Below are 144,179 nucleotides of genomic sequence, written 5' to 3' on the forward strand. Positions count from 1 at the left end.
TTGATTATAGATGATCAAGAATTAAACATGGCAGATTTGTTTCCCACTGATGATGGTGTGTGACTTTGGAACACAAATACAGTTTATGGATAAACAGTCTTACAATAAAGTGATGTCGTTTATAATCTCTGGGGTTTGTGTCTTATTATTACCTCAACAAACAAATACAGAGCCAATGCAGAATAGATAGAAGTTTAAAAATCCAAACATGATCCACCTGTGATCCACAAATGATCAACGCCGTTTCATATTTTAACTTTTATTCACTTAAATTCTCAAGTGTTAAAGCAACAAGAAAACATTTATAATGTCCTTTGGTGGGATTCTTATTACACTTTATAATACCGTATATGTAAACTGATATTCTTTGATGCCAGCACGTTGCCAATACAAAGGAAAATCAACTGCACACCCAAAAGTAATCAGAGAAACTAAAAATCAAATGTAAAGAAGTGAAGGAAAGAAATATAGGAGAAAAATATAAGCATGAGATTAAATGATTGCTTCTGCGTTTGGATGTCTTAAATAGATACATTAAAGGTTGCCTTTATTCAGTCACAGTTCGGCAAGGATACAAAAGGACTACAGGACTTTTTCTTCAGTTTGCTCTGTTGAGGAAAAAGAACTTGCAAATACACGGATGGATTTCTATGCGCTTTTCTGTTCTGCTCGGGTGGAAACTCTCCTCTGAGGGCGATCGCAGGGAGCATGAGGGCTCTGGGATCCAAGACAATCAGAGAGCAGGAGAGAGAGAGAGAGTGGAAGGAAGAAAGAGAGGAGGGAGAAAGGGGGAGAAAAGGAGGGTTGGGGAGGGGGAGGTGGGGTTTATTCGTACACGTGTGCATCACTAACATTGGACAAAGAAATCTTTCAACCGACGAGGGCTACAGAGTAACGTTCACAAAAGCACAGGTCAGTGGTAGCATGGCGAGGAGATTGGGAGTCAAGAGGGCGGAGAGGGGGAAGGGGGAAGGGAGAGGATGAACAGGAGGGAGGATGAGCGAGTGCTGGAAGGAGAGACAGAAAGCTAGAGAAAGAGAGAGAGAGAGAGAGAGAGAGAGAAACCGACATGGGCAAGGTTTTTGTGGCAGTCCGGACAGATTTCCTTCTATCCACAATGCACTGACAGCAAAGAATGCTTCCTGTATTTTCTCCATTATTATTTTTTTGTCCTCGTTTTTTTTTTTTTGTCCTCGTGTTGATGTCGTTTCGGCGTCGAGTCCAGCCAACAGTAACTTGCGCAAGCGTCCCGCGAGGATCGGCGTCCACTGTCGGCTCATGCCCGAGCTGATTGGTTGCAGCTGTTGTTGCCGTGGCAATGAGAGAGAAGTGAACGAGTCTGTCATCTTCAGTTATCCCTCCTTAAACTGGAAGGGGCTCAAGTACCTGGTATGGCTTAGAGGGAGAGATGGAGGGTCACAGTTCTTTGCTCCTCTTGACTCTAATTAGGCAAACGCTCAGTTCCTCTGGTATTTGTATTCATTTCTTTTATATAATATCTGGCATTTTAGAAGTATACCTTTTTTTTATTTTCATCTCTATATACTCTTCTTTGAAATTAAATGAAAAAGTTTTTGCGCTGGTTGTTCCGGCACGTTCTCTTCATGGTCAGCGCGAGCCGAGAGTCCACAGAGTCTGGAGGCAGAGAAGCTCTGACAGTACAGTCCAGAAAGCTCATGGGTGGTGGTGTTGTTGTTGTTGTTTAATGGTTGTTGATTACTCAAAGAGGGGGTGTGGGAGGGTGGAGGTGGTGGTGGCAGCGGCGGCGGAGGCAGGGCGGTTTGGTCCCACCAGGCCGGCGTGTGTGTGCGTGTGTGCGTGGGGAGTCACGGGTCTCTTTAGAGCACGGCGGCCCAGTAGGAGGCCTCTCCCAGCAGCAGCAGCAGCAGCAGCAGCCTGGGGAGGGACGGAGGCGATAGCGGGGCCTGGCCCGAGTTGGCATCCCTGCAGCCCCCCAGCTCTGACTCGCAGCGGGGCTTCTCGCACAACAGGCCCGTAAAGGTGGAGGGACACTCGCAACGGAGGTTGTTGACACACACGCCGCCATTTTGGCAACGCAGGAGCTCGTTGTCACACACCCGGGCTGCGGTGGAAGCAACAGAGACAGGAGGAGGGAGTGAGAATCAAACACACAGAGAGGCTGAGGTCACACTTTACTTGAAAGGCACGGAAATATATCAAGAAGATATTCATAAGTATTATCAATCTTACAGTCAAATACCTGAAAATGACATTCATATCATTTCATTATCTACAGTTTCCTCTTTCAGTGTGTGATAGAAGGAAATGGAATCAACTGTGGGGCTCAAATTGTAGTCAATATTAATCTAATGTTCTCTTCAAGTAAAGTGTGACCGCTCTTCTTTCATTACACATGATAATGACTTTTAATTTAGCATTTCAATTCAGTGTTTTCACAGCAGCTTCTGTGCTTCATGCAATCGTAAACAAATCAGGGAGTTTCCTCTGCATAAATCAGGTTAGTTGAGTTAGTGAACATGTTAGTCAAACTCATTTGATATCTTTAATCAAACTTCCCCTCATGAATTTAGAAATATTGATAGCGTGTCAATGTTTTCCTCTTTGCTTTTAGAATACGACGAGTACACAACTTCATGATTTATCTTTAAATAGAACATGTTGATTTAAAAAAATGAAAATAGTTCAACTCAAAGGCTAAATACAGTTTAACCACAGAAACCCCTTTTGCATGTAAACACAACGTTTCTCTCTCCACTATGAAAGGAATTCCCTGTTAATCCCTTAAACCCTCTTTGATTACGGCGCAGATTAAATCCTCCTATCCGCCACGTTCCGACAGAAAGCCACACTTTTCCCTCGGTTTTCCCCTCAAACAGCAGCGACTTTAGACAAACTGAGCGTCAGGTGAAAATTGGAGTATATTTAGCGGCGGGACAGCGAGGCCACTCTATTCCCAGCGGAGGCAAGCTGTCAAGCAAGCTGGAGGCAAACAAAGCAGCGCCGCACAAACTAATAAACCAACGGAGACAAATAAACAGTGATAAACACGGGGGCCACTTCTGCCCGTTCCACTCCTTTATGGGAGTGGAAAACAATGCGGTGAGCAATCTCTGAACTCTATGGGACATAAATATCACAATAACAAATATCAGCCCTTTCTCTTAATACCCTGGAATGGATGCATGCTGTCTCGCAGGAATAGCCAAATAGGGCTTTGATGGGAGGCTTGTTAAGAAACATTGACTCTCTGGATCCTATTTGCCGCCGTCTGTTTGGTTGGAGAGAAGGGGGGGGAGCTGCTGCTGCTGCTGCTGCTCGGCTCGATAGTTTTTTAGCTCCGGGCCACAGCTCACCAATTACCATGCACAACAAGATCTAGATAAGACACCTGAACTATTGTGTCCTTTTTCTTCTGGAGTGACATCGGCTCCACGGCCCGATACAACCACTCAGCACAAACTGGAATAATGAGTCAACAAATAAAACTACGGCGACAAAGAAATCGATGCTCCCTTCAGAGAGCCTTGGGTTTGCTCTGTGGGTTTGGGTTTTTTACGGGGGGGAGCAGGTGAGATGTTTAATAATGAATACCTCCCACCAGCTGACCAAGAAGAGCAATCAAGTATATTCATTAAAGACTGGTGTTTTCCCCCAAGAGGCCTCCATATAATCAAGGTATCGGCAAGATTCTAATTAGACACTGACCTTTCCTCATGTCCGTCTTATCCCAAGACACGGGAAGAAAAGTCAGTCTCAGGACATGCAAAGTATTTTGTGCTCAGTCCCCAGAAAAATAATGAAGGAAGAAGACTGAAATGTGGAAATGCTTTTCCACCAGCCCAGGACTCAACCATGTGCACCGGGCCAGAGCAGGAGGAGCTCAAGGACGCTTTGATAAGAGATGCAACACCACTGCAGCTGCTGGATTTGAATTTGTTTTCTAACTCACAACAGTCAACTTGGCACCAGGCGCTTTATTTACAATGGTGGCCGTAGTGGACAACAGAGCAAACCAAGACAAAACAGGACCAAGTTGAATCTCTGTCAAAGGGGACGGATGCTTTTTTATGACTGTCTATATTGTAATTTTATAGGAAGTGTGTGTTGGAAACGATCAAAGCTGCAAACTTGAGACTGAGACCAAAACAAGCCAATCCAGTGAGCCGACGTGGAAGCCGTCCTTTTACATCCGGAACAAACTGATGCAAGAGTGGATTAATGCCTTTTTCCACATTAAAGCGTTACAAAGGCTTCAAAAACGTATCTCAAGATGTAAAGAAGAACATGGGATTGTGGGTAATTGTGAGAGTGTGGAGTGTGTGTTTGGACAGCCGGCGCTGCACATTGTGCTAAGGTCTCGGCGTCTAATTGCCACAGTTGCAGCTGATTTTATCAATTAGGCAGTAACCTAATTAATCTCCTCTCAGAGCGACAGCAGCGCCGCATGCTGACAGACAAAACACAAAGCTGAGCCTAAATCCAAACCCATGCCCGGAAAAAACTCATTCAAGAAATGAAACGGCAACGAGCAACTCGGCTCAAACGCAACACGGTACACAGAATGATCAATAAGTGAGCTCCGATCAATCCCACAGTGATCGTGACTTTGAAAAGGAGACATCAATAAGAGGTTTTTATCAAAGATGTACAGTAGATTAAAGGCGATGTAAGACTTTGAAGGCACCGGCAGCCCAGTGGACGCAGTAAAAAGGGCTGCAATTGATTCTAAGTACTATTTATCAGAACCTAATTTAGAGTCTTGGCCTCCTCAGCGGAAGATTTATACTTTATTGTCTTTTGCTTTGTGAGCTGGAATCTTTTCATCAAGCCATTCTTCTCTTCTATTGTCCCCCGCTGCACTAAACTGCTGTGCAGAGCCTTCTTTAATTCCTGATAACAGAAACAACAAAGAGGTGTTTGGGTCTCTCTCGGAGGTAAACACACACTAAACATCCTGATAGTAGTTTTTAATAGAGATTGTCTACTGTGGCAAATCCACACCAAAAGCAGCAGATTATCTGAGGCCACGGCCCGAGCGTGGCGACTGCACAGTCCTCTGCAGAACAACAATGAGATGACGATGAGCCTCCCAGGCGAAAAGAGAATGGAGTCGCAAGCAGGGGGGAAGGAGAGCTGGTTTGGGATAGAATGAACCCTTCGCCCCTCATCCTCATCCTCAGTGGCTCACGTTTACCGTTCCTCTGCATGTAAACAGAGCCGGCTCAGGAAGTAAATGACAAGATTTGTTGCGTTTGCTTTTGATATGAGTGATAATATTTAGAGAGGGGAGCGGTGAACTAGGTGAGCCCGTCTGAGGCAGAGAGGTGTTTGACGAGAGATTTGGGCTATAATTGCGTTCTTCAGTCTGCATGCAGATCAGAAAGACCGAAATATCAGGGAAGGAAGGAGAGGAAGCATTTAAACTCTTTCAGCCGTGGAATTACTGCCATATAAGTATAAATGTTGGCCTCTGGAGCCTTGGGTTCATTTTGGTATTTGGGGTCTTTAGTATAATAAAGATGGAGAAACATTATAAGAGAATACTTGCAAAACAGTCAAGGATTTAAAATTGTTCCAGAAGCTCTTCAGAGAGAAATAAAGCAGGAGATGTATAAATTGCACCAATTTCTCCCCTGACTTCATCTTGTGTTTTTTAGGTTTGGTGTGTATGTGTGTGTGTGTGTGTGTGAAGGGAGTGTGGAGTGGAGTGTGAATCACAGAGTGCACTTCAACAGATTCCTGTTATTTGAATTCTAAGTTATGACACGGTGAGAGGATCCTTCTCCCTCCTTCACATTGAATCCAAGTCTAGTTTATTTGTAAAGGCAAACAAACGCTTTCTAACTCGGCCCAAAGCTCTCGACGAAGACAAGGACCCCCTCCCCCAAAACAAAACCCTTAACATGTAACAGAAATAAAGGGATGAATCTCAGGAGAAGCAATTCAAAGACAGATCCCTTCTCCTCTAACGGCCATGTGTGCAATAAAAGCTGGAGGTGGAGAAAGAAACGAGTTACACACAGACAGAAGAAATGTAATAATAGAGGAAAATAAAGCTGGAGTACTGATCCAATTAGAGGATCTCAAGTCTCCACAGAGACGCGGTCATTATGAAAAATACTGTCAAGACAAAAGGACAGAAAGAACATCAAACACCTCGTTCCTGATCCAGAAGAGGATCTGAAGACCACAGAGGGTGAATACTGACAATAATCTGCCCGATGATGTCATTTGTATCTATAGACTCATGTGGATTTTGTTATAAACTGCAAACTGTAATAGCAGCGTCTCTATTACAAGTCAGTGTAGAACTACTCTGAGCTTCTGGGGAGAACAACATTCTGACATTTGAAATCTTTGTGCTTTAAAGACAGAGATCTCCGTTCCCGTCTGCGTCCTTGTGCTCCGACGCCTCATTGGACGCGGCGACATCTCAGGCTCCTTAATTGGGCCGGCCGAGCCGAAAGGAAGCAGACTAAAACTTTCCACCGACTGCTGACATGATGCATCCTCGGCGATTATATTACGCCCTGCTTACTGTTTATCACCTTACACCCACAGGAAGAAGTGGAGGTCTGTGCCAGAAATTAATCCCTCAGAATCATGTCACCTTACAATGTTCAAGCTCCTTATGTAGGGCACCTTTGTTAGCCCCGGACTGAGAGGACAGGAACCAAATCCAGGGCAACTTAATTGCAATTATAAACATGAGGGCGCAGGTGGGTTGTGTTAGGTTAAATGCCAATTAGTGTTCAATTTATAAGCTGTAAAAGTCAATTTGTGCTTTGATATGCGAGTACAATTATGCATTATGTTAACAGGAAGAGCGTCTAAGGAGCCAACAGGGATTGGATGGAGGAACAGGAGTCCCATCGGTGGACATGGAGCCCAGCAGGAACCAGAGTCTGCAGCAGGGAGGCAGGATTTCAAAGTAAGGGCGTGTTTTTGGGGTGATTTTTTTTTTTTTTTCATGCCGTCTATCCCCTGCAGCGTTTTTGTCTCTGTGAAGTTTGACTTGAAAGAAACAATGAAAAATTACTGACATTTGAGAAAGCCTTACCTCATAGGGCATGCATGACAAAATGACCGGCGGGAAAAATGTAAACTAGGCGACATTTTTAACACAAAACTGGGCTGGAACTCCAAACAAACAATGGCCGCTTCTCTTTTTTTCAGCTGAAATGTTGCCGGTGGGTGACATTGGGCCGTTAGAGGAGCAGCCAAAGGTGATGGCGACACAAACAAAGTCACAGGCAGCCGCGGTGTCAAGCAGTCAATATTGACTCAGCTGCTGTGTTGTTGGTGCGTGTCACGGCCGGATGACTGTATGGCTAAAGCACCATGCGCACCGGCCATGCCTGCGCCCCCCGCGTCTCTGTTAATGCAGCCGCAGCACAGTAATGAAATGAAGGCTTGGTTAGTGAAACAAATAGTTCAGTATCGTCGGGTTAGTCTGCGTTAGCTCTGCGTCGGTCAAGGTGGCTGGGCGGCACATTTCTTTACAACCAAGCTGAGGAATCACACAGGAGAGAGGAAAGAAATGAGGGAAAGAGAGCAGGAGGAGAGACAGTGCTGAGGGGGGAGAGCAGTCCGGAGCGGCGTGGGAGGGGAGAGTTGTGGTTCTACTTACATTTGCAGCCATTGTCCCATAAATAGCCGGGTAGACACTCCTGACACTTGGGCCCTGTAGTGCCCTCCTTACATTTACAAAATCCTGTGCCATTACAGCGATCACTGACTGAGCCAAAGGGATTACAATTACAGTCTGGAAAAACAAGACACACACATACACACACAGGCTGGAAACAGGGTGGTGCTTTGGTTCGTGCCAGCACACTGCTAGGATTTTTCACAGCATGGACCACAGTGCTCAAACTTAATTAGGAGCTCCACTGCTTTTAAAAGCCATTGGATAGGATTTAATTGGCAAAATATTTGGATTGTTATATTAAATCTCATACAAGAAGAAATGCTACCATTTCAACTGTAATGGGAACAGAATGGGAGAAGAATGAGGCTGGTTCAGATGCATGTAACACTTTGTAACCATTACAATTAACACAGGTATCTTCAGTCATATATATACTTGAGTTAAAGTTATATATGTCAACAATATGCAATGAGCAAAATGTGCAAAAGCCTTATCAGTAGCTTTTTTCCTTAAGATGGGACATCGTAGGGCTAAGAACCTGCACATGCTTTTCAAACATTTGATTCAGTCATACAAAGGAAGGGCAAAAGATGGAGAGAGGAGACGGAATGGAACAGTGATCACAGGAGGGATGGCGGAGGATGAGCGTGGTTCAGAGGAATGGGAGCTGAGTTCATTGAAATGGGGCATCGTTGTCATATGCTATTGTGTTGGCACCATTATTCAAATTGAAATCCATTGAAATGCTGAGATGAACTTAATGTGTTGTCTCGCTTTAAGTAAGAATCCAGACACCATGGTTGAGGCATTGGCGTTATCATCAAACGCCACTTAATAACCATCGACTACAGGAAGTGTGTCGTTAGCACTGAATTAGGGTTGAAATGGCCTTTAAAGAGCTCGTCTGTGAGAAACAACAACCTGTCGTGTCCCTCGTGTCCTACACTCATCTGACCTTCTGGTAATCCACGGCAGCTGGAGCGCTCGGCGAGTCAAAATGAGCCCCCGCGCTTTGACAGGCCCCGACCATCACACCGCACCTTCTGTGGCTGCACGCCGCTGCACCCGAGTGACACCCGGAGGTCAGGCAAGAGGAGAGAGGTGACGGCAAGTGACAAACGGGAGGAGGAGGAGGAGGTGGGGGAGGAGGGGGTGACGAGTAAGAGAGGAGGAAAGGGGTGACGGCGAGTTTGGCATGAGGTAACGCCTGGGTGACTCTTAACACCATGTGACGGGCTTCAGCTGCTACTCCTGAGGCCATTTCTTGTATATGACATATGCACTGTCATGGCACCTCAGACTGTTGGTGTGACTTCTCTGTGACATTTCTCTCCGGACTCTCTGTGCTTGTCAGACTCCCCCCTCTGGACTCACAAGTGCACCTGGCAGTGAGCGCTCTAGACTCACAACGGGGGGACAAAACAACAGCCTCGGGACGCTCGGGCAAAATCCAATTTTCGCACATTTTTGAACACATAGGAAAAACAGATGATACAACATATGGACGCCTGGATTGAGGCGGGACAGAAGAAAGGAAACACCAGCTAAGGGCGGACTCGGACTACAAAGGCAAATTCTCAGGGCGGTGGAGTGACGTCAGAGATCAACTCGCTGTCTGTTGTGTTTAGATTTTTGCCAATTACCACTTTAATGTGTGATGAGGTCCCAGAGAAGCTAACCTAACACGTGACTGCTGCCAACATATAAAAGTTATTTAAAGTAGCGAGGTGTTTTTAAAAGTATGACAGCATACGCAACAGCTACGCAACATTTTACTTCTTATACTTGCTGGTGTTTCCTTTATTTTGTGCAAATTTCACACTGTTTTACAGGCAAATCAGACCATTCACCCTCTAATGTCTCCCTTAAAGCCTTGTTTTGGTACATCAACCGCAAAATAACCTGCAGATACTTTTACCCACGGCTAAAAGGAACGACTGAAAATCGCTTTGTTCCGTCCGAGTGAAGCTGAATCACTCCGGTCTTATAAAAGAAAAAAAAAAGCAGATTATGACAGGGAGCTTAATGAGGGACGCCGCCGTCTAAAAAAGCAGAAGAAGACGTGAAAGGTCACTGAAAGACACGGAGGCAGGTGGTTATGGATGATGAAGCGGTGAGGGATGAAAGGTGCCTGTTTATTCTGGTAGCGAGTCACAGACAGATGGAGATGAAGCCAGGAGTGTGTGGGGTGAATAAGCAGGGTGCTGTGATGGTGTGTGAAAGGTTGGGGTAGGGGACTAACCTATGCACACATTTTCATCGTCCAGTTCTGCCGTGGCATTGCGGTAGTATCCCAGCTTGCATAGCTGGCAGTGCTGCCCCCTAGTGTTGTGCTTACAGCTCACGCAAATGACGGTGTTTAGCAGCTCGATGTAGCTGCATCGGTTGGAGTGGCCGAAGCATTCGCAGTCTTGCAAAGAGAGAGGAAGCCGGGGGTGGGGAAGGAAGGGGGAGAGAAAGGTAGAAGAGAAAGAGAAAGATAGAGATACGGAGTAGGAGGTGTAGGAGTGGTTTGCTGTTGCTGGCGAGCGCTATGGCGGCGGTGGGGGTTAGCAGACATTTGAGCGAGGCGCCGTGGCATGCGAGGTTGAGAATGGAGAGACTGGAGATGTGAGTGGGGCTGCGGTGACAGGGAGGGTTGGTTCTGGTTAGAAAACACATCACATCAAGAACAAACCAAAAAAAGAAAAGCACGATATTAGTATGACTCGGAGAGATCACATCACTTCAAGCACACAACAACACGAGGCGAGGAAGGCTCCGGAATGATGGCACAAAGACACTGTCACATCAGGACCACCACACACAGCGAAGGGCAGATCAAACCACGGATGGAAATGCTTCTTTCAGACCGGGAAATGTGTGGGGAGCTTTTGGAATTGATGTCTATTTGATCTCTGATCCCCTTAAGTGTTATGGTTGGACTTGTTTGAAGAAAGAGGATGAGATGGAACTCAAATGCATGCTAACTACTGAAGGACATGGAACCCTCAACGTATTCAACCACTACTTTATGATTTGGCTACGTTCTAAAGAGTCACTACAGTTTCCCCGCTAAAAGCTTCATGACGCAATCGATAAGGCACACGAGCAACATGGTGTATTGGCGGTACATCATGCTGCATTAGAGGCTGGAATATGGACGTGAACTTGGAAAAGAGGGCTGCAAACCCTCATGCTTTGGTCCTGGATACTCACTGACAGCTGTGCCCTAAGGTGCAGGGAGGGTGGGGGGAGGAGGAGGAGGGGGCGACCACAGCTCAGCTCTCAGCGAACATCAGTCTGCCACGGCGACTGACCGCCGACACCGCGTGTCACAGCCCCGACAGATGTGACCCTTAAGCCTCTCTGGCAGACGCGTGGACCGAAAGCTCGCTCGCGGATCCAGAGCCGGGGCGGAGGGTGGAGGGTAGAGGGGGGGCGGGGTCGGGGGCTTTCTTCCGGGAGATTGCGGTTATTAAGGATCCGTATTGAGGTCAGGTCTCGCTGTCTGGCCACTAACCGCCAGACAAAGCTTGGAAATGAAGGAGCAGAAGGAGTCCACTCCACCTTTTGCCTGGAGCAGAACAGTCTGGTCCCGGTGTAAGCTAAGCTCCTCCACATTAGCAGCCGCGCTCCCTCAGATATACTCTCCCAAGACAAATAATCTCTCCTTTCCAGAAATAGGCTAAGGTCATAAATCATGCACGCACGGGGGAATAAAAAGTCTTGAGTCTCTGAAACACACTTCCCAAAAATAGTCGTGGTCTGAAACACCCTCTTTACTTGAACTGAAAAAAAGAGAAAGGTTCCGAGGGACTTTAACAGAGTTTAGAGGCGATGAGTCCCGTACAGTGAGAGGCATCAGTCGGCCGCTGGTTGGAGGTATGGATACAGAGTGCTCTTTGGTCACTCACACCGCTGGGATAGTGTTGCAGGGTTATGGAGCTTACAGTAAAACAGAAACATTAAATCAAACAGTGAGAGGGCTTGGATGGTGTCTGGGGTGTGTGTGTAGGTGTGTGTGTGTGTGTGTGGGTGGGTGGGGGGTAGGGAGGGAGGGGCAAAGTAGGAATACCAGAGCTCCTACCTCGCTTGCTGTTTGCAACGTGGCCAGTAGGGGCAGTGGACAACGCAACTCGAGGAGCTACTAGACAAATTAACAAAGGAAAAGAAATAAAAAGGTGATATTGCAGTTGAACATAAAACATGTAATGTCAGAGAATCAAGAAGAGTAAAGTATCGTGCAAGAATAGATGCAACTGGTCAAAAAAGAAAGGAACGTAAGTTGTAATAATGGTGACTGATGGTGTTTGAAAATAAAGAGTGACGCCGCCAAGTGAGGTTTGGCTGCGTGTGGCATCAGCTGCTTTAATTCATTACCAAGTGATTTGTATTGTTTAAAAGCCTGTGTGTGTTTGCGCCCCCTGTGCGCAATAAATCTGCGCACAGGAGCGCGGATGAGGAAAAGTGGCTAGCCGGGAAACGCAGCGATCCTTGGATCCCTTTCCAGTCGTAAAAACAAAGAATAGGGGGGAAAAGGAATAACAGGCCCCGGACTCTACGGCTCTGCTGGGTGACATAAGCTGCTGTCACTTACACTGTGTGCAGTCATGGAAACACAAAGCTGAATGGTTGTATTAGACTTGTGTTTGGCGTCTGCATGATGGATTAAGCTGACATGAGCCTTACATCAGTCTGTGTAGAAACCTCTCCTGCTCACTCAGACGAGGCCGAGCATCTCCTCAAAGCGCTGTGCCTAATTAATACTGAACGGGATAATCACACTTCCCCAAAAGCTTGTGTACGTGCGTATGTGTAAAGACGAGACGCACGCACGTTGAGGATAATGCAAAGAACGGCCAGTATGTTGCAACATGAGCGCCCCCTGGATCTCCACACTGGAGATTATGATCAAGATGACTAAAGATACTTTTTAGGGTAGTTCGGAGAAATGCCATAATTGGTGAGGGGAGGTTATTAAAGATTCTGCCAACAAGTTCTCTCAACTAACCGACTACATTGTACGATACAAACAGTTTGAAGTATATAAGTCTGTTACAAAAACATTGTTGTTGCATAATCTTTGTTGCCTACCTTCTTTTCGGTTAGCGACACCTAGGGATGAGACATTCGGCCGAACTGCGTGCAATTGAGAGAAACCAGGAGTTAATCAGGTGCACTGCACCGGTGGACACTGGAGAGACTGGAGGTGTGTGTGTGTGAGGGGGAAGGGGGGGGGGGGCTATGTGGTAGTGGAAACACACAACTGGCAGACACCAACATGTCCGGCATGACTCAAGTCGGCAAATCAGGAAAAACATCAAATACAAATGGGGGCAGGCCTGGCAAGAGAATGCATCCAAGGACCCGGGAAGGACTTTGGAGAGACGTTGTATGTAATTGGTGTGACTTCCATGGTCTACGCTGTTCATGTTCATGGAAATGGCAATGATGAGTAAACTCAAGACAAAACTAAAAAAGAAAAGAGATAAGAACCCTCTTAGGTTTATGTATCTGAGCCATCAATTATGCAAGGGACTCTAAACTATGTAAAGCAAATGAAGACTTTGGGGGGCATTTTGTTTAATTCATCACATTGACTATGTAATCAATATCTAATTACGGTGTATTTCTGGTGGAGGAATAACAATGAATAAATAATGGCAAGTGTTGGGCCTTGGAATGACGGACTGCTGTGGGTAGCATAACCTCATAATTACATACAAGTCGGTATTTCCGTGTCAGGGAAATACTTTGCGGTTGGAAATGGAGAAGACTCAAGCAAAGCGAGGAATACGGATAAGTTTCCTCATCATCCCCCTTCATCTCCTCAATTGATCTCTCCGTGTCCTTTTGCTCCAGACTCCTGTGAATCATGTAATCTGGGGGTAATTAATGGCCGCTGATGTCTTGAGAAGAAGCCCATTACCCAATTACCATATGAGTGAATAGGGATCAGGAGTGCTGTTCAAAAGGCCAAATCATTTTAGGAATGACTTTCACACTTCTGCTAATTGATTTAAACAATGACCCTCTGTCGGGGTTACGATCATGTCCATGCACTTTAAACCCCACGGCATCTCTAACATCTATCGATTACCTGATCTACAAGTCGTACATCATCCTGTGCCTTTATCCATTTCACTTCTTTTATCATGAAGCACTGATGGCACAGAACATCACCACTCAAACTCAGCTTGTATCCTCAAACACACACGTTTGATTAGAACAGAACCAGACGAGAGAGCAAAGCCCAGCGTCAGGATCCATGCCGGCCAATCGGTAAAGTAACTTCCTTTCTATATCTTCTCGTTTTTTTAATTATTCTGTGTTGGCGATTGATTGGATGCAATACTGATTGCATCTGGGTTCCATTAATTATTGTGTTATGGGGAACATTCAGGTAAGGCAAACTAAATGAGTGGTGACGGATTTTAATCAATGCCACAGCCATAATGAAATGCAATCTTGCAGAGCCAGAATTGTTTTTTTAAATATTAATTTCACTTTAATGGGCCGCATTAGGCAATTCAGCCTGGCTTAATAAACTTGGAATAGAATTGAGGAAAGTCAATGAAGGATTCAATTACCTTCAAACAACATGAAAAGTGCTGCGCTTTCTCTTCCCCGCCGCGCTCTCGCTTCTGGTTTATTTGAAAAGCTCCAGCGTTTTGTCCGATCACGGCTTTCTTTATTAATAACACGGCTGCAAATTGGCTCTTGTTATCACTGCAAACAACCCCATCCTCTTCTGTGTGTTTTTTAGCAGCGGAGCCGAGCGTTTAGCGCTGAGAGAGACGTACGTCGGCTCTGTGGGAGGCTGCTGTTTGTGCCGCGATAAGACAGCTACTCATGAGAACGAGAAATCCCTGTGGGCCAATCTGGATGAGATCTGAAGACTTGTCAGTGTGTCCTTTCTGCATCTCTCACCCCTCACACACACACACAGATACTCTCTCTCTGTCTCATAAGCATGCACACTCTCCTCGTAAAAGGATTTGTGGACAGCCGTTGGAGATGATCTGACCTGGCGTTTTGAATGGAAATCTATGTACTGTGTTTACTCTACTGCATGTGTCCAGAGCATGCAAACACACACACACGCATACACACGCACGCACACACGCACACATACACACAAACGCTTATCACTATTCAGGCCGTGCATGGGGTGAAATTGTGCAACACCAAGTACCTTTTAAGGTTGGAGGGGTGAGGGTGTGAGGGGGCGATGATGAAGCCAGGCAGTGGAGGGGAGGGGGGTGGGGGGTTGCATTTCTTGGCCATGTGTCCATTTCTGACACTTACACAGTATTCCACTTAACATACTGTGTAACATACTGTAACACTCTGAAACCCGACAGCTCATTTTACAGTTTAGCTCTGAAAGAATTAAAAAAATAAATGACTGAACTCAAATTTTGTAATTAACAATTTTTGCATTCATCAAGTACAACGCCAATTATTTACTTGTTCCTACTCTCCCAATGTTTCATATACTAGTATAATACGTTTCTCAGTATAATTGAATTTGAATGTCTCAAAGTTTCTCTGGAGACTTGTGATGTCATTCATCATAACATTCCTTTCACTTTATTGTGATGAAATTAATCATAAGCTGCAGCGCTATTATGTCCACAAAACACACTCAGTCATGTTAGGACATTTGCTTAAAAGTCACTTCTTCTTTTTAAATGATTAACAGAGACAAGTGTGCATGAATCACACATATTGTGACATTACCCAGCTGATCGCACCGCTGATTTGTTGTGGTCTCATTAGTTAAAGGGAAGTCTGATCTGTTTGTTTAAAGCCCAGCCAGTCCATATGGGACCATGACCAGTCACAGCAGGGGGCAAGTTACTGATCAATCTGCAGAGGATCCTCACTAAGAAGCGGGCAAGAGGAGAAGAGATTGAGGAGAATTGAGCCAGACTGTGAATGCACTTTGACTTGTTCAATACGCTCCTATGGTTCCTGTATCACACAGCCTTCCAGGCAGCGGTAACTTGAGACGTGGCACCTCTCCTCTTCCTCCTCCTCCTCCTGAGGGGCTACTGGTTGACGAAGATAATACCAGCCGAGGTGCTTGCGGCTTATATTAAAATGACCTCCTGTGACATTATGCATCCAGAGAGGTCCTGGCACTTTAATAAAGTCTAGATGCCATTTATTTATAATGCATGGGGGAGAGGAAGAGGAAAAAAATCCAGATGGCATTCGGCATTCAGAGCCAAACAAGAGATATCTGGTTGAGGCTGGGGAAAGTAAATTAATGTTTGGCAATATTGCCCCTGGCTATTGCTTATCTTTCCTTCAAAAAAGGAAGGAAAAAGGAGGTTAGCTGACAAACAAAAGCCATCCTTTATTTGGAGATTGGAATCAGAAATGAACACCGGCTGGACTGGGTTTGGGGTGGGGGGGGAGGGGTGCATGGTGAAGGATGGCACAGGAGGCAAAGCAAAGCATTCAGCATTCTTTAACAGTTTTGCTCATTGGAAAACGCTTTACTTACTAACTGGACCAATGTTATTAGGAATACCTAGAAAAGAGGGAGAGAAGAAGAAAGACAGGTTGAAAAATTTGAGGCTGTAGGCAAGAATCTCAACATTTCCCCCCTTGAGACATGAAATGCATTGTTAGTGCCACCAAAGTTCATCGAGTTCCCACCTTAACACTTGTGGTCCATTGTGAAGAGCCGTCTACCTTGAAATGACATAGAAACTGTAGGCTGCTGTGCCGTGTGTGTGTAGGCGGTGTGTGTGTGCTGCTTCTCTGATTCACTGTGTAACGACACGTACATGTTACGGCGTTCCCAGTGGTTTGGAACATCTGGAATGGTGCACGTTTAACCTCACCGCTCCTTTGTTTCAGAGACAGATCTCTTCTTCTGTATGTTAATGTCAAAAAGTTGCATAAAGCAGGAAGAATCTTCAACAAATCAGTCTTGAAAAACATATTTCCACAGACACAGACACCTCACACACTCATACACACACACAACATATCAAACAGCATTGTAGATGGCAAAATCTTCCTCTGAGGCCAAAGTAGACATGTCTTATCCTGCACGCTGCCTGTCTGTCCCTCCGTCAAGCAATCCCTTGTGCCAGACAGCCACTGAGCAGATAATACAGTCTGTCTCATCCCCATGGTGACCAGATTTCTCCCACACCAGGACTGTGTCTGGCTGTGGATCTGAGGAGATTGAGATGTTCACAGGCTTCTTGCACCAATCATTTCCCCGACTGAAGTGACCACCACTACCGTTGCCTTTGGTATTAATTAGGACTTTAAGTATCAGACCACGTTTCAGACATCGGCTCACACACAAACCGCAGGATTGTTTCCGAGACGCCATTAGCGAGCGCTCTGCCATTGTTCTCTGTTTGAATCCGCATCCTTCAGAGGCGTGCGGACACATCGGGCGCCAAGTGGATGACGTTTGTTTTCAGACGAACGCTTTCAGGACAGGACAGCACGAACGCCTGCTCTGCTAATCAAGCATTTGAAGACTCCCCTGTCCTCTCTCCTCTCTGCCCTCAATCAGAGATGGTGCAAAATAACACAAACAAGCCCCTCGCCACGGGGAGCGGAAGCATGCTGGGCACGGGGAGAAACACACCCGGGGAAGCTGGGGAAGGAAAAAAAGCCCACATTTCTTTCCCCCATCATCAGGCTGATGGAGCTGAGGCGATATGGAGGCATCTGTGTGGGAGTTTTGGTCGAGGCCTCTTATCAAATGAAGCTGCCACCAAGTCTACCCTTGGACTCCGGGGGAAACGGGAGGATTATGCTGAGCGTGTGCACATGTGTTTGTGTGTGAGGACTTTAATCAAACTCCCGTCATTCATTCCCTCTGTCTGGGAGGATCCAGAATCTGTGACCTGTCTGGGAGCTGTGTGTGTGTGTGTGTGTGTGTGTGTGTGTGTGTGGGGGGGGGGGGGCGCAGGAGTCCAGGGTGACATATGGAGGCAGAGCGTAATGGATGTCAAACCTCAAAGGGGCCGGCTTGTGCCAACCAGGAGACAGAGAGAGGACGAACGCAAGGACAAAGAAAATCAACCTAATCACTGGAGAACAACAGGTGCTCACATAGAAATGAAGAGGTTTAAAAGGCAATCAGATGCATTAGGGGGCAGCCACCCATGGGTGCTGCTTTAATATGTTCTAATGTTCTAATTGTTCTGCAAATTTATGTTTTTCTAAAGTTCTAAGTTAAGCTAAACAATTCTCAGAAACAGCATTTAGAAAGAAAAGAGCAGCCATGACAACACACCCACGCCCACGCCCACGCACACACCTAAAGAGAAAGAAGCAGCTTATAAAAACATCACATTTCTCTTTATTGTCTCGATTGAAGACATGTTAATATGTTACTATAATAAGTTTACCATCGAATCCCCAAGTTGCACCTGCTGAGAGGTTACCATGGGATACGTATGCCAGATTTGGAATCTTCCTATATTCATACTTTGACTCATTTAAAGAGGAAACTACATTCATTTAATTAATTTAAATGAAGTGAAGTGAAACATTTCTCAACATAACCAATTAAGTGGTGATATACTCTGCAGTAAATACGCAGCCTGAACCTTAATTGCCATCTGCAGCGCATTATTAAACACACGCTGGCACACTGCAAAGGTGACAATACAAGCACACACACACACACACACACACACACTGCTGTAACCGAGTGTGTGTGTGTGCGAAGTCAGTTTTCCCCCATAATACCGAAAGAATAAAATTTAAGAGTGTAGCCAAACAACTGCAAATAAAAGTCATAAAAGCAATAAGTAGTCAACCAATCACACGGCCCGGAGCGAGGCGTGGCTTGTTATAGAATGTAAAGAATGTCACGGGCGTCTCTTCTAATTGCGCGGCGTAAAATAATTGATGCACGACAGCGGCTTAGTTTACGACGTGTCTGTCTGCTCGCTGCCGTTTACTATGCAATTAAGTTTATGATTGCGGCGTCAGTTACACAGTTATGATACGACTTTAATGTATGTATAATGGCACGAGAGGAAAAAAAGGGCTCGTCAAAGGGGTTATTAATCTGGAAAATGAGACTTTGTTACTCGGCAGTGTGTTACTTGTTGAGTCACGGGGGGGAGGGGGGGGGACGACCTTGTCTCTCAGGTCACGATCTGAAACACAAGAGGGCCGTCAGCGGAAACGTTTCCTGTTTTACGAACAACCTGTGGGGTCGGAGCAGATGTCCAGGATCCCATGTCGGGTCATTTGATTAATTTTCAATCACCGTCGTTTCCAATCTCCTTCACCTGCCCCGGCTCGCCATTACGGGCCATGGCTGCAATCTAATTTTGCCCTATCGCACAGGAAGAGGGCATTAGGAGCGGCGTGTGTTGACGGTGTGCTCCATTGATTTTTATGACTTGTGCAGGGATCATGGCTGCGAGTCGCCGCGGCGGTGAACATGATCTGCGAGGGGCTGAGCTGCTCGCCGAACACGATCTCCGTGTGCGTGTGTGGTCAGCATGTGCCAGAGGAAGGAAACACGGAAACACACACACGCACACACACACACACACACACACACACACACACACACACACACACACACACACACACACACACACACACACACACACACACACACACACACACACACACACACACACACACACACACACAGAGTCTAATATACAGTGAAATACATTGTGGAGCATGAATTGCTTTGGTATAAATCCTGACGCAGCTGACTTACAGGTCCCCGTCTTTGATCTATCGTACATCCTTCAACAGTTCAGTTCCTGTTATTCCCCTATCACTCATCTGAGACCCTCACGCTCCCCATTACACACGGATGCATCATCAACCCATAGAGAACATGTTCTGCCATGGAGCTATAGGCCTTAAATCCAACACACACACATCCAATTTCCACACCAAACAAAGCCAATCTGTCCTATATTCACTCCCACTGTCCCTGCATGCAGAGGAACAAAGGACACCTTGGTTAAAATTTACCATATGGCTCCGAGATAATACTGTCAAGAGCAATTGCTTGTTGGTGCGGAAGTACAATATTGTGTGTGTGTGTGTGTGTGGGGATTGAGGGCATCCTTGCATTGTTTCTGTCAGTATCCATTCTGATTTGACCTTCAATATGTCTCACCTGTTTGTCTACCTGGCTCATTCAGGCGGAGAAGGAAAAGGGGAAGAGGAGTTTATCTGCTGAATTTTAACCGCAGGCAAAGTTGGTAATTACGTTCCCTGGCTGCCATCATTTTAGAGCAATCCATCATCATCTGCACGTCTTTGCCTATATAGAGCCTAGTGATGGTGACAGGCGTTGCTAACTGGTTAGCAGGGGAGGAAAAGCTGCCAAAACTACAACACACTGCATGCAACTTGATTGAATTCCTCTGGAGCAAAATTACCGCTGGGCTTGCCGGAGCGCCCGGCTCGCTCTCTGGATCTCAACGTGTCGATCTGAATTGAAGGTGGCAAGTCCTAAAGTGCCTAAGAGCTAAGTTAGAGAAAGCACAGTTTAAGATTTGGGAGGGATGGAATGAGGTATAGCTCAGCGGCGGCGGCGGCAGTGGCATAGAAGAAGGAATAAAACTGGAGATGGAAGAAACAAATATTTGAGAGAAAGATTACCGTCGCAGCTGCACAGAGCCAAGATGTGGAAAACGCAGTGTAAACAAGCTCGGTCTCTGGGGAGGATGGGGGGGTTTGTGTGGGTAGAGAGAGAGAGAGGGAGCATGAAATACAAGCAAGTGATGGAGAGAGAAGTGACAGAGGCAGAGGATGAAGAAGAGGAAGGTTGCAGAGGGAGGAGAGGGGATGAGCAGATGCAAAAGGAGTGACGACGAAAGAGAATAGGGGTCAAATGAAAATGCAAAGAGGAAATGAGGGCAGTGACGCTACAGTGTGTGTACTACGTGTGTCTGGTGTGTGTGGGAGTGTGGGTGTGTGTGCATGAACGCAGGAATCATTGGCCATAAGTGATCAGGGCTCATTAATGACAATCATCAGTTATGAACCGAGGCTGATTCCTGGATTCTAGTTCTCGTAATTCATGTTTGCCAGACCTCCAGTCAAACCTGGATCTCCTCTCCTCATCACATCGGGGACAAAGCCTGCAGACCCATATAGAGGTTGTTTATGTTTCCTCACAAAAGAATGAGATTGATTCTACCGTGGTATTATTATCCGTGCCTCTGGGATTCGGAGCTTGTCACTGAAATATGTATAGAAAGCTTTCTCTTCTCTTCTCCTGCTCAAGAAAGGAGAAAAAGCTAATTTTGTTCATTTCAAGTGTGCAGTATATGTGTGTGTGTGTGTGTGTGTGTGTGTGTGTGTGTTCAGTCACCTTTCCGTGATCAGCAGCCTCCCAGTTGGACCGGAGGACTGATAATAAGTCGGCAGCATCTGGTAGCTCTGAATTAATGCACGCTAATTATAACAACAGCAGAAAAATGTGATTTGTGAGTAATATTATTCCGATAGCGCTTCTGTTTACGCTCATCTGGGCGCTAAGAGATGCAGGTTCATAGAGTCGGAGAGGGAGAAGTAAGATTACATGTTGATCTAGCTTGCAGGAGGGAGGGAGGGGGAGGGGGAGGGGGGAATAATCGTTACGGCCAAATCCACTGCGCCCGCCACTTTGAGTCCTTTGATCAAAGGCGATCCATAAACTTCCGAGTCTTCTAATCCGGCCTAGACAAGGAAAAGTCTCCTGTCCTAAAGCCCCAAACAGAACGAATGATGAAGTCATACACAGTAGGGAGGTTTGGATTGCAATTTGCCTGTGATTTGGTGTAGCATTGCCTCTTAACAACGAGATTTCAATGATCACAGCCGTTTAAAGAGCCAGACTTTGGGAGAAATCCATGTGAATTCCCCGGTGTTCGTCTGGTGAAGCTGCAGATGTACGAGTCGTCTTCTAACGTCTCTTCACTGTGTCTTTCTAATTACCAGCTTCTTCCTGTGCGCATGTGTGTTCTGCTTGTTTGTGAGCTTTGCTTGATGGAAACACCTTGAACTCTGCCTTTGAGCCGTTCCCGAACCTGCAGATCCATTTAATCCTTTACAAAACTACACTAAAACTCGGCTCTATATTCAGTTTTTACTCTATGAAGGCGCCGCCGTCCACCTCCACCTCCGCCGCTGGCCTCTATCCTCCTCAGTAACCAGAATCTTGCAGCAAAATGAACTGCCATGATTAATTCCAAAACGGATCCCTCTCCGTCCGTCGGCGGGGAGGCAGAGAGGGAGAGTGAGTGAGGCGGAGAGTCAAAGGGCGAAGACGGAGAGCAGGAGAGAGACGGAGACGACGTTCCTCACACTCTCTGCTCTTCTTCTTCTTCTACGACGCGGTAGAAATTAAGCCATTAAATCTTGATCAAGTCTTCATTTTTGACCGATCTGCCTCCTCAGAGTGGCGCTGACAGATGAAGAAACCTGTGGGATCGTGCGCCGTCCGGGCTCTAAAGTTACAAAGGAGAGCAAGGTGCATTTTTCTATCAGCCTTGTGCGTTTCTTCTCTATTCAGGAGGGACGGCCTTGCATTCTTATAGATTTCTCTCAGTGTTATTACATTATGGATTTTTTCCCCTCCAAGACAAAGTATAATAATGCACTTTATACTAAGACTGTTTTTCATCACAGACAGAGTGTGTGTGTGTGTGTGTGTGTCCTTGTGTGCGCTAGCTGTGAATGTCTCTGACGGAATGCTTTGTGTGTGTGTGTACGTGTGTGTGTGTGTGTGGAGCAGGGAGAGCACCTGTGTGTCACTTTTTAATAATGTGCTGTCAATCTGAGCTGTGTGAACGGCCATTTCACTAACCCTCCCTAAGTTTCATAACGCAGATCTCTAGAAGAAGTCTTCAGCCGGCGGGCCACGAGGGGAAGGAATTGCAATGGGCGCGATATGAAAACAGGGGGGGAGGGGCCATAAAACTTGAGCTTTCAGGAACGCAAACACACCTCGACACGGCTTCTGTGGATCCTATGTGACATCACCAAAACGGGAAAACGTCCTATTTATTCTGTCGTTCATTCATTCCAGTCACTCAGCCTCAGTTAGACTTTCTACCCCCTAGTGGCCGTGAGTAGATGAGCTTCGCTTTTTGGTTCATTTCTCTCGTTTCATCTGCCGCTCGGAGGAAACAGATGTTGCCCCCCATCATGGCGCTTTGAGTGCCCAGATGGCTCCAGAGTGATTAGAGCATCGCTTGTGTACACGCCACCATCCACTGAAGAGACCTTTGGGCCGGGAGATGAAAGGGGAGCGAGCGCTGATGGTGTGACCTCTCTGTCTGGGTGTGTGTGTTTCCAAGTCCTTCTCATATATTTGTTTGTCCCAGAGAGGCAGAATTACATAACTTTGCCACTGACATCACAAGTAGGGTCACTGAGTGTGTGTGTGTGTGTGTGAGTGTGAGAGAGAGAGAGAGAGAGAGAGAGAAAGAGAGAGAGATGTGTGTTCAACCTTTCTGTCTGCCTTTGCCTATTAATAATGAGAAGAGGAAGAGAGAGAGGATGTGAGAGAGAGTGAGAATGAGAGTGAGAGGGTAAAGGGAGTGAGAGAGTGAGAGCAAGAGAGAATGAGAGTGAGAGAGAGTAAGAGTGTGTGTGTGTGAGTGAGATATAGCGAGTAAGTTAGAGTGTAAAAGACTGAGAGTAAAAAGGAGTGAGAGTGAGAGTGAGGGAAAGCCAGAGGGTGCAAGAGAGGGAGAGTGAGACTGAAAGTGCGAGAGACAGAGTGAGAATGAGAGTGAGAGGGCAAAGAGAGTGAGATAGTGAGAGCAAGAGAGAATGAGAGTGAGAGAGAGTAAGAGTGTGTGTGTGTGAGTGCGATATAGCAAGTAAGTGAGAGTGTAAAAGAGTGAGAGTAAAAATGAGTGAGAGTAAGAGTGAGAGAGAGACCGAGGGTGCAAGAGAGGGAGAGTGAGAGTGAGACAGAAAATGTGAGAGACAGAGTGATAGAGAGACAGAAAGTGAGAGTGAGAGAGGCGGAGAGAGACGGAGAGTGCGAGTGAGAGAGAGAGAGTGAGAGAGTGAGAGTGAGAGTGAGTGTGAGTGTGAGTGTGAGTGAGAGTGAGAGTGAGTGAGAGAGACAGAGGGTGAGAGTGAGAGAGACCGAGGGTGAGAGTGAGAGTGAGAGAAAGAGAGAGGCCACTGGCACAAACATATCACACAGGGTTGATGATTTTCAGCTGTTTGTCTCCATTGCTCTGGTTTATAGCAGCAATAAAAGAACATTTATCATATCTTTACTAAGAATCTGATGTATTTACTCCTCTGTTTACATGAAGCCGGTGCTGTTGTGCCTCTACTACACTGCACAGCCTCAGTGTGTGTGTGAGGCAGCGGCGGAAGATCTTAAAAGCTTCATATTTAATGCTACTGTACCTGTGAAATACTCTCCTTGGTTGCAGGTGTTGATCCGTGACTAACACATATACATACACACACACACACACACACACACACACACACACACAGTTCAGCATGAATAACTCCCACAGATTTTCTAAAGGTTTTTTATCACCGCTGCTTCCACGGGGTCTCCTTTCATTCAATACAGGTTAAATAAAGTTGCAATTGAAAGGCAAAGCGAGCTGAAAGCGCGATGTGTACACAAGCGCGGCCCGGCCCGTTTGTTCCCAGACAGAGGCGGGCGGGAGCGCGGCCTCTCCAGGCGGCGCATTGACTGGATGCTGTGGGTGTTTGGTGAGAGGAGAGATTGCAACCAAGAGCGAGAAAACGCCGTCTGCTGCGTTTGGTGTCGATTCGAGGGTCAGAGCTTAGAGCCTCACACACCAGCCTGCAGCTGTGCAAGATACAGCACCAGATACAAAGATACCACTCTTCATATCAGCCACAGAATTTAAGCAATGTTGATGTGCTTGTTGGCATAATTACTCAAAGAACGATTAATCTAGGATGCAGGAATTAAAAATTATATATTTATGCCACTTTCCTCTAAATGAATCCATCAATCGTAGTGACTAACAGGCTTATTTACAGCTAACAGATTTGAAGAAATACTCAAATATCTGCTTGGGCCGACAGCATTTGAATAAAGTTCACAAGACAGATCCACACAAAACTCTGGAGGAACGTGATGTTGCTTCTTTCCCTTTAGGCCAGCGTTATTAGAACACACAAAGTTTGTCTCGGCTTGTTCTGGCTTTCGCTTGCACTTCTGTCACTGTCAAAATTATTGTTCCCTGTCTGCCAAAACATGACATCATACTTAGACAGGTTTTTTCATGCCAGAATCTGCCCACTCAAATCCTCCTTAGCTAAATTAAGGGATGGAGTTCTGACACATGACAATAAGAGATCAGGATTTATTCAGAATGCAATTGTCTGTTTAGTTTCTGTGCTGTCACTATTATTCTGTCCATTACTGGTTGACCATACCTGTAATAATGTCTCTCTTTGTGTGTGTGTGTGTGTGTGTGTGTGTACTCACAGATATTGGCCGTGCCCTTGGGGATGGGCAGGTAGGAGCCAGCGCTCCATGCTCGCCCCTGGTAATTCCTCTTACAGCGGCCGCAGTCGGGCCCGGTGGTGTTGTGTTCACACTCGCAGCTCAACTTCTCTTTGTCGAAGACGCAGCTGTTGGCGTGAAGGTTGCACTTGCACCTGTCAAAAGGGTGTGGTGGAAGGGAGGAGGGGGAGGAGGGGGGCGGGGTTAAGGTACAGAGAAGACAATGGTGACAAGTGAGTGAGAATGTAAACAGAGAGCTTTTATTTTGTTAGATAACGCAGCTGAAGGGTAGCGTGTCCTTGATTAGCAGCTAAAACAACTTCAAGAGGGACGAGCTCAAAGGAGGCAGGCGACGCCACGGACAAATCTTGCATCATTATTTCCTCCCTCTGTCTGTTCTCTCCTCTCTGGAAGCTCGGTGCAGTTTTAATTGTCCCACTGGAGGATGCGTAATTGTTGTAAGGTCACAGCCGACAGGACGGAGAGAAACAGGATGGAGAGCGGGACAGAGAGGTGTGACAGGAGGCTGAGCAAACACACGCCGACGCGCAACTGCGGAACAAAGCGCCGGGAGGAAGGAAAGCGGCGGCTCTTGTATCTCTGCATGCCGACGGATGGCTGCCAGTTTCCCAGAAGGCGACGGGAGCGACAGCGCGGTTATGTTTGTTATGACAAATTAATCTGAGATGATATCGCAGAAGCATATTCTCAGCGTGGAATAGAAGGAGTCCCTTAAGGTGCGCTCCATTCCTGCTCACCAGAATCTTAATTTAACAATAAACTCAGCAAATTCACTTTGTGCTGCGGCTGGATGAGTATTGAGGGGATTCTATCTCTATTGAAGCGTCTAAGATCGTTTATTCTTGCAGCTAAATGGAGAGCGTAGCCACAAGCTGGACTTCTTTTCTTCCTGAATTACAAAGTGAGGGACTGAAATATAAAACAGCAACCGACTGAGGTGTGAAATCATTTCAATACAGGGATAAATCCTCAACCAAAAGCAAAACGTTTCTCTTACATTCATTGGTTTCTCAACAATGAATCAAAATGTCATCTCGCCCCTGAAGATGAAGACATAGCTCCCTGAAAGTGACGCCTTGTTGCCGTATACAAACAATTCCCTCCAAGAATGTGCAATAATGCAATAGTAAGAATTCATGCAAATTCAACCAATTTGGACCAGCTGCATGTTTGCAAGAGCTCGCAAAAGAACGATTCAGAAAGTAAACAAAGTGAAGAACGCAGGTGAATCTCTCCAATCATCGCCATGATACTCATTCAATAACGCCAATCTCCCTGAAAGTTTACATCCAGGGTGTGTGTGTGTGTGTGTGTGTGTGTGTAGGTCTCAACTAAATCCCGCTGTTTCCCCTGCACCGCAACGCACAGTTTAAACACCACAGCACGTTCTCCCCATTCACCAAACAAGAACACGACAAAGCCGCAGAGCCGCAGTCAAATTCTGTCATTTCTGCCTCACCGTTACCACAAAAGAGAGGAGAATGTTCAGGGGACTGATAGCTGTCTGCGTCTGTAATAGTGAATAAGATGACGTTCCCCTTTTTTCTTGTGGTATTTTTTCCATTATTACATCCCAGGGCTGGAAAATCTGGCATTACAACAGGCGTGACTCATTGTAGATGAACGGTTGACGTCGCCGTGTTTGTTTATTTTAGGGAGAGACGGCTGTGAGGCAGACATAATGGCACCGCTCGAGTCCGTCTGTCCCATTATGAGCCTCCTTCTCTCTCTCCCTTCTCTCCCTCTCAGGTGTTTTCATCGGGGGCAGGTGAAAGGCTTCTCTGCGTTTACCCCCGAGGCAGAGAGAGAGACGGCTTAAAGAAGGAGAGCGAGGTGCGTGAGGAGGACGATGACGCAGGTCGGCCCACAGTTTGCCTTTCGATGACATATCCTGACAAACTCTGGCGACGGCTGGACCCCGTTCACCTCACGCACCTTGGCAGCCTTCGCCACAGCTTAGCCTGATCCCCAGATAAATACGACTATTTGGAGGAACAACACAGTCTTGAACCAATCATCCCTGTTTGATCCTGATGCTGAAAATATTTGCTGTTTGCCCTCAGATTCAGAAGCTTTACCGGCTGGAAAATCAATACGATGAAGATTTCTGGGCTTGAAACTTTGAGGCTTTTCTAAAAAATTGTACCAAGAAATAAATAAAATAAAATAAAATACAAATCTAAAACAAAACTAACTTTTTCAAATTCATAATAACTTCATAGTATAATCAAATAATTTAACATTTTTTAAAAACTTTATTTAGTATTTTCAAGAAATTTATACGAACAAAAATAAGAATAATATTAATAAATATAGATTATTTCTCTATGATAACAAAAGAATGTGATAATTAGACACAAAACCTTCCAAAACAGTTCTTGAGTCATTTTTACATCTTCATGCTGCAGTAGATTTAGTTCAGGTGTGTGTGTGTGTGTGTGTGTGTGTGTGTGTGTGTGATCTGATGTTTAACAGACCAATTTTCTGACATATTCGGTAATTTGTCTGAATGATGTGGAGGAGCGCTTGGTGTCGTCCTCCCTCTCCTGAACTCCACCCCTCACTTTGCCGCCTGGCTGCTGTAGCTTCTAGGCGGTCATTATCTAAATCATTAGGGCGATCCTCATGTCGGGCACTCGAGGGTGCGTTGATGGCGGTGTTTGCTGAACACATGACTGATGGGCCATTTTCCTCTCTACAGGAGTTTGGAATCTAATGGAATGTAATTACCCAGCTGGGCCGAGTCTCCGTCAAGAACACACCATGGAGAAGAGTACGTCGAAGAATCCAGACAATCCAGGCAAAGATTGAGATTTTTGAGGACATGAATTCAGCCTGGCATGTGTGTGTGTGTGGGTGTGTAGGGGATTAGTTGGGGTGAAACAACTTCACACGGAGGCTTTTGCGGTTTAACCTTCAGCGTCTTCTAACACGGCCAATCAGCATCCAAAAAGCGATAGTGCTGTCAGCATAATGATGGAGACCTCCAGTGAGGCCCGCGGGGTCTCGTACCCGCCGCCGCTGTTATGCACGCCAATCAAACGTTGCTCCCTGAATGTGGATATCAGGGGACGCGGCGTTATTACTGCGGTTTCAGTTGAGGAGTCAAATAAAAGTGTATTTAACTGAATTTTAGCGGCATATTTCCCCTCTGTGTGCACGGCGATGAGTGCTTCATTCACATCAGGCCCGGCGCTTTAAAACGGAAAGGCCGGTGGGACGTCGACGCCTGACTTTCTAGTATCCTTCTCTTCTTATCTCCCCTTCTCATCCGGCTATTAATCTGTCATTTTTTGGAATCTGGCTCCTCTATCTCCCATTAATAAATATTCATGGCGCTGAGGCATCTTTGTTTTGGTGTGGTGCCTTCAAAGTGATATTGCTGGAGGCGTTATTGAATGCACACACCACCACAGGTGAGACAAAGGTCCCGCTATGTATTCATCAAATTACCCATGAGGCTATCTGCTGAAATTGCTACACTGGCAAAAAAAAAAAAAAAAAAAAAAAAAAATCCCCACTGAAGTTTTGATTCGGTTTTGGCCGCTGAGAGACAGTGATGAACATTTTTTCATATCTGACAAGAGTTTTAGAATGATGGGTGAAATGCAGGCGACAGAAAGTATTGTTAGCGGGGAAATTTATTCTTTCTTTATCCGGGCGGAAATGCAACTTTGGCAGCCCCTTGGAGACGTTACACACCGCTTGCCTGGAGCATTGTGTCTGTGACCTCTGCAATAATGGGATTCTGATTGACACCTTTGTGGCAGACAGCATATTCTGTTTTTCCTGCTCCTGTTGCAGGTAACAACAAACAAAAAACAAGTGGGTATAGGAAAGGAAATTGTTACTTTTCCTTCGCACCATTTCAGCCGTCACCGTCTCACCGCCTCACTTCCTGTCCCTTCCTCTCCGTCGTCAGTTTAGATCCTAAAGTATCAGCCACTAATTAATAGTTATTATCCACAACAGCAGCTCACAACGTCCCCCGACGCACAAACGTGCTGACCCCGACAACTTGAACAGGCTCAACTCATCGTGGGCCTCAAGTTAACTAAGTAAAGCAATTTAATTTCAATTTAAAGCCCAGGTGTTTTCATCCACCAGCCAATTCAGTTAATAAACGCTTTATTCCCTCCTTTCCTTAGCCTATACCTGCTTTAAATGATGGACAGCGCAGGGGGGGAGGGGCAAGAGGTGGTGGTGTTTGGGGGGGGGAGGGGCCTCAGGGAAACACGGCAACTTAATTAGAACGAATCAGAAACAAAGGAGTCGCTGTTGGAAAGGCCTTGAGCTGGGTAATGTGTTGTGTATGTACAGAATATGGAATGGATGATAAGCACCACACACACACGCACACGCACACACACACACACACACACACACACACACACACACAGTTCCCCGTCATGTACGGCCTCCTGCCCATTGACTTGCACTCTTCCAGCTGCAGCGGCTTAACACAGGTCGGGCTGCAAACGTGTTAACTGCTAATTGCTTCCTCAGAATCCCACTTTCACCTCAACTTCCCTCTCCCTTCCCCCCCGCCTCTGGCCTGCAGTGCATTGTGGGTAGAGGGATCTCCCGGAGGATGGACCTCGGCACCCAACGTCTCCCTAATTACATCCTGACATCTTCTCACGAGAATGTATGGGTCGGGAGAAGCGGGGAGCAGTGGGAGAAGCGGCGGCGGCGGTGAATCACCTGTGTGTGGAATCTCACTTCAGGTTGATTCTCGCAGAGCACATTTACACACACACACGTGCATATACGTACTGTATGAATGTATATCATACTATATCTAAATAATGAAGACAAATGGCACAGAATTGCTTCCACAACCCACTTTAGCTGCCCCAGTCATCTGAAAACTCAAATTTAACCAAAGAACTAGGCAGAGTTGGCTTAGAAACCATAACAAAGACAGATAACTTAGCTTTATGCACTTTATAACACACACACACACACTGTCCTCTCCGCTCACTTATGCTCATGTTAAGTGCTGACAAACAACACTTCTCCTTAGCCTGACCTTAGTGACCCAGCTGCTGACCTTCTGTGGCTCAAAGGCACAAATACACTCTCACTCATTATAATAATTATTCTACTGAGAGTCCGAGTGGAGATTGGTTTGTTTTGGGTTTGTTTGGCTCAGAAATAATTTAGGCTAAATCCTGGAAAAAATAATCAAATTCCTGCAGAACTCAGAAGGTCACAGTCAGGGAGAGAATGAATATTTATCAGGGGGCAGGAGGGTCACAGCCTCCCGGTGTCCGGATCATCTCATAGATTTGATGATCTGGTCCCTCATCGCCCTGCAGGTTCGGCTTCCTCTCCTGTTTCCCCCCCTGCGTCGGGGCGAAGCACGCCAGCTGCCCGCACCGATTCTCCCCCGCCATCCATCCATCCAATCCACCGCATTACTAATGTATGGAGTTGGACATGCAATCCAAGCAGGAGTCAATCAAGAGGTCTTTACCGCCTGTGACACGCCTGGGCAGCTCAATAGAATCGACGCGGCGGGGCCTCACTGATACGGCGCTCAGACCGCCGCTGTCGGCTACGCCAACCCGCCGAGAGCGAGCTCCATCACCCGAGGAGGGACGGGCGCTATACGGTTACAGGACAGAGAAGTGACATTAACCCATCTTGTCGTTTGATAAGCGACCATCGCGGATCGCTGCCCGTAAGGAGAGGGAGGCGACTCCCGCAGCATTGATCAGTTTGGGTCAGCGGTTAGTCCACAGACGGCGGGGGGTCAGACGGCACTTGACCTCCGGTTGTGTGTATACGCGTGTGTGCAGATAGATAAACAGACTGACAGATGTTCCGCTTTACTGTCTTCTGTATTATTCAGCATCGTTATGTCCGGCGGCCATTAAACTTTGGCCGCGGTCTCACTCGTTACTTCATATCGACGTTTGACACAGACAATACCGGCGGCCGAGTTCACTACAGGCTATCATTTGAAACCACGCTGGGACCCAGAGTGCAGGTGTAATTACAGCCAGCCAGACGAGGGGTTAACTCTTAGAGCTCTTAGCATCTCTTGGACATTGTGTTGAAAGCGAGCGCCCCCGATTGACCGGAGGGCAACGTTTGCAGTGAATTAAACGAGAGGCTGCCCTTCTTCGCCCCGTAACGTGATTAATGAGAGCGGTATGATGTAAAGAATTGCTCAGAGGGGGAGCACGTGCAGGTGTGTGTGTGTGTGTGTGTGTATGAGAAGGAGGGAGAAAGATTGAAATGCAGAGAGAAAAGCGAGAGATGCAAAACAAAGCAGGTGTGTTTGCATTAAGACAGCGTTTTGCACTCTCACAGGTGCGTTTAAGGTCAGAGAAGAGTCTGACCTCTGACCGGACCGTCTAACCGCTGAAATGAATCTCCTCCGCCGCCGCCGTCTTCTCCCCGTCATCACCGCGCTCCAGTAAGTTACACTGCCTCGATAAAAGAGGTCTGGAAACATTCAATGCTGCATTTTTTGTTTGTAAGATTGTTATTCTTCCTCCCCTTTTGTCAGCTCGCAGCTCTATTGTGTGTTCTCTTTCCGCCTGAAGGCTTAAGCACCGTCGGATGGCCGTACATAATGAGCGCCGGCATTCATTGGCCTGCGCACAAGATAAGCCGCGCTCAGAATCGCTTTTCATGACTCAATGATCCCATTATCAGGACGCTTTTTATTCATCTCTCCCCGCCGCCGTCGTCGTCGTCAGATCAGAATCAAATCTCTTGCTTGGGGAGGTTTGGGATCCGGGCCTATCAGCGCTGTGACTGTGCATGTTTATCTGCCAGCACTACGGGTGAATTAGACAACACAGACGCTCTTGTGTTGCTGTCAAAACTTCCTCTCCTTCCTCTTCTGTTAGAAATGCTGTTATCCGGTTCGGTTTGTGCAGGAAAACGCCGCCGCCTGTCTGTGTTGACATCGCGGCAGGAGCGGCCGACGAGCCGCAAGGAATCTGTCCGATTGCTCAATCGTAGATCATTTGGACGTTTAATTTGGAGCAGATCAGGCGGGGAATTTGATTTGGTCAGGACGAGTTAAAGCCAAGTCTGTGAGGCTTCAGGTTCAGGTTCAGGTCTGGAGCAGTTAGCAGAGCAGTTTAGAGGCGTTAGGTTTCATATTTTAACACCAGGAAGACAATATTGTAATTATTTTTGAGAAACAAGTAAAATTAGTAGGAATTAAGTTCTCAGATTTCCTGGAAAATACAGGAAGAAACAAGAGAAGAAGAAGAAGAAGAATCTCCCTCTGTGATTATTTAGAAGTGGCTCCTTATCTTCTTACTTGTTCCCTAGACTTCAATCTGCAGTCATATAGTGTAAGGATCAAGTGTTACACGCCGCACTCGCTCACACACACACACAGCAGGAGGATGGAGCTGTTTAAATATAATGCAATATGAATTGTTTTCCCACATGGGATTCAGTGTAAGTGTGAACACACTCCACCTCCACAACCTCTAGCTGCTGAGCTGCGGTGGGGGCTGCGAGTGAAGGAGAGGTCAATTAGAGGATTAGTCATGAGACTGACAGGAGGGGCCATTACCAGGGCGACGGCGGCGGTGGCAGCGGCGGTGGCGGACAAAAATGGAGGGGAAACGCGTCAAAAAAAAAAGAGCTCTCCATTAATGAAATGGGTCAGCGCATGAATGTTGAATGTGCTCCGTGGACGGTGAGGAATAGAGAGAAGCCCCCCCCGCTCCTCCTCCTCCTCCTCTTCAGCATAACAGAGGAAGTAGACAAACAGATGAAGAGACATTAGGGGGAAATCAGATTGGAAAATGGCGGCGTAATCACATTGGGGATTGTCAGGATCTCCATAGTAAACAGTTAATAGTTTCATCATCATTTGATTTGCGGTGCAGTGGAAATGTATGGATTGCTTAGGCTAAAACGCTTCTGCTCCTGCTGTGCCTGTGTGTGTGTACGAGTGTGAGAGTGTGTGTGTGTGTGCCCTTGCAAGGATTCTTAGATTGAACAATTTCAGCTGAACTAGATTTGGATGCATGGAACAAAATATGGGAAAGATGGATAGATATTGCCTGGAGGAGAATTTTCCTTAACTCGACCCCCCCTACACACACGTACATACATTCACTTGGCCATAGCTGTACACACACACACACACAGCACCATCACATCCCAACATACCCATACTAACGCCGGCTGCCTCATCATGCAGGAAACATCAACACGCAGTCTTCCAGTCCAAGGCATAAATTCAATTTGTTGTCTGCACTCCAGCTAATAATGATAAAACCCAGTGGAAGTGAAATCAATGCGCGGCAAAATAAGATCTGTGTTATCAGCAACATGGCACTCAATAAGCAAACAGGCAATATTCTTTCAATCTGAAGTGTAAACTCCGGCTTGTGTCGGGATAAATAAACGTTGCCCCGGGAACAGGAAGGGGGATTTGCCGGAGCGCCGCACCTTCCTGTCGTCGGTTTCTTGCTGATAGAGATCTACTTGTGTCACTTGTAGCTTTTTGCTCCTGGTTATCTGACCGGCTCGGCTCATTCCGCCCCGGCCAGCGGGGGAGATAGCGAGGGATTAGTTTGTACCGTCTGTGGGTGGCGGCTTATCACTCGGTTTTATTTTTACATGAAGCCACACTTTCAAAGTGCCAGACTTTATCTCGCAACTTCTCTCTTCTGCAGCAGTCACACTCTTCCCCGCTTGTTGTTTCAATGCTCCTCCTCCTCCTCCTCCTTCCTGAGAAATATTGACCCCATGTGGATTCATTAAGGCAAAGCACTAGAAATGAATAAGAGGTAGCATAACCCGATGAAGATTCATTTGAGGAATTTGGCAACAAAGACGTTTCTGTATTAGATCATATTGACCGACTTCACCCGATCAACTGAGCTGATTAGAATCGAAGTCGCAGCACATTTCCTCATTTCTCAGAGGTTCTCAAAGTTTCTGGACCAAGTTGTGTGTGGGTTTCCTCCAGGTGCTCCACTTTCCCCGCCCCTCTTCCCAACACAAGCAGGTTAGGAGACCTGGAAACTATAAATTGCCCATAGGTGTGGATACGGATGTGACCGAGTTTCACTTTCTGTGCAAAAAAAGTAAAACTAATTCTCATAAATAACCGACATCACAATAACATGGAGGTCTCACATTACCAGCTGTGGTTCATAATAAATTAAAGTTGCCAGACTTTCCTTTCCTCCTATTTCCACCTTCAATCCCTGCAGCTTCATTCTCCGGTGCTGCAGCTTGATGTTTCTTGCCGTCTGTCTGTCTGTCTGTCTCTCTGCGCCCCGTGTCAGCCGATGCAACAGTGGCTCTGAGCAAAGGGGGGCGAGCCGGCGCACAGACTAAGCAGTCAGAATCCCTGCCTGCTTTCATGCTGCCATTTGTATGTGAAACTTGTAGGCAGCAGCCGGGGCAAAGAGTTTGGAGGAGGCAGAGAGAGAGAGAGCGAGCGAGAGAGAGAGAGAGAGAGAGAGAGAGATCTGTCCCTAGAAAAAAAGCCAAAGGTAGATCATACACAGGAAATGTCTGGGACTTAAAAGTCCACATCAGCACTCAGACGCCTTTTATTCACCCCAGGAAGAATAAAATATGTTATAATAAAAAAATGTCCTTCAGCAGTCTACATACTGGTTTTTGTTTGTTGCACCATAAGCATACTAAATAAGTCATGGGCTTTCCCTGATAGCAGCACAGCAGAGTTTTGCCTCACAAAGATCTTTGCGCTTTCGGACTTGGCTGCAGTTGACGTTCTTGTTATTGTGCTGCGTTTGAGCTAAGACGCCTCCGAAAGCATCATGAAGTCACACAACTACAGAGGATCACACCAAACTACGCATCCAATCATTCCATCAAACAGGTCTGAGGAATCCTGAAGACAGATAAAGTCTTAAACCAGCTGATATACCGTTGGATTAAGAGCCGTTATGTCTCTTTGGTAGCAATCATGACCCCCTGCAGCCTCTTGACGAACTGATGTCTGCAACTTATCAAAATAAAAGCACTTAAGAACAAATAAATGTCTCCAATTTGGTTGATTATCTGTTTAAAGTATTGAACTATTTCACCTGCAGACACTTGTAGACACTTTGAGCACTTTCCTAAGATACAATCAAAATATAAGAAGCTCTTAAATTGGTCTTTAATTAATCTATACGTCTTCCGGTTTGCATAGATTTTGATGTTTCATATAACAGATCCTGCCACTGGTTGCTATGACACCAACTTCCTGGGCGGTTTGTGCGTGAACGTGACTTTGCCGCGGCTATTTATCATCGCAAGACTCCTGGAGAAAACAAAAGGCAAATGCTGTTCTCCTTAATGAGAACTAATTAACCATCTGAACCAAAGCTTGATTGGCAGGGTAGACATCGCCACCAGGGATATTTCCCTTCAATCAGCCAAAAATATGCAATATTTTGCTTGCCGTCATAGAGGGACACAGACACGGGGGCGACATGGGTCCAATGTTGCCAGCAGCCATATGCAGATGACTTTGCTCAGGCAGCTGTGGCCTCTAGATACGGAGCACGACGCTTCAGCGCTGCCAAAGCCATGCACCTCATATCCTCCCTCTCTCTGTGCACTATCAACACTTTTTTCTTACTTTCACGGTTCATATGTGTATTGCTTGGGGAGGTTTCTGCAGCTGGGAATATTCAATAAGCCGGACAGAGGGAGGTGAGCTTCCATATTAAAAAAACCGACCTGCATGGATGTTCACCCGCTGCAGCTCACTTTACCTGAGCGCACCTTCCAATTCAGGATCAGCAACGGTAAATGAGCAACTTTAACGCTATTTTGGAGGCTTAAAATCAAGTTTAAGATCAAGAGGCAGATGTGACAAAGGCTAAATCTTCTCTATTGTCCACACAAGATGGAGATTCACGAATAAGGCTTCAAACAACGTCAAAGCACTGAAGAATGAGGGTCATGAAGGGAACAACAGGGGGCTGCATGTTGATACACCCATAACAAGATTACATCATCTCAGGATCTGCTCCAAACAGCAGCTAGAGATTGATCTGACAATGTTGTGACACACTGATTTCAAAGAGCTTTTTTTTCCCGAGCAGTGGAGTAAAATAAAAGAAAGACAGAACTTCCTGCTCTGATTGATAAAACATTTTCTGTGGAGCTCCTCGCCCTGGCGGAGGCGAGCGGTGAAGGGTGTCAGCTAGAGGCCGGGCCGAGTGAAGAGATCAAAGGCAACCAGGTGCAAGAGTGGCCTTCGCACCAGAACAGACAAAGTGGGCGTGGGCGTGAAGGGAAGGAAGGAGGTGGGAAGAAACAAAGGGAATGTACAGGCTTAGATTTGTGGCGTCAGAAGGCAAAGGAAAGGAAGATGTTCCAGCGAAATACAAAGCTGTTGAGCACGACCGCCATCTGCTTTTCTGCTGAGCTTCCTGGATTGTGGGCGCTGTGGCGAGGCACTTCCTTGACCCGGAGCTGCAGTTTCCTCCTCCATGCAATGAAAGCAACTTTGAGCTATACAACAATTACCTAAAGCGACCTGAACACATCACCTCCTCCTCTTTCATGGAAGTGAGAAGAGAAAAATACGGCAAATCACATTCTCTATACCAAATGTGAAGCTGCAGGTAAGAAGTCAAAGTGGGATTGATAACTCAGCCTTTAGCCACGCCCACAACCCACTCATCATCCATCCACTCCTCCATTATAGCTGCTAATCCAAACTAACTGACACCTACAGCAGTTTTTACTTTTCTAACACAATGGATCATTCACAAGCTGGGATCAATCAATTTACAGATTTATTGCTTTTATCTGAGTAGAATCAAAGTTTTCAACTATCAGAACTTTTCCACTTTTATGGATTTCAACGCAGCTCCCGTTATTATCATTATTATGCTCATCATTATTTATTTATGTTCGCAAGTCTGGCCTGTGTAGAAATCATCTCAGAATGATCAATGGTAATGTGTTCCTCTAAGATGAGGTCATCCTGAGGTCGCTCTAAATATGACAGTGACTCACAAAGAGGCGTTTTCAATTATAACCTCGCTGACCCTTGGAATAACTTTACTGCCAGACAACAGCAGCGATGGGGGAGGGGTTTGATTGGCACCTTGGAGAAGATCATGTGATATGGAAGTTAACAGACCAGTCCATGTTATCTTGGCTAATGACTTGGCCGATCCAACAGACGTGGCAGATTCAAATGCAGCACTGCCGATACTCCAAAAAAGAGTTAAATGCAGAGTGCAGCACAGAGAGAAAGAGACTGAGGAGGGTCGACAAGTGGAACGACTCGTTTGAGGGCTGAAGTGGGCAGGGAGAAACATGAAATTAGCACAAATAGATTATCTGTCGTCTACAGGCAGGACTAAGAGCAAGCCAAGCACTGTGGAGGGAGGGAGAGAGAGGGAGAGAGAGAGAGAGAGAGAGAGAGAGAGAGAGAGAGAGAGAGAGAGAGAGAGAGAGGGAGAGCAGATTGACTTCTTGTTTGTGCGTCCCTTAGGGGAGATCCGATAGAGTCATCACTCACCAAATTGCTGATCTGTAGTTGAAACAGCTGTATCCAAAAACACACAGACGCTGAAGTACAAGGTAATTAGGATCCATGCTATGGCCCCAGCACCGTGGGAGAGAGAGAGAAAGAGACTGTGGACCGGAGTGGACCGCATAGAGCAAATTGCGGCCTCGCATATCAGAGTAGGATCATTGCGCGTTCCCAATTTGCATGGAATGAACGTGTCGTTTACTGAGACTGCAGCTAATTACACAATCAGTGAATGTGCCCGCCTACTAAGCACATTTGGCGTGAGTGTGAGTTTTAAAAGGTGCAGCTGAAGAGTGGATTCTGTCCAACATGGCGCCCCAAACAAACCACAATCTAAACTCTGTGATAGAGAAATCAAAGTACTCATCTAAGAGATAAAAACTAAACATTCAACTTCAGCTGCTGGAGCTTCAGTGTGTGTTACTTTATAACACCAACACATGGATCAAAAGTGTTTTTATGGATTTCAGCACTTGACTGCTATGAGATCACTTTAGTTCATGCAGTAAAGGAGACAGAGCTTCTGTGAGTCATTTACTTCTCACAGGGACGTAGACTCCATTCTTCTGAATATGAGAACTGGAGTTATAAATCCAGTTTGTTGAACTCGCGGGTCTCTTGCTAATCATCTTTTAGATTGAGATCACAGCGACGACTATTCAGAGCCAGTCTCTCCTGTTGTCATCGTCTCGGCTCTGTCAAATCATGTATTCAGAGAAAATGCAGCGCACAGACTGGGATGTTTGATTCTCCGTGTATCAGCTTCAACTTACAGACTGTATTACTTTACTCTCCATAACTATTACCTATTTGTTTCATATTTCAGACTTACATACTTTATACTTGTATCTTTATCAGTATTTTAATGATGCCCAGGTTGGGATATGTGAAGTCATCCTCTCCTCCCCGTGAGCTCAGGCAGAGCAGATCCAGAGGAAATTAAACCCAGATCCCGAGCGTTCCGCAGCAATATGCTGAGATGTTGGGATTCACGGGCCGCGTGGGACTCGCAGCCACCGAACATGACTTTCTTTGCATGAGGCCGAGGGGAGTCGGCAGCAGAAAAGGTTGTCCATCTAATAACCAATTCGCCCCTTCAAGTGAATTACCTGTCTACCCTGCAGTCAAAGTGAGTGTGAACCCTGGAGGTTGTTGCTGACCTTCTGTGATAATGCCCCCCGGCACACGCATGGGCGGGAAATTGAATCACAACTCCCGGCGGCACAGGGGTAAATTGGTGAAGCAAACTTTCCCTTTCCCTATCTTCTCTTCTGTCGTATGCAAACAGTGGAACAAAAGGAGGAGGAATGAAGTGAAGCCTCGACGGGAAGAGACTCTAAGCACAAATACAAATATAATGCACTAGAAATGAATATCCTGGTATAGTTTGGGAATGAAAGCTGATTGGACCATGGTACTAATCCTAATGCTGTGTTGTTTGGTGGGTATGGGATTGGTTTAAGTCCCTGGCACAGGCCTGGGTCCCTGTGTGTGTGATTCAGGGCAGCGACCTGGAGCCTTCAGACGAGAACCAGAGCGAGACGGGATATGAAGGAGGGGGGAGAGAGAGAGAGAGAGAGAGAGAGGGACGGAGGCAGAAAGAGATGCTTTAGTTGCCTGAATCTTTTCCAGCTTTAATTACACCTTATTGATCACAGACGGGAGGGAGAGCAGGCGGGGGGCCGGGGGAGCGGGGGGACACGGAGAAGCATTTGGCGAAATTGTAGGGTGCAGTTACTGTAAAGCAAAAAGAAAAAGAGGCTGAGCAATTATGGCAAAGTCATACAGTAGATAATTAGAAAATCCTCCCAACGCTGCACGCTCCCTCTCTCCCCACACACACACACACACTCACACACACACACACAGCGCCCGTTTAGCACTGCTGATACAATAAAATAGTAAGCGTGTCAAATCCGTTTAAGTCACGGGGCGGTGTGCATTATTCACATCGATCCCGCAGCTCCATGCTTGGTTTGATTTTAAATTCTTTGCATCGATCTTTTCCCCCCAGTGCCTTTGCTTGGCTCTTTCCTTGTAATCAAATGTAATGGAATGGTCATGCATGACACTGCCGGCTTCCCCCCAACACCTACAGCTACACGTCTGGAGACCACTTCTGCAAACTTGTTCTCCGCTCCTCTTTCCTCATCCGTCTCTCTCTGTCTTTCCTCTATCTTTTTCTAGGTTGACCTACTTTGGCATGGAGCTTAGGTTCCTCTCTTTGTTTCTCACACTGTTGTGGCAAGAGGAGAAAATCTGGGAGCTCTCCTGCTGCATCCCCCCCCCCCCCCCCCCCCCCATCCCTCCTCACCCCCCAGCTGGATGCCAGCAGAGTCCGGCCGAGTGAAATATGCCGGATCCAACCTCACCGCTCCTTGCAAAACCGCTCCCGTCGACTCACAGAACTGTATTCCGAGGGTTAAGGAGCTTATGCCTCGAATGCGTTGCGTGGAGAAAAGGGCTGAACAGCGATTCGCCGTGGGAGGAGTGAGAGGGGAGTGAAGCCTCTCTGTGTAGAGTGTATCTCATTACTGCTGAACTGTGCGTTACCTTTGGTAAACAGTGGGAGAACATTTCTCAGGCGAGCGTCATTCTAAAAGCAACGGGCTGGTAAACGACAGCGGCCTTATGGCGGCGAGCAGCCATTGCTCAAATCTACAGCCCCACAGGGACGCATGAGCGTGGTCATGATTAGTCAGACAGAATAAATAATCTGTGGTGATGACAGCCTCCTTCATTCCAGCGCGCCTTGAATAGACGCCTGGTACAATTCTTTTGTGTTTCCAAATTCCCTCCAGTTATTTTGGTTGAACGACCTTTTCAATCACGGGAAAAGTCAAAAATTCAATTTCTGAGCGAGGCATTCATTATCAAGCCCGTTCTGCTCAAGGGTACCTGCACATTTACATTAGAACACCCGGCAGTATGGAGGCATATTAAAGAAATCAGCAAATGAGGGATTTGTGAAATAGCTCGCAGGCTTTAACAGCATTCAGCTAAATAACATCATGGCGGCAAACATAACAAACAACAGCAAACGTAGTCTGAGCCTGTGTAACATTCAGGTGCAGCCAGTAGTGTAAGCTGTGGCTACGCTAAGCTATGTCCCTCCTCGTCTCTTGAACGCACATTCAAGACCAAACAACAACAACAACAACAACCGTTCAGAGAGCTCAAAACCTCCAAACCGCGTCCCGGAAATTGCTGTGACCTTCCGGCCCGCTCCGCTCTCCCGTGCTGCGGCGCCTCTCGTGCGTGAAGAGCAAAAACAAGTGTAATTAAATCTTCCTTCCCTCAACCCCTGCAACCATATTCACGTTTGTTAAATTGAAAAATCACACCGTGTAAAACAGATCCACTTAAGCCTCCGACGCCCCGGTGACTCTGGCAGCGGCGTCACAGAAGCGGAGGGGGGGGGGGCAAGAAGCTTTTGTCGGCCTTTCCGCCGCCTCTATAATGGTGTCTTGTTTTGGTGTTATATGACCCTCTGGGGACGCCGTAAATCAAACACTAATTACAACGCGCGGTGACCTGACGGCTGAAATGCTAACGTCTAATGTCTTCCACGGGCTAACAAACAGCTGAGTGAATTTGGGGCCCAAAATGGAGTGCTTCAGCGAGCCCTAAGCAGGCGGCTTAATTAAGACTCGCTGACAACTGGTGAACTCCGCACATCATTATGGATCCACTCGCCTAATTGGAAAGAATGGTAACGGCAAACACATTTCTCTTCACTATTGGGGAACTGTTGGATCGTGGAAGTAAAACTACAGGCCAACCGTTTGCATACTGGGGGACTTGGTGGTGGGATGGTGGTTGCATCATCATGGCTGAACCTGTGTGGTGTGTGTGTGAGTGGGTTTGGGTCTTACCTGCCCTGGACTTTGATGTCCGAAATGGCGTAGAAGTATCTGGACAGGTTGTTCTCGTCCACCATCGTAGCTCCGGTGGCCGGCCGCAGCAGGCGTACCCGCAGGTCTGTGATGGTAAAGAAGTCTCTCAGGTTCTTGGTGGTGTCCAGCTGGCCGTAAAGCGACGCCATGTTGTGGAGGCGGGGCCCGGCGAACAGGGCGAAGCGGTCCTTGATCTCAAAGCGCACGGTTTTGTCGTACTTCCACACGTAGCCTCGCGAGTAGTCCTCGGTGCAGATGATGTCCAGCAGGGTGTGCTGGGTCAGGTCCTGCACCGTCTTGGGCTCCATGGTGAAGGCGTCCAGGCAGTCGGTGGCGTAGAACTGGTACGGCTGCCAGCTCCGCCCGTAGTCCAGAGACTTCTCCAGCACCATCTGCTCGGGCCGGCCGGACTCAAAGGTGAGGATGATGTCGTCGGTCAGCTCGATGGTCTTGTTCCAGGATAGCGTGATGTTGACCAGCAGGGCCTTTGGGTACTTTTTCCAGGAGGTGGACTGCCAGAAGGTTGTGGGGTTGCGGCCCTCGATGTCGAACATGAGCTCCGGGGGGTGGGCGAGCTCTTCGGTGGTGGCATCACATTCATTATTACACATGTATGGATTCTCCTACGAAGACAGAGAGAGAGAGAGAGAAAGAGACGCAAAGAGGTTAGTTCTGGTAAACAGTAACACAAACAAAGGGGGACATTTTCTGAGTCGATTGAAGTAATAAACGTCAGTCAGAGGAGCCGATGTGAGCTCGGCTTCCTGGCTCATGTGCCGCCCTGTCATCAGGAGAGCGACTCAGAGATTTGTTGGGCCCTAAGCTCCTGACAAAACAGAAGCTGAATCTAGATGAGGGAGTCTGTATGCGCGTCGTGTAAACCACATAGTGTAAGGAAATTGCCAGGGCGCGCGTGTGTGTGTGTGTGTGTGTGTGTGTGTGTGTGTGTGTGTGTGTGTGTGTGTGTGTGTGTGGTGTGTGTGTGTGAGCTGTAATTAAGAGGGAGCGTTTATCTTTTACTACTCCGTCAACACCCACTTCCCACGTCGCGTCGTTCCTCATCCTAATCTGTTGCATTCATCCGGGCGAGCGACCCGAACGTTCTCTGATTCTCCCTGTTTGCCATTATTACAATCACAATCACACACAGAGAGAGAGCCGTCGGTGTGAAATGGCCGATGGAAGGAATACAACAAGGCCGATTAAGTTAATTTGCGGAGGGGATACACTGAAGGTCATCCTAACGAGCGGTGAATAATCGCCTCCTCACAGTTATATTTATACATCAGTAATTATCTTTGACTGCTCCTGTAATCAATTCTATTCCACCGTTTGACTTATCCTCCTGCATATTCATTCATTATCAAAAAAAAACAACATTGTGCACATGACTTCACATGAGCCGTTTGGACCACTGTTATTGTTATTATTTGTATTTGGCACCATCACTTCCTCACAGAGCTCTGGTTAGATCGGCTGATGGAGACTTTTCAGAGATTCTTCCCAAGCTGTAAATTCATCAAGTACCCCTGCTTGAAAGAGGTCCTTCCAAAAACATTTGTCCGATTTGCCACAAATCATTAGGGAGTGATGTTCTCTCCTGGCTCCCTGGGGGCTTGATCTAACTGTCAGGAGGGGGGAGGAGGAGGAGGAGGAGAGGAGGAGGAAGAGGCACTCCAACAGGACCTTTCAAGCGCTACAAACTCCAATTTATCAGGACAAGATAATCCACTACTTGATTAGGTAGGGGATGTCACCCAGCGTGTGTGTGTGTGTGTGTGTGTGTGGAATGAGGAAACAAGAGCAATCCTCTGATGTAACAGAGTCTAAAAAGAAGCAGTGAGGCAGAGAGACGGAGTGAGTTAGAGGGAGAAAACGGCTCCATCCGGCTAATAAGCTTTGCAAGTTCTTTTCCCGTCCTCCAAGGCAAGGTGACAATGAAACAGGGCTCCGTCAGGCCTTCTGACTGCTGGAGAGCCCCATTAATATCCTGTCTGCTCCAATCCCCCACAGGCCGCTCAGCGCTGGACGGTGGTGGCCGGGAGAAAAAAAGACGGAGGCATAAAGGCAGGGCGGGCGGGCGGGCTGCTGGAAAATTCCACTTGGGTTTCAGTTATATTATCTGGTGGTGGGAGGTTAGGTGTGCCATTAACGGCAGCATCTGGCGCGCCACGTATCCACGGGCAGATGTGTAATAACTCATATGTGACAGTTACGTCTGCTTAGGGGGTGTGGACACTCTAAAACACACACTTGGCATGCAGGGCTGGCTGCCGTCGTTATCTGGCCAGATCGAAATTTGCAATCTAGTCGCAACAATCAAGGGGAAAATAAAGAGAAAGACATATTTAGGCCGCCGCTGCGCCCTGCAGTCTGATCCGGATCGACGCTGCCAAACCTTCTGCCCCCAAACATCTGAGCCGGAGTCTGCGCTGGCTTTAAATATAAGCAGAGCAGGCAAAGCTCCTCAAGAGTTATTATCTGAGCGGCACAACAGAATTTGTGTGAATCAGATCAGATGGAATGATCAGCTATCAACACACACACACACACACACACACACACACTCACACACACACACACACACACACTAGCTACCATCTGCAGTAGCACATCTCTGTAATCAGACAAAGATGTATCCCTATTGATCCCTTCAGCCCGGAGCTGAAAATCTGCTGCGTATAGAACCTGGCAACCTTGGCCGGCGGTCCAGCGCTCCACGGAACACGCAGGTTAAAAACCTTTCATTACCGTCTCCTCCACCTCGCGCCCGACAACAAAATACCGGCTTTATGAAGATCAGTAACATCAGCGGTCAGCGAAGAAAAGGGAGATAAAACGCTGAGTATACGGCACCATGAAAATCAATGACAGACGTGTGTGTGTGTTTTACGTTGGGGGCTGCTGAAGGCTCTGTTAGCTGATTAATGGTTTGGCACGCATTACAATCATTGACAGCACCGGGCTCTGCAACACAGCATTTGTGTAATTACAAACGATGTTTCTGTTAATGCCTGCGCCATGATGAAGTGGCCGGGACGTTCGGGCGGCGGTGGCGGCAGATTACAAAGCCCGGGCTGAGGTCGCTGGAGCGGATAGGTCATGCTAAATTGGCACTAATAGAGACGCCGGCCCACCCAGAGCCACAGCGGCTTAATCCGATTACTCACATTGTGATGCAGGGAAGACGAGAGCCAGCGAGGGAGCGAGCGAGGGAGCAAGTCTGTTTGGGGGCTTTTTTTTTTGGTAGCAGGTGCGTGTTTGTGTGTGTTTGTGTGTGTGTGTGTGTGTGTGTGTGTGTGTGTGTGTGTGTGTGTGTGTGTGTGTGTGGTAATGAGATTTGCTCGTGGGTTGGGATGGGGTGTTCGTGACAAATTGTCATGAAGCTGCTGTTATCTGTTCGCCAGTGTTCCCATTACTGTCAAATTGTTCAGGCTAATTTTGCCAGAATGATGAGAAATAAAAAGACAATGCGGTGACACGGGGGGGTAATGAAGGAGACTAATTACACTCAGTTACACTCCACAGAACAATTGTATTTGTGCTGTTTGGGCTTTCGCTTCACGCTTGGCCGACCAAGTGTTTGGCAAACAGAGACGTGCACAGTTTGACTCGTGACTCGTGCACTTGTAGAGGAAGAAGGAAATGGGTTGGTACATCAGGAGGCTCTGTTGTTGCTCTCTGCTAGCTCTGTACCTGATATATTGATAAAAATCAGAGAATATAAGTTGGATTTATGTGTGTAGATGTTGTCACGGACGATCCTGGCCTCAGCTTGAACGCAGAAGAACAACCCTCTATGTATAACCTGGCTCAGAAACGGGCAAAATAGGGCAAAGGAGAGATCCAATCAGCACTCTTCCTCATCTATTATTGAGCTTACATACACAGTCACACAGGGTATACACAGATATCAGAATCAGGCTCTATGGGAAGCAGAACATGTGTGTGTATTCATGCATTGGAGAAGCGTAGAGAAGATAAGTTAGAGAGATTTTGAATGAGGGAAATTCTACAGTGAGATAGGACGGCGGCGTTGGCGGCGTTGGCGGCGTCTGACAGCCCTTGGCCCCGTCACACCCTCACTGATGGAGGATGAGGCTTGAGGGAATATAAATTTACTGACTGCTGACAAGCCTTCTAGATAGACGGGCCTCCCTCAATCAAATCAATCCGTGTGTGTGACAGATGTCTTGGTCCTGTAACCCAGATAGCAGATTGAATCCACCCTCTACGCTTTGGGTCCCGACCCTTTCTTCCTTTCTTTGCTCTCATTCTTCCCGCTCCCACGTTATCTGTAGCATCTGGGATCGCATATGTGTGTGTGGACAATAAACAGATTCATTATTTGGACAAAGGAAATGAGTAAACGCGCCTGTTTAGACCTCAGATACGCCGTGTACTCCTCCTGTCATTCATCCAAACTAATACCATCCAGTGACTCAAGTCAGATTTATAATTTGCCGTCACGAAGGCCGCATCCGACAGTGACCGCTCAATCTGACGGGCACTCTGGCCTGAGAGGTCAGCGCCAGTGCAAACCTTCCTTCCCGTCATCCCTCTGCATCACCACCGTGCTGATGAGTGAAAGCACATAAACGTAATGACTCCGGGGTCGTAAAGAGTTCATAACACGGCACGGATGACTTATTCATCTGAACTCCAAAGAGCGCCGACTCCGTAAAACAGCAACTGGCATACTACTTTGCTGCTAATTAAGATGATATAGCTTTAAGCGATTCTCTGGTGATAGCGTTGCCAACTGTGCTGCCAACTGTCACATATCTGGTGTGACAATCGCACACATACTGTACGGCTTCAATGTCACACCTCTTCAATAACTCTCGCCACGTGAAATGCAGCGAGGCGGTCACCTATAGTAACAGTTTGTGTGACGGATGACACAGAGGGTCGCAATAATCGATGTTGACGGCTGTCGGGATGCAACTCACATATCCCAGCCCGCGTAAACATTCTGTCACTTACACTTCCACAGCTATTATGGAGCATTTCTGCTGTGTTTTCATCTTTAAAATGATTCTTTAACAGTATTTCAGAGTCAAATCTTGCATATTATCAACAGGGAAAGGTTGATGACATAATTTCTTGCCGTGGAAACATAATTGCGTGGTTTAGACTAATATGAATGTTGCCTTCAAGTGCAAATATTTCCCTTTAACAATAAGCACCTGCATAGGGATTCAAACCTGTGACCCTCAGATGAAAAGTCTGACGTTCTACCAACTGAGCTACCCAGGCTCTAACACAACCTGATGCTTCTGTACCTTAACCTACACGGGACGCAAGAAAACTCCTGAAATTAAAGGGGAAACGCTCGATTAAGGGACTTTTCTTGCGATACACTCTGCATGTTTAAATGCCAAAAGCCATAGGTTGGTGAAGTCCCTGAGGTGGAGTCTCAATATTGTGACACACTGACACCGTCCCAGCATCTTGACAAAAGCCGGTGAGGCAATATCGAGTTTTGTTTATCCAGACGCAACTTGACCCACAAATGCAATCCTGCCATTCATTCTTAATGCAGTGAGAGAGAGAGAGAGAGAGAGAGAGAGAGAGAGAGAGAGAGAGAGAGAGACAAAGATGGACGCAGAGTGGCTGGAGGAGTTTTCATCTCCAAGCACTCGTACTGATAACAGAGGCGGCGTTCCCTAATGAGACACAAACTGCCTCCTCTCCACACACCCTTCCTCCTCCTCCTCCTCCTCCTTAAGGTTTGGGTATGAACTCTCTCCACATGACTATTACAGCTATTAGAAGGTATTCCAAAGCGTTCCTGCGTCTGGCGTTCCTCCTCGCCCGCTCCTTCTGTATCTACTGTACGTCTGATTCCCATCTTTATAATTCAGCTGCTTTTTTTTTTTAAGGAAAACCTCCAAACCGCCTCGGTGATTGAAGGCGATTGAGCCGAGAGCGTCACGATTAAAGATTTAAGATCCCGCGTTTAAATGTCAATAAATCCTCAGATTAGTTCTAAGCCCAGATAAGTAAGAGCCTGAATCACACTTCCTGATGAAGTCAACTGAAAGATGGTGCAGAGAGAACATTTGGTGTCGAGCAAATGAATGATTTTTGTTTATTTGAACTCGTTTTACAGCTCAGGCTTCATCCAGCAGCATGGAATCTGGATTGTTACATTTCCAGCTCCATCTATAATCTTGATTACACTCTCACCCGTCACATTCTTCTATCAACCTGTTCTCCTCAGAAATACATAATCTCTCTTCCTATACACATCCGCTCCTCCTCCCTGTTTTTACACACACCCCTGCCTTTCCTCAGCTAAGTGTGTGTGTGTGTGTGGGGGGGGTTCAAGCTTACCCTGCTGCATTAATGAGACCTTGTGTTCCACGATAGATTTCTTCACCTCGACCCAGGGGCCTGATTGAAGCGGAGCTCTCTCAATTTCAAAACCCCTCTCTTTCTGCCTTTCCCCCGTGATGCCAACACCTTTCCTCCCTCCGCCCCCTTACCCCCCGCTTGCTCGCTCTCTCTCGCCCTCCCTCCCTCCCGCGGTGACGGGTGGTGCAGACAGAAAAAAAAAAAAGGGCTTAACCTGGACGTGGAATGAATATTGGATGCCAGTGTGACAGATTACAGAGGTAATAGACACCCGGGCCAAATCCTCACAAGGATTACAATCATATTTTCAAATGGCTCAGGGTCAGCTGGAGGTCGCCCAGGCTGGACCATGGTCAACAAGGCAACAGGGGACATGAAATAACATACATACACACACACACACACACCAGGGCGCTTGCCATCTGTGTTTAACAATGATAGCAGGTGTGTTTTACTCTACTGACGCAGCGGAGGCGAATGATGAAAGGTTTTCTCCACAAAAACTGAGCTGGACTAAATGAACACCTTGCGTGATGCCCAACTTTCACAATCGCACGTCAAAGTTGTCAATTCCCATTGTGAAGGAGAGGGAGTGAAAAAATTAATGAGCCAGTAGGAGACACACACAGACACGCACACAGACAGCGGTGTCTTTCAACCCTTAGCAGCTCTAAGTGGACCGTGGACAGGCAGACAGTTCAAAGCGTCGTACAGATGAAATATGCTGTTTTGCGGCACCGGTGGGGGAAATCCAATAGTGATCTAAGGCGGGGGGGGGAGCTGCGGCGTTCAGCCACTTTAACCGCCGTGCAAGCTGGCCAGTCGACTGAGGGAGGTTATGAGGCGAAACGGTGTGTAAATGTCCTCGCGTTGCATTCATTGCAATCGGAAGCAGCGATTTAGGAGATTCATGAGCCTTAAAACAATCGCTGCCGAAACCCTTTCCACATGCACCCACACAGGACATAAAAACAATTTTATATTCTATTATCTTTTATATGGCGGTGCAAGCCCCACTGGGTGCCATTGCAATATAGATTGGAGGACAGGACGATGCCCCCTGTTTAAGAGATGGTATATTTGTGAGAGCAAAGTGAGAACACCCATCAGCAGCTGCAGCCCAGGGTTGTTTCATCGCCGTATACGTTCAACGCAGCACAGGAAGGCTAACGGCCCGGAGCACAAGCACGGTTAACTCTGAGTTAAACAAACTACTTCACACGGAACAAAAGTGAACAGTTCCAGTTTTTCTTTACAAGTTGGCAATTTTTTTCTGGTGTTTCAAATCACAGGAGGAGATATTCGTCCTTTGCAAACAGAAATCTTCTCATAAATGAAAGTGAATGAGTGAGGAGGGGAAGAAACAGTCTGCAAACTGGACAAATCAGGGAAAATCTCAATGTCAGGGGCCTTTAAAATGGAGAATACTTAGATTTACAAGAATTTGCTAAATCCAACCCCAATAGGTTGAAGCAGTCAGCTGTCAGCAATGAAAGCGATGCTGCTTTGACTTCAGTTTCATCCAGAAAGAAACTGTCTAAATCTATTCTGCATGTATGAAACGTTAGCCTCCACGTCGGGCTGCGCCGTTATCTTCGGCTATTTTCAAGACAAGTGTCATTCATCTTTTATTAAGATGACACCCCTGCAGAGAGCCAGTGAGCCGGTGCACAGGGGCACCATCGATCCGGAGGCTGCGGCAACGGAACACCTCTCAATCAAACGGGCCCGGCAGATCGCATAGGGGGCTTTGGAATTTTTCCACCGCAGACGAAAACTTGAAAACAACACCCTGCCTCTTAACCGTGATCACCGCTGATCTCTTAGCGACCAAATCCCCTCACGGATTTGACACTGTCTCGCTCTCACTCTCCCTCCCTCCCTCCCCCTGTTCCCTTTCCTCTCACCGTGGCTCCATCCTCTGGCATTTATAATGGTATAATAATGCTACATGTCCTGTATAGAAGCCCTCCAGAGAGACATGGATCACTGTCACCTTGACCAAGCTAAGAGACTAAAGCCCAGCACAGGGAGCTGCTCTGGCTTCTTCCCCGTGGATACAAACCGCAACTCGCCTCCAACAATGAGCCCAGACTAGATCATGTGCTGTCTCAGTTAATGGTGGACGGTGTAACAACGCCTCAGCTGGAGCGTTGACTCTTCAATTAAGAATAGTCTCCAGACACATATTAGATCCATTCAAGTCTTCTCCTTATATTGGATCCCATTACTGATTGGTTTGATTTTGAATCCACTCCAATGTGACCTGAAAAGATGAGACTTGATGGAAGTAACTTGCTGTTATTGTTGAGTAAGCAGAGGAGCAGAGTTGTGAGTCCTGTTCACCTCACAGTTTTATCTCTGGAGGCTTTTACAGTCACATAAATGCCATATTAGGCTTGTAGCGAAGCCATTTCAATCAAGCTTCTGTCATCAAGCTTCATCCCTCATTAGTGGCTCTACAGACCCACATGAGTACACGGAGAATCTATTCCTGTTAATGAGCACTTCTGTGACCGGGGCCAGCAGCGGACGGAGCCGGGGGGTTAATTTAGCGTTGTGTGATTATCTCAAAGGGGGCCGCGAGATGAGGCCGGGGGCCGAGGGGGCACAGGGGCTGGTTGAGGATGGAGGGTCATCAAAAATATGTCAGAAAATCCAGTCAATCGCTGTCTTCTTCTCCAGTCACAGGATTTCATATTTTCTAGACTCCAATCTTCAACTTTTAGGAGATGATGAAAATCAATAGTGTGGTAAATCCAGGCATTCCCACTGTGGATATTTAACGGTGCAGGGTGTGTGTCGTTGGGATTCCGCTCCAGGCCTGTCTCACTATCACTGAAAGTCTATTTAGTCATTCTACAGGGGAGAGTTTCTGCTTCTTCTTCTTCTCTTCCCTTTATTCTGTTTTCTCTGTCTTCTCCGTCCCTCCCCTCCTTTTTTTTGGTCACTGAATCTGAGAAAAATGATTGGCAGACAACTCATAGGGGAATAAAGAAGGAGCCCAGGCCTTTTCCACTCTGCAAGCTCACAGGATCATGACACTCAAACACACGGACACACACACGCACAGACAATCGGAGACAAATTCGTTTTAAAAGCAAGTCACATAACACACTGAGGCAAGGAAAAGGAAACACAAACACGCATACGGACACACACACACACACACACACACACACACACACACACACACACACGTATTTGCTCCTCCAAACCTTGATGGCTTCATATATTAAGAAACAAATGAATAAAAAAGTCTATTAAGTCTAAAACAAACCAAGAACAGGCAGCGTTCCTTGAATAAGGCTAAAGAAAGACTGTGATGCCACACAGCCAGCTGCTCATGTGACGCGTACGGATCAACTTGATTCCGCAACAATAACGTCAAGCATCCGGAGCGCATCGTAATCACAAAACCCTCCAAAAGAGAGTCAAGGGTGCTCCGCTGCTTGATTGTCTCTGAGCTCTTGATGAGCCGCCATTATGAAGATGAGAGAGGAGCAAGGGGGGTGGGGAGGGGGTGTAAGGAAAAAAAAAAGAGAAATGAAAATCAAAAACTTTAACAGGGCCAGAGGGAAATGCTACACTAATCAACTCCACTCTGTTGAAATTATAGCATTAAGCACTCTGTTAGTGATTAATTAAAGCAAGAGATTCAAACTAATGAGACCACACAGAGCAATATGTGTGAACGTGTGTGTGTCTGTGTGTGTGTGTGTGTGTGTTTGAGGGGATTGTGGACTGTAACATTCCCTGTGTACATATCTGCCCCTGAACAGCAGCCAGGTTTAAGAGATTTGATGCAGCAGTTGATGTTGTAATTGATCGACCGTGATTTGCTAAAAATGGACCAAATAAATGGAGATTCAACTTCTCTCATTAAAAGGTGACCGACACGGATTTCAAAGTACTGTCTCATTCAATTGGCCTGAACTGGCAACACCCCAATGAAACACTGCAGGGCCTGAAGCTTTGTGGGGGTATACAACCTAAAGTGTTACCTGTTGATGTAAAGGACAAAGTCAGAAACGGAAACAGAAAATGTCCTTCTTGCAATGTACCGGTTGATCTAGGACACAGATTAAAGTAATCACCCCTGGATCCTGGTTTTGTTGTTTGTGGATGTGTTAGAAGTAGGTTTGCTAGTCTAGGTTTATGGGATGAAAGAGAACAGTGCTGACTGCGGGTTCCCGTGTCCTATTTTGGTTTCTTGCCTACTTACAAAGTCTGAACTCCTATGGAATTGTGCTTAATCAAAATTCAAATTGTGCAAACTGCAGGAAGATATGTCATTGTTCAAAGGACTGGAAATTCCTGCCTACTTTTGGTTTTAATGAGACCTTCCATATCCACATTTGTTTGGCTTCACAGATCGTCTGCATACCGTGTTTGTTAAGTGAGTTGCCTCTGATCCTTTCCCATCCAGAGTTATCTACATTTTTTATTCACCCACAAAGCAACATAGGTACAGGCAAGGCAGCGGTGATTAATTAGTGAAAAGAAATGAAAGTATTATACACACACGGCCCTTTATAGCAGGCGATTGGACAAATGGCTTTATAACTATAATACCTGTATGCTACTAAATAACTATTGACCCAAACCAATGAATTCTGCTCTACTGTTTGGTTGACATTAAGCATCTGCAGGGTCTTGGCTCTCTATTGCTTCCTTGTTGAGGACCACTGGTCAAGTGGTCTGTCACCAAAGTTGTTTTCTACTTCCCATCTTCACCACTCAAGGAGCTTTTACCCGTTTATTGTCATACCCTGCCCTTGCTTCCTGTTCAGGTATTCTCTACCGACCCCACACCCAATTTCCCAGTGCTGAGTCTGACATTTTTTTTTGCCGGTGACTGACAACAATAACAACACAGAATAAAACTAAGCTGCCTGTGTTCTCAGCCCCGGCAACGGCTCAAACCCCAGCTCGCTCGCTACGCAGGAAAAGATCTCTCTCACTCGTGTACTTTCTTCCCTCCACTTCCCCTCTTTCACCCCCGCCTTTGCCTCCACTTTCTGAAAGTTGATTTCATCTGACGCGACAGAGTTGCGGAAACCATGGGCGGAGGTGTTACAAATGCTCTGTCATCGCACGAACATGGCAGAAAGCGAACGCCTCGACAGCTCTTGGATGCAACATGGGAAATCAGCGACAATGCTCCTCCTCCTCACTACCGCCGCCTGCTTGACTTCAGCCTTTATCTCTGATTTCAACTACACCGGCACAGCGCTCAGTGCCTGCTCTGTTCAGCTGGCCTAGTTTTAATACTGGTGAGGTAGAAATTACTGGCAGGAAATTGGTGGCAGGGAAAAGAGAAAAAGGAAGTCATGCGCCGCATCCCCGAGGGGAGAATCCTTCATCAAATGATTCATACTGTACAAGAGTTAAACATAGTTCTCTATTTAGGTAAATAGGTATTTGTATATTTTCAGTACAACGTTATCTACAAACACGACATTATCGGGTGAAAGCTGCAGCGGAAAGCAAACAGCAGCTTTGTGTGATCCAACAGGGATCCACACTGTCAATAACACTCAAACCGGCGTTTTATTTCAGCGTAAATAAGGTATCAGTGGAGTGGAGCTGGAAACATAACATTTAATGCATATCACCGCAGGGTATCAGAGTTCCACCTTTTGCCTGAGTCAACAATATGAGCAGAGATGAAGGCTGGCTGTAATTCAGCCTTGCTTATAGATCTAATCTCTCTAACACGCCGCTGCTCGGATTTGAAAAATGCCTCTGAATGAGCGTGTGTGTGTGAGCTTGGGTGTGTGTGTGTTTGGCTCTAAAGCACTGTAGTCGTGTGAAAACCTTGTAATTCCAAACAATGAACCGGAGGGATCTAGTCTTTGTTGCTGCACGAGCAACCAGCACTTCTTTCTTTTTCGTTCTAAATCGGAGTGAAAACAGGCGAGAAAAAATGGGTTAGAATTTATTCCTACACATGGTTTGGCTTGACTGGAATTCAAACCATGTCTGCATCATAATTACATTATCATACACTGGAAATGAATCCAAAATTCAGTGTTGTCTAAATTAAAATGCTCCTTCACATTAATTTTCATGTCAGAATATCAGGTTAAATTTAAATCTTGCACTTGGCTGAGCCACAGTTAGAAGATGAATTTAACAGAGATGTAGACTTAATGTTTCCCACTCAGACTGGCTCAGATCTGACTCACATGAGGGTTTCAATAAGGAGAAAGCTGAGCCGTTCCCTTTTCCCGCTCGTGTGTCAGAACAATAAATACGTCAAGGTGATAAACTGCCAGATTATCATTTGTTATTTACTTCTCGATTGATCTTTGGCACTGGAGTTTAATGTTTCTCTGGCAGAAATATCAGATGCATCCCATCATCTCATCCTTTCAGGAACAGCAAACACAGATGCATTTCTATCTTATCAATCAAAAGAGAATACAGGAAAATTCATACTCCTCGAGATGAAAATGTTAGTATTTTAATATGCATAAACATGCTTCGGCACATGGTTCTTGCTGTGTGTGTGGCTGTGTGTGTGTGTGTGTGTGTGCGCCTGCAGTTTTAGGCAGAAGCCCTTGGAGAGAGTGTGTTGGCAGGGACACACACCAGCGTTGCCAAACCTCCCAGTTTTTAACTTCTCAATGGGAACATGCCAGCCCGTTTACCTGAATTAATCAAACTAAATATCAATGAAGCCCTGATAAAGCGCCGGTGTTGTGTGCAAATGTAACATAATTGTTAATAGTTTGTCTATTTAAGAATGTGGGTGTTATTGCCGTAATTAAATCAGCACTAAAGTACTCAAGAGGCATAATTAACTCATATGCAGCACAGATATAGTGTCTGTCTCTGCCCTCTCCTCCCATGGTGACCGTTTCTGTTTTTAAATACACTTTAATCATAATTCTGGTGATTCTCTAGACTTGGCTGCCTGTCATTGTTCCTGTTTTTTGTTTTTTTTTGCCTCAGAACGCTGCTGTGTCCAAACGTTGCGGAGTCCAAAAATGTGTGACATCCAAGTTGGCTGCGTTTCTCTGAAAATCAAAGCCTTAAGACACAGTAAACAAACAAACAAACCATTATGGGGGCTAAATCTTTGCCAGTTGGAGAATTGCTGTGTGTTGGCTGATTATCACACTCTACAAACTGCCCTCTAGTTTGAAACTGTAAAGTTTATTTTCCGGTTTTTAGAGGATATTTTATGTTATGAACTCGGCTTTGCGGCTGATAGGATATTTCTCCAAGGCTTTGTTCAGTGTGTGTGAGGAGGAGAATCTGCAGAGGAAGAGTTGCCATTGTTTTCTGACCTTGTACCTGAGCACACACACATCCCTCCGTATGGGAGTACAGCAGGCACCTACAGTATGTAAAGGTGGGCTGTTACATCACCCCTTTATACAGCACGGCTGGTGTCAAGGCCAGGAGGGGAAATGTACACGGCTATGTTCTACACCATGTATGTGACACGTGAAGACACAAACTACAAACCAAAGAGAGGTTGACCACAAAGCTTGGAGATGAGATTCTAGTTGTCAGAAATGTGCTCCTAGTTTTGCTCTACAGTCATTACCAAGCAAGGGGAGCATTCCACTGAGCTGCACCTTCACCTGAGACGTCACTTAGCTTAATCATATACAGTCACACACACACACACACACACACACAGGCTGAAGAATTCCTTCCAAAAACTAACAAGTAAATCCACAAGGACTGAGCCGTGCTTGCACTTTCTCCCTTTAGTTTGAACACTTGTAGTGCCAAGGCAGGTTGGAGAGACGACCTGATTGGATTCCACGGGCTTTAGCTTTCCGGCGGTGGAGTGTTGTGTTGCTCAGCTGGGTAACAAAAGGTTGTGTTGTCGTGCTCCGGGGGAATTCAGGTGTGGGGGAAGACAGACAGATAAAAGACGGGAAAGAGCAGGGAGGAGACTGAGGGGAAGCTGGAGGATGTGATTTCATGCGTACTGTACCGCAGCTGTGTTTGTGTGCAGGGCAGCACTTGTTTGAATATGTATGTGTGTGTCTGCACATGCAAGGGCCAAAGAAGCATCATTTGTTAAAGACTCGGAATGAATGGAGGCTACTTTTGTGGAAGAATCTGTTTCACTGCACACCGACTTCTGAGTTTTTCCGAGCCAGTTTTCCCTCGACCTGAATCTCCTCACGGCCGGATCTGTCTACCACAGGGGGAGAGAGGGTGTGATCAGCAGCCATGCTGAATCTCATTAATTCAGCCTGGCCTCCTCTTCACCTCAGCCTGTGCTTCCACACCTCCACCCAACCCCCACCCATCTCGCCCCGCTTCCAAATGGTTAGCTTTGGCTCATGTAGCGTACCTGCACCAGACAAGGTGACATTTATCCGTTTAGCTTCCACTCCCCGCGCGGTGCACACGGCCAACCAAGGTCACAGGTCAGGGCTTTAGTCACCACTGCTCCACACAATACTGTGGTCCTGATTGGTGTGTAATGTTGGGGGGAGGGGGGGTGATTATTGAATCGCAAGCCTCAACGCTCCAGATCAATTAGCGGATTAAATATTATTGTTTGTTGCCTTCTAAACATTAACTAATTACTCCACATGTTCCACTTGTGCTGCATTTTATGGCCGACATTACCTCACTCGTTGCCATAAAGCCGGTGTAATTTAACGCCGTGATTGTCTTGCTGCTGATTTACATGCAGCAGAGGAAGAGGAGGATCTCCCTGCAGAGAGTGGGATGCTGAGATGAGATCCTGCTCAAAATACGATCTGTGTTTACTTTTATTTCTCTCGAATCGAGCAAATAACAACACAGCAGCAGAAACAGAAACAAGTGCCAATGTTTAGCCATGTCCCAAGTGACTGACTGAGGGTCTTCTGGCAGCCGTCCAGTACTAAAGCAGAACAAGATCTTATCGCTTTCTGACTAAGAACTTGTAGATTAACGCTTCTTATCAAAATTAATTTATCCACGCTTTGCTATAAACAAAAATCCTGAAAAAAAACAAACAGACACACAAATGTAAGATCCTTCAAAATGTGGACTTATGAAGGATAATAAATTCTATAAGTTGAGCTACAGCAGCAGGTAGTTTGTTACCAGGATGAGTGTACAGCAAACACAGCAAAGTGCCTTGAGTCAAATCCAACAAGACGCTCTCAGAACCTCAATAATTGCCGCAACAAACCGCAGCAAATGTCAAATCAGACCTTCTGTCAATTTACAGCAACAAAAACCTGCTTGTTTCCTGGTTGCTTTCCCTGAGGGCAAATTTTCCTCTTTCAGACGTAGAGAAAACAAAGACCATTGTGAGAATATCCACTTGCTAATTTGAAAAAGCAAAGTAAATAGAGAACACGCCTGACTTGATGACAGCTGTCAGCGTGACAAGAGTTTTGATCAGGTGGGATTTAGAATTTCTATGCTTGAGGCAGCCAGCCGGTGTCCAGGAGGGATTGGAATAGACGAGGTTTGGAGGGAAGGGGGTGTTTAGCGGCTGTCACTCAAGCATATATCCTTTCCTTACCAGGCCTTTATGGAAAAGTTTCTCCCATGAATATTCATGAGGTCTCACTTAAAAATCCCCATAAAGTAATAAAACGCCACGAGCGATTGCCTCACGAAGGTAACGGGCGGTTTGTGTGTATCTTGCCTAAATGCATGGCAAGTTTCATACTTCATATCTAATTGCTTCAGGGAGCAGCCAGCGTGGCAGAGGCAGCGCTACTATTTTTAGTGATGGAGGAGGAATGTTGTTGCCTGTCCACTAGACTCTGACTGACTCACGATTCAAAGACACAGCACACGGGCAGCTTGATGGCTCTGATGGTCAGCTGAGCAGAGCTGGACAGGTAATGTGTCTGCCAGGGGAGTCATACTGCTGAAACGGCTGAAACACGTCAACAAACAACCCTATGAAGGTGTGACTGGGACATAACATAACATTAAAAACATCGTACAAGTTTGATTCTACTGTGATTAAAGAAATACAATGATTTTCTGATTTAAAGCAGCAAACATGGGCAATATGAACTCTTCATTAGATTTTAGTTGGCGAATGTATGAATCTATTCCATCCGTGTGTGTGTGTGTTCTGACCTTAACCGCACTACAGTTCGTCAAAACACAGATATCGTTATAATAAATAATAAGATGAGTATTTCAAACCAGATTTCTCTGATAGAACAAAGACTTTGGACTTTATAAAAGTACAGGTGGTGCACACAAGAAGAGAAACTTTCACAAGAAAATGTTTTTAAAAAAGTCCCCAGTTGGCTAAATTATGCAAAAAAAGCAAACAAATAATTAAAATCAGCATCGTCTGATCATTAATTTCAAATTCATAAAAACATTTGGTGGAAGATGCTAAGCTGCGTTCACATGAGGAAGACAACACGAGCCAGGAGCCGCGAGAGAGAGAGAGAGAGACGGAGGATCCAGTACACACACACACACACACACACACACACACACACACACACACACACACACACACACACACACACACACACACACACACACACACACACACACACACACACACACACACACACACACACACACACACACACAGGGCAGGTGCTGGCTTTTGTTTTGTTTTTGACTCCACACTCATGAGCGAGGAGTTAAAGCTTGGTCCAATAATTGCTGAATCCAGATTCAGAGTGATTGGAATTGGACTGAACCCATTTCACTACTGAGGAACCACTGTGGACCAGGAGACTTTAACTGTCTGTCTATCGCTGCTGCCGGGTGCCTGGAATGTGTCTCCTAGCCTACATACTGTATACAATATACAGACTACTTGAAAATGCTCATTTGATGCATGTATGCTTGGAAAAATGTTATCTTCCATCATCGATCCCTAAATACAATTCCTTATTTTGCATTTTGCCATATTCAGCTTGTAGCAGCTGAGTAGAATGGGACTCCTCTGTGATTTGTTGCACCGTATGCCGCAAACATCGTCAGTGTGAAAGGAGGCAGCGGGCTGCTTTCAAGTGACGAGCGGTAAACATTGTTGCATTGTGGGAGCTGAACAACAATAAAGGGACAGCAGGGTTTAAGACACTGTTCTATCACAGTGGGATTGTATTATCTGAGTGCTGTAGACTTGAAAAAGGGTGTGTGTGTGTGTGTGTGTGTGTGTGTGTGTGTGTGTGTGTGTGGGGGGGGGGGTAGTAGTCTAACAAGGGTAAGCAAGCGCCTGTGAGCAGAGTCAGCCATATGCCAGCCTCCGCCTACACTTCCCAGCAGGCATTGCCCTCTTGTTGCAGACCTGATTCCCGCCTGCTGCCAACATTTTACTGGCAGAAACCTTCTGCAAGGCACGCATCCAGTCAGCACAATAGTCTAACGCCTCACTTCAGGAGCCAGGTTCTCCTCAGCTCAAACAGAAACAAAGACCTGAAATACTCTCACCTAAAACCTTTAGTGGGACAGAAATAATGTGTGACATTACATCAACTCATCCGTACTGAGATGATGTCTATGAATGTTGACTTCTTTCTTCTTCTATGTGCTTCTGATGATCTATTTCTGGCTCTGATGGTGTGCAGCATATAGAGCCAATGTATTGCTAACTCACAACTTTACAATAGAGCAGCGCTTCAACTTCCGACAAATGAAATTCAGAGGTGAAATCCAAAGCAGCAAGCAGCTTGACCCATAGACTTCCATCTGCTGGGCCGCTCAGTGCCACACGGCCCACACACACACACACACACACACACACACACACACACACAGAGACACATATTGGCCTTTATGATCTATCTGCCAGGAGCGACCGTTACACTTTAGGTAGTGAGGAATCATCCAGGTTTGCCACTTTAGATCATTAATGCATGAGAGTCAGGCTGAGAGAGGGGAAATATAAGGCACAGAAATTGAACCAAATTTAAATGATTTAAATCCATGGTGACATTCCCTTTATTAATCATACTTAATAAAGAATACATACGGTTTAGTAAAGATAAAGCCTGAAACATTGCCCGTACTGGTTTCTCTCATACCACAGACTGAGCTGAGCCTTAGTGGCCAGGCTGGATGGGTTCTAACCTCAACTGCACACCAGAGGGGCTCTTTAGAGGAGGAGCGAGTAGTACATTAGGGGAGCTAATTAGGATTATTAGCAGGTCATAATTTATTCAGCCGGGACGAAAACAAATTGCCCAGTCGTTGCGGGGGAAAATTGAGAGCGAGTGCAGAATTACTGACAGCCCAAGCATTTGTGGCTAATTTTAAAGCCTGCGTGTGTGTGTGTGTGTGTGTGTGTGAGAGAGAGAGACGTGACGCTGCTACATACCTGCGCCCTTAGCGGGGTTCATTAACACTACGGATACCATAGTGGTGCGGGAAAAGAAGGTGGAGGGAGGTTTAGTCAGCATCTTAGAGATGAATGAGAACCACTTACTGTGCTCATTCATGTTTAACACAGAAGTGACAGGACGATGCTTCACAGCTGCTGACACGTAAACATGAGCTCGGGTCCATGCTCCTCCTTCACTAATGCAAATTACAGCAAAACGCAATCCAAATCCAAACAACGCCACAATGTGCTGATATCAAATATGACATCACACTGAAAATCCAGGTCAAATACTCAGTCAGATTTTCCTGTAGTCATCAGCCGATTTGTAGTCGGCCATGTTCTCTGAAGCAGATCCGGGCGAGACAGCTGATAACACAAGCGGGGGAAAGTGTTTGATGAGATTGCCGCCAAGACGAGGCAGCAGATTCCTATCAAACACAACCTGCTTCCTGCCGTATTGTCTTACGCTTGGTGTGTCTCGTGTTTAGTGTGCAGTCATGCTAAATGTCACCTAACAGAGAGCCTCCAGTGTGACGCTAAAGTGTAGCAGCTAACAACGCCCGGCATCTCCTAACTAAAGCGTTCCATTCTGAGTCTCTGATGTGCAGACAGAGTGGATGTAAAAAGGCATTTCCACGCCGAGCCTCACGCTCGCTCGCCGTCCTTGTGAACATAATGACCCAATTACCGTTTGAGCTCTTGTTGCGTGGCGATCGCTACCTTGTGCGAAAACGTTAACAATGCTACAAAAAACTGTGGACTGAGGGAAGCTGATGGAGCGAGGCGACGAAGATGTTGCCAGATTGGATGAGTTGGAATTGATGAAGCGGTGCAAAACGCCAAGTGTCTCCGTTCCAGCAGCCTCTGGCCAAACTCCTGCAGACACTGCAAGCCTACACCCAAATTACCACTTAGTCTCTCTGTCCTGACTGATTAATAAAATGCTAACAATCTCAATATCCATGACAGCAATTTGCTAACTACTTCTCCTCTAGTTAAATTAAGCTTCTCTTGTCCTTTTCCGCTCCTTCCTCCCCTATAGAAAGAGACAGTAACTCTGGCCTGGGCTTAATCAGGAGGATTGCTTATTAAGGCAAAGGCTCCCGGGTCCTCTCCTAAATTGGGGAGAGGACAGTCTCGCCAGTGCGATAACCGCAGATTTATGTCAGAATTAGGTGTAAATAGCTGCTGTGGTTCTTCCGCTTCTTTAATTAAGCAAGCACATTTTGCAGGCCTTCGCCTCGCACACTGACCATTCCACTTCTCTCTGTGGGATAGAAGCTTACAAAGCAACTCAGCCATGTAGAGGACAGAGCCCAGAGGAGACATTTAGTGGCCCCAACACTAACCCCAACCCTAAAATAGGAAAATTAAAATGACGAACGATCTGAGTGGTGGTTCGTGGTTTGATAGGGTTGAAGACATACTGTATGTGGGACTTTCCTGCAGAACTGTCACCGGTTCCTATCTGCATATACTTTTAATCCACACATTTGCTAATGCAGGGAGGAAGCACTCTCTGCGTTGTGACTCATCATTTCTGACCCTGGTTGCAGCGATCAGAGTTGTCGTAAAAAAAGGATAGAAATCATAAACATATTCAGGGAGCAGTAAATGTCAAAAAACGAACCACACTCTGTCACATTAAGCAGTTTGAGGAATGAAAATGTTCTACCCGAGCACAGGATCATTTCAAAAAGGCCTTCGCTTTGAAGACAACTCCGTCTCTGCCCTCTCATGTCCCACATTTCAATTTCGGATGCATGAAAAGCCGCACGTCCTCACAAACTTTACACTCCTCTCTGCTACCATTACTTACATCCATCATACCGGAGATGAGCAGGCCCGGAAAAACACAACAAAAAAATTCCCTAATGCGGTTCACAGGAGGGAACTCGGCATTCAGAATTCAGCGTTCAATTTCCATTACTGATAACCGTGCTATTGATTCCCAGCTCGCCCCTCGCTGTCTGGGCGCTAGACACAAGACATCGTATAGGTTTGGGAGCTGTCAGTCAAGGTAATCCGGGAGTCTTCTTGTTTTTTCAAAGGCTGTCAGAGTTTAAGCGTCCGCCCTCACATTCCTCTCAAACGAGGCAGAGGGGAGACAGAACGGGCGTCAAAAGGCTCGTCTGAGAGGAGAAGGATTCTCTGCAGAGGGAAGTCAGTGAGACGGAAAACACAAAACTTCTCCTGCCGCTGTGAAAGTGACTTCGCTTCGAAATTAAACAACCTGCTTTACTTTGCTCAGTTAAACAAGCTTTCGTTGATAGTTTGAAGTGAAAAAATGGTGGAATTCTCTTCTTATACTAGCAATCATTGTTTGTATACCGTCTAAAATATCTAACCCAAGCTGCAGTTCATCCTTCTGTCTTCCTTCTGGACACATTTCCTTGATTTCTGTCTTGGCACTATTATTGTCTCGCAGCAGATTCAGAGGCTCGGGTTCCCAGAATCACCACGGGATCATCAGCTGTAATCCTCCGGGACTTCTCGCCGGACTTACAGACCAGAATCGGGGATTTTGTTGGAGTTTTTCATCCCCAATTAAATCCCCAGCTGACTGCGGACAAGAATCCCCCCCTACAAGAGTCACATCGGCTTCTGTCCCGGAAACAAGAGACACTGCTGAGGTATCATCCAACACATTCCAAACCTAGTAATAGATGTTGAGCAGCAGGTCAGACACCATCTCATTGTTTTCTTCTATGTTCTATGATCCTGTTTCAACTTTACAGCTTCTTAGACTGGATTCTGACTTCTTTCTACCTTCAATGAGGCACAAATCTAATGGATTCTATAAGTTTGAATGACAGAAAGGCGTCCAATTCCAACCTGGTAAGTCACGGATGCAGCTGTAGAAAATTTAATCCAACTCATGCAACCTATTTGTAATTGAAGACCGCTGCCTGTCAGACTAATCATGTGAAGAACGCCCGGTGAAGATAGCTTTACTAGAGAAGAACAGTGAAGAGACACGGCCGTGCAAAATAGATACAAAAACAACCCTGATGTCTTCTCTGATTGTTATTCTGCACATGCTCGGTTCCTCCACATGATAAGCAGTTGATATTAGTATGGGATATGGGTTAGACACACACACACACACTCCTGGAATAGAGGTGAACAGTCGCCCAAGACATTGAGATGCCAGCTGCATTTCTGACTTCAGGACGGGAGAGAAAAGTGGTGTGAATGTAGACGCAAATGGAAACAGACACGAGCGCCACGCGCGCAGATGCAAGGCACACACACACCAGACACGCACACACACCAGGCACGCACACACACCAGGCACACACACACAGCAGTCACTCTGAAAGGTATTTATTGTGCTGATAAAGGTTGCGAGGCACTGCTGCTTTGAAACGCTGAGTAGAGACGGCGAGCGTCTGCCACGGCTGCCGTAACATCTGAATACCCCCCCGCCGACATGAAGAATGATGAGGTCATCTTTGCTCTATTCCAAACGCACGCTCCTTATCTGCATTAACACAGCAAAACAGCGCACATACAACAAAACTATGAATGCCTGAGATGGCTGCACGTCGGGCTTTTCAGGGACGACGACCGCCAGGGCTTCTGGGAGCGCCGGCTGTTTGTTATCCACGTCCCAAAGAGGGACGGGGTCGCCGTAGAAGAGAGAACTCACTCTGAGCTCCGAGGGGAAACCCACCCCAGAGGTTCAAAGAGCAATTAAAAGTCAGAGGATCCCTTGGTGGAGCCTTTCAACAGCTCCCCACAGTCGGATCTCCATCTATTCCTGGTACCTTGTGTACAGGGGTGGGGGGAGTGCGTGGGCTTGGGGGTGGGAGGAGGGTGGTTAGAGGGGGGTGGGGGGGTCCAGACCACAATTTTCTACGAGTGACGAACTGTGAATCGCAACAAAGCCCCCATTACTGCAAGAGGGATTTGGATGGGACTCGGCAGCGGGAGAGAAAAGGAGGAGGGGGAAAAAATGCTTTTGTCAAATGAAATATATAGGAGGAAAAATCCCGTGTCACTAAAATGAGCCTGTGCGGCCCCATATGGTCGGCTCATATTATGCACGGGGCTTCATATCCAGCCGGAGCAGTGAGAATTAAACAATGAGACAATGTGATATTTCTGGGTGACTTATAGTCAATAGTAAGAGCCTAAAGATATTCCGAAGCTGAATCTGAGCTCGGGGAGATCATTCATTCCTTGACTCGCGTTCAATACTAATTTTCTGGGAATTCATCATTTCAGTTTCCAGAAACCAGAACGGAATATTAAAAAAAGACAATGTTATTGTTTCCCCCCCAAAATGAAACATTAGGCCTCATCACATTCACATCTTTCCCTCACACAGGCAGGAGAATACAAGCCAACGCATTAGAATACTGCAAACGTCTGCTCACGTCTCTGTTAACCTCCACTTATTTTACAGAAAAAGGCAGGAATGTTTTTGCTCAAACCTTCAAAATAAAATGCCCAAAGAGAAGCCCTGCAGGGGTCTGGCGTGGAGGAGACCCCCTGTTATCTCGCTGTGGCAGTGTAAACACCTGAGCCACGCAAAACGCCTTGATGGAGCCCAGATAGAGGAGTCGCACACAACTCCACATCACAGAGCAACACACACTGACTTCCTCACTGAGTTTACACTTTTACAAACTTTTCTCCATGGAAGTAAAGAATGTGGGTAAACTCATTTCAGTCTCGCTAAAACCATAACACTGACATTGGTGGTGGAATTATGACTGTAATGATGATGAGAGAGGCAATGACAGTCATAATGATGAAGGATTGCAATGGATTAATATGCAAGAAGGGAAGTAAGATGACATCGGTGTGTATAAATCACACACACACACACACACACACACACACACACACACAGCCAAAATATCAGATGCCGAAACATATTATGAAAAATATTGCAGTTTAAATTTCAATAAAAATAATAATAAAAATAATAATAAAAATAATAATAATAATAATAATAATAATAATAATAATAATAATAAACTATCAATATATGTGGATCACATAATAACACCTCGACGCACAAACCGTCACAAACAATAACATGGTAGCAGTGCCCAATCTTAAATTCTCCTCTTCGTCCTCGTTCTGTCCCGGGGCTGAGGATGAAGCCGCTGTTTGTTTTGGCAGCAGCAGAGTGATCGCTCAGCGGAAACACGGGAATGATATCAAGATTCAGACGGTAGCACACACTCATGCAAAGTTTATGGTTCAGGACGATGAAGCGATCACCGTGTGTGTGACCTTTAACCGCCGCTCACACACACGCACACCGACTATCAATGTGCTGCAGCCGAGTCGCTCTCATTGCACTGGAGGTGACTGAGCAGAATGTATCAAAGTAGGAAATGAAATATGAGTGCTTTCCATGTTTCTGACTGGGGCTTACTTACAAATATACAGTGATTTGTACCTGGATCCAGATCTGCTCCTGGATTCCAGATCGATTCAAAGCCCCCTGCCTCCCCCTTCCATTCATCATTCATGTTTTTATCATACATTATTATTAACAAACACGTAAACAAACCAACCTGCTGAGGCGGGTGGAGCAGGAAATTAGAGCGATTGTACTTTGGGGGATTCGTTCTTGCCGTTGCATGAAAGCATCGCTGTAATGTTCGCCGTGTTCGCCGCACAAAGAGCCGTGTTACCTGTCAAGTCTAAAATACTCCTGACAATAACTACAACCAGACATACAAAGTTTCATCCGACATGTAAATAAAGCCTCAGATTGTTTGTTGAAGGCTTCACTCGGCTAATTAAATCACATCAGAGGAGACGGGATTCCCTTGAGCTCAGATTGAGATCGGGTGTGAAAAATTCTGCTCGGCTCATCAAAGAAGTACTACTCAAAGCATGAAGAATGAGGTCTTTGTAGGAATTATCTTAGCTTTTGTAGTTTTAATGCTCATTGCCTCACATCTCCTTCAAGGATTTTAATAGAACCTGCATTTGGTGGCAGAGATGAAAGCAGAAACACAAACCCGTGGAGTCGACTCAGTGGTCTGATGTGAAACACTTCTTTTGAATGAGTCATTTGATTTTTTTTTAAACCGAGCTAATGCTTTCCTGGAATCTGACCGCTTTTGAAAGTGCTTCCTCGGGCCTGACGAGCTGCCAGCGTGACTCGCTTTGGCGCTCCAGCTCCTCGCAAAACAAAAGCCGATACAAACAAGTTTGTAGTTTGCAAGATGGAATGTCTCAGTCGGCGATGTCGCGCTGCAAAAGAGCTGCCGTCTCTCCTCTTCCCTTCCCTTCCCTCTCTCTCTCTCTCTCCCCCTCTCATCCTCCTAACCACGCCACTGACTGAGCGCTTCAACGTGAAATGAGACATATTGCTGCCGACAGCGCAATCGCTTCTCAAGGAAATGTCAGTGGGAGCCTGTTAGGAGGTTGGAGCAATGAGGAGTGTGTGGGCTGTGTGAGGCAGGAGGGCAGCTAGAAAGGCTTCGTCTCCCTGAGAAGACTAATCAGGATCAGTTTAGGAAAAGGTCAGATTTATACATCACAATGTAAATGCATGAGACTCCAGCACAGTCCTGACTCGCATTTATTGCCTCAACTCACTTAAACCAAGGCTTGATGCTGGATATAAGCGTTGTCAAGGGCGACGGAGAAAACATAGTTTGTAATGTTGTGGCTGTAATTTCCCCTCATGAGCTTTGTTTGTCCACATATTCAGTCATCAAGCCCCTGAGCTGTAATCTGTCACTCAACCTCCTGCTCTCTCTCCCTTCTCTCTCTCTCTCTCCTTCTCTCTAATGTAAGTAGACTGATGATTCCAAACATGGAATGCTGCAGTAAGCTCCCACTCTGGTCGTCTCCCTGTCTTGGTCCGGCTCCCCATCACAGCTAATTGGCTGTTAATTGCTGTGAGATAATCGGCCCTTGCTAAGCAGAAAGCAGCAAATTGGCTTGGATGCATTCAGTATAAAGTAGAAGCGCTGGTGTCTTAACAAGGCGTGCAAGTATAAAGTAAAGTCACATCCATAATCGCTTCTTGGACCACTTTTACAATCAATAATTGGTAAATGGTAAATGGACGCTGCTTATTTGGCGCTTTTATCCAAGCGCTTTAGGATGACCTCACATTCACTCGTTCATACACACACTCAGGGGCAAACACACACCAGCTGCCAACGCTTTGACTAGGAGGAGGACGGAATCGAACCGGGAACCCCCCGCTCTAAAATGAGTAATTATTCCCTCTTGTAGCCTTGTTGTTGTTGTTGTTGTTGTTGTTGGTCTGTGTTTGCTCGACCCTGCTGTTCCCCTCCACCTGCCGTCACATGTCGCCCTGTCAGCCAATCATCTGCAGCCGCCTTCCCAGCATCACACACCTGATCCCCCTTCCCTCATTAGTTTCCCCAGCATGTGTGTGTACGTGTGTGTACATACGCCGACCTGTTTTCCTTTGTCCTCTGCCGGATGCTGAGTTCCTTGTTTGTTCCTTGAGCCGTTTCACAAATTCTTTCTAAGTTATTCCTGATGTCTGTGTGTGTGTGTTTTCTTCCTATTCTCCTTTTCTTCTCCCCTGGCTTGGATTAGATTTTGCTTTGTTTTGGAGTTGAGACGTGCCTATATTTTGGTGTTGGCGTTTTCCAATGCTGATTTTTGAGTTTGTTATTAAAAACTACTCGTATTTCTGCACTCACACTTCACAGCTACACATCCAGGGTTCTCCCAGCCGCTACACGGCCTGGGCTCAGCGCCGACCAGCCCAACCAAGAAACACATTAAAACTGTATTACTACTTTAAGAAAATAAAGCCGCAACGTAAATGAAAAGACAAAAAAGCACCATGGGAAAAAGATGTTCAACTCTTATGGTATAAAAATACTCAATCATGGAGTATTTATGTAAAGTAAAGCCCCTCCCCCCCACAGGACCACGGCACCTAAGACCTAAAAAAAAGCTTTGACAACTGCAAATATCATACGTTTATACACATACTGTATATATGTTGGTATTATATCATATTGCATTGCGTATAGCCTCTGGTGGAGTGGAGCACAGATGAAGCAGGGCGTGGGTGGGGGTTGGGTGAGGGGTTGGGTGGGGAGAGTTGGTGGCGCTGCAGCTGGTGAGCGGCGAGGATTTATGGCGAATGCTTCACAAAAAACAACATCACAACTCACTACAGCCGCGACGCGTCACTGAACTGCGTCACCAGCTTCCTTACCGCTTACAGCTTTCTTACCGCCGCAACTATGACCTGAACCAGAAGGCAACGGGACAACTTTGCTGCTGTCTGCTGGACCGGATTGGTTTAAGCTGCAGGTTTCTATCTAATGTACAACAAAAGCTAACACACAGAGGGTTTGAAACACGACAGATAGCTGCTCAAAGTTGTACACTGAAGCATTAATTGTGTCCCGTATTTGCTGAGGTTGAGTGAACGCCTTTGCCCTGAATCCCCTTCCAGCGTGTCAGGGGCGTGTCAGGGTTTTCCTCTGAGCTAAGCTGAATAATTAAGATAATAATGTAGCTTTAATAACCTCTCATCTGGGCTCAAACAGGGAGGAGAAAAAGCCAAGTGCAACACAACCTTTTCCTTTAACAATCCCATTTGTTTCCTCATTTAGATTTGATTGGCGATGATATGCAGCAGCCTGCCGGGGAATCAGGTTTCAGCATTCATCAGCATTTCCTGGTTGTAAATAGACGGTACACTTGCACGAGCCTTGCTTAAGGACACCCACATGTACAGACACACACACACACACACACACACACACACACACACAGACGAAGGAGCAACACAAGGAGGAATCAAGTGCTGGCTGCAGTTACGGTAAGCTGGACACTGAGCCGAGTTCGTGTTCATATTACTTTGTCTTAACCGCATGTTGGCGCAGTAGAGAAATATGAAATGATACGACTGTGAGAGTGTGTGTGTGTGAGATCTACACACACACTCCAAACTGCTGGACAACAACTGCAACACTAATTACCCGTTCTGCAGCCTCACAGTCAGTCTGGTCGGTAAGCAGTTTGAGTTTATTCCACAGCTCGTATATGAAGTTTAACTTTCCCCCCTGAATGCTTTGCAAACTCAATTTTCAACCGGTTCAGTCTTCAACCTGTCCAGGCTGTTAAAGGCAGGTCAGAGTCTAACTAGAGGGGACGGGAAAAATCTCATATCATGGCAGATTTGTGTGCCAGAGTTCAGTGAATGCCAGCTTATTGCTATCGAAAAGGTCACTGGGCTAGAAGCAGAATAAAAGGTCTTTACTGGGAGTGTGTGTGTGTGTGTGTGAGGGAGAGAGAGAGAGAGAGAGTAGGTACGTGCGTGTCTGTGTGTGTGGGTGAGATGCCGTCTATGACCCTGGGGATGAAGGCCGCAACCTGAGATAACCATGCTCATATGAGTGCCACGCCCTCCAGCTGCTGCGTCTGTCTCTCTCTCTCTCTCTCTCTCTCTCCCCCCTCTCTCTTCCTCTCTCTCTCTCTCTCTCTGTCTCTCATTAGACTTTGGTGTCTGTTACCCTCGACACTCCAGGAAACAGACACAAGGCTTTAAAATACCCCAGCCCATACAAGTCCAAAAATCAATTACCGGAGAGATGAAATTCTCCGATAACGCAGCCTAATGATGATTGCCTTGAATTTGAAATGATCGCATGATACAAACCACTATTGGCATTACAGCTGTGTATTGGCAGGCGGAGTAGCTGGAATATCAATGATAATTGCTCCGATGTTGATTTGGAGCCGCGTTACTGCCCGGGGTAAACATAAACCGATTGCATTGAATTGGACTGGGTGGGTGGCGGGCGGAGGGAGGGGGGGGCAGAGGGGGGGGGAGTCGTATTTCCCTGATGTGTGTGTGTGATTTGTGATGAGCTCAGTGCAGCACGGTGACTAAAAAGGAGGAAATGCTTTACGTGGGAGCGCCGGCTGCCTGTTTAATCCGAGCGCTCCTCTTACATCGACTGTAGGAGACTCGAGGGGGGCGACGACGCAGCGACGGCGGCTTGTTTAAAAGGCCCCGGCGACGATAATAGCAATGAACTGGGGGTCTTGACGGCACTCGATGGCGTCCAGGAATAGAAGCGAGCGACTGCGCTGTGAGACGGGACGGCCGTCGGACATCGTCAAGTGGGACCTGCAATGCCTTGTTTCTAAGAGGACACACACACATACACACCCCCACCAGCCACACACACACACAACCGCCTCCGCCATCGTCGCCATCGCATCCTCCTTTCCACCAACCTTGGAGTGGGCCGATGGCGGGCGTCAGCATTTTTCAAAAAGTGCCTGAGTGATGTGGGCTTGAGAAATGTGTCCCATGAATAAAACACATTAGCTACAAACACGTTGAATTATTCACATTCCTGAGGCCCCAATCCCGCCGCACGCCGCAGATATTACTTCTTCAGTCACCGCACGCTCTGCACGCCGGCCCTCAGACTCTTTCATTCTCTCTCCCCGCTCGCTTCTCTCGTGATCGTTCGCCGGCTCGCTTTGTCATCTGCGTTTTGTTAATTCTCTCTCTGCCTCTCTCTCTCTCTCTCTGTGTTCCGCCTGCCTCTCAGCTGACTTTCTGCTGATGGCGACCGTCTATTTATACTCCTCCAGTCGCTACGTTTCTTGGAACATTTTGCTATTTATCTAAAGAGCTCTCGGAGCGGTTGAAGAGCGGCGTCGGTACTGAGGGGAGATCTTTGATGATTTTTCTGGTAACACACGGCGGCACTAAGATGGAGTCATCACTTAGCGCTAATACGAAGCGACCGGCTATGAGATCCAAAGTGAAGAAGGCCCAAACTGAGGAGGGAGGGAGGGAGGGAGGGAGGAAGGAGGGAGGGAGCTGAGCTAATTAAACACTTGACCTAATATCAAGCTTTTTCCTCCGTGTTATTTTCAGCTCCTCCAAGAGTTTGTGAGTTTTGTCACGGGGAGACAGTTTGCCAAATCAACATCGCCGTCACGTAGCAATGTAGCTTCACTCCCATGTGTGGTATAGATGCAGAGTCTGCGTGTGTGTGTGTGTGTGTGTGTGTGTGTGTGTGTTTGCACGGTAAGCAGAGTCCAGACGCACAGAAACGTGACGTCAACGGGCTCCAACTCGTGAGTCATGCCGGCTTAGACGCGGGTCTGTCACACGCACACGCACGCACACACACACACACACACACACTCCCAAAAAGTGACACCGCTCAAAACAAAGTGTGATAAAGGAAGAGAAATGACACCCAAAACATTTCTGAGTGTGCAACGAGTTAATTGCAGCCTCTGTAACACACTCCGTTTCCACACACACACACACAATTCAATTTAAGAATAGCGCTCCCTCCCAATTAACACATAAGTAACAGTTCAAATATCAAGTCAAACTGTGTTGTTTTGTTCAGACCCTCAAACATCCAACTGCTGACTGAAGTTCAAGTTTAGTTTCCTAAAAGACCAAACCATCATGAGATTATGAAGCCACGATCAGCTTTCCTCCTCTCTGGTTGATCTCCATGCTGGTGGTTGATCTCTCGATCGTGCAGGAGAGCCTCAGTATCTCACTATTTAGATGCTGTGATGATGCAATTTTGGAAAGTGTTGGACTGGAGCTTGGTTGTTGAAGGTGAGCGTTTAAGAGAACAAAGCCGGCTGCAGCTGCGAGCGGCGACAGAAATCACCTCCACTTCGATTTTTGCATTTTGTTGGTCGCACACGAGAGCCGGCCCACATCGTTTATCATCGTAACGCTGCAGTTTTTCAAAGCGTGGAGGGTTTCTTTCTGCTCACTCTGCTCTTAACCTCTAACTGCTGCTCGGTGTGTGTGTGTGTGTGTGTGTGTGTGTGTGTGTTCCGCAGAGGTGAGACTTACCAGGGCGCAGTAGGTCTCTGGAGGGTCTCCACAGGTGATGTTGGGCGGATCCAGGGTGACCTTCAGGTACTGGGTCATATCAGCCGCCTCAGGCTGGCAGGCCATGTAGTCCCAGGTTAAGCCCTCGTCCGAGTAAATCTGGGACTTGCACACGTCGTAGTGGCCCCAGGCTGCAGGGTAGTGCTGCATGGCGGCCTGGCAAACACCAGTCCACAGCGCCTGCAGCGTCAACGCCAAATGGAAACGCATGACTGGTCCTCTTTCAGCTCCAACACGGGGGAGCTGGATCTCCTGATGAAGGTCGGACAAACAAAGGATCCCTCGTCTTCTTCTGCTCACCACAACAACAAAGCGCTCAACTGTCTTCCACCTTCGCCGAAGACGGAAGAGGAGGCATGCCAGACTCCTGTCAGCAGGCGGTGGAGCAACGGTGGGTTAAGGTGTTGGGGAGGTATCTTCCTGTTTTTCTTCTTCTCTTGTTCTGGCTCGATAAACGGCGCTGGAGTTACCGGCCTGTTGAGAAGATAAGAGGATAGGGTGGAGGGAGGGAGGAAGAGGAGGAGGAGGGAAAAGGGGGGGTAGGTGAGACGGAGATAGCCCCTCTGACGCGCTGATAGGAAGATGAGTGACAGGTCTCCTCAGCTCGCTCGGCCGTCAATCATGGTCCTGGTCCTGCGTGGAGATGTGGAGCTGTGGAGGAATGAAGAAGAGAAGACGCCGGGTGAATTTACCTCCCTGTGGGGAAATGGGATCTGACAGCCAGGAGAACATTAGCTGGCGCCATCGCTCAGGTTCAAAGGTGTGTGTGTGTAAGTGTGTGTGTAAGTGTGTGTGTGTGTGTGTGTGAGAGCCGGATGGACGGGTGCTGGGATGTGGAGGCATGTTGGTGTTTGTTGTCCATCAAAACCATCAGTAATCCAGGCCATCAGTGTGACACCAATCCCCCCCCCATTACACACACACACACACACACACACACACACACACACACACACAATTAAATGAAACATCACCACCTGTTGCTGCAGAGTCCTTATTACAGCATTTACCAGAAATGAAAGCTTTCTCCCTATCAGACTGAAGAACGCCGGCTGTATTGGAGTAAACTCATCCCTGTATGATCATGTGGGGTTGACGGGGTTAACCCAGCGTCTCCATTGGGAACCAGACGCTCTCCGGCTCCCGTTTTTGCGCCTCGTTCTGATGAAACGGGGCCAATTTAGCAGGATGATAGAGCAGTTAGAGCGTCACCAAGCCTCTCCTCCGGCCGCACAGACGAGGCCGCAGACGCCGCGCAGCATCACGTCAACTAATTCAATTCCGAGGCCGAGCAGGATCCATTTATATCTGCCGCCCGCTCAGGGCCGCCGCCGCCGCCACCGCCTCACGTCTCCCTTTGTCTAACCCTTCTGTACTGAAACACTCATCTAAACACAGCTGACATCACGCTTCCAAAACATTCAAACTCCCCTGCGCCTTCTTCTTCTTCCTCTTCCTCCTCTCTCACATTGCTCGTTTACGTTTGCTATTTATAGAGCGGGCTTGTTTAAACGGTGTAAACATGTAGAAGTTGCAGACAGACGCTCCGGTTCAGGATCTGCAGAGACGCAAACGGACGCGGCGAAGGTTCTCCCGCGTGACGGATGACGTGATGGATGGAGAGCCGAGCCAACGGTCGCAGAGGGGAAGGACTGACTGGCAGACATTTTAGCGTTGCTTAATCAGTCAGACCAGTGTGTGTGTGTGTGTGTGTGTGTGTGTGTGTGTGTGTGTGTGTGTGTGTGTGTGTGTGTGTGTGTGTGTGTGTGTGTGTGTGTGCTGACCCGACACACCTTCTAGTCTTCTGTGATCAATTAGACTACAGACTAAGTGCACAGGATCTCCAGGGTGAGATAAGACAAATATACAAAACCGCAGCACTTCTGTTTGCTTACACACACACACACACACACACTGCTGATCCATCAAACTTCCAGCTATTACTCATTGTTAAAAACCGGGCAAAGTGATATTAGAACAACACGTAACTGACACAACATTCAGATGGATTACTGTAAGCAGAGTCTGGAGTCCAGGATGAAGAGGACGGACCGAGACAGGAGGACAACTTGAGACGGGAAGACGTATGAAAGACAATATGTAAGGATATGACACAATAAATGTCTCCTGAATACGTGTTAATAATGATGGGACGGTGCCGTTTAGGTTACGTTCTGATATTAAGGCGAGCTGAGGTCGGACGATCAGAACGGTCCGTCACCAAAAGACGAGAAGATCGACATTTTGATGGCTTTTGGAAATCAAATAACGATAGATTTAAAACAATCGCAAGAGGAAGCAGAGGGAAGCAGGCGATGGAGCGAAGGGGAAAGGGTTAAAGGAGGGAAGGAGGAAGGAGGAAGTGAAGCACCTTCCAATGTTAAATGTAAGAATGTCAATGAGGGAGATGTCAGCAGGTGAGGAAGCAGCCAATTATCCACAGGAACTCTTGGCACTCGGCTCCTTGTTTCCATTAAGAGACATAATATTACCATGTTAAGGAGGAGACTAAAGAGATGGTCAGCATGTGTGTGTCCACGTGTGTGTGTGTGTGTGTTTGTGCACAGGAGCAAGGTTTGGGATGGCGGAAAAAAGGGTGTGAGCCACGGGTAATGAGACAACAAGCAGAGCGCCAGGATCCCCATAACGAAGCAATGGAGATCAGAGGAGCGGGGGGTCATTATCACTCCCACCTTCCAGGACACGTCGGCCCCCTTTTCCTCTCATTACTACCGCTTATAACCCACCGCCGCCCCAAGGAGAGGAGGTGAGAGAGGGAGGGAGGGAGGGGGGGAGGGAGGGGGAGCAGATGGAAGAAGTGTGGATGTGCATTTTAAGTGCGAGGTTTGTTTTACGGCGGGTCGCTTCCTCTCAGCATCGATCAAAGGTCGAGGACATCAGAGGAGGAATGCTCGCAGGAAGTCTGAGATACGTCCATGTACCGGAATGTTGGGTTTTTGGTTTTTGCGTGGTAGGCAACGATATGTAAACGCGGTCATGGTGGGAGGTCAGTGTGATGGGGAGGAAGAGGAGGAGGAGGAAGAGGAGGGGGAGGAGGAGGTGTGACTGTGCCCCAAAGCACAAAATCGAAGGTTCTGATTTCGGACAAGGCGTGAAGATGAAACGTTGTGTGTGTGTGTGTGTGTTTGTGTGTGTGTGTGTTTCCTGCTTAAATCCCGTTTGGGCCTTTGTTGCTGTGTGTTTGTCCTTGTGGAGTGAGAGAACATGAGAAAGACTGGAGGGAAGAAAATGAATCTCTTCATTTGTCTTCATTCTAATTTAAAAAAAATCATTGTTAAAGTCATAGTGACTTTTTTATTATGTCTTTATAGACATTTTTAATAGAGGCATCAATGCAAAATATACCTATATATATATCTAAATTCAAAAATCAAAATCACAAATATAAAAACTAAGGTGCAACAATAATGGAAACAAAACAGTAAAATATCATAAATATAAAACATCTAAACTGCATTTCAGCCTTTGACCTCTGTGCTCCTAAAGGAAACCAGTGTGTGATGTGTAATATGTAATGCTATGTGTCAGTGGAGATTGTGTGTGTGTGTTCCATGTGGGCTCCACGCTGACACACACAGATTTGTCATGGAAACACACTCTTGCTGCTCTGTGTGCTCAGCTCCTCACCTGAGCGTCACACTAACATCTGTTTACGCCTCATAAATATCAAATCTGTCTCTCAAAAACAGACGGCCGCTACGAAATCGCCCATCGATCTCTCACGGCGGCCTGTGGTCCACCTGAGAGACGACTTGTGGACTTGTGGACTTGTGGACCCCCCTCCCCTCCCTTCCTCTCCCTGGCGGGCCGCTCCAGCCCGGCCCAGTGTTTCTCAAACTAAAATGAAATACCACACCTCCAGTCCCACAATTTGACTCTTTTACCGCTACAGGAAGTCTCTCATAAAGTCAAATAAGCAAATCTGTGTCTTCTTGCCCTCCTCTTCCTCACTTTAACCACATCTGAAGGACTATTTGCATTTATTCCAGGAGGCAAACTGGAAGAAAATAACATTTCAACCAAGCAAACATATTTTCCCTTTTATCCATCCTGAGATTGGTGCTCTTTCCCTCCTCTCTCCTCTCTCTCCTGTCGGCTTTATGACCAGATTGATTGTGTTATTTTTTGTTGACCACTGGCTTGTGTGGGTTCAGCATTTCTCCTTCCCTTGTAGCCGCACGGTGCCAATATGTGGCTGCAGGCTGGGTCTTTCTTCGGATCAGGAAGCTCTCCGTGTTCCTCCGTGGGAGCGAATTCCCCGGGTCGTAAACGTCCACTGGACCACAGAGGGCAGTAGCTGCACACCTGGCTCGACTATTGCATCAAAAAAAACCTCAAAATGTCAACTTCAGCTGCACAGAATGAGCTCGCCCCATGAAAAGAAGAAATAATTGCGCGGCCTCGCCTGCTATCAGGAGCGTTTTTACACCCTTTCATTTTTAATTTCACACATTTTATGCACTTTCAAGGGCGATTTCTGACCCCGGCCCTGTCCCGTCTCTGCCACCTTTCATCTTCTCCCTCTACCTGCTTCACATTCTCCCTCCGCCCCCTCGCTCAAAAAGACAAACAAGAGCGGCAGGAGAGAGAAGGGAAGAAAGACAGAGAGGGGCAGACGGACTGGAAAGGAGATGAAAGATGGTTAAAGATAGAAGCTGGCCGGCTTCAGAGAGCCAAGCGCCGCCCGCCCCGCATCCCCTCGCCTACCTCTCCACAACCCTTCATCCTATCTGTGAACAACGTGCCAATACAACACCGGTGCCCTCCTCCTGCATAATGGAGAGAGGAATATTGTCCGGCAAACATGACAGACGACATTCCGGTGGAACAGCGCCCGTAGTGGATCTCCGTCTCTTTCCCGTCACTCTCCGCCCGTCTCTCCCCTCTCAAAACGCCGCCGCCGCCGTCTTCCCCTGACAGGCGTATGATCTTATAATAATGGCGACAGGTAGCAAATGGGTGGAGTGGCGACAGCTGTGTGAGGGGTGCAGGGCAGATACAACAGGAATCAATGGCGGTGGGATTCTGCTCGCTTGGGCCTGAATTCAATCCCGGACGCTTTTACACTTCAGATTTGTTGGAGGTGACACTAAAAACAGTTCTATTCAATAAGCTCAGGCACGCAAATTTGTTCCACGTGAAAGGATTAAGTTAGATAGCGTCGGCCCGGAGGAGTTAGAGCGTCCCGTGATGCTTTCTAATGCTGTTTGTGAGGCTTTCCTACGCCACCACAAGGATTTAACTCAATGGAATCACTGAATTGCTGTCAGAACCTCTTTTGCTTGATGTGGTTCCTGGTGCAGGACCTAGCTGCAGCCACCTCTCCCTTCAAATCGTTCGGTGCCACACAGGTCTCAGGCCTCTGGGTGACAAGAGCAGCATCGCCCACGCTTCTCCATCGCTGCCCTACTCCCCTCTTTCCTTCTCCTCCACCTCCGCCCCCCCTCCCGCCCGCCTCAGAGGGATTGAAAGCTGCCACATGTGCTCTGTGTGTGTGTACCAGCCCAACACTTGTGACAGGGTGACTGCGGCGACGCGGCCCCCCAGGTCCAGCTCAACACCCTCGGGCCTCAGTTGCTCCGCCGCCACAAACACAGCAGAGTGTAGGAGCGGACCAATGAGACAGGAGACGGGAGGGAGAGGATCACACCTCCACCACCCTGCTTTCTTCTTCCTTTCCCCCTCTCTCTCGCTCTCTCTCTCCTCGCCACCAAGCCTGCCTCTCTCTTTGCGACACCTTATGCATTATTAAAGACACTTTTCCTAAAAGGCTGCTAGCATTATTCCGCAACCACAGTGACATGTCTGGATACTCAAAATGTCCACTTTAGCTCTAAAGAACGTGCTCGCCCAGGTAGCTCTCTCTCGCTCCCCCCCTCTCTCTCCTTCCCTCTCTCTCTCTCTCTCTCTCTCCAGTGGGAAATAGTGAAGAAGGAGAGCCAGTATTGCCACATGCTTTAAAGCGGCAGCTGCTGTTATTCACACAGAGAATGAGAGCAAAAGGACGAGAACATATTCCATATTTCAAAAGTTCAACACCAGCAGTGAACTAGACTGCAATCACAGATGGAAGGCCAGAAACACACACACACACACACACACACACACACACACACACACACACACACACACACACACACACACACACACACACACACACACACACACACACACACACAGCATTGGCAGGTAGATCAGTAGAGGAGGAGTGTTATTAAAACACATAAGTGCAAAGTAACCCCATCTGGTTCATGTGTATCATATATAAAAAACATCCTAACCAAGGGAACCAATGTAAAGAAATAGCTCCCGTGTGGCATAAAGCAGGAATATAAATAAAAGGCAAAGCTTGTGTGTAAGTATACTGAATTAATTATTAACACAGTGGATGAAGCCTCTAAACCCAATGGCTGCAGCTGAAATGGTATAAATGCAATTATGTGTGATAGATCCATAAGTACAGATGAGTCATTACAGGCCACAAGGGGGCGCTTCACTCAATCACCCATGTAAGTTTTGAATGCATTTGAGGTCGTTAATTAACCACAGGAATTATGAAATCTTCCCTTTTAGATTTTACGAGTGTTTAAAAGTTTTTTTTAAACGTTTTTCAGGATTGGCAAGAGAGATGAATTACACCATGTAAACACACACACGCACACACACACACGCGCGCACACACACACAACATGCCTGCACCCCTGCTGATACACAGTGTGTGTTTCTTAAAGCAAAAGCAACCAGGCCGGATCCAGGGAAGTTCCAACGCTCACAAACCAACAGCCTGAATGACGGAATGCGCGTAAACATCACGCCAAAAAGTTTACAAGCAACAAAAATGGAGAACTTACATTTTTTTCCCCTAACGTCCTTCTTGTTTTAATAAAAAAGTCCTTTTTTTATCGCCACTCAACAAGTTCAGAGGCGCGGAGTGGACGCGAGTGAGGAATGGAGCTCTTTAAGTCGCGCTCCGTAACGGGAATGTGATGAGCGCGCACATCAACCTCAGAGGAACCGCTGCGCACACCATCTCTCACTCCTGTTAGTGGGTGGCTGAGGGGGGAGTGGGGGAGGGAGGGGGAGTGGTGGGTGAGGGGGGGAGGAAGAGGAAGGGGGGGAGAAAAAAAACCGATCAAAAAGGAGGATTTTTTTTCTTTGCCACTTCAAAACAAATGACCGATCGCCGTCCTGAGGGCTCGGTCAGCACCGCTGCGTAAACCGGGAGGAGGCTTTCTGTTTCTGATAGGGAGCTCCGGTGCCAAAGTGTCCATCATCATCATCATCTTCATCATCAGCCTTCCTTCCCAAAGTGTCATTCCATCACGGCGGCGGTGTGAACGCAGGTGATGTCCGCGGAAAGGAGGCAGAAACAAAACCACAGAGAGAAACTTTGACCTGGCGCGCCTCCTTCCTTCCTTCCTTTCCTTCTTCTTCGGTGGTTTTTCTCTTCTCTCTCTTTTTGCCCCGTTTACAATTCCTTAGTTTTCAAGAAGGCGTTTGACTCCTGCGTGCCTCTCTCTCTCTCCTCTCTCTCTCTCCGTCTAGCAGGCTCTCAGCCACTCAGCGGGGACACGAATCACACCAATTAAACTCGGGGTCTGCTGAGAAGAATCCTCATCCCGTCAAAACGCGTCTCTCTCTCGGCTGTGCGTGTTTCTCCCCCCGCACCGCACAGTAACGCACCGCACCGCCACGGCGCAGAGAACCGACCGCCCAGACGAAGATGACGGGGGAAGATAACGCGCTCGGAGGCTCTACTGGATGAAGATCGCACACTCAGCTTGCACCCCCCTACCCCTCCTCCTACTCTTCCTCCCCACCCATCCCTTGCACACCTATGGCTGCTCCCCCCCCCTCTCACCCAGACGCCCGGCACAAACTCAGGAGGGAGGAAGAGGAAAGCCCGGTGGATGATCGTCTTTTGGTGGAGTTCAACGGACTCGTCGTGTTAAATCATCCGACAAAATGTGCTTCACACCGGCGCGCAGGAATGAAGGAGACGGAGAGGAAGTGACTTTGATAAACAACCGCAAACAAATCCAACCGATATCAACACAAATCTACGATATTTATATTATATCTTAACGCATTATAGTTTGTTTAAATGCTGAAATTCACTTCGAAAATTTGGAATATTAAATTGAATCCATATATTCTATATTATTGCAATTTAAAAAGGTCCTTTCCAAAATGTGCAAACAGGAGGAGGCATCAGAAATGAGCAAACTAACCAATCAATTATCAATAGATAAAGATATTAGGGGGGTTAAATAAGCATATAGGATATAAGGCAAAATTCTTATCTTTTACATTTTCTAATTATATTTCCAACTATAAGTGCCGAGAGAGAGAGAGAGAGAGAGAGAGAGAGAGAGAGACAGAAAGAGAGCGAGAAAGAGAGAGAGAGGTGGATGGGTCATGACACCTGTACAGTGTGTATGCAGCCCCCATATAGGCCCAGAGAGCCTCTAATCACCCTCCGCAGACACACACACACACACACCACCCTGGCCCTGTGTGTGCCGGCAACACTCAAACATCTCATCAGAAAGAAAGAAAGAAAGGAGACAAACTGCACCTGGCACGACTCAAAAAAAGCTTAATGATCTTCTCTTCTTTACCAGAGGGCTGTGATTTTAAAATGGGGAAGGAGATAAAGCAGATTTACGGCCGCACAGTGTGTGAGAGTAAACCCCACTGTGACGGAATAAGCGCCGCTCTGTGCCGCTTTACACACGGAGAGGAAACACAAGTGTCATTTGAATTAATACATCCACACACCGCGGCGGAGTTACAAGTATAAATAACAGCACACGCCTCGAACCTGAGCTCCCACGTGTCCTTTAGAACCTCACATGCTGCTAAACGACGCACACAACATCTTCATCTTCATCGGAAATCCTTATCTCCCAGACTGCGGCTTCTACACCTGATCGGTTTGTCATCATCACGCCGCCACTTGTGTTTACTGGAAAAGGTATAGGAGGTCGTAAAAATACATCCTGATGCCCGAATAGTCGATTGATACTTCGAGTCGTGATCACGTCTGTGCGCGTCTGCAGCTTCAAAAAGTTTAGAATGCATATTTACAAATAAAAGGAATCGCGTCTCACCTTGATTCTCAACGCTTGGTCCCGTGGGGGGCAGCCGGTTGTGTAGCCTGACGCATCCGTGTACAATCCGGTTTGAAACGGGACATGTTTCAGCCGCGGTGATGGGGGGAGACGCTCCGTGAAGGCGAGCCCGCTTTCCTGCTCCCGCTCCCGGGGAAAACACAGAGGAAGCTCCCCCCCGGTGTACCGACGCGACGTGCCACCCGGACACAGAAGTGGATCTGAAATATGTGTGCGTGTGTGTGTGTGTGTGTGTGTTTGTGATGGAAATGATCCGCCAAAAACCACACGCGACGTAAAGTTTGGTTGAATGAAGCAAGGAGCTCATGGAGCTCACGGAGCGCGGGGAGCGGGAGGACGCACTGCACTCACACGCAATGGCGGCGAGGTTTTAACTGACTTTCACACCAAGTTTACGTCTTAGTTGAAGCCGGAGAGCAACACGAGTGGATGTGGACCGGACCCGAACAGAAACGTGTCATTATTCCACTCGACTATTCGTTGTTTGTGTCCTTTTTCTGGCACAAATCAGGACGAGAGACGCAGCTGATTTTGTCATCTTGACCTCGGTCCAGTTATTCCCCCTCATTACACAATAGTACAATAATTGATTTAACCAATTACTGTATCGATATTTAAAACTGCTTACTTTAAAGTGACAAAAAAGGGGAAATGTATGGCTTATCGACCTCTGGCAGGGCTGCACGTGAACACAACATTACACTAATAGAACCACAATGGAGCTAATTACTGCTAAGTTCCCAAAAAGAGTTGGAGCTTTAATGGCCTTTTCTTTTTAACTCATTTGCGATTATGGATTTAAAATGTGATGCACAGTTGCTCCCTCGTCCCCCATCTTTAATCAGTTCAGTCGAGGAGGACAAACCCAATGCACCGTACAGGATGGGCCAAAAAAATGTGACATTCCAACAACTAACTATTGGTGGCGTAATCAATAAAACCTATAAAGTTCCACTAATAAACCTTGGGCGCTTTGGTTTATGGGCCAGTAAAAAAAAAAAAAAAAAAAAATCTCACTTGCAGCGTCTTTAACTTTATTTGTGGAGCAGTGGGAGGACGGGGGGACACAGAGGAGGGACGGAGACGGGTCCTCATGGGTCCGTCTCTGCCCCTCCTCTGCCAAGGGCACCTCAGCTTTCTTTCCAAGGACCTGAACCTTCCACATTACACTCCTGCTTATTGATTCAATATAATGACATTGTCTAACATCTACTGTATCTATACATGCAGCATCTCTAAGGACTGCCGAGGCCTAAAAACTGTTCAGTCGCCAATGCACGGCTCAGATACTCAAAATGTCTGGCTGCTATACTGGGAGATCCTACAGCTTAATGATCAGAGTCGAAACAAAGGAGATCCATGTACCTTGCTGGATTGGACTCAAACCTTAGATGGATGGAGAGCTTATAGCTTCTCATCGCAGCTTGTGATTAAAGAATTGATGGGTAAAGCCGTGTCTGCACGTCCGTGTCTGCTGGACGTGCAAAGACACAGAGGTATTGGATTTTTTGCGCCTGTTCAATGGCGGCTAAGGTTACTCTCATGTGTATGTGTGTGTGTGTGTGTGTGTGTGTGTTGGTGGAGGAAGAAGGGACTCGGGGTAGAGAACAGTTTCATTAAAGTAAAACAAACCAGATGAGGCAAGTTCACAAATCTGCAGAAGAAGAGAGCGTCCTGACCTTTTACTCTGGCAAATATTGACTTTTTGTATAGGCACTAAGAGTTGAAGGTAAATATAAAGTTATGATTGACCTTTGAGTTGCAAAACAGACGCATAGATTTCAGGTCCATCTAAGGAGAAGCAGCTTTATCCCGTCGACGGTCTATCAAGCATGGCAGTAACCTTCAGCTAAACTCTGCTGCTTTCGGCCGCTTATCCAATCCTGCACGCTGCCCCTAAACCAGCAACCCAACTCTCCCAAATTGAAATATAATAAGTTATAAAACAATAGAGGAGGAAGAATTACACACAGCATGATTGAAAAGGGATTAGTGAGGAAGAGGGGTGGTGGTGGGAGGGAGGGAGGGAGGGCGCCTGTGGTCGTACAATTTGGTGAATTTGTACTTTGCGCACAGGCTGAGAGCCGTCTGCCCAGGGCTGATTGGGAATCGGGGCCACCCTGTTCTGATTTACGTGCCCCTGCGAGTGAATTGGGATTTGCTTTTCTTACCAGGCGGCGTGCAGATTTGTCCTTGTGTCTCCATCCGTGACGCGGCACCTCGGCGGCTTCAGTTCGTCTCTGATCGGCACCGTCTCCGATCGGCACCGCCTCCGTCTGCGCTGCATGAGTGAAAATAAATACCAGTTGTTTCTTATTCAAATACAGTTGACTCTTTTATTTGAGACAGAAATGTAAGGATGTGGTCCAGCAGTAAACACAGGCTCCTGGTCCGGTTGATGACAAATGGTCACACCTCCCCGGGGCCCCTGAGAGATGGGGGGGGGTTGGTCCACCAAATTAGCTTTTGTCAATACCATGTTCCCAATTTGTCCTCTCAGGATGTGCTGACAGCAATATTGGTTACTGTAAACGACAGTGGGAATTGAATCCTATTGGCTGATCCAAGGTGTCATTAGCATACCAGGATGAATGGGAGGCCATGATTAGATACTTTGCCACCAGAGTCCAGTCAGGTTTCAGCAAGCGATCGAAAGCGAGGTCTGCAGAAACACATCAAATGATTTCCTCCAGTTTGGTCTTCATATATGTGTGTGTGTGTCTGTGTGTGTGTGCTGTTTGAACTTTAGGATTCATATGCAGCACATCGCCCATACAGATACAGGCACAGATAGAGACCTTAACTGGGGTGTGTGTGACAAACTCCGAGTAAATGCCTGAGACACACACACGCACGCACACGCACACGCACACACACACACACACACACACACACACAGTTGGATGTTTCAGCTCGATGGATAAAGACTCACTGAGGCGTATTCAGATTTTTGAAAACATAAAAAAAAAATACATTTAAACTATTTTATAATTAAAAATAACCCAGAAAAAAAAGAAATCTATTAAAATCTGAAACCTGCACAATGGGCATCATCATCATTCTTGGCAGCAGTGTTAAAGGAGACTGTCCTGTGGAGCGCTGCAGTGTTTCAGCACCACGGACAGAGACACAGAGCGCGAGCTGGTGCAGTTTCAGCACATAGACAGAAAATCATGAAACCAAAACTTCAAACCTGTCACTCATCCAGAGCCTCTGCCATTGTTCGCTACCGACCCAAAGACACGTTTCCCTAACTTTTTAAACATTTCAAAACGCCGTCGCTCGCTGTTTCTCATCGAGCCATACTTTTTGATGTATTACACTGAATGGAGCTGGGAGCTAAACTAGGGGGACTGATCCACAGAACAGGTGTGTAGAAGCAAAAGAGTGAGAAGAAGAGGGAGGAGGAGGAGGAGAAGAAAAGGGAAATGCAGAAGAAAGACCAGAATTTATGAAGACCTCTTGTGTGCGTTTGCTGAGTAAGCACAAGTCGCTCGCTTAGTGCTGATAATTTACTACGGTTTGTACTTGGAGAGGGAGCTGCAGTGTGTGTGTGTGTGTGTGTGTGTGTGTTTGTGTGTATGTGTGTGTGGGAGACTAATTAAGTACTCTGAGTCCCAGCTGGTTAAAGCCACTTCACTTCTTAAAACAGGAACGGTTAGGAAATTGTTCACACTCACCCAGCACTGTAACGCCGCCTCATCTATTGTTTCCCATTGCTACCGTTTATTTAACCGACAAATATCTTCGGCGTGGAACAACAATGAGTCCTCAATATTGGCTGCTGTGTCTCGACGTGCTGGAGTCTGGATGTCACGCTGCGTTCCAAGACTGTAACTCAAATCCAATCCATCATCAAAATGGGAAACGAGTACATAGGAAAGTAGTACATTAGGGGAAGTTAAATCAATCTATTTGTCTGGATGTTTGGTGCAGCGGAGGATTTTGGATGTCAGTCACAAACTGGAGAAAGCAACTTTGAGCAATGTAAGTATATAAACTCACTCTCTTAGCCGTATTTGTTTGTGGAACCCATTTGAAAGCAGCACACCGCCCCCCCGTGTGGTGACTTCACCTCACCAGGTCCCGGGTCGTCTGTGTGTCTCCCTCCTGTCTGCTCACTTGTCCTGCATTGAACAATGAGTCTTGAAATGAGTTAGATTAAGCACATTGTCTATTGATTGGGTCCTAAATTGCTGTGCAATACAAGATAAATAATCCCATTTAAAGTTTCAACACTTGTTTCTAATGGTTTCCAAATCATTTCAGGCAGGGACGGAGCACAATTAGTTTACCATTTAGAAGTGGAGCGTGGCCGTGCATGCAGGAGTGTGATTCCGGGGCTTGAGAGTGTGCCTGCCTGTGCTGCCTTTGACATTTCAGCTCTCTGGACACCTTCCTTTGCTCTCCCTGCGGGGCATTTAAGGGTTTCTTTCTCTCAGACACCTGTAGAAGCTGAGAGGAAAGTCAGCCATCATGCCGTGCCTGCACATTTACTGAGATACAAGTGTGGAATTTAATTAGTAAATCAGTAAAGTACTTAGTGTTTAGATCTGCTCCTTGACACTAAAGTACTTCACAAACTTGCGGCGTCTCACGCTCACGCTCGCACTTTTCTATTAAAACACCTTCGTTGAAGTGACCTCAGATCACCTAGCTGCTTTTTACCTCGCTGAAATTTACTTGAGAGACTAAACAGACTGTTGGCAATATAAGAACAACCTTGCAGACCTGGAGTATCATGTGAACGGAGCTGATGGGTTCTCAAACTGACTGTACTTGCTGCTGTATACAGAGTGCCTGGTGCTATACAACTTGTTTCCCATCCTTATACTCAACTGCAGTGAATCTACAGAACAGAATTCATTCTTGGTATCAGTTCCAGTGTTACAAACATGAGCAAGCAGAGCCAAAGAGTGGTACAGCGGGCAGATCATTACCACACTGGGTGATTCTTCCAAACTAAGATGCACCTGATTTGGTATTAATAGCTATTAAAAGTGTCTGATTATGATCATAAACGTCTCTTTCTACACTGAGAGGGTAAGATGTTGCCACTGATCTCTGCAGTTACAATGTGTGAAGTTAAATAGGTCAAATTATTTTATGTTGACATCATTAATAAGTAATAATTGTATTCTAAAGTCATGTGAATCATCATTTTACAACATTTTAATTTGATAAACGTATAATAACAGGTAATGAATGATAAGAGAGCTACAGTCTATAATCAAATGTAGCAGTATAGCTTGTAGTTGTACCAGGAAAGCAGATTTAGACCTTGAGTGGATTCATTTGATACAGATTTGGTTAATTAATGTAATTTTGTAGTTCATGAGGGCTCCAACTCTTCAACCAAGGTGGAAAATAAATCCTTTGGCCTGAGCTGAGGAGCATTTAGGACGATGCGGTAATCTGGGTCCATTTAGCTTCTCTCATGAACTGAATATGAGATCCCTACAGGTTTTACTGTTATTATTACATGCTGACCCATAATGCACTGCACTTTCGGGGTCACGTCCTATAGTTGTTTCAGATTATGTTCTCATACCTACTGAGATGCAATGCAGCTTTACCGAAACACAACCAGGACCCTCTGTGTACTTTGATACTGAGAATATTGAAGAACATAGCTTGTTTGTTGCATTCCTTACTGATTTATGTTGATATGAACCTGGGAATGTTTGTATTCATGGGTAAGCATGGATGTTTACAGGCCAGGACATCAAACAATCAAAGTATTTATTAGTGTTTCAGTCGTTTAATTATGACCACAGTTCACACAGGTTCAGTTTGGTGTGTACAGTGGCGTCAATTCACCAAACAGGAAGTAAAGACCAAACATCGAACACAACACGCCATCAAACCTCCCACATCTACATGTATGCTTACAGAAACAATGAGCGATCACTGAGCGGGAACGGATTTCACAAGATTTATTAAGATGTTAAAAAGGTTAAAGGGAAAACTCTTCCTGAACGCTGGATGAGTAGAGGACCTTGATCTTTTTGCTCTTAAGTTACAAATACTGAATCTTACTGAGAGGTGGCACTAACATGTGAAACTAAATATGAAACCATGAAGAAGAACCACAGATAAAAACACACGGTGGGGCTGTGAGGGTGGAGGAGACAGAAACACTGAGAAATCCATTTTTAAACAGAAACTTCAAACTCACAACACCTAGTTTGATACAGTATCACTGTGTGTGTGTGTGTGTGTGTGTGTGTGTGTGTGTGTGTGTGTGTGTGTGCCAACTAAGTAAGGCAAGGGTAACACTTTCTCTCCAAGGCACAAAGTGAGTCCAAACTTCCTCTTATATAGTTGAGACATAACTGTGAGATCAAGATTCAACAAAAAGATAAAACATGAGTAACTTTGACATCAGAAACGTATGAGTGTGTGAGCGCAGGTCTGTGAGGCTTGGTGACGGCTCAGGTCAGATGCAGGGCCTCCTGGTGTCACACCGTTGTTGCCAGGGGAACCGAGTTGTTGTTGTTGTTGCCAGGGATTCAAACTCCATCCATCCAGCTACTGCGGGGCCTCGGCGCTCCAGTCCGGGATGGAGAAGGTCTTGGAGAGTCTTTTCTGCTCTCCTATCGTGTAGTCCACGTGGATACAAATGTGCCGGGCGCTCTCCTCGGACGGATACATGTTGACCTCTCCGCTGATCACGGTGTCCTGCACCACGTCCATCGGGGCGTCCAGGTACAGCAGCGCCTGCTTCCAGTGTGTCTCCGGTTTGAACGGGGACGTGGACAGCACCAGGGCCTGGGGTTTGTCCAGGGGGCAGGGGAAGGTCACGGTGAACCACACGCACAGGGCGTTCACGGCGGCGGAACCGAAGCACTCGAACCGGAAGTTGCCCCTGACGGAGCGCAGCTGCTCCGCGGTGATGGTGTGCAGGTCCAGCTCGGCGAAGTGGGCCGGGTGGGACAGGACGTCCTCCACGCCGATAGAGTTCATCGTGATGTCGGAGTTCATGATGCACCTCCGGGCGAAGTCGGACATGGGGGTCATGTCGATCCCGTACTGGTCCTCCACGGTGTACCAGAAGTTCAACCGGTCCTCCACCACCGTGTCGCTGATGGGGGCGATGTAGAGCTCGGCTTTGGAGGGCAGGATGAGTCCCCCGGGCTTCAGCCACTTGTCCCGGGCGTAGATGACCGAGTTGAGCATGGACTCGTGGAGCAGCGCGTATCCCATCCACTCGCTCACTATCACCTCCACCTGCTCCGGGAGGTCCACTGTCTCCACCGTGCCCCGGATCACCTCGATCCGGTCCTCCATTTTGTTCTGTTTGACTATCTTCACCGCCTGGTCGGCTATGGAGCAGGCTTCCACCGCGTAGACCTTCTTGGCCCCGGCCTGGGCGCAGAACATGCTAAGGACGCCGGTCCCTGCCCCCACATCCAGCACAACTTTGTCCCGTATAGCCTCACTGTTCCTCATTATCGCGGTCCGGTACGTGTTGGTCCGGACGTGGTCCGCTATCATTTCCTCATGGATGGTCACATCGGTGTAGCTGTCGAAGTACAAGCTGTCCTGCCGGGTTTTGTCTAATTTTCTCTTCTTAACATTAGACATTTTCTCCTCCGTCGTGCTTCAACACTAAGCGGTGTTTTGTGGTCGCACTTCCGCATTGGGGGATCTGGGATTTGTAGTTTCCACTCACACAGGAAGCCCGTTTGTTCGAACTGATTTAAACTACAACTCCCACAAATCAGCAACAACTGCTGCATTCACCACGAGGGAGGCTGAACATATAACGGTGCGATTGTTAATCCCCATATTTAAAATCGTAGAAATGCGTAGTTTAGATTGCAAATTATTAAAATACTAAATACACAATATGAGCGGAATTTTTTCTAAAAATAAACATTAATGCAGTGCTAAAGCCAAGAACATAAATGAACAAAGGTTTCAATAATTTTTCTAATTTTTAATAAATACATTTAAAGCAAACGCTTTTTTCTGTCTATTTGTCTCAGAAGAAAATCTGGATGCTATTTCAATAAGAATCAGAACATCTATGTTAAAAAATTAATGATTAAGGAATTAAATGTAGTTATTTTCAAATGTATTGTATGAACCATAATAGGGCTGCACTTTGTATAAATCATTGCGTGTTTACTCTAAATAACAGACCCACATTATGCAAGAGTCATTCAAGCATGGAAGTGTCAGAGGAAGCTACCGCCACTTCAAATCCCTCTCTGCTCAGATCGCTCTCATACTCCGATCACGCAATGCATCATGTACAGCACATGCCAAGAACACGGGAATCCTATTCATTCTTACTTGCATTTTTGTAATTGAGTTGAGTAATAAGCAACAGTGTGGCAGACATTGATGAGTCTTTGCCGTTTGCTGAAGATGATCCGTGTGGCAGTGTGGCCTTCCTCACAAAGCAATAATATCTTGTACTATTCAACAGTTTGTGTTTTTCTCCTTACCATATGAGTCAGCCTGGTCCATCATCAGCTCCATTGTGAGATTGTTGAGGGAGAGTTCAGGGAGAGTCCAAGATTCAACATCGTGCCTCCATCGACTTGTTCTTTAGGCCAGGAGCTGTAAAGGTGAAACACAGTCATCAGTGACATGCGACCATTTAGAGGGGGCTGTGAATATCAAAGAATGTTCATGGAAGTTGCAGTTTTATAGCCAAACAACAGGATTCTTGCTGTATTTGGTCATAACATGTACTGTACATTCCATAACAAGACAATACAGACAGCAGAGCCATGAAGACTTCTGAGCTCAGTCCAAAGTGGCAGGCAGAGCAGCGCTGCACGTGGCTCAGCTCCCTTCCCTTCCCTTCCCTCCTAAGATGGTCCGGTGGGAACCTTCCACACTCGCTCTCAGCGATCTTTGGCAAAAGATACTGGACAAATGAGCTGGAGCTGTATCCCGTTTCGTGAAGATGAAAAAGTGGGCAGAGAGAAGCAGCTATTTTGTTGTCTTCAAGTGAAAGCAGAGCAGGGAAATGGCAGCGTGTAAAGAGAGACAAGTGAGAAAGCATGGCATTGAAAGTACAAAGAAACGGGGAGTGTGTGTTTGTGTGTACATACATGCTTCTAAATCTGGACTGAATGGCATTAAGTGTGTTGAAGTAGAAGCACTCGTGGGAAAATGTGTGCTTTAAATAATACTTTGTTTTCTAAATTACACAGAGAATAAAGCAGCAATAATTCTGCACCAACGTCTCCAGCTTAAGTAACGGAAACGGCAATCATCGAGGGAAATGGGCCATGTCTTTGTTCTACACACCGAGTTAATATTTCAAGCTCTAGTTTTCCCCTTTGAGTATCTGGTATATGTGTGTCGGAACAAGACACACAGGGACGTCAGACATCATCTAATGATGCAGTGTAATCCTAAACGCAGCCAGTCATTAAAGCAGCCTCACACCAGCAATGGGACAAATGAGAAACGACGGCGAGTGAAGGAGGAGGAATGCTTACATGCAACCAAAGAGATGGAGTTTGTTGTGAAAAAAAGAGAAAGGAATTGAAGTTGTGAGTCTGCGCTCTTGGCAGGATGGTTTAGCAGCCATTGTAGCTGGTGGACGGAACAGAGCGGCGAGCATCTGTTGGCCGTGTTGTGTCCCCCCCACCCTCCTCCTCCTCCTCTCCAGCCTCAGGTAGAGCCGCTGCCAGGCCCAAACGCAGCCAAACTCCCCTGTCCCCAGCGATGGCTGGCACCGAGCAGCTTAATCCTCGCTGTAACCCAATGGGAAGGACACAGGTTAGAATACCTCACACCACAGCCGTACCCAGATAGCTTTCACTCAGATTAAACATCTTACTGTCTGACAGCTGGCATTGTGTTGTTGTTGTGTCTCACCTTTGCACAAAAATGCATATTGATGGACTGATGGAGGTTCCACTGATGAGGTTGATGGGTGAGGAAGGGGGGAAGACTGAACAAGTGTGTGTGTGCGTGTGTGTGTCCTCACCGCTTGTTCTTGAAACATGTTGCACAGATCCAGGGCAAGGCGTTGAAGGTTGGAGGGATGGCAGAGCCGAACAAACAGGGGAGGGTTTGGTCAAGCATGGCAGAACAGGAGGAAGCCCAATCAGTTTGGACAATGAGGGGTGTCGTGGAAAAATCGATAACATGCTCAAAGCTGATTTTTTTTTTCATCCCCCTCCTCCTCTTCTTCCTCCTCCTCCCTCAAGCTCTAAAAGTGGTTTGTGAAAACAGTGAATCATAGAGGAAAATAGAAAAATGAGGGATGCGTGTGGAGAGAGGGGATGTGTGAGGGATGAGAACACATGAGTGTAACTAACAGGAGGAGAGAGAGGGGGCGGAGCTGAGGCGGGAGAGGGAAAACTGAGTGAATGATGGAATGAGAGGTGGAGAGATGTGGATGGGAAGAGCGGTGTGGCCTTTCTGTACTGGAAACCAGCGGCTCTTCTTCTTCTTCTTCACGTCTCCTGGCCAGCTGCTGTCAGTCTGCACCGACTCATGGGAGCTGCCTGCATCCTGTCTGTGTGACTGGAAGTGTCAGCTGTACACGCACATAAACAGACAGACAAAACATCACACAAATCTACACAAACGCATGCAAAATGTAGGCATGCAGCAGCCGGAAACACACACCAGCTTTAACACACACATACACGAGTCCAGTCAGATGCTTATCAACACCTTCTCCTTCTCCTATACACTGTACACAGGCCACACACACACACACAAGGACATGCACGCACAGCAATCAGTTGTAGTGTCATGATCACCCATTTCAGAGGAAGGCAGACTGCTGAGCAACAAATACCAAGGTGCAATGGCTCGGTATCGATCGGTTCCAGGGATCAATACTGGGCTGCTTTGATATCTCACTCCCAGAGAAAAGGGAGCCCACATTTGTGAGCGCTGCTGTGTGGTACAACACTCTGATTCCCCCTCTTCTTTATACGCCACACCTTCCATCCCAGCCCAAAATACGGTTTCACACATGGATCCAGCAGGATGCTTCCCCTCCTGACTGTGTGTGTGTGTGTGTGTGTGTGTTGTGTTCACGATGCGTGCCGGCCGTTATTTGTGGAAAATTTATAACAACAGAGAGAACAAAATTTCCTGCCCTGAGCGTTTTCAACTCCCTTGTTTCTTGACCCCCATGCCCTACCCACCACACACACACACACACACACACACACACACACACACACAATTTCCCAACCAGCCTGCTCTTGACCGCCCCGTCCAATCACTTTACAGTATCTCGGCCTGTCAATCTAGCGACCTGGTAATCAATTCAATAATTACATCCCTCTCTCCCCGCAGACTGGCCTCCCTCATGCCACCCCTGTATCTGTTACATTACACTGCAATTAGATTCAATTACTTAGTAAGGGGGGGGGGGGGGGGGGGTATATACTGTGCTGACTCCATGTCAAACCCACGGCGCAATTTGTCAAATGGTAATATTTAGTGCTTGTTAATGGAGGTTATGTGATAGGAGCGTACAGTGAGGGAGGAAGGCTGTGTGAGTCTAGACAGGAAACAAACACAACTCCCACAAGTCTGAGGTAATTATTGAGTTTGAAATTAATATTTGGTAATATTCTACGCACGCAGAATACAAGATTTAAAAGCAGCTAAAGTAGCCGAGACATCTCAGGAATAACTCCAACAAGACAAACGATCGATATGTAATGGACGTATGAAGGTTTGTGCTTTCCTTGCATGTCGCTTTGTTTTCATCCTGCAGTCCAAACAGGTGCAGGTCAGGTGGAAGACTTCTGAATGGTTTGTAGACGTGGGATGGACTCCAGCCCCTCACAAGGCACAGAGAATGGAGGGATGGATGGAGGGATGGATGGAGCTCCTGGAATTCTGTCTCCAGGTGCGTCCACACCTTTGTAGACTTTGGTCCTCACCGCTGTCCTTCATCTTTTCTCCCGCTTCCTCCACAGCATCATCAGGACGAGGCGCTAAGTGCATTCCACTGCTAGACGATCAATTCCATCTCCATTCTTCCTCTGCGAGATAGGGACGATTCATTTGTAGTATAAACCCAGCCTGCATGAGAGGGAGAGAGAGAGAGCAGAAAGAGCAGAGGAGATGGAATTCAGTTAACATTATGCAAATACAGGCATGTGTGTGTGTTTGGCACGGGAGAATCAATCCATTCAGCTATAGAACATGACATTCATTGTGACACGCTTCAGCTTTCACCTCGGTTTCTCAGAGGAGAGGCTTCGCTGTGTGAGACGTGGAGCGAGCGAGAGAGAGAGAGAGAGAGAGAGAGATGAGAGAAGGTTTCGCCTGGAGGGAGGCAGATATTATCAAAGCTGTACACCGGCTATTAAGCTGCATTACTTCACTCCACACGTCTGCACAGCCATGTTAAATACATTATTTAAGCTAAATATTTGGGTCAAGCTAAGTTGATACAGCAGATGAACAGCTTTCCTTCGTCTTAACTCTCAGTCTGCTGTTATTTACTTATCATATGCTCCTTCTGTCCTGAATCACAGATGTCATTGAGCACATTTAGTTTAGTTTAAAACTGAGGCGTCTTGTCTTGGATGTCCCATGTCTGGATGCATGTTTCAGCCAGGTAAGTTAAATAGATTGACCTTAGAAACAGAGAGCATATCTACAGGTAACACACATCATTAAAAATAAAAATATATTTGCGTTGCCAGCTGCTTCCTCACGCCATTCTCCCTATTTGTTGTGATGCTACAGACAAACACTGGACCTCTCCTATCACTGTGTGTGTGTGTGTGTGTGTGTGTGTGTGTGTGTGTGTGTGTTTGTGTGTGTGTTCATACAGGGAGGAAATTAATATGCAGTCTGGATTAAGGCTTAATTGCATAGAATGCGATCAGGCATCCACAACACAATTTGTCAGCCATATGTATTTGTTTGATGTACACACACAGAAGCACAGCAGGCCCCAGATTTTGCCAAATGCAATCATTACATTCATCGGATCTAAACTTTTAGATCGTGACAATTAGTCAAATGCATCACGGGCATCATCAGCCTCCAAATTTAGCCCCCAAAAGCAGGAGAGCTAAATGATTTCCTCGCCGCCATTCGCTCCATCATAAACTGGTGCGTGTCAGGGAATTTCCATAATAACAAATAGCACATTCATGCGTTGAGTAATGTTTTTGTTTTGGAAATTTGCATCCACTTCATTCCCCTTCCTTTGTGCAGCCTTACCTCTTGTGTTCCCTTGTCACTTCTAATTCCGCCGGTGTACCTTGGGCCAAGTTTAAGTCATTCAGAGGGAAAGAATTAATTTGGAGGCGCTGTCACCTGCCATGATTAGGCCCATTACTTGTTTACTGCCTGCGAGGCAGCGAGCACGCCGCCTTTTGTGGCCTAAATATGAGATCACAAACAGCCCAGGGAAGGCAGGAAGGCAGGCAGGCAGGAGAACATTAGGATATCTGCCGTTCTGAGGTGAATTTAAACGGAGCGAGTGTAGATAAACAGGTGGTGAGCATTCTGAACACTGACATATCTAACAGGGGAGGCCATAAAGTTAAGAGATAGGTTTAATATCCTGCTACTGTACCGGATAATATTCGCTTTGCCTTTTCATTCAAAGCGTTTAATCATGCGTTTGTTCAGCGCGCAAGGTCACGATAAGTCAGGCGGCGCTCTCAACTTCATTTGTGTTTATTTGGCCCTGGATAAATAGACGGAGAGAAAGGCCCGTACCTCTGAGGTGATAAGATCCATTCAGCTTGTTCTCAGCGCTGACCTTGGGTGCTGCAAACTAAAAATCGATGCTCTTTCAGGAGAACAGAAAGCAGTATTCACTTTCTGTTAAGGAGCCGCGCATCTTTCAGCAAAGCCAAGACAGGGGAAGAGGGGGAAAACGCAGTGCTATTAGTGGGAGAATTAGTGCTTTATCTGCCCAGACAGAGGCATGTAACACACAGGAACATGGGTGGAGCTGATAAGAGGGAAAGGTGGACAGATACACAGCATGGCACACAGTAATTCACCTTCTTAGTTTCATTTAGAGGCCTAGTTCTGGAACTGTGTGGACCCACTTCTACTCTCTGCTGCAGAATCAATGTGCACAATGAGTGAAAACAGGCTTGCTCTACTCGTACATCGCGGATGTGTCTGCCTAGGTTTGACACACGCACACACACTTTACAAATACTGACTTCTGCTAAACGAAAGCATCGACTGTACGTTCCAACAGATACTGTTAGTGATGTCATCTTATCAGTATTTTCATATTTTAGATGCATGTGGGAAAGAACAAAATGAACTCATGAGGTTTTCTCAAGTCGTAGCTTTTTTTCAGAGGCAAATTCAAAAGTAAAAAAAGCAGAAAAGGCTTTGGAGTCTTAATGAAGGCTGCACACTCAGTTTGGATTATTTAACAGATAATCTGCAGTGGAGAACCTGACTTATTTAAATGGAAAACCCTCCCTCCCTCCCAGCAGCAGCCATAATTGAATGTTGGTTATAATATTGGAGTGTGTGTCTGGAGCAGAGGTGCCCCCCCGCCCTGCGCTGTCAGGGAGGAGCTGACTGAGGACAGGTGGCTGGAGATTTAGCAGTACAGTATTGCTTTCCTCCAACCGACTCAGAAAATCCATTCCAGCACATTAGCACAACTGCTAATTGCTTGGACTCTGTGTGTCTAATTGCACGCATTGATTTGTCCACAACCTCCTCCAGTTGAAATAGAATTGTGAAATTAAAGACTTTAAGTGGACAGAAAATGGAACACATGCCTCGTCCGATCATAGCGTTCAAATATGACGAGCACAAGCGGTTGACGCTGCGCTTGAGATGTGGATTTTGGATTTTCCTGCGATATCGTGGGCGCAGATGTGTTTGGTTGTTGAGAGAAAGCATCAGATCGGCGAAGCTTAGGATGACAAACAGTGTTAAGAGCCTCCAGCATCATCATGGAGTCATTACTGAACTGTGTGATGAAGCTGTCGTCTTATGCTTTTGTAATATTGGCAGAATGTGGATAGAGGCAATATCCTTAATGTTCACTCTCAACGTCTCTACATTTGATACCCGGCTGCAGTGGAATGTTGCGTTCAGTGTTGGATAGTTGTGATTTTGTATCTTTGGACCTGCAGGCTCTCCTTAACACAAAGCTGCACATACTACAGCACAATGTTCTTATTATGCATGATGTCTGCTTCCTCTCTGTTCCATATAAGGTCATACATTAGTAACTATGTGTCTAAAACAGTGGGATTGAAGTTATTTTGGGTTTGATGCATAAAGATAAATCTGTGAAGTCCTGATAAACAGAATGATCCATTAATCAGCACAGACTGTTTACTTTGAGTCACCCTGAGATGAACAGCATCACTCTGGAATTAGACATGTTTTCTGAGCGCAAAATAGAGAAGTTGACAAAGTTCACGTGCAAATTGGCAGCGTTAGGATGAAGTGATGAATTGTATTTCCCTCATCCAGAGATATTGAGATCACAAGTCATCAGGAGGTGGCTTACTATGATCTCAGAGCTCCGAGTGAATTCATTATTATGATATCCTGAAATCTGGGTTTTGGTAAAAAATCTATAATACGCAAAGTTTCCATTGTTGTTTTATGAATTATGACTTTTAACTCCGTCTCAAGTGATCGGAAGAAAGAACCCAGGTCAATGACAATGACATCATCAGTCAGATCAACTCCAAATCTCAATCAAATGTCTACACTGTCACTAACAAATAAAAATGGAGGAAGGAGAGAGAGAGAGAGAGGGGAGGAGGGGCGACCGAGGCCACGTTCCAACTAAAACAAAGTTAACACAAAGTAACTGTGTACAATCTCGCCTTGGGTGGTTGGGATGACCTCATTTGACTCTGCCACCATGGCTATGAGGGCCCCCAGGCAAATATAGGCAATGTCCTCAGGCAGAGCTGGCAAGGTGTGCGTCTATAACACACACACGTACACACACACACACATACAAACACCTGATAAGAAAACACCCAAGACAGGGTTCTGCTCCTCTAAAGTCCCATACTGTTTCTGTGACGTGACCACAATGTGCCGTGTGCTCCATCAGGGGAATTATGGGATGTCCTTCCCCAGCGCTCTTCTGGCTTTTAAACGCCCAATGTGATGCATACACACACACACACCAACACTGTGCAGATGCTGTCCACACTTCCTGCTGAATGTGAATCTTTGGAAAGCCTTTAACTTTCCTTTAAAGCTCTTTCCACCGCCTCTCCCTCTCTCTTTCTTTCTCTCTCTCTCTCTCTCCATTCTGCACCGTGTTCACCCCCCTAAACAATGACATCATCTATCTAAATCGGTGCTTTGCAGAACTACCTCCATTCTCTGACCTCTAATTGGCGAGGCAGCGTGTGCCAGAGGGGACATTACGCTGCATTCTTAAATGGCTTCTCTGGGCCACAGCACAGGACATTTAGTTAAAGTTGGTCATTCTGCGTCCCGGGAGAGGCAGTAAAGAGTTTGCCACAGTGGCGGGGAAGAAAGTGCGAAGACATTCAATGTGCTATAGATGACAGGAGTCTGCTGTGAGGTCCCGCGATGCCGCCATGATGGAAGGCAGCACAGCATGGAGCTAAGTAATGCCCCACTGCATCAGGCTAATAAGCTGTAAATAATTGTCTGGGCCTCATTCCCCTCTTTTTCTCTGCATTCTGTCTGGCATAATAAGAAAACATTAAGTTGTATCAGGCGTTTTTTAACAGCGTGGGGAATGGGTCCCTCCTGGTGCATGCCTTGTTTTCCAGCATTACATGGATGTAAATTACAGACAACAGGGCTCCGGCACACTCTCCGTGAACCTTTTGTTTTTGCAATAAATCCATGCGAACCCCCGTGCCGTTATTACTTTTTTTCATCAATTTCCGAGTGTGTGTGTGTGTGTGTGTGGGGGGGGGGGGGGGGTAAACAGACGAAAGGGAAGCACAGACTTCTTTTCTCGGTTGAAATCTGAGATGATATTTTGGGAGCAGAGAGCGCAGACGTCACGTAAAGGAACTAATGATGGAACTGAGAGGCTTCATTAACGCTACAGCTTTGTGGATTGTAGCTTTACGCCTGTTGATTTCTGAAATGTGTCACCTCGGAAACGACGCTCCCCTCGGCCAATCACGAGACGGAGATTCGAACGATCGGCTTCTAATGGTTAACAGGGAAATTATGAAGTATTATTGTGATATTAGTGTTAAATAGTGAATATGGGTGTAAACTAGAGAACAGAGAGAGCGATTCTGCAGTAATTCTACACAGTGACCCTTTCGCCACTGTGCACACTGAGTGAGAAACAAACAAATGCTAGCTCTACTATGTTACAATACAAATAGGGGAAAATAACAAAAGTCATAATGTGTCACAGACTGTGTTAAACATAATAACTACTCCCTTTATGTTTTGTGTCTGTCTGTGTCTGTCTGTGTGTGTGTGTGTGTGTGTGTGTGTGTGTGTGTGTGTGTGTGTGTGTGTGTGTGTGTGTGTGTGTGTGTGTGTGTGTGTGTGTGTGTGTGTGTGTGATAGGTGCAAATATGCTTGATGACTCCATGAATGCAGCCCCAGCCTTTGTGTATCTGACATAATTAGACCTGGCTAACAACGCGGCGGATTGTTCGTCTAATGAATCCCCTGGCCGACATGAAAGAGCCAGCAGCTCCTCTGCGTCTCCGACAATGGGAGCAAATTTGCCAGTCTTGACCTTTTCAGCGTTTCCTCACTTTTTTTCCCTCCCTGTCTCTCCCCGGCTTTGATAGCGCGAACAAGACCTTTCCGCATGACGAGATTGCACATTGTTGTCTGTAAGTAAATGCGACTGCTATTAAAAGATATCTCCCCGTTCAAAGTATTCAAAGTCTTTGGCTGGGTAAACTTCCTAGTGGCAGATGGGTGGTGGGTGTGTGTGGGGCGACGGGGGGTTGGGTGGGGGGTTTACTCAAATCCAAAAGTCCCCTCACAACAACAGCGATGATCAGTGGCGACATATGTAAACGCAACAACAAAGAGAGTGTTTGTTGTTGTCTTTGTAGACCAACACTGGTCCTAATATCTCCAAATACAGCTTGTCGATTGTATTTCATCCCTTTTTTCCTTCTACTTCAAACAACGACATCGCTAACGACTCTGTGCCATCATGTGGAGTTTATCGAGTGACTCCATTAACTGTAACCCCCTCCTCTCACATCTGTGGCGAGGGTCCTTGCTTTTCTTCAAGGTGACTAATTGAATCTCCCTGATTTGACCGATCTTTTTCCGCGGTTGTTTTGATGGCAACGATTTTCTGTCCCCTCGACTTCAGCCGAGCTGAGCAAACGGCGCAAACGGAGCAAACGCGGGGCCGTCTGGTTTATGTTCCCCTGCTCTCATGCGAAAATGTGAAGTGAGCCGTAAAGAGATCCTCCAGCGAGTGTCAGCCGGTGGTAACGAGCGATGCCACGGAGGTTTTTCCTACTCCACGTATGAAAAGGCTGAAAGTGTTTGCGAGTCCTCTTTACTTCTCCTTTTTAGATCAAATGCAGCACTGTAGCACTCCTCGCTTTGATTGCAGCTGAAGGACTGAAGGCGTCTTATCTCCTGGACGAGCTGGCGTAGCGATGCCATTTTCTGTTTGATTCTGTACGTTAGTGACAGAGGCTTATGTGCATCAAGTATCAAAGTGGTGTCAACATGGAGTCACGGAAAAGGAATCTCTGCTAACTAGTGATGCAAAGTATGAATCTGGTATTTGTATTGATTGACAGCTGAATCATACAATGACAATTATTAGTAATTGACTGTCGGAGATCTGATCCATCTGGAGGTTGTGTATTAATAAGATTTCATGTCATATCTTCTTGGACTTGCTGAATTCGTCACAGGAGGCTTTGGATTCTTCCGCGATCGTTAAATCAACACGCTCGCTCACAGTGTCACTTTATCAAGATCAACCTTGCCTATGCCGGTTATTAGCTTGTATCAAAATGCCACAAAAGCATTTCTCCCCCCGTGTCTAGAGATAAACATTTATTACATAACAGTCAGATCCAGTGAGAAATGTTTGTTCTTTCTAAGTGCTGGATGTCAAAAGGCGAAAGCGGAAACATTTAGTGATTAGGCGGCGTATCGCAGCTAATTGGTTATTTGTTTTGACAGTGCACACCGATTATTTGGATAATGATTTGGACCAGATGTTTCCCGCATGATTTGTACAAACAACAGAGAAAGTGTAAAATGCACTTTGGTATTAAATGCTGCGAGAGGAGAGGCTGTTTAAACGTGTTTGCTTCCTCCGTCAGCCAAATTGGCTCAGTAATTACACTTCTCCACTCGCTGCCTCGGCTGAGTTGGCAAAGTCTTTAATTGGGTGAACGCCATTGTTGACTGTCGGGGAATTTAACGTGATCTTAAATCAAAGAGGCGGGAGCTGTGATGTCTTTATTTAAAACTTTATGCAAACAGCTCAACGCTATTGTAAGTGAAGATGTTTCGGCACGGGACACTTCTCTCTGTGATTGAGTCGCAGATGATTGTTTTATCAACGCTCGTGACGTCGAGTTTGAGACGTCGCAGCAGCAGCAGCATGTTTCTGTGTGTATCACTTGTAATTAATCCAGGTAATTAGTCAATCAAATCCTCACAGTCTGGACCGAATTCATCCCAAATCCCGCAGAGGAGTTTGGAGCTCCTGTTTCGATCCACTTGAACCATGACATCGCTCGCTCGCTCACTAAGCTGCTGAGGAGCGCCCAAATATAGAAACACAGAACAAGTTACAGAGATTGAAGCGGATCAGTTCTGTTGGTTGCGTTCTGTTCGTGTTTCAAATCAGGAGAAGTTAAAATTCCACCCGGGTCACGAGGACATCTGAGCAAAAATAAGTCGAGCAAACGTGCGAGTTTGTACAGCGAGAGGCAACGCTGACTTCCTGTCTAACAATAGCTGGACTTATCGGTGTTCCTGCGTGAAAGTGACAGGTCGATGAGGCTCTTAAAGGTCAGCGTTCCTCTGCAAAGCAACAGCTGCCTCCTGTCGTTCCATAATACCAGCACGAGGGTGAAATTAAGGCGGCAGAATTAACAATCTACCATGGAAGAGGCGTTGCTTTGATGTGGAATATAAACTTCATTATGAATACAGTGGAATATGGGAAAATGGAATATTATTCTGTTACAAAGAACATTTTTCAAACCTGCCACACCTGCAAAATCCCATCTTGCTTATCTTTCCGCTTTTTAACCAGCAGGTCCATATTCTTTTAGCAGGATACACACACACACACACACACACACACACACACACACACACACGGGAGTGACAGCCGGGAATATTACATTTTACCCCCCTCGCGACTGGGAACCCGGGGTGTGATAGGGCTCTAATCGGGGACAGCCAGTGGCCTCCTTTCACACGGGGGGGGGGGGGGGGGGGGGGGAGCTCAGTCAAATGCATGGATGCTTGTAGGAATAATCTTTAAAACAGGGAGCATACATTTCCCAGCTCCACCGGCCACAACTGCAACAATTGTTCATGTGGACAGGGATAAAGAGGCAGCAGCTAGGGGCGGTAAATCAATTTTAGAGGGTCGCGTAGAAGCAACTTTTTTAAGACACGAAGGGTGAAGGAAGGCGAACTGGAAACAATATCTGTGCTCCACTTACAGCTGCTGGGATCGGGAGGTCGGTGAGCAGGAAGGTCTCCGGACACAGAGAGGGCGAGAGAGAGACGACGAGGCTGGGGGACGTTTTTGGTTTCATCCATGTACATTAGATTCACTCGGGCACTTTGAAGCTTGGGTAATGAGGCTCTAAAGGTCTTACAGATATAAAACAGTTGTTGATAAACAGCAGATCGTCCCGACGCTCTCTTCAGGAGAGAGGATATTAAATATGTGTTAGCCGTGCCATGCATCCATCCAGGTAATTTCCTCATCGCGGCTCTGAAGCGGGCGGCGAGTCTCATCTCTGTAAGCAATTAGGCGAGTGTTGGCTTCATCTGTTCCATCTCTCTTAATGTTTGGAGCGGAGCCTTTAATAGTTCTCCTGCACTCTTATTGCCCGACTCCAGTAATAGAGAGCTTTCTGATACTTTCAGGTGACTTGAATGTTGATCCACTCCTTTATTTATCCTCCTCTCCTATCTCGAGATGAGTTTAGCTTGAGGAAAGAAGTGTGTGTATGAACTCTGAGTTTATTATTGTGAAGCTCTACTGCACCAAAATAAACACAACCCTCCCATTCACAGCCTAACTTTAATGTCACTCGGTATTCTACAATTATTCGGTATAACTATTCCATTATTCGTCGGCTCCTCTGATACCAGGGAGCTCTGAATGCGTTCCCAAACTCAGCTGTCTCGGGCATTAATCTTGACATCTCATTTAAAACCCTATGATTCGGCCTCAGCCAGGATGTTTTTCCGCAGCTCTTTTCATAACGCCGCCGCACACTCACTTGTCAGGGAGAGCAAGGTGTCTCCTCCAAAGAGGCCACTGGAGTTCCTCTGCCTTAGTCTAAGTGTCAGCTCGGAGCTTATTAAAGCGCTGTCAGGCTGGAGGTTTCAGCCAGAGAGCTCATACCATTATGAGTTGCCTGTGGCCCTGTGAGCAGCTTCAACCACCGACAACAGAACGCTAGGTGATTTAATACGGGCGGGAGAAAATGGTTTTCTATGGATGATCCTCCTCTCCTCTCCCACACTATCTCACTATTCTTTATGCTCCATTTCCTATTCACTTAGTTAGCAGAAGCTATTCGAGGAAGAGGAGTCGCACGTCTGTCAGTGATCAGCAGATAGGATGCAGGCCAGGTTCTCATGTTAGAGGTCGTAGATGTGAATATAGTGCAAAGCGATGGAAGTGAGAGTTACCAACTACTTCCTGTTTAGGGTCAACAATGTAAACGACGACGGGGAGATTTTACCTTTGTCACAAACTTTAGACAAACGGTAGCAGGGACGACACCATTACACACACACATCTTCACATACACACATCAGCTGACATTCTGCTTGACACTGTCGCCCTTGACAACAGTTATCTGTTTATCTATTTCCATCCTTTCCAAGTGTTTGCTTGTGACTTTTAATTTAAAATTATTCAAGAAAGTGCAATATAAGATTTTTAGATATTTGCTTCAGGTAAGTATAACTCTGACACCAGTGCACATTTCTATTTCTATCAAAATCAACCAAACTATTTTTACTTCCTTCCTTTTTTACATATTTAAAGCCTCAAACTAGCAGTCTTTGAAATGAACTTGTGTTTTTATCAGTGCATTTTATATATATATATAAAGAAGCTCATAGGTAAAATTCCACCTGAGCTGGGACTGAGATCTGATCCAGCCGGGCCCAGACGGATCTGGATCTAAATGTGAGTCAAACCCCTCCTCCGCAGGGAAGACAAAGATATTTTATTACTGAAAATGAGTGGAATTCTCCCTGAAGAAGCATCCAAAGCCGGAATTTAATTAGCGGCAAGCTTTTGACTGTTACTTTATTGTCTAAACGCCGTCCCGGAGGGTTTCGCCACTCCGACACGAAAAGAATTATGTGGGAAATATAGAATCTTTGGAATTTGGAAAAGTGCTTCACAGCCTGGAAATGACTGCATTTAGATGAAACTGGAAGGCGGCGAGCTCATAACTCAACCCAGTCTCTCAACCATGAAGCTTTAACAGCTTATTGATGTGGACCAGAAGCCCCCAGTTACTACAAGCTGCTTCAATCTCAAAAGTCTCAGAGAAATCAAATCAACTATTGACCCTTATTGACTGATCTGAGCCCATTTATCCCGCCTGTTCCTGACCTACAAAGATGTAAAGTGAACTCATTCGGGAATTCCTTCTGGTGTGAAACGAGCGGAAATGTTTTGCTTTCATGTGCAAACACAAAGCTGATTCTATTTTAAAACAACAAATGGGACTCCGCTTCTGCTCTGTTAGCCGGCGTAATTATTGTTGGTTATTCTGTCCAAGTGTTAAGTGCAGATAAAGTGAAGTGAGAAGGTGAGGCGTGGTAGCAAACTCCTCATTAGAGCTCTTTGGGACTGGACTGAGTCTCAAAACAAGACCGACTTCATCCTCATCTGCTCTGCTGAGAGTAAAGACACGTTATGGATCTGACGTGACTGACTTCAATCATTCGTCCTACATTTGGCCGACACGCCTGACTTATACTTAATAGAGTTGAGGTTCCGTCACGTCAACAAGCTGAAAGAGGCCGTAACCTCTTATCAACACGTCGACCCTTCTAAACACGAGGCCACACCGCAACGACACAACCACTAAACTGACACACAAGCCTGTTGGTGTGACTGTGAATCTAAATCGTGTACATGCTTCTCTTTGTTGGCTGTGAGGAGGATGAGGAGAGGTTTTTGGAATCACTTAAGGGTCTCTGGAACATGATTTGGCATCACATTAATGTCCCCTGAACAAATGGAAGAGCAGGTGAAGAATGGACATGTACAATCTCTAAAGTCCAGTCCAAACCTCTGACAAAATTTCTGTATTTATAAAGCTCATCAACTGCTTCACACACACACTCTCTCTCTCTCTCTGACACACACACGCAAGTACAAACATGTCAGCGGCCTCCTCTGCTTTCTCACTCTGTCTGCTCTTCCATGGCCTCTGTGTGTGTGTGACAGCTGGGATAACAGAGGCTAATGAAACGTCTCCTATGTGTTTCATTGGTCAGTCTAAGTGAGGACAGATCATTGTTTCATTTTGTGTTTCTGTGAATTTTACAGTGGCCAGTGAAACAGTGAAGCCTCTGGTCGTCTCTAACAAGCTGTCACACTGGTTTGTATGATGACAGTCAAGAGTTTAATGTTTTTAATGGAAACCTACCAAAAACACCAGGATATGAAATCTTCTTAGATACAATTAAATGCTTGACAACTGACGCTTCTGTGTGTTTTGTAGTCGACTAATATGTCACGTAGGATTGAAAGGACAAATCAATGCAAAGGTCCGGCAGTCGTGGCATTTTCAACTCCCGTGTACCGGGTTTCAACCGCAACAATTGAATGCAGCATCACCGGAGCGTCCCTTTGTTGTGACACGGGTTAAAAACTCCTCATGGTCAAACACAAGACATTGATTTTTGGATTGAATTGTCAAAGTGAAAGGAAGGGCGGAAGGAGACGGTGGAAACACGTTTGTCTCACAATAAAATAAAAAAACCCTGGGGTGACTGCTGGAGGGGATCAGGAGGCTCCATCAGAGGCTCACACACACTTTAATAGATGTGGTCGGGGTGGGGATTCAAATAATTACTGCTTCTCTTCTTCCACTGGGCCGTCTAAATATTAATATCAGCACAAATCTGTATGTGTGTGAGGGTATCTGATGATTTCTTGATCTTACATGTCTTGTATCTTTAAGAATTTATTTTAAAAGCATTACCTACTGTCTGTTTTTGGAAGGAGGTGCCACAACAAAGTACATATCTGAAAGCAGGACTGCTGTTTAGCCCAGATGTAAAACCTTAGATTGCAACAATAAAAGTCATCCTTGTATCATCATAACACCTGCAATGCTCAAGTGTATTCTAACATGTCGAGAGAGAGAGAGAGAGAGCGAGACAGACAGAGAGAGAGGAAGGTCATCTGTACCTTCTCCTTCTGTGTATAAGCCACATAAATCATGTATGCACACACCCAGCAGAGCCGCCGCTCGCCCGCACCGCCGCACCCTCACACCCCCCCGCCCCCTCTCCTCTCCCATGCTGCGGCCGGGATAAACACAGGTGCAGATGAACTCTTTAGGTTATCCCCCTGATTCCCTTAGGCACACGTCAAGGAGATTAGGCCGTCAATGAATATGCAAAGAAGGGGGCCAGAGAGGAGTGACAGTAATGTGGCGGGCAGGAGAGAGAGAGAGAGAGAGAGAGAGAGAGAGACGGGCTAATATTTCAGCAGATAATGATGTCATCTGGATGCTTGATCACTGAACAATTGACTGACTGTGGCTGGTTGATCTAGCTGCTGCTTATATTGTCATTGAGGTCTCTCACACACACACACACACACACACACACACACACACACACACACACACACACACACACACACACACACACACACACACACACACACACACACACACACACACACACACACACACACACACACACACACACACACACACGGGAACAGAATGTACAATGTGGAGGCAAACAAGACCAAAAGACGGAGAACTAAAGAAGTGGTAGATCATCATCTGGAAGTGGAGAGTCTTTTAACTAAGTCTCTTCTTAAGGGTCCCTGCAGAGTGATCAGGTGGGAAGGGTAGGGATGGAGGTCGGGTAGTCTACACAAATGAGTGCAGTGACGCCTAGGAACAGCAATTCCAGTCTATACAGAGCCAAAGCATTGATCAAACACACATCTGAATGAACTGGAGGGAAGGCGACAGGGGTATCGCCTTCCTGCCCCGGCGCTGTCCACAGACTTTCGACTCTTTTCACGTCTGCGGTTTGTGTGGGTGTGTGTGTGTGTGTGTGTGGGGGGGGGGGGGGCAACAGCAAGTCTGCTCCGAGCGATGATGGGAAGGGGAAACTCGCTTTTAGATCTTTGTAGATTTTAGATCGCTCACTCAAAATAGATAACATAGATACATAGATACATAGATAATTTGTCCTTAACAGAGCCTAAATGCAAATATACTGTGTGTCATCTTCACACCTGCAACAGTGTCGCACAAAAACAGGTCACAAACTCCAAGACACACATCTTTTCACATCTCACAATATCTTTTTTTGCAAGAAGATTTAAAGAATTGATTTAAAACCGTACAAAAACAGCTTAATGAAAAAGAGCCTTCCAGCTAAAATTAGACTAAATCAGTAATAGGTTTAGATTTTAATGACAATCTATGATGCTGATATCAGCCGGGTGGTTATATACTTGGTAAAGTCAGAGTTTAGTGTCTCATAACCGTCTGAATGCCGTTTTAAAAGCCTTTTAATGACACAAAGAGCACTTTACTGCACAGGAGATCCCTTGGGTGTCCCTAGGTTCAGTGTGTAAACTCCATTCATGGTATATACTGTATGTGTATGTGTGTGTGTGTGTGTAGATGTATGCGAATGACAACTTGATAATGTAGTTGGAATTTCCTCAATTTTAGTACCAAAGATGGTTAATTTAACAATTATACAAGATATGAGCCTAAAGATCCGTCTGACTCGTCTGACAAATCTCTCTGCGTCTGGTAAAATCTTCACTCTGGTAGCTTCAACCTTGTGTCTCTCTCTCTCTCTCTCTCTCTCTCTCTTTCTTCCCCCCCCCCGCTAAAGCCCATCAAACATGCTTGACCCGTCACTAAAATAGATTTTCCTCCGTGATTAATCCAGACCTCTTGTCTTCTGGATTAAGAATTCAAAGGCCCGGGTGCTAACCATTATCCCCGGGCCATGTTCTAATATTGGAGATGGAAGCTCTGTCTCACTCGCTCCCTCACACACACACACACACACATCTGCGTACCACACACACACACACAGATCCACTGTCTAGCTCCATGTGAGGATACTGTATCATAATAATGTCTGATCCTAAATCCTTTCAGTGTGGATATGAAGCTACTGATGAATCATCCGGCTCAGACACAGACATGGACTCGGTGCTTCCATGTTGCTCTCACATTCACTGCGTTACTCCCTGACACACTTCATTTCAAAAGTAAGATGACAAGTTCGGCAAATAAATACGACTTATTTATGTAACCTAAAAGTGCTTTTAGTCACGGCGCTGGGTTATCTATTGTAGATCTAATCTGTTATCATGAGCTTACCCATGGAGATTTAACCGCATTTAGCTCAGAGATGCCTCAGATAAGACCTCCATAAAAATGAATTTGGCTGGATCCTGACTAATTGGCATCCATTCAAGGAGAGATTTCAAGGATATGTAGTTTTTTTTTCTGGCTTGCAGCAGTATTGAAAGGAAAGCGGTTTTAAAAGGCTGTTCGGCCGTTGAACCGACGCCTCTTCAAGAGCATTGGTAGCAAATTTGGACTTTGCACTTTTCTGTTCTTGGGCCATTTTGTTGGTGTAGCTCTCATAAAAAGAGCAATGGGAGCTCCTAGTCACAGGCAACAGATATTAGATATTGTATTTAATGCATCAGTGTTGGATGTGTGTGTGAGAATATGCATTATTATTTATTCCGTTCATTATGCTAAGCCTCCACTCGGTGCTGTAGACATTTCATCTCACTTATACTGTAAACACAGATGCTTCTTATCATCTTTAACTCTCTTACCTCTGATTTAAGGTTGTAGAATCCATTGCTATTAAATGAGTTAAGTCAAAGGAAAGTTGCCTCATCAGCTCTACTGATTTATCATCAATTCAGTCTGACAATGGATTCCTCACCTCATCTATTGTCCCTGATATCTACTGTCTATTGTCTTTGATAATTGCGGTGGTTTGCATTGCCGCCGCCGCCGCTGAGGAAAACAGTAGATGAGAGAGAGGAAGAGCGAAAGCAGACTAAGAGAGACACCAATACTTCCACCGGCTACTCTCCTGGGTCCTACACCAACCTCCATTGGCATTTTATTGAAATATTAAAGGTGAGGCAGATCCGCTGTGACATATTGTAAAGCCTGTCACTCCGATCACAAAGGCACTGGAGTGAGTGGAGGATGGAGAGGAAGAGCAAGAAGGAGGAAGCAGAGAATTCAGGAGAGAGGGAGGGAAGGAGGGAGGGAGGGAGGGAGGGAGGCAAGGGACCTGAAGCTACAATAGAGGGAGGAAAGTGTGTGTGTGTGTGTGTGTAGGTGACTGAGGCATTGGGCTGGGAAAGTCACAGTACAACAAGCAATCAGAATTTCTAAGCCGCTGCTAAGATAGAGGTTGGCAAGCAGGACAAGCGGAAGGGAATGGTATTGACATAGGGATGAGGCTGCAACCTTACAAGTACAAACCAACAGGGGGGTTCAAACGCCGGCACATTCCACGAGGTCCGGCCATCGATTTCTTTTTATTCATTATTAATTCATTTTTTTTCAGCCGTTTGAGGGCGTAAACAGAGGAAATATTGAACTGTTACGTCAACAATATGTGACAACAGAATGCCAACAGCTTATCAAAGGGTCTTGTGAAAGGCTTTGAGATTGAACTCAATGTGCGAAAAGTCAACAAGGGTGTGGCCAAGTGCTTTTGTTTTAGTATCATTCATAAACATGTGGTACAGTCGACGCAAAAAGCAGGCGGGTGAACATCCTAGTGTGAGTCACAGAGGTGTGTGAGACAGAGTGAGAGCGGAGAGGAAACGGCTGCCAGCTCATCCACATGATAAAGTTTTCATTTGCTATTTTACTCCCAAAGCACGGATCCGTTAACAAGTTATTTTATCATCCAAAGAAACCGCTTCTGAATTCATTCGCTCCGAGTGTGTGTGTGTGTATGTGTGTGTGTGTTCGGTGTGTGACTCAGAACTAAAATTCATAAGTGTCTTGCTGGGTTTTTATGAGAACTATTGCAGCCCACCGCTGAGAGATGGTTTCACTGTAAAGCCTTTCAAACTGGACCTGGTGACTCGAGCCGGGCTTCAGACCAGAACAACCTATCAGGAAAAATACTAACCTCCCTGCAAAAAGAGTGATTTTACCAGACACTAACTCAATATTTGGCTTTTGTCATTTTTTGAAAGGACACATGTAAAGGCATTGATGTGTTTTCATGCATTCAAGGTTCTTAGTTTCTCCCTCATTCAAAGTCCACCTGCGGTTCATCTAGGCACCTCCATTACTGTATAACTCTTGTTTACAATACCCATGATCCATAGCATATTTCCTTCTATAGGGTCTGGGTGTCACAGTGTTCTGACCTTCAACAAACTAAACCGAGGTTCACACCTGCCCAAACAGTAAATCACTCCTAGTCTAGAAACAACTGTACCCCAAACACCAAAACGTAACTAATGGTAATCGGTCTTGAATTCCAAGGTCAATTTTGCTGCTTTGTCGACACTTACAAGAGTTCCGTATGCAATAAAAATGTCAGGCTTTGGTTTCAAGTTGCACGGTTGATGCGAGGGCCAACTTTGTCTTTTTTGGGAGGAAATTTGGTATAAGCGACATGTTTAAAATTGACTCTTTACTGACAGGAAAAGGCATTCCACTCCGACAAGTGTTATTGCTTTTACCCTTTTTTCAGCTACATATATAATTCACAAGTGATGCAACAGCTTCACACCTATTCTCATGGGGATGTTGAAAAGTATCCTGAGGAATGTGGAAATCACTTACTGAAATTACAGCCTTTCATTGCACAAACCCTCTCGGAAAGCGCCGCACGTCAGAGATGCAAAACGTATCGTGAGAGCATCCACAGGCGAGCATCTCTCTGATGAATTTCACCGTCTACCTGTAGCTGCCACAGCTGTCCGCTCAACAGTTTTCAACTTTCTGAGAGTCAACGTTCTTAAGGTTAAGTACAGAACGTACCACTACACCACTATGTTAGTGTACAGCAAAACAAAAAGCTTCTAGATCTCAACTATCATCACTGTCCTCAAAAATGGACATCAGGATTATATATATTATAACATTTCTATGGTTAAAATATGTTTCAACACATCTTGATAGGATTCAGTGTGGACCATAAGTTTATACCAGACAGCATGACAGTGAGGTGCAGGTGGACAGGAGGAGCTGAAGGCAGCAAAATCCACAAACTTGATGCATTTTCATTTCGTGACCAACAAAAAAAACCTGCAAAAAGTCGATGAAAACTTGGCGACTGACAAGCATCATCTGTGTCACCCTGACAACATCTGCCATCACGTCCTGGTCATCTGCTGCACAGCTGCTGGAATGAATGGTGCTGTCTGTTTTCTGTCGACTAGCTTCAGGAGAGTGATATTAATGTTTATACCTGCTCCCCCGACTGTCTTATACCATACGGGTATTGCCCTTTAGACGTGGATTATTATTTCTTCCAATGGTGCTAACACTGCAATGTTCTCATTCCAGCACAACAATATGGCCCCATTACAGATTTCCACCTGGCTCTCTGTTCCATTAAGAGGAGGAGGGATGTGAGGTGAGGTGGCTTTGAAGATGTGGGCGTTCACTTTAAACTGCTTAGCAAGTGCTGATCTGATGACCTGTTTGCAGAGTAACAGACACAAAGAGCTGGCAAGGGGAAGTGAAAGAGCCACTGTCCACCCTTTAGGTGCTTGTACACTTGAAAAAGGTTTCATCCACCACATTACTACGTCTGAGTGCACAGGCCAGTGCACCCAGGATTTCACTATATTTGTTGTGTTTGTTATTTTGGACCCCTTCATACTTGCTTGCAAGTCTGGTTAGTAGTAGTAATTGTATTTTTCGATGACGAATATTGGACAAATGGTTCTAATATGAATGTTTCCTTGTAAAATTGTATTATTATTATTTTTGCAAAGTGCTGAAAAATCCCACAGGATGTCCAATACTCCAACATCATCATCAGTGCATCAGAAATCAGTGAGAGACTAAAGAGAGGGTTTGGTTTTTAGCTTTTTCAGATTGAACTTTCACTACAGCCAAACCACCATGCGACAGCTTTGAGAGGGCGCTATCCTAACACAATCCTAACACAACTACTGTACGTGTACATTTCCAAGTGAATTGTGTTTGTGTGGAGTGCCTGCTGAATCTGAAGAGAAGCAGCCTGAGTCACTTACCTCTGTATGAACTGAAGAAGTCCACTCGCTTCACACCTTCCTCAGGATCTGTGACGAGAAAGAGGAGGGGGGGTGTGTGTGAAGAACTGTGGAGACAAATGTGCCTTCTGTCCTCTGGAACTGTCTCACATGCACAGAAAATCACACTACAGAGGCTGATGTTTCGGTGATGCAAACTTAAGAGTGTGTGTGATGTGGATGAGCAAAAATGTAAGTGTCAACCGTTTTGTAATCGTATGCAACACACAGGGAAATGTCTGGCCCATCTGATGAATGCATGAATCAAGTACCTATGGATCACCTATGGAATGGAATAACGGACATTTAAGATATAAGTTGTTTGTGCTTGGATGCATACAAACATCAGGAGCTGTCACAAAGGGAGTTTACTGTCCCTATACTTATTTGCTTACCCGTGACGTTTCCTAACACCCAGCTCGCCCTGTGTCTTCTATTAAAACTACATTTGCATGGCATTGTGACGACAACTCGAGCGAGACGCCGCTCTGGCTCTGCTCAGGCAAAAGCCAGTTATAGGTTGAGAAGAGGGAATCACAAGATGTCCCGGCGTTAGAACCCCCGCTGTGTTTACGGAGCTGAACTTAATTGTTTTGCCTTCTCAGGTTCCAGCTTGAAAACACATTTCCATGTCTGCAGAAAACCTGCATGAGAAATCCTGATCAAACAGCTTGACTCTGCAGAAGAGTCAAGTCAAACCTGCCGGTGTGAACGTGAAAGTGTGAAATACGAAGGGGGGCACGGAGACAAAAAACACCTCTCAACACCAAATACTCCAGAGGAAATCAGCAGTGTTGCAAAGAGTTTAAGTATAAAGGGAACCTGCGCCTTTAATAGCGACTGAGAGTGAAGGTTCCTGATTTACATCTGAAGGAGGAGAGGATTTTGATGTAAAAGCAGAGAGGTTTAACATTTCTGTGGTCATCTCAAAGGTCAAAATGTTGTCAGTCTTTTACTTACATAATAAAAGAAGGATTGGAATGAGACAGCAGTGAGTGAGTGAGTGAGTGAGTGAGTGTGTGCGCGTGTGTGTGTGTGTGTGTGTGTGTGTGTGTGTGTGTGTGTGTGTGTGTGTGTGTGTGTGTGTGTGTGTGTGTGTGTGTGTGTGTGTGTGTGTGTGTGTATGAGAAGTATTTATAGATGCATGTGTGTGTGTGTGTTCTCAAAATAAAAATAGCTGAGAGCAGAGCTGGGAGAGCTCCAAGTAAATGGGTATATAACACAAAATAAAGCCTGACAAACTGCTAATTAGATCAATCTTGCTCCTTTTCAAAAGCTCAGAATCCAACTTTAGCTATCTAGGAATTAAGGTTTCTGCATGTTGAGATGATCTTTGGAAACTGAACTTTAATTCTTGCCATTATACATCAAAGTACCTGCAGCAGTTCCCAGGCAAAGGAGTTTGGTGAGCGGGGAGGAGGCGTCACCCAGCAGCTCCTCCTCCACCTCCCTCTGCTCCTGCAGGCTGCAGGTGGGGAGCAGGTCCCATGGGAAATCCCTGCAGGAGAACAGGGCGTCCAACCAGCACAGCTTCTTACACATTACCGTCACGTTCCTCTGCCCCAACAGAGCACTGAGGGTGAGTGGAGACGGGACCTCTTCTAGAAATGTGGACAACAGGACACCAGTCACACTCTTCAGTCTTTGTCATGTACACATCTTCACTTAGGACATTAAAAACACTGCTTCTAGACTTTATATCAGATAAGGTACACGTTTACAAACCGACCTTCCAACCCTCAATCTGTTCTGGTGCAGTTTCCTTGGAGATGTCCAGGAAATCTGTGTTCTGAAGATTCTGAAGATTTCACATCAACAAATGTTACCTGCCAAAAATGATAAGAGCCTTAACTGGAAGACGACGACAAGAGAAGGAACTATGCCAAAGTCTGAAAAGATAAAGACGACAAATTGAAATTAAAAGTGCATGTTTCATTGGAGAACATAACAGAAAATATTTAATTTGTGAGACCTTCATCCTAGTTGTTGCATTAATGGCATTTCATGGACTTCTTTCAACTCCTTTCAACTCCCAGCCTTGAAATGAAATCTTATTTAACTTGTTCGCTCTAAACTCATCAAGCATGCGACTGAAGTACAAAATGTTCCGATTAAAACATCCTTAAATTCATATTTGGCTCTCTAAAAGTGGGAAAGTCACACTCACCAGATGCTTCTCTGTAGGTCTTCCTCACTGTGATCTCATGTCAGAGACTCAGACGATGGATGTTGAATGTTACCGTTTCTGTCACCGTATCAATATTCACAAAGGATGGAGATATTTTTTGCATATCATTCATACTAATGTGGAGGCTCATTTATACCAGTCAGAGCGTTTTACATGCATGCTTATCTCTTCATCATCAGCATCATTTTCCTGAACACTCAACTGTACGTCAACATTTACAAAATACACACCGATACAAACACACAAATACAGTGGTACAGTGGTAAATTAAAAAGAGTAAATGCTTAAATCTTGACAGCAAGAGCAATCCTGAGGAAGTTACATTTACATGCTCCTTTTCAAACATCAGTCGTCCTTCAAGGAGTTCCAGAACACAAAGGCTCCTCATCCTCAGATTGGTCCGTGGTGAAATCAAACTCCTGACCTGTAAGACACAATCAAGATAATATTCAAAAACTATACTTTACCTCTGATGCATCATATTTATTTACATTCATATGTTTCTCTGTCTTAATATTTCAAATTAAATTGTGTGCTCCCGTTACTCCCTTCCAGGTGTGCAACCGCAGTGGCTACAACTCACCACTAGGGGAGCTTGCTGCACACATACACCAATTGACAATATAGCACAAAAGGGAAGCGTAAACCGACAGGAAACATTTGTCACAATTCCTCTCACTACATGAAGGAAGTGATGCTCATCGTGAACTTTTATTATTACATTTCCTTTTCTTAAAGACTACAGTTGCTATATTTGCCTTGGTTGAACAGATAATGGAGGTTGGACAGCGGAGGTCCCAGGCCAAAATTAGGAGCTAGACACTCCTGTAATGTTTTTTTAATCTGAACAGAACTGTGATGACAGTCGGATGGTTCGACTCGCTCCACATGCTCCGACTGTCTTTTTTTTGGAAAAGCACTTTAAACCCTGTTTGCTAAAAAGGCCCTATAAATCCTACTTTTGGGGAGCAGGGTGGGAGTGATTACGGCCTCTCACAGCACTGTGTTCATGCTCAATGTGCAGTAGAATTGCTTAAATAGCCATTCAGCCCTTCTCAATGCCCTGGAGTTTCTCTCTAAGGTCTGGCCAGCAGATTGAGTCTTGTGCTAACATGCAAACCGGAGCTGTTCAGCATAAAAGGAGCACATTTAGTGATGAGTCTGCACACTAGCTGGAGTGGATAATTTGTTTGATGCTTGGCAATGTGTGTGTGTGTGTGTGTGTGTCTGTGCCTTGTGTGTGTGAATGCATTGAATGATATTGGTCAGTCACGTTATTTAACATTTACCATCTGCAACGTTACAGAATCTATTAAGGATTTAAGGGAAAAGTGTTTTTGCCAGCCAGTGAGTTTTGACGAGACAGATCATTTATATTCACACATCATACACTCACACATCATTTGGGTTGTAGTAAGCAGGAATTAGAGATTATTGATTATAGCTGCTTGCACCTTAAACACATCAGTGAAGAAAAATATGAATGCTGATGAAAAGAGTAATTTCGAAATCGTCTAATTAAGGAAATTAAGTACAAATCAGTTTAGTAATTCTTTATTTTGATTTAGTTTTTTCCCCTTACATTTCTGCTATTGGTTCAGTCTTAATACATCAGTTTGAATCTGTTTCAGTGAACCATGTGAAGTCATTTCTTCCAGTTCTTAATGAATTTGTAAGGTAAATATTAAGGGTGAAATGATTTAAGTACATATTCACAATCAAACTGCAGCTAGTTTAACTCCAGTCCTCTCTGTAATCTGGGTGCAAACACTATAGACTACTTAATACCATTTCCAATCTGATTGATGCAGTACAGAGGTAGATTTAGACGGGGGGTGGGTGCCCTTGCAGAATGCCACTCTTGCCTGCGTGATTATGGATCCCCTTAGATTCTCCCACCTATGAGAGCTTTGATCGGCAACAGCAGACTGCCTTAAATATTCATTTTTATATTTCAAGCTCCAATCATTCTTTAGATTCGGCTCTTTAGTGTGTGCCATTTTTGTTTGACTTTAATCATAGCGTGCTAAAGCAGCAGAACGGCTCATCAGGGGGCTACAAAACCTCACACATGAAACAAATATATTTTTACTTTCACCTCTCCTTCCCCTCCGTCGGCGGCTCTGAACAGCAGTATTGCGAACACGCCTGCACCTCTGGAGCTTAAATAACACAAGCCAGATCATCATGGCTCGGATGGATTGTAAATAGTCGAAGGGGCAATAAATTTGTCAGCGCTTGGACAGAGATAGGGCACATTACCTTCAGAGGAAGCATATTTCACCCTTCCCTGGGGCTGATGAAATGCGGAGCACAGGGGCAACACTGCATCTGTAAGTGAGGCCTTCTTTATGGCCTGATTAAGTCATCTGATGCTCGCTATAGAGCCCAGCCGCACAGCTTTATTTCACCTCCCACTGTGCCTCCATTGTAATCATGCGGTGGGACTATGACGGCAGGGCAGAATAGCATCTCAATAGCCCTCTAATATGATGGGGACAGTCATTCCAGAGCACCCGGCTTTAATTCCAGCCCCTTGGAACTTCTTTGAAACTTAAAGTGCGGAGGACGAGCCGCCGTCTTCCACAGTCACAGTTTACATTTTTGTCATTAAGATGCAAACAAGAGTATGCGGGTAATTATTTTGTTTTTCACAAAATCCTGGAAAGAATTCTACTCCCTTTCAAATGAGGTATTTGTGTAAAATACATTAAATCACCTCTGACAAACTTATTAAGGGAGAGAAATGCATCTATGACGCCCAAATGTTTATTAAAGGCAAAATAACCCCATTTCTCCTCCACAGCCCAGAGAAGCATGTACGGCCTGGGCTTGGTCCTTTATGATGACGAGGTGACATCACTGGGTTCGCCCTTTGTCCCCCAATCCCCCCCCTCACACACACACACACACTGCGGAGAAGCCTGGATATTTACACGATAATAAGTTATTGACGCTAAAAGGCTACAAATAGCAGCTTTTAAATATAGACCTGTTTTCACACACTGAGCTCTGAAACTGTACACGTTTCATATGATTGAATGATCCACACACATTCATCACACGCAGGCATCATGTTACAATAATGCACATTCATTTTATAAAAAGTTGAAAAAAATCAATACTCTTTTTGAACGATACTGTGAGACAATATCGGGTTCTTCTTTTGGATATGTGATCAAACCAGAGTGCAATTTATATGCCAGGGGTTTTTGCAAAAAGAAATGTCACTCTTTCGGTGTGTGTGTGTGTGTGTGTGTGTGTGTGTGTGTGTGTGTGTGTGTGTGTGTGTGTGTGTGTGTGTGTGTGTGTGTGTGTGTGTGTGTGTGTGTGTGTGTGTGTGTGTGTGTGTGTGTGTGTGTGTGTGTGTGTGTGTCCATGCAGCATTAGCCGGGAGCACTTTGGCCCTCAGTCTGTGCGCCCAGACACACAGGCTCCGGACAAGAAGGGGCCAGAAGCTCCGGTGAAGCAAAAATACCAGCAGAGTGCATACAGTACGAGCGCCGTTAACCCTTTAACTCCACACTGTTGCTACCGAGTATGACAACAATCCTTTAGTACCATTTTAATACTATTTAATCTTTTATTTGGGGTTATGAAATGTACTTTAGCTTCATTATGCCATTTGTCTAATCCCTGCTGTTGTCCAGGGCTCTGCTTGTTCTTTTACCTGCTTGTATACAAACATGTGTGTGACGTCACATGCTGCTACGGCCATATTCTTATTGAAACCATTCTGAATCAGAGAGCCGTTTGAGTTTGAACTTTAAAGCCTGTGCAGCGTCACAGATGCTTCCCCTCTGCACACACACTCTGGCAGCAGAGACCAGATGGTGAGGCAGAGCCGTCTGACAGACCTGTTTGTGCTTTTCAGATCACAAAATTCTATACAGCATGCCCCTTAATCATTTTATAACCACCCCCTCTCTGTTTTCATCTATGTTTGTCTCCTTCCCTCTCCCTGTCTCCTTCCCTTTCTCCCTCACTCTCCTGCTTTGCTTATTATCGGCTCAGTATGTGCCAGACTTGATCTAATCCTCTTGCCTCTCTTTCCTCTCCTTGTTTTAGCCCTTTAACCAGCTCCGCCGCTTTCCCAAGATAACAAGCAGAGAGAGAATTCCACATGCAGTATCCGACTTCATTTGACCCTCCGTAACGTCGATGAGGGGGCTGGACAGCACAAGCACGTCTATAGGCTTCAGAAACAGCTAGAAAACGGCTCAATGTGTCACCAGTCACACACGGCATCACGTGCCTCACCATGGCGATGTGCAATCGCCTCTCTTTGTTACCGCTTCTTGTTGGACTGACTTCACTTCCAGTTCTCTCCACCCTCACCGTTGCCCCCCTGAGGTCCTTGTTGTTATTTCCCAACACTCCTCAAATAAATAAATAGATGGATGAATAAGATTCTAATCAAACTGGCCTGTTAATTGTGCCGTGCACCTTCTCTTGACGGGCTAATTTAATTCCCAGCAGATACCACATCAGATATTACAATTAGAACCTAGGGAGCAGCGAGCTCATTTGCACCCCGCTGGGTCTTCTGCAGCTCCGTTCAATGCTGGACTACTTAAGTTTTATTTGCTGCTCCCACTTTGCTGTTGGTGTGTTACACTAATATGAACATTTTATGCCCTTAGTTTGCCCATACATGCAACAGCAGAGCCACTAATTGACAGAACTGTAATAAAAATGTGGATCTGACAATAACGTTATTTTGAAACTGGTAATGAAAACCTATTTAAGGGTTTGCACCTCTTAAGAGTCTGTAGCTTCTGGGTTTTAATGGGATTTGTATGCATTCCTCCTTCCTACCAGTGGTTCTTACACTTTTAAAACCAAGCGAACAAACCAAAACATTAAAGTTAGTTTGCGGTGTGTGGCCCCAACTATTGATTTCTGGAGAGAGATATTGCTTAAGAGTTTGAGAGTTTGGTGCTTTTGGCAAACCAAGAGCCACAAACAAATCACAAATACATATCTGAGTGAACAGATATCGGACGAAACAGGAGGGACAGAAAGTGTTGTTGTATTCTGAGTGAAATGAAGCTTTGAGAGGGGAAAGCAGGAGAAGCACCAGGGCTCCAGATTGCTACGCTCAGCGCCGCTTTCTTCACTCTTTGCAAATGTGAAGCCGTATTAACGTCTCTAGCCTCTGTCTCCATATCGTGGCGAACAGGAAATCTTCCCGTATTGCCTCTCCCTCGGTGGCCTGGTTGGCGGTTTAATTTTGTTGAAGTCTAGGCAGATTACCGCTACCTCAGTGCTGCTGTCACGGAGAATGCGGCCCGGGCAGCGAGTCAGCGGGGAGGCGGCACATTGATAAGGACAGCTGCTCTCGGGAGATTTCCCCGGAGAGAACAGTGAGACAGGGCCGGGCAAAGACACGGTGGACGTCAGGTGAAACCTCCATCCCGGATTCTAACACACTGTACGGTATACAAGTCCTCATTATCTGATAGGCAGCTTACAACCTGGGAGACCAACAACTTTCTTTGGTGGAATCAAAGAGCTTAAGGGTGGAACTCTGATTGGATTTACTGGCCCAGAAACAAAAAGATCAGCGAGGAGATAAAAGATAAATACTGTAAGTCTTTTTTCCTCCTCAGGATTTAATATAGATAATATGAAAAAAATAACAGTTCTTTCCTTCATAACAGAGTTTTTCAACTTCAAACAAGAGACAACTGAGACAACAGAACAATCTTCATCACCAGCAGCCCAGAACTGTATGTGGGAATACGACCTAAAGGAAACCCACAGATATATTTATGTCAACTTTACAGGGAAAAATAAATAATGTGCTTTAATGAGCTCATGGGGGAACTTGTTTGTTCAACAATAAAAGTATGATTTCAATAGAAACCTGCCTGCTGCGACTACACTCAACCATTTACCCTAAACTCTCATCTCCGTCCCCGCCTCTTTCTTTGTTTACGCCACAGAAAGAACTTGAAACGAGACGCCATTTCCATAGAACCGCGAGGAATCCGTGAGCCAAAGACGGCGGCGGGCTCTTTTTCAGCGTGAGAGCTCCGCAGCAGCGTGGGCCTCTCGCTGAAGAGCAGCGCCATTGCTCTTTCCCGGGATCCCACTGGGCTTCCCCTTGACAGAAGTGCTGAGCGGAGAGACTTTGAAGAGAAGATCTGTTCCTCTGTCTGAATCTTCAGAGCCGCCTTCAAGTCGACAGAATGTTTACGTGCATGCATGTGCGGAGTGTGGAGACGGAGATTTGTTTTAACGGGCCGTCTTTGAAGGATGGATCCTCACATCTAACTGTTTATCTCTATTTTCTACTAACGGCAAGGGGCGGGTAGAGAATGTGGAGGAAAATGTTTCTCCACTGAGGGTTTGAACTTATTCTGTAGCTTGTGCTGTGATTGGCTGAGGAGGAAATGTGAAACGCTAAAAGGAAATGAGGGATATTTATATAAACGGATGTACAAATTAAGAAATCAATTTGACTGCAGCAAGTGGCAAAACAATAGCAGTTGGTTGGAGAACATTTTAAAGTTATATATAGATTCAAGGAGTATTTCTCAAGATATATGCAATCAATCCATTTTGTAGCCGTACCCAACGCAACACAGTCCAAGCAACCGGAGGGGCTTTGGTTCACCGCTCACACTGGGGAAAGTCAAGCCAACAACAACTAAATACATACATTAAATCATTTTGCAGGGAAATCTGAGCAGTTTTGTGTCGTTTGCATTACATTTTCCACAAATCTGGGCACTGGGAGGGAGAAAATCTAAATGGGGAAGAAGTTTACAGTGTGCCAGGACATCTACATACCAACAAACACACCTTATATCACACATATGCAGAGCTGGAAGCCATTCGCAGTCATTTGGGGCCATAAAAGAGCCATTCCCACAAAAGAAGCGTACAAACATGGCAACCCATACCTCATGCTGATTGCCCTTCATTCATATGTGCCTGCCACAACCACCTGCAAGAATGAATCTCCCTGCTGATATTATTACAGTGATGAATGACTGCTCATTAGTATGCTGTCACACACCTTCAGAAAGGCTCCACTCACATGTTGAGCCTTTTCCCCCCCATTTACAAAAGCTCCTGACAGACAAGCCGCCGACTCTTTAACACTTCTGCTTCACACAACAAAAATACGGCCGGGCTGTATTTCATATACAACCATTGAAGTTACAGGTAAAACTATACCTCGGGGGTTTGTAACAGCTTCCAGATACGAGGCTCCACGCCGGCGTTAACACGTTTGTAGGCGGCGTGTGCCACGAACGCGTGTCGATCAGGTTGCGGTGTGTAAAGCAATAACTCTGAGGCGCCGCCGCAGTCATCTTTATGTTAACTAATCTCCAATCCCGTGGACTCGGCGGTTATTACAGCTTGTGAATTGATATTTCCTCCCCTGGATAGTGTTTTTATCCCCGCACTCTGGGATCATTCAGGGTTGATTGGTATTCATGTACGCCTGCCGTCTTAATGCTGAGAGGAGAGTCTGCAGACGGCGTATTGAGTGTGTTGATTGTTTTCCTACCGTCGAGAGGAAATAAATATTCTTGTGAGCGTTAAATGCTGCGAGAAGAGAATCCTCCATTTAGATAGAAAATGATCTTGCCTGCATTTAATTACGTATTAGTGCTCATCGAAATAATGTGTAATTGTTTATTTAATGCTGATTAACCAAGCATGTGTTTGTATTCATACTATTATCTTAGAAATGTCTAATTGTTTACCAGGAACTCTCTCTCAAATTTGCTGTGTTTTATTGTGAAAATCTCAAAATCTCATCTAACCCTGTGGTATACTTTTTGCTTTTCCACTCCCTTTGGATTGAATGAATATTATCCCAGTTTTATATGACAGCGTTTTTGCAGAGATGCGCTCAGCCGCTCAGCCAGCGGACTTTACTGTGGTGGTTATGGATCATAACCCGGCGCTGTGGCGTACTGGTGCACGTCCTGACATACTGCCAGAGGTGGAGAGTCCCTTTTATATCCTCGTGTCTTGTATTGTTGCTATACATCACGATCAGACTCCAGTTCCTTTGGCAACTGCCTGCCTGAGAGTTATCACCTACACATCACAAGAGGATGATCACTCCGGCGGCTTCAATACCGTGCACAAACCTCAGCGAGCCCCGTCACGTCTGGTAAACATCGCTCCGTCTTTACATCCCTTACGCCAATACGCCTTTGAAGGTCAAGGACATAAAGTAGGAATACTAAAGGAAAAAAGATGACATTACGGCGCTGCGGCTGAGGAGAGAGGCGTCTACAGCAAAGGTCCTCCTCAATCCATATCTTTGGGGTTTAATGCGAGATAGAGAAATGTTTACTGTGAATGATCGGATCTGTTTGAGCGACGCTACAAACCTCCAACTCTCCACTATCAGGGATTTCTGTTGCACGATACGTTGAATCTCAGAGAGACGTGACGGCGCGGCTAACCACGGCCTGTGCGTAACCGAAGCAGACGAAGAAGACGACGTCCCAAACGCCGGCCATCTCCAACTTCTCCTGCTTTCCAACGTTTGTGTATAAATATTGAATCCTCCTTCCTTGGAGGCTGGTGTATTACACGCATGTCATGGGGAGCCTATTTCAGTCCTCCTGCCCATTTGACACTGATCTGGGGCCTTTTATGGAGGACAGGGGAGAGAATGGAGACATTAATGGTCGCTGTAATTGCACGGCAAGGCTAAAAAGGAAAGATGAGTAAAAAAAAGATATGATCAGGAAAAAATGGTAAAGTGCTGCTGTAAGAGATACCTGAGAGGAAAATGTGAACACAGCTCAGGAACACAAACTGTTGGACCAATGACATCCAGCCCTAAGTCAACATTAAGAGGGAAACATGGAACCTGGGGTCAGAGCAGATCGACTCTTCCCATGATGCATTAGATTTCATCATTCACTTCCCAACATAAGATGAGGAAGATTTCTACTATCATACAGATCCTGTGTTGTTATTTTAATGCATAAACACACACTGGTCCAGTTCTGCTCTCAATTGTTGCAGCATCGATGCTCACACTCAGTTCTATAAACAGATAGCAGCACTAAGAACATGTCACATACAACCTAACATGGCTTTAATGCACTGAACAAAGAGAACATAAACCTCATCGCTCATTAAAGCTAGAAGACAACATGTTCCTCATTAACCTGATTAAGTGAACCGCTGTCCGTCTGTCTGTCTGTCTGCAGAAAGGCCGATGTCATTAATTTGTGGTAATGTCAAAGATGTCTGATGTGGTTAACATAAGACAGAAACCCTTCAATGTTTCCTTCCAATTGCATCCATTCGACTGCTCTTCCTACACATAACGCATAGTAAATGTTGTTCTGTATCTCCCTGTATCAAAGCCTCACTAATCCCATATTCTGATTGGCCCTGTGTTAGTAACGTTGCGATTGGTTCCTCGGAGAACAATGCTCCGCCCACCGCTGGACGCATGCCAACAATATTCCCCTTCACGTTTCACACTGCTGCCCTAATTACAAGGTTTTTTGCGAGGGGAAGGATTCGGTCTTAAAAGTGTGGACGCTCAGACTTTCTCCAGGCAGCAATGAGCCTCATCGTGACAACGCAGCGGAGAGTCAAGTCAATGCAATAGCTGACAACAAATTACTTTTGTCAGGTCGCATCCCTGGCGAGTTCATTCAGCAGGAAAGGCACCGACTTGTCACCGTTAAGGGCCGACTAAGCTCAGGCATCACACTTACACACGCCCGTCCTGTCAGGAGGCAGGACTCCTCTGCTTTCTATTTTTTTTTTTACAATTCCCCTTGAATTAGATTTCACTCTTGACTTAATCTCTTTATTTGTGTGGAGAGGCTTCTTTTTTTTTTTTGTCAAGGAGGTTGTGCATGATGTGGTTTAATCCCTCCGCCTGCATGGGCACAGGCCAGCCTTTGATCAGCGCCTGTTTGATGAGAGATATCGACAGACCTCATCCGACACAGCAGACTAGCCTCCGCAGAGAGCCGGGCCGCCCCCTCCCGCCCGGCCCCCCCCCCCCCCCCCCCCAGCCTCTCCACTTGTTGAGGTTGATAAGATTAAAAGAGGAGAAGATGGAAGCGTCGAATGTCAAGAAACGTGTAGGGGGGAAAAAATTGCAGACCACAAGCAGGGCCTTGACTTGATTCATGAGCACACTCCATTTCTTTTTATTCCTCTCTCTCTCTCTTTCCCTCGCTCTCTCTGCTTCATTTTGCATGCGCGCAAGTCACAGAAATACAAGCGCACACGTACGCCACACACACACACACACTCTCACACACACACAGCAGCAGCAGACTCCCTGACACCCTCTGCAGAAGGTTAATAATGATCTCCGGTATGACTTTCTGAGAGGTCAAAGCGGACTCTGACACCAAATAAGAGCCTGGCTTGTGCATGAAGGCTGTTTCCCTGTGGTTCATTGTCCCCTCTGTGGCTGGATGACATTTAGAAACACTAATAATGTGCTAATGATGCAGTATTTTCATACAGCGGCCCCCGTGCCACCAATAGAGAGAGCTACTGCAGATTTCTCCGGTTTGCCCTCTGTACAGAGTCAAACACTTAATTAATGTCCAATGTAACCCAGACAAAAGGTGGCTGAGGTTTCGCTCCTGTGATTTGACACGCAGCCTGTTTGTGCCACGAAAGAGCAAACGGCTCGTCTACAGTAAAAGTCAACCGATGATGAGAGGAATATTTTAATCACGATCGCGTTTTAGTTCTGAGCCCGAGCGCCGTTGACTTTGAAGGCTGTGTGATTGGATTCAACACACATGTAGGGCAAGAAGTTAGCTCTGATAAGATAACACTTTACTGCGCTGGTATAGGTGCAGAAGAAGGTGGTCCATACCTCAACCAAGGCAGAGTAGCCCTCCTATAACACACATTTCTATGATTTCACGGTGGCGCAGCGTGTCGCCCCCTGTCTGCATACCCAACTTCATCCGAACACACACACACACACACACACACACACACACACACACACACACACACACACACAGTGGCAGAGAGTGAGTGAGGCTGATGTCTTGTCAGAGTGAAACGCTGTCTCCTGGGACAACAGCCCCCCCTTCCTCCTCCTCCCTCCTCTTCCTCCCTCGCACACAGGAACGAAAACGCATTCCAAAGCTATTTTCTCCATTTAAGCAGATTGTCAACCGCCGAACACCAAAGCCTGGCCGCTGTCCGACACTCGCAGCGCAGCGGTCCGGCTTTCGCGGAAGTGTAGGAATTAGAAATTAGTGAAAGAAGAAATTCAAAACAAAGAGCACTTGAGCTGCAATCTGTGAGGGGGAGAGGGGACTGGGAGGTTTTCTCTGTCCTCCTTTTCTCTTTAAGCCAGGAGTTATATTATGAGTGCAATTTAATATATGAGAGGAGAGGGGGGATCTGGATTTTCATAATCTTATGATAAGAAAGGGGATTAAGAATAAAGAAGGGATTAATTCACTTTATCTGCCAATATGGTGGACCACAATTCCCCCCCTATGAAGTGATATGTTCCCCTCCTTGTACAAACCTCAACATAACCCAATTACCATTCTCTGAAGAAACTTTACTCAAACACGTCCGCTGACCTGATTATTCTCTCCCTGCTCGCACAATCTGTCACCTGTTGGACGCCGCTGCATTCCTCCAGTATGGAACACGGTGGATCCTCCCCGTGTGTGTGTGAGTGTGTGTGTGTACAGCAGGAGAAGTCACTGACAGATGTTAATAGTGTGGATGACTGACAGGAGCGCCGCACGTTAATTACCAATGTGTAAATATGTAGAGTGAGAATGTATGGAGAGTGAATTGGACGCTAAAGTGAGGGTGAGAATGGCGATGAAGAGATTTGTAACACGAGTGAAGGTTAAAGTAGTAATAGTAACCCTCTAAGTTGTAGTTGTAGGAGTAAAGATGAGTTTTAAAGCAGAGATTTCTCCGTGTCGCAGTCTTCTTCTGAGTCTGGAGCCGTTATGTGACTGTGGCGTTAGTCAGCTGTCATATTAATAGGAGCCGGTGTCGTTTCCTTTAAGGTGCTTTATGACACACGTTATTGTCCGTAAAAGTTAGTTTTGTTTGGAGAGCGGAATAATTACTGCATGAAACCGCAACAAAGCCTCTTATTGGGTTTATATGGATTATTTCATGCTACAGAGGAACATTGCTGCCATGTCACTCGTTATGGGATGTCTGGGGTGCGTCCCATACTTCTAAAAACGCCTCCTTCTAACCTTTTCTCCTTCCCTGTCTCTTCTACCCGGGAGCCAGAAACCAAAGTCGCCTCCTCCACCCACCGCCCGCTGCCCCCACAGCTGTAGGACCCGAGCGAGAGGAGATCAATACTTCCTCTGAGCGTCTCCTCCAGCAGAGCTCCCATGCATCTCATGTCTTCTTTACACTCCTACGTGTCGTCGCTCTAGCCCAGCAGAAACACAGATATTATGAAAAACCTAAATATTAGACGTATTAAAGGGAGATGGCCGTAATGTTTAGGTTCTTCCTTCCTCATTTCCCCCTAACACACTCCAATACCTTCCTATCGACTCAAAACTAAACGGAGGGGTTTTCTCTTGAACATCTTGTGGAAAGCATCAGCGGCTTCAGAGAGATGTTGTGGGCGTTTAACCCTGATTCCCTCTTAGACGGAGCGTTCTTGGAACCAGCATCTGACGCAGCCTTTGGGGAGCTGCGGCTTAATACATCTGCACACTGGCTGCGGCGCTCGCTGCTCCATTTATGAAGGACGCCTTATTATTCTACTTGGAGCGTCGGCTTCCCTTCATCCACATCAAGTAGCCTCCTCTTCACAACGCGGAGCAATCAAAGCTACCCAACAACCATAATAACAACGGAATCTTGTTTGCCTATGCCTATTATTTAAATTGTTTAACATTATGAGGCAATTAATGTGCAAATATCTTTAGAGACATTTTCCCAACGTCCTTATCAGTGCCTGGCAGTCTTATGGACATAAAGACAGCGTCCTATGTTTCCTGTTTCCTGTGTATACATCCCGATGTACAGGGAACGGGACAATTGTCTTAACGCATGGCTCTTTATGAGGTTGATAATAGGCACTGATCTCTATCTGCAGTGGGGAAGATTGAAGCTGATGCTCCCTCAGGCTTTGGATTATGGTAAGTGTGCCTGTCGTCTCTGAGGATCATTAAAAACAGCTTCCTCATCCCCTTTGCAACACACTACTTATGTTACTGGACCCGGTGAGGCAAAGCTCAAAAATCAACCACCACTGCCATCGGTTTATAGGGTAATAGAATATACTGTGTGTCCATCATAGGGCCGACCTCCGCTCACGCTCTCTACCGTGTGTAAGATGGATGTTTAAGGAGAGGATTACACGGTGAGTAAAACACGACAGGGAATGAGGAAGGAAGTAACAAACACGCTTTCTACACAGATTGTCTCATCTTTGACTGAATTCATTTATCAGAATGAAGTTTGCTGTTGATGTTAGACTTGAAAACCATTGAACGCCCCAGCCAAGGAGAAGGTTCTGTTCCTTTAAGATGCCGCGTATAGCATCTGAGTCCGTCTGTCTCCATATTGTCCACATTCACACTCACTACTTTAAAAGAGTTCTCATCTATCAACCTGATGATGGAGCTGTAACAATTCATTGACAGCCCTAGTCATAATTGGAGGACTGCTCGGCCTTGGCAGAGGTGTATGTGCTCCCTGAGGACCTCCTAGTTCTGAATGTTTTGCCTAAAACAACCAGCTTTCCTCCACAGTGTTAGTCAGTGCATGGATGAATAACCAGCAGCATTACGGCCATTTAAACCTATCTTTAGACGTATCTGTCATTGTGACAGTTCTACTATTTGCCACTGCACCCGTGACAATAGCAGAGATAGAAGATAAACTAGATAAATTGCAATAATTTAAATCCATCCCCTCAGTCTATTTACGGCTAATTATGGCTCTTTAACAATTTATCCATTATGAACCTTTCCCTCAGGCAAATGAACAAGCTTTCTGTTTACTCAGCCAGTCTGCTGGCAAGCACGACATTAAGCCACACCATTCAAAAACCAACATGTCAAAGCCCCCAGAGAGATCCAGGGTCAATACGCAGACTCCCACACTCACTGTGATGGCAGGGAAACCACGTAGCACTGTGCTGAGATTTACCCTCTGGGAGGTTGAAGCCGAGGCTGTGACAGCCTTCAAGCTTTCACACACTTCTCACCTTCAGGAGAGAAACTGTTGGAAAGGCTTTGACATGAAATGGGGGAAAGAGTTTCCAAAAAAAACAGGGGAAAACAAGTTCACGTCACATCGGCCAGAAATGAAATGTGTGTGAAAACAATGTCCATTTGGAAAGAGAAGGATGTTGTTGGACAAACACAAATGTTAATGTTCCAACTAAAAGCAGCTCAGCTTTCAGCCCGACCACAGTGTCAGCTTACATGTAAACTTCTGCAGTGTGTGTGCTACCTAACTGACAAGCCTGCACATAAGATAAGATCAGATTTTAAACAAGAGTGCCACCATTTTCTCATCTGGTACAGAAGAATACCATACTTGAAACTGACTTCAGCACATCAAAACAGGATTGTGAGGTTTCTACATGACAGCAGCTCCATGTGAGCTCTGCTGCATTGCTGCTGTCCTTCATCATCCACTGATTTTGATTGGATCCACAAGCCAGCGGTCAGAGGTTTGTGTAAACAAGACAGCTAAACCCTGCTTCACTCGACACACACACTCACTTGTATATATGTATGTATGTATTCATGCCATACACTGCTTGTCTCTCTCACCAGCATGCAGGCACAGAGAGATGAGCGATCCATCCATCGTTTAACAGATGTGATGAATATCGGAGCTTGACCCACGATGCATCACTGCACTGTGCTTGTCATCTTTGTTTTTTCCGCTTATTATTCTCAGCGAGAATCCACAGATTTGCCTCAGGTGCATTTTTTCATTCTCAGTTTCATTATTTGCTCAGATTAATACGGGCAATGGTATCAGCGGCGGCGTGGTCGGCTAAGCTGTGTCTAATAGGCTGGAGTCTAGACATACCCATGCCAATTATCCATTGTAAATAGAATCCACGCTTTGGCTCAAAGCTTTGTTTATTCAATTCTATTCACTTCATATCCACTTGATTATAATTAAGGAAGCTAAACACCTGCTTAGAATGGAAAATCTTAGGTACCCTGTATGAACATGTGACACTACTACAGAAGGCACTGTAGGTGTAGCAGCATGTAGCAGCATGTAGCAGCATGTAGCCGGTCTACTGCATTCAAACTACATCTATACTTTGCTAAATACATCCTTTGGAATGTTCCAAATTTGACCAAGTGTGATCATTCGTCTTGACATTCAAACTAGCCTCATTTATCTTAAATAACAAATGTATGCAGGCAGTTATTCTGTCAGTGGGTCCCATGTATAGCAGATGGTGAAATAGCTTTTGAACGAACATTTCCACAAAGATCCAGTTAATTGTTCCTTAGATACATGTTTTATATTTCCGGTAGATAACTGTGCACAACCTGAGGGAGGTAAATGTCACCTTAACACACAGAAAAGATGAGCTATTATTAGTCTGACAGACTTACTGTCCAACAGTGTAAGCATCACCTGCATGACAGGAAGTTGTTGTCAGCATGTTGCCTCCTCCTAACCACAGTAACAGGACAGTTTGATTTGATTTTTCTATGAAATGGTTACACGTCAGGTGTTCTCACACTTGCGTCGGTGCAGTCTTGCTGGAATTGGAAGGTTGGTTAAAGCCGGTCTGAACACGGAAATCACACCCGGGTTTAGAACAGAGAAATCACACCAAGACACTTTTTGAGGACGAGGAAGAAGTGACAAGCTTGTAATGTGAACAAGATGGGAACTAGTTCTAAACCAATACAAAGGAGCGTTCTCACATGGTGAGTGAACACTTTCTCCTGGGGTGGCTTGTGTTCGGTCACCCACCTCCTGAAGTCATCATCAAAGCCACGGTTCATCGCAAGTGACACAGAGTCAGACCTTTAAATCTCACTACATTCAGGGCTAAATCTTTCATGAACGCATCATCTCTTATTTATACAAACTCTGTCACATTTTGTAGTTCCTGCAGCCAAAAACTCAGGTCCTGGGTGTTGATAGGTTAGAAATGGCACCGATTATTTAAAATACCACTAGAGAAGAGTGTTTAGATGTTGTAGTAAGTCACGCTCTGTTTAAAACCAGGTTGCCATTCACGCTAAATATACAGCAGAACACAGATTAGATAAGAGACTATGACTTCAATGATTGGCCTGTTTCATTACCTTACCTAATACCAAGTCCATCATATCATGGCCTAACCATCTGTCCTTTCAGTTTCATTTCTTACTAAGTTTAATAGTTTCCACATCATTTCATTGCCAATCTTTGCTAGTCTCTCTGTCCTTTCAATCACTCAATTGTCTTATCTTCATATTTTGTCCAGACTCTAATGTTTCACACCGCGTCCCTCTGGCTCTGTCATCATGATGAAGAACATCAGCCTGCTGATCTGCACAAAACAGCCTTTTTGGACATAGTATCTATTCATAGAACATATACAAAAATACCTTCTATTCATTGTCAAGATTTACAATATCTACTACAATATAGACTCACAAAAAAGGTCAAGGAGAGGCTTTCAATTTCAAAACTGTATTGTAGCACCAGTACTTGTTGTCTAAAGCGCTACAGCCGCTTTGATGTCAAAGATGAGTCGCCGTGACTCTGCACAGAGCCGTTCTAAGGTTGTTTTCACGTGTTGAATAGTGCACCCAAGGACATTTCAACTGAGAATCAATGGCACCTGAAACCACTTGGCTTAGGTTTTGTGGTCACAGGTAGATGCTGACTTCCTGTGTTGGACAGTTGGACGAGAACCGCAATCTCTGGTGACAACATCCTAGACATGTTGTGATCCACTCCCTTTGGTTGCCAATGAATATAATCAGGGAGGTGAATAAGAGCGTGAATTAAAGGAGGTAAGGCTCCTGTCCTGAAAGACACACACACACACACACACCCTAAGTGTGTGGTTGCTCAAGGAAGCTTTGCAGTGTAATAATAGTGATGCTACAATCACAGTGTATGGATGAAGTGCTGCTGCATTTGATGACATCTTCGCCTTTCACTTTGCTGACCAATCTCTCCCTCCTTTGCCAACATCTCAAAGGAATCCTCAACCCTGCATAGAGAACTTTTTTGTCATACATAATTCATCAGGTCTCAACATGAACACCACGAAGTCATGCAACAGCGCTCAGCATCTGCAGCTTCGCTCGACAGGTGAAATGGAACTGCTAATTTGTCCTACAGCTGTTTTGTTAGCTCCTTTCACGCAAAGGGAGGTAAACACGTCCGTCTTAAACGTAGATAGATTCACTTACATAAACACTATAGTGTCTGTATTAGTTTGTACACCAGGTGGGAGATAAATATGGAGTTGACGAGTGTGACTCAAAGTGTCTCTCCTCTCTTTTCAGACCACGATCAAGCCGGGGAAACAAAAACAACTTGAAAGAGGGAAACAGACAGACAAGGATGTCTGAGCAACGTTTAATAACCTCGCACTAAAGACGACTGAAGTTCTTTTTGTTCTCGGTTCAGCCTAGCTACCTTCAACAATAACAGACACTAAAGCTGAAGTGTCTCCACCATCGAAGTTCAAGAGTGTGTACAGCCTGAATGAACCGCTGCGGCTTTGTATAAGAAAAGGAATTTGAGGGATTAAAAATTGATGGACTCAAATAAGCCGAGCATTGTTATGGCAACTACAACTTTAAATAATAAATAATCAAATCCCTGCAACAACTTAATCATAATTTAAGAGAGACATCGACATTAACAGACACTTGCTTAGACTGTGTAACAGACCTAGATCATCCAGTTATGGGATTGATTCTGTATGCAAAGAATCCATCGTCTTGTAATCGAAGTAAGCAAACTCTGCATGCACGCCTCCCATCATCTGCCTGTTAGGCATCTGGTACTCCACTGAACTCAGCTGTAAGCCATTTTCAACATTCACCGCCCCTCCTTACTGCCTATTGTTGTGACAAAACAGGAATCAGGCCACTTTGTCTCTGTGGAACACTGTCAGTAAAGAAACAGAATGAATCATGATTATTGTGGAAAATGTAGTTTCTGACCCCGGTGAAAAATCTCCTCCGCCGCTCAGCCGGGATGTCAGGTTATGGAGAATAAATTGGTATATTTCCAACATAATTATCATGCTGCTCAGTTCGCTGCACTTGGGCCTTGTAGATAAAAGTGTTGTCATCCTGGAAGACATTGCAATTAGCCGAGAAGTGTATCATGGGAAGAAAATGATAAGTCACTAACACAATGGCAATGATTAGAACTTTACTAGCATGCTAAAGAGGAAAAGGAGGAAGTGTTGCTCCTGCTCGGGCTACGACTTAAATAATTACTCAGCAATTATTCTCATTACAACACCAGTAACAATCACACTGTCGGGTTTATTGTTTTTTGCCCCTCATCTGTTTTGTTTTTAGTATTTGTTTGTGCAGAACAGCCTCATAACTCATTAGAGTCCGATTTAGATACAGTAGATGTGTAGAACTTCATAGGTAATAAGCTTAAATCTGCTCTAAGAATATCGGGGAGATGGGATGTATGATTGATTGTGAACATAATGATGTTTAATGGTAGAAGAGCATCTTATCCTTTTACTGAGTTGTGAATATTTGCAGCTTAGAGAGGAAGAGACCTTTGTGTTGATGTTTTTTGTGTAGTGCTGGCCTCAGGTCTGACCTTGAGTCTGGTCTCAGTATTGCACTGCACTTGGTTAAAGTAATCTGACTACAGCTCTGATCTCTCATGCAGTCCAGCTGAGTTGTGTTTAGCTCTAATGTATGTAGCTAGCTGCCCTCCAGCCCCCTTGAATGACAACTCATTGTATTCTGCAAAACAAACATGCGCTGGTGTGTGTGCCAGCACGTATATGACCTTCTGTGGATGCACATTTCCTAAGGATAGGAATGTTCTCACAGTCTGAGGACAAAGTCTTCAGCCATGCCCTTTGAGCAACAATGTGACAGTGTACATGGGAGAACGCAACACGGCCACAGGCAACAATGGAATCCAATTAATATCACAAAATATGTATTATTTTCTAAAAGAATACTCACACTGAAGCTATGACACTGCATTTATGAGGTGCTGTGCTCTTTATGTATTTAAAAAGCTTAAATCATTCAATAAACTGAATCAGTAGGCAATATTATACAAAGCATTGCTGACACTACTTTTGTTATAACATGCCGGTGCCTTAGTCACATCAGACACACAGTATTGATGAATGCCTCTGCGCCATAAGCCTCAACACACACACACACACACACACACACACACACACACACACACACACACACACACACACACACACACACACACACACACACACACACACACACACACACACACGTTTTAGAGAATGGCTGCAATGTAAAACGCAGATGCGAGTGGTGCTATGTTCTCATTTGTCATCATAACAGATCAAAAATGCCAAAGTGGAAGCCCAAAACCCCAAATAACAACAAAGACAGCCGCGTACGAGGGAAGCAGAAGATTAAAAAAACCTGGAAACTGTGCCGCTGATCAGTGAATGAAATCGTGAGGGGGAAACATCCACCGCAGCCAAAATACAGCCTCACCACTTCCTGAGCTACAGAGGAGCGCCCAAGGCCCTCGTCGCCAGCCAACGTGCTGAGGCGGTGCCACTCCTCTAGAAACCACAGAGGGGGAGAATAAAGCATCTGGACCGCTTCCTGAAATAATGTTAAGTACAGCCAAAGAGGATTATCAGGACAATTTGGACCTGTTGCTGCTCACTGAGGGAGATTGATGCCAACGTCTGAGACAACTGAGGACCATTTCCGGCCAAAACATGGAAGCTGTTAAGAAAACATCAATACAAACACCAGAAAGGATTTTTCTCTAAATTAAAATTTTAACTGGCAACTGTAGGGGTTTAAACGTGGCACAAATTTGCTTTTGTCTGTCTTTGATTTGATGTAGAATCGTATGTTCTTGATATTATGGGCCTAACACTGGGCTGAACAGTTGCAGATTTGTGTGAATTTAAGTCTGCATGAATATATGCTGATGATTACTTGTTCTCCCTTTCTTTCTCATTATCTCTGTGTTTTTGAATAGAATGGTGATATCACCTGGGGATCGCTTGCAGGGATCTTTTTTTGGGTGTAAATAAATGCAGTATACCTGCTTAATCCTGTTTAATACGTACCTATAATGTGAGCTCACTTTGTGTACAATACATCACACAATGCTGCATTTCTGCAAGTCACTTTAACTTTGAAAATGACATTTAAAACTTGACTCTGAAGTAAAAATCCTAAATGTTCAAGGGTAATTGATGAGTATAAGATGGAGTACTGTACGTATGTCAAACTCTTCCATTTAAAATGTTCTTCAGTGAAATATGAGGCTGCAAATAAAGGAAACATGGACCAGCTTTGAAGAAAAAACATCTCCTCTTCATTCATGAAAACAGCTTTTGCAACAGACAACTTTCTGAACTTCTGACTTCTGTGGGATTTATGAGTGTGCGAGTGTGTGAGGCCCAGGTCTTTACTCTTAAGAGAGCACAGCACACATAAAGCGGTGGGAAACACTCAAGTCTACCACTCTATCAACAGAGTAGGAAGTGCTTAAACTAAGTTTGCCACTCATGGTTCAGCTGGTGTCATGGTAATCAGTTTTGTATTCTGGTGAGTGAAATATGATGTATGAGCATCTGCTTTCCAAATGAGTTTACACTGGAGTCAAGGCCCGATATCTCTGGGCAAAGATAATCATTTCTTGTTCTGTCTTTTAAGCTGGGAGATGGAAGAAGGTGCAGCAGAGGTGGGAGTGAGCCAGATGGATATTACGCCGACTTTTGAGGAATGGAAGGCAAACAAAAGGGTAACGGGGGAGGAAGGCAAACTCAATCTTCCATTTCAGAGGTTTTTTCCTTCATATCTGTCATGGCTCTCATGTGCGGTGTCCTAATGACGGGAGCCTGGTAAACAGAGGGGTGGGGGAAAGACTCTGCGCTGACATTTCTGCCTTTCACATGAGGGATGGCAGCACATGCATGGAGCATGAATGCCACTCTGTGTGCGTTTCTGCTCTTCCATTGTTATCTTTGTATACCTTAAGGGTTGTAAGAATTACAGCAGTGGTTGAAGATAGAGCCAGAGGTAAAATAGAAAGAGGGAAAGAGGTAAAGATGAAGAATTCTCTCTGTTGCAGTGATTTAGTGAGTGAACCAAACAAAAGTTGAGCTTTGACCACTGACACAAGCACCCATGTGACACTTGGACCAATTAGAGGCAGGTGGATGTAGCAGAAGTAGAAAATTATACCATACCTGTACTCAAGTTAGAGGCAAAGGCCAGAGTGAACCTCAGAAACCCTGCTGAGGCTCCAATGAGACCTGACCTCATGATCTCTGGTATACGAGACCAGCGCTCTAACGCCTGAGCTATGAAGCCATGGCGCCTGGAGTTTGAATCTTCCATTATTATTAACTTTTACCTGTACCGATTTATTGTCATTTCCTTTTATTGTCATGGAAACAAATGTAGACTATGTTGCATAAGAAGCACTGTGTAAAGTCTGTGGACTGTCTGGCTGAGAAACCAGACATCCATTATCATCACAGAGAAATTAGAAAACACGCAATGTCATCAAAATCAAGGTTGGACTTCACATTTCTAAGAACAATGACTGATGCACACTGATTACTTTAAAAGCATTGAGATTCCCACACCGGGCTTTAGAGGCAAAGGTCAAAACAGATTAAATAAAACCTCTGCCATTGCTCTTTTTTCTAGACACTGGAAAACATAAAAGCATCTGCATTTCCCTCAACTCAGTTTGCGATCAATAATGGTCTGCGTCTGCGTCTATTATCAATTTCAACATGTTGATTTTTCATGACTAGCGCGACTGCACCCAGCAAGAACCATCGCTCATGTGTTTGGTCTTTAATCTCGCCAAAGAGGGAAACAAACAATACACTGATTCACCCTGTGATAGTGTTCAGTGCTTGTTCTCCGGCCAGCAGTGTCTGGCTTGACGTGGCAACACCAAAGCACAAATGAAACACAGATACAAGCCACACACTCACTCATTGTGTGTGTGCAAGTCGGGTAAATTCACACGTTGAAGGACTAATCTAAAGAAGATCAGGAAGAGTTGGAAACCTGCATGACTAAAGTCCATTTTCAGGGGTAGAATCGGGTTTGGCTGAGGTGTGTTATCATCACAATCTTCTCTGCCACGTGAAGTTAATCCTTCTTCACGCATGGGGACGAGAGGACAGTCAGGGCAGACACATTTTCATTTGGAGATGGTATGGCAACATTGTTTTAATGTCACCAGAGCTTTCCATGAAAATCTTCCGCTAAGCTTTAGCAACACGATAAAGCTACTACTTAATTTTGAATTGCGGTGAAAGCCCCTTTTCCTTCATCCAACACTGAAGATGATTAAATTTTGTCAAGCTGACCTGACATGTCACCCTCTTATATGTTTATAAAGAACCTGACTCACTCCTGGAGGTCTCTCAAGGCCATAGTTCCTTTATCCATTAACCATCGTGTTTTAGGCAGAAGAATACTCTCTCTCTCTCTCTCTCTCTCTCTCTCTCTCTCTCTCTCTCTCTCTGTAGGTGTGTGTGGATATCATACCGACATTTGGCTTTAACATTAAAGTCCCAGACAGAATAGTGATCCGAGTCTCATCAAGTCACATTTTAATGCAATTATTAGGATCTCCTACGTTCTCAGGCAGTTGTCTCCTTACCTGACCATCTGTAAGTAGGTCAAGCACTGACTGTGAATCATGGCTACAAGGCCACCCCTCCCCTCCCTCCCTCCCACCCTCCCACCCTAATATAATCCCCCTCCAACCTTTGATCACGATTTCCTCCAAATCCATTTCAAAGTGTTAAGCGGAGACAGCCAGAGGCAACATGTCTACTCAAGGTAGGAGAGCCGCTACCTCTCGGGGAGAAACGGTGTTAATTACCTGCATGCAGACTCAAACTAACCCGAGTGAGTACAGGGGAAGTGAGGGTCAGTGTTTGTGTGGGAAGAATAACACAACGTTGACTCAGCTGCGGTCCAGAGTCCTTGGTGATGTGAGGAGTGAGACACAGCTGGAGAGGCGTTGGAAGCTCAGGCTGCATCACTCCCATTCAAAGTTCATTATAACTGATTAAAGTGACTTTCCAACACCACAGCATCTGGTCACATCAGATGACTGGATTAGCAGATGGGAGGAGTTTTTTTTTTTTTTTTTCTACCCCTCTGAGTTTTTTGTCAAACTGTGTGTTTAATCCTCACATTAGACAGGAGCGCACACGTGCACAGACGCACACGTGCACAGACGCACGCCGACACCAATAACCAGAATCACCTGCAGTCCCTCGCAAAGATGTGTGACCTTTTGTTCTCTGCGGGTTGAGCTGATAAAAAAAAAAAAAGGGAAAATAAAATGGTCAGAGACATTAGAAGTCAGAGAAGTCATGAAACAGAGCTCAGACTTGTGCTTTATGAGACGACCGCAATGTCCTTGAGCCGTCAATGGACGTCGTCAACGATGGCGATTTGAGTAAAATGTGGCCCTGCGGCGTTTGTATCTGACTTCCTGCTCACGCCAACGCTCCTGTTGTTAACCATGCAGATTCAACTCTTCCTGCCATTCCCAAATCAAAGACCTTTCATTCCCTGTGCTGTCAGACAATTGGCCCAATTCAGCCAAGAGCATTGATCCATCCTCTGCCCTGTCTGTGAAGGTTCATATCAGTCATCCGGGTAGAATAAAGTAGTTTCCTTCCCTCACTCTTCCTCACCGCCTCTCTCAGATGTCAAACCAGACAAGTTTTTGTTGTGGATGATTTAAGGAGAAGCTTTGACTTCCAGGAGACGGGGACACCCTCCGCACACAAGAAGAGACCCCCATGTTATTGCTTGTTGATCCTCCTCTAAAAACGTTGACCCCCTCACTGCGGTGGCCGGTGTGAGGACGCTGAGAAAGGAGCGATATGAGCTACGCCTGATCTTGGTCATATATAGTCGACAGCATCTCACCTCTATTTCCCCAAAGATCAGAAAGCTTTAAGCAACAGGATGTGGATCAGTGAAATAAACTTGTTTGGATTATAAGAGAGGTATGAATGAAAACAAATCTGTCCGTATGTGAAGTTTAGCCTTAGACTCAATTAGGGCTTCATGTAGCATAGTGCTGATCAGAGATTATCCTTCAAACAGACACACTTAAGGCAGCGAGAGAAGAATACAAGTTTAACGTGATGATAGTGGACGTGTTAGTCGAGCCACTACCGAGCGTGACTGATTGATTGATGAATGAAATAATGAATGATTCAACCAGTATCTGCCTTTGCACAAACCCAGGTTCCACTCCAGTAGATCAAATCCCCACAGATGTCTGACAGCAGCTGGACAGGTATACCAGCAACGTTTCAGCCTCCGAGTTTAAACACGCTGCACAATCACACACCACGACTCACACCAACTAAAGATCAGATTCCCGCAAATGTAAATCCACATCGTCTGCCTTGGTAGCAGTGTAGTTTGCCGTGTGACCACAGTGGCATTTGTTTTCCTTAAGGGTTGCTTCCCGAATTAGAATTCCTGTGATCATTATCGTTTCCCTACTCGGAGAAGCTGTCTGCACACGGCTCTCTCCATATGGTCAGCAGTCGTGTGCTGCTGACTGGCACAGCTGCTTAAAAGTTTGGAAATGACTAATTTGAGATGATAATGATTAATTACCACAGGCTCCAATTTCTACTCCAATTTATGCAACCGTTTTGCATACACAGATCTGCGTCTGTACGAGGGGGAGGAGGGGGGCGGGGGGAGGGGGGAGGGGGGAGGGGGGAGGAAAAAGCTCTCGGGTGCGTCTGAGGGCGCGGAGCGAACGATAACCTCGACAACCGGGGGGGAAGAACGGAAATATAATTGCGGGAGGAAAAGAGGCCCAGCACCGTCTGTGATGTCATGAAGTAAGATTCCGAACAGTTTGCAAACGAGCCATTAGCCGCTCATTTGTTTGGTAGGCTTAAGGAGCGGAGAGTGGAGAGAGTTCATGCATCACAGCCGGACAATCTCCATATGACCCCGCGAGTGCAGACTGACACGGGCTGCAACAACAACTAGTACAAATACAGTTAATGAAAAAGGGACAAGCATCATTTAGGAATTATCATATGATGAGAACTTAGGGTTAAATATTTAGTAGTTATTGGAATTTGAGATTTAACAGCAACTAAAGCACAACAACATCCAATGACTCAACCTCTAAACCTCTAACCTGGCAACAACAGTAGAGTCTAGGAACAACATCTTTGTGTATAAAGTGGTGAAATAGTCAGACTGATTATCTCTGTGCGTGTGTGTGTGTTTATGTAAGTCCAGCACAAACACATATTAGTTTTTATCCTGAAGAAGCCTATGGATCATCTGCATAGACACATACACAATCATTTGCACTGGAGTCTGCCTCTTCATTTCACTCCACCTGCTTTTACTGCTGTTGAAAAGTCCCATGAGTCATTGCCATAAAAACAACACACATCATCATCTGCTATCACTATTTATGAGATCCAATACTAATTACCATTTCCACTGCAGCAAGTCACCATGAATCCAGCCTTAAGAGCACTCCATTCACTCTGATGCTTCATTCTGCACGTCTCCTCCTCCTGCATTGACCCGTTTGAGGCCCTGTGTTATGATCAGCATTAACTGAATCCTGTACGTGTGTGTGATTGTGTGCTACATGCCACTGTTGGCTGAATGGGATCTGACTGTGGTCTTTGACCGCTGGCTTGTTGCCCTTTCTCCAGGCGTCTCTCCAGGACCTTACTGGCAGCCAAATGGATCAAAACAAGACACATCTATCCAAGGCCTGTCCACACAATTGAGCATCGCGTCTTGCTCAGCACACTCTAATGAATGCACAATCTGTCAAAATTGCTCCACTGGCAAAACTATATGCCCTCGTGCCTCTTTTGTTTAGTTTAGAGTCACAGTTTGAGGTGACGGCCCTGCTTGGTTCTGTTATTTACTAAATCAGAGCTTCGCATAAGCACATACACATACTTTCTTTAGGCCAAAACGTGAAGGAAAGCTGCTTTTCTACTGACTACTACATTTGACTTAATTGTAAGAATGTACTTCCATTTTATTGTGTATGGTGTTTATTATATTGGCCAGAACCTATTGCATGACCTCTTGCTAAGGAATGGCGAACGTTGTTTAGAGAACCTTGTCCACACATTCCATCTGATTAGTTTTACAGGGAAAGACTAAACCAACGGACTTATTAAAGGTTTATTGGACATCTGGTACAAGTGCTGAGAATGGTGAGAATCACGGGTCGTAAGATCAGTCAGGTAAGCTGCATGGTGATAAGCACTTTAGGGGAGGTCAGCGGCGGAACAAAGTCATCTAAAAACCACATACAGTGCAATACACACACACCGATAACCACGGCAACTCGCCTATGATCACAACCTTAAGTCTTACACCGAAAACAAGAACCATAACAAGGGAATGCTGTTCAAAATGTCTTTGCTTAGAAGACCTACATGAACCGCACCTGTGTGTGTGTGTGTGTGTGTGTGTGTGTGTGTGTGTGTGTGTGTGTGTGTGTGTGTGTGCGTGTGTGCGTGTGTGTGTGTGCCGACTCCCCTTTCCTTCTCCCTTTGGCTTGACAGGCTGCGACAATTCACATGATTGCCTCAAAACAGTGACCAGTGCCGCTGTCAGGCTACATGAGAGATGCAATAGGTGGCCTTGCAAAATAGGAATTCATTAAAGTTCCTGGCCGTGTCTCCCCGGAGGTTTGTCTTTGTCCCGGGCTGCGTTTCATTTCAACCTGTCAGAAAGCACAGGCCACTGTTTTATCATCCTCTCATCACTCAGCCAGAGAGCACTTTGAATTCTCATCTCCCTTCGTTGTGTTTCACAAAGCACAATTACAGCACAAAGAGAGAGTGATGCAATATGAGCCGGATCCGTCTCAAGGTGTCCTCCCTCCCTTATCCAGGCGCACAGATGTAACGCTGCCACCGTTTGGTCTCAACTACAACAATTAATGGAGGCTGTTTAGTAGGGAACTGCTTGATAAACACACACTATTACCACAAAACTAAACTCTACAGAAATGGAGGCTACAATAGTGAAACCATTACTTGGAGAAGTCTTCAAACTCTCTCCTCTTTGTCCAGCCAGCCATCCTCTGACATTTTTTCTGTATTTCTAATGAGCTGCGCTTGGCAAGGGAGGCCTGTGCTGAGACCAGCAGCCTGGCAGAGCTCAACCCCGAGGGGGAACCTGATTCCTATTTACACCCCAGAAATATGCAGCTTCTGTTTTTATTATATGAATTCTAAAGTCTGCTCAGTGCTTACCACAAGTTATTACCAGAGTAGTTGGGAATTAGAAAGAAAAACAAGTTCCGCCGCAGCATAATAGCTCTTGGCAACAGAAAATACAGGAAAGGCAGCAGCAGCGCTTTCTTTCAATATCGCCGGTGCTTCATTGAAGAGTGATTCTTATTTCTAATGTTAAGTTGAATATCTGACACAACCTGTGTGACTGCTCTGGCCCGGTATGTGCTGAGAGAAGTTGGCGGTTGCGTTTATCTGAACAGGGGAGCGATAAGAACGGGGAAATCAATCTGAGGGAGAGAGAAAATAAGAAAAAGGGCTTAGAGGGAAAAGCCTCTGCACAGGGATGGAGCTGCTATCTCCATGGCGGCCCTGCTCGGGTTGTGCTCCGAAGGCGACCTCGGCTGTGATCAGTGCAAGTGGACACGCAAAGTTGAAACATAAAGGGATTTCAAGCTGCGTAGTGTAGTGTGTGAGTGTGTGTGTGGGTGAGAGCATAGGGGGCATCATGATGGCGGTGTGTTGCTTTTTAGAAGTGCCCCGCTTGTAATTCAGATGCTTCAGAAGTGGTAGCGTACATTTAACAGTTTAGGGAGCGAGGTTTACCGTGCCTGCAATGCAGATATGTTTTCGGAATATGTTCCAGTAATACACAGTCACTATACATGTGTCCTATGAGCAGAAGCACAGAGGCTGATCTGACACAACACGGTGCAAACTGGGAGAAGAGGCTAATGATATCTGTGGCTTGTATTGTTTGTTGTTATTCCTCCTAACTGACAAACAGACTTCTCAATCTAGGTCAAATCTGCAAACACGGCAAAGCTACTTATAGTCTATTCACTTATATACTAATATTCCTTCATACTTCATATTTAAATAAACATCACCCTGACATTCCCAGCATGGTTTGACAAATTATATTAACAATTTATTTCACAGTGTAAAGTCGCAATCAGTGTGCAGTCTGGTGTTCACAATTATATTTTCTAATGTTGGCAATACAATTAATAAAAAAACACCCCCACTGTTGGATGTGTATATTACATAATGCACACTCACACACACACACACACACACCGTACGCATGATGTCTCAAACGGGAGCCTGTCATCTTTCCTGCTGTTGTGTTAAGGCTACATTAATCAGCTGCAAGGAAATGACAGTTAAAGAAGCAACAATTAACATCAGAAAAAAGCGCAAAGTGCAACAAATGTCACTATCTTAGTTTAGCAGCACAGCAGGAACTGAGTGTCGACGTCAAAACACACACTTTATTGCTATATCTTTGTGATAGCATCTTAACGTTCTCTCACACTCACACTGTTCCTCAGCTCATAGAATGTATTCAGCCTCTGTGTGTTCGCCCACTCAGAGCAACACATTCTCCCTGAACACACAGCGACCAGAGGGAGCCATTCAGAGTTCCCCGCGCCCTCTCTTTCATCCGTGCGTGCGTGCGTGCGTGCGTGCGTGCGTGCGTGCGTGCGTGCGTGCGTGCGTGCGTGTGTGTGTGCCGATAGCCCTGTGTGACCATTAAGGGGGCGCAACATGTTTCTCCGGGATCAGCCAGACATGTCATAGTTGTTGTGACTCGGCGAGAAATACAGGTGGGCAGCTCATGACCTCTAGCATGCAGGCAGACTATTCTACCACCTCGGAGGGGGCATGACCACGGGAAGAAAAGAGAGAACGGCCAATGGCACTCAAGCAGCAGGACGCTTTACAGTGGACGCTGTGTTTATAAAGGCCACCATTGATTTCCCTCCCTCCTCCCCTACACTCGCTCTGTATTTCCCCCTCCTTATCTTAATTCAGCTTTTTGTTGTGGATTCTGTCAAAGAGCAGAGGTTTGTTATCCTGCAATTCTGATTATGTCCGTATCGAATAAGTGTGTGTGTGTGTGTTTGTGGGAGAGACTGGTCGGTTTATAGGATCCTGCAGATAGACGGTGGAGGTATACTGTACATGTTCTGTGAGAGAGTGAACAGTCTTAGCGTTGTATAATCAGCTTAAAATCCTGCGTCTTAAATCTGCTGTTGGTTCGTCAGAGTTTGTTTTCTCTGTATTGTGCAGTAAAGCGGCTCAGGGCTTTCAGTTGTTCTTGTATTTGTTCAATGCTGTTCTGCTTTGGTTCCCTCTCTCTCCATTCAGTGCAGGGAAGGTAGCGCCGTTCTGTCGACTCTCAGTGGGATCAGCAGCACCGGGAGCACATTTTAAGGAGTCATTTGATTCAACCGACAGTGTTCTCAGGTGGGAGGCTCTCAGGACACAGCACACCTGCTGATCCGGCCGCTAATTGTCAGTGATTAAATCGGGGATATAAAAAATGACACACACACACACACACACACACACACACACACACACACACACACACACACACACACACACACACACACACACACACACACACACACACACACACACACACACACACACACACACACACACACACACACACACACACACACACACACACACACACACACACACACACACAGGTTGGTTGACGGCCCCTGACTAGAGCCCAAATGTCCCTGCAGTTTGTAACCATCTTCTGTTTGGCTCGTTGCCTCGCGCATTTTCTCCATTCTGGCATTGCATTCTTCCGGGGCCGTAGCAACACATGTTAACCAAATGTGCTGTTTCCTCCAAGACTAATTATCTGGGATCAAGCTGTCATCTGTCCTTGGCAGCTT

General features: G+C 45.9%; 2 protein-coding genes across 5 annotated transcripts; both read right to left on the reverse strand.

The window, feature by feature from the left end:
* Positions 1-315: 315 nt before the first annotated feature.
* Positions 316-72,678, reverse strand: ntng1a (netrin g1a). 4 transcript variants are annotated; one of them, XM_076138109.1, is made up of 9 exons: positions 71,999-72,678; positions 41,499-42,142; positions 25,077-25,249; positions 19,414-19,425; positions 12,710-12,754; positions 11,703-11,762; positions 9,876-10,043; positions 7,613-7,747; positions 316-2,083 (listed from the first exon to the last, which is right to left on the reverse strand). In XM_076138109.1, the coding sequence occupies exons 1-9, from the start codon at positions 72,245-72,247 to the stop codon at positions 1,839-1,841; spliced, it is 1,731 nt and encodes a 576-aa protein (XP_075994224.1). In that variant the 5' UTR covers positions 72,248-72,678; the 3' UTR covers positions 316-1,838. The 4 variants fall into 4 exon arrangements, with proteins under 4 accessions (XP_075994224.1, XP_075994225.1, XP_075994226.1 ...); XM_076138110.1 differs by lacking the exons at positions 11,703-11,762; positions 12,710-12,754; positions 19,414-19,425 and adding an exon at positions 16,131-16,157; XM_076138111.1 differs by lacking the exons at positions 11,703-11,762; positions 12,710-12,754; positions 19,414-19,425 and adding an exon at positions 16,262-16,285.
* A 14,254-nt stretch (positions 72,679-86,932) lies between these two features.
* On the reverse strand, positions 86,933-88,847 carry prmt6 (protein arginine methyltransferase 6). The gene has a single exon (XM_076138183.1). The coding sequence runs from the start codon at positions 88,777-88,779 to the stop codon at positions 87,724-87,726; it is 1,056 nt and encodes a 351-aa protein (XP_075994298.1). The 5' UTR covers positions 88,780-88,847; the 3' UTR covers positions 86,933-87,723.
* Between the last annotated feature and the right edge of the window lie 55,332 nt (positions 88,848-144,179).

The sequence above is a fragment of the Genypterus blacodes genome, unplaced genomic scaffold, assembly GCF_046128005.1.
Source record: "Genypterus blacodes isolate CSIRO-AG114 ecotype Tasmania unplaced genomic scaffold, CSIRO-AGI_Gbla_v1 ptg000348l_1, whole genome shotgun sequence".
NCBI lineage: Eukaryota > Metazoa > Chordata > Actinopteri > Ophidiiformes > Ophidiidae > Genypterus > Genypterus blacodes.

Bases quoted from the DNA above. Each gene is read 5' to 3' on its own strand.
- ntng1a (XM_076138109.1), bottom strand. From the start codon at position 72,247: ATGCGTTTCCATTTGGCGTTGACGCTGCAGGCGCTGTGGACTGGTGTT. The intron at 25,250-41,498 runs GTAAGACCCAAA...CCCTTTTGACAG, and splicing joins GACATCAAAGTCCAGGGCAG to GTGCAAGTGCAACCTTCACG. The intron at 2,084-7,612 runs GTAAGTAGAACC...CTTCCACCGCAG, and splicing joins ATGGGACAATGGCTGCAAAT to CCCGGGTGTGTGACAACGAG.
- prmt6 (XM_076138183.1), bottom strand. From the start codon at position 88,779: ATGTCTAATGTTAAGAAGAGAAAATTAGACAAAACCCGGCAGGACAGC.